Source organism: Camelus dromedarius, chromosome 35 (genome assembly GCF_036321535.1).
Source record: "Camelus dromedarius isolate mCamDro1 chromosome 35, mCamDro1.pat, whole genome shotgun sequence".
In the NCBI taxonomy this organism is placed as follows: domain Eukaryota; kingdom Metazoa; phylum Chordata; class Mammalia; order Artiodactyla; family Camelidae; genus Camelus; species Camelus dromedarius.
In genome coordinates, this window is record NC_087470.1 from 6,944,830 (window position 1) to 7,089,008 (window position 144,179).

Consider the following 144,179-nt stretch of genomic DNA (forward strand, 5'->3'; position numbering starts at 1 on the left):
GAATCATTCAGACCGAAATGCACCAAGCCCAGGTAAGCCTATTCCCACGTTTGTGCCTAGCTATCAATCACATGCTCTTCCCTCCACTCCACTCAGGCATCCATTTCAAAGGATCAGAACCTGAGCTGCAATGAATCCAGTAGGAGGAGAGCAAGCCCCTACTAGAATCAGAGTTCCTCCTCCTTCACACTCGGTGAACAACAGTGAACTCCTTAAAGGTCAAATACTCTCGACTGAAATAGATAGGAATTGAATACTTAGCTCACACAAAGAAATGATGACCTTCCCTTAGATTAAGGAAATGCTGGGTTTATGTATTCTTTGGGCTGAAAGGAGTGTGGGAAGTGAGGGGAATCTTTGAATGAACTTGAATATGATTTAGGCCTCAGTTTTTCAAGACAGTACAGGAAAATATTAGAAGTCAGATAGTGAACTGAACTGTAAAAGTCGCCAAACACATTAAAGACACAGGTTATGTGGACAGTCATTCACTTCCGTCAAGCCCCGGGTGCACTATATCTTGGAGGTGCAGACTTGGTTGTGTTAAATTCTTTTACCCAACATGATCGGATGATTAAGCCTTCTCAGCACTGATAGAAGAGCACCTGGTTCTCAATAGCCTAGCATAGCTGCAGCAGGTTTCTCATAGTTAAATGCCTCTAGGTGCTTTTGGAATCAAGCCTAAATGTATATATTCTGTTTAGATTTTCTTGTATATTCCTAGAGAGGAATGTTACCCCATGAAATGCCAACATTGCCTAGTATGTGTCATTGGGAGTAAAGGGCACCAGGTGCACAAGGGAAACCCAGAATGGGGTTTTTTCATGGTTCCAATAGGTATTTCATTCTTCCTTTTTTTGTTGGAGGCTTCAAGATAAAAGAGTTGGCATGTCCCCTTCAAACTTTTGGACTGCTATTTTACATTGAGACTGTCTGTTTTTGCATAGAGCTGAAAAAATCTTACAGAAATTGTCAAGTCTGTCTTATAGGTTGATTTGGTAAATTTCAAAAACTAAATTCACTTTCATATAAATCCCAAAACATGTAAATTGATACTGTTAACTTTCTTAAAGACTGCAACTGCCTTGTCAACATAAGGTCATAGCTGGAGTCTTCGGAAAAACACTCCGACGATGGCTGTAAAAAAACGGAGCGAAACAAATATCCAATTTCTGTGAATTATTTGTGAAAAGTGTTGATTTGTCGATGCCCAGTAGGAAGAGAACCAGTGCAAACTGCTCTCACTAGCTACCATACACAAAACATTGTAAACACACACTCACCCAGCCCTTAAAATGGACACTTTCCGAAGAGTGGTCTGTTACTTCCAAAGACAGGATGAGGCCTCAGAAAAACCGGAAGCAGGAAAAGGCAAAGTAGAGAATGGAAACCAGTGCAGGATCTGACCTCTGGTAATGGAGCATCAAAGGTGAAACTCTGTTTTCCTTGGAAGCACACTCTCAAGCGGGCAGCAGGCACAGAATTGAAGGTGATGCGCTGAGTGTAAGAAGAGTGCACAGCAGATGCTAGGCTGACAGAACTCAAAGAAATCAGCTCAAAATATCCCCACATTTGAATCTGAGACCAAGATCCGAGCTGCCAAATCTGAGCTAGCAGAGGCAGCGGAAAAAGAGGGATAGGGCTACGTATGATGGCTCTCGTTCAACTCAGGGATCTAGAGTGCGTTGTGGGTTTTGGTGGGTACTTTCAATAGAGCAAAGAGAACTGTGACATCAGTGAGACAGCAACCGCACTGGCGCGTGAGGTTGAGTTTATCGATATGTTCTATGGCCACATCCACTGCATCTGCAGGACCAGGGTCCAATTTGACATTTTGCAAATAGAGCACGTGTGGGGCTCAATCAGAGGTATCATGCAACTGGACTGAGTGTTCCTGGGGGCGTTGGGTTTGAAATCAGTATTAAAAGATTTAGGATCTGCTACATTTATAACCTGGATTGGGATTACACTCTGGTTTGAGGCAGAGGATGTGGAACAGCTCTGTGGTTGCCTTCGTGAACCCATTACTCAAGAATGAGGGAACTAGGAAGAGTGGTCAAAGTCCACAGCATGAGAATATGAAGCATTACTTACAGCATTATCACCCAAATGCAGATGCTACATTTTGGACGGCACTGACAGGGTACTGCACCGAGGACACATAGGTCTGTCTGCGGGATCATCCCAGCAGGCCCTGAACTATGACATCCATACATATGCTTCCACTGGTGTTGCTGTAAACAGAGAAGCTCTGGGAAGTACTGGTAACATTGGGACATTCCCGTGGCAGTAGAAAGAACAATCTCACTCAACGTTGGCTGTTTTGGAGACACTTCAAAATGACATACAGAAGAATGCAGAGCAGAAAACCTATAGAAGCTTCTTTTCCACTAGAGGAAGTGCCCGTTGCACTTTCAGAATTGTGAGATTATTGTAAAATAAATGACGTTCTAATAACTGAAAAAGTATGGTGTGTTCATCACAACAAAGGCAACACCAGGATTTAGTGATATAGTAGACAACACACACAGGAACAAGGCATGGCATCAAGGTCTAGGGAAAATTGTCCTCACAGAAATACCATGGAATTGAGTACACAAAAGAGTCTAAAGTTTGCACTTAACCAAGCCCTATAAGTCTATATTAGATACATGAGAGTACCTGACCTGTAGAGTAAAAGAAGTACAGTAAAATTAACAGGAAGCACCATTTTCAGTTCCAAAGAGATTGAAGGCCCAAAAAATAAGCTTTCAAACAACTAGACGGCAAAACGATACCAGAGCAAGCTCTGAAAATGGAGGTGAGGGAAACACTGATGAACCACAGTGCCTCAGAATCACAAAAGGCAGAATACCAGAAAAGGGGAAGAGAAACTCTAAACAAGAACACAATAGTATCAGAAAACTCAATGGATGAGATAAAAACTGTGCTAATGTCAATCCTAAGCAGACTACATAATTCAGAGGGACTCGTGAATGAATGTGAGGACAGGGGAACAGAAATCCCTCGATCAGAAGAAGACACAGAAAAGCAAGTGCAAACCAACGCTAACATCACTGTTGAATCCTGGGTTAAGACAAGGCAGGTAAGAATAGGACTCATAGGATTCCCAAATGGAAAAGCAAGTGATAAAATAATAAATTCTGAAAAGGAATTTGTAGAAAAATCACAATGAAACTTGCTGAAAGCCAAGAAAGTAACATCTATACGAATTCAGGAAGTACACAGCGTCCAAAAGAGGTGGAATACCAATAGACCAACAAGCAGCTGTAGAATTCAAATAAACAAATTTCATGATCATCCCAGTGATGCAAAATGCACCTCGAGGAAAGCAACTTAGTCACAACAGAACCTCCAGAGGGGTTTCAGCTGATATCTCGGCAGAAATTTTGCAGCACGGGGAGGAGTGCCAGGACATAGACCAAACCCTGAATGAGAAAAAGCTGCAATCTAGGGTAGCCTATGCCAAATGACCGCCGTTTATAACAACGGCAGGGCTAGGGAATTTCAATGACAGGCAAACCTTAAAAGAATTCAGAAGCTTGAGACTGATCCTAAAACAAAAATTGAGAATCCTACCCTGAGTAGGAAAGTAGCAAGATGAAATGGAATTAACAAAACCATTATTGCAAATGCAAGAAGAGCCTGAGTTGCAAGGAAGTAAGAAGAAGAAGGCAAGGAGGACATCAAAATCCTAAAGATGGGAGAGGGTAGCAGGAAATCATAGGTGATTTTAAGCACTATCTTAAGTGATTCAGCTTACATGACTGTCTGTCTGAAGCAAAACGAGAAATGCATGGCCTAATATTTTTGCAAAACAAACAATCAGACAAACAAACAAACAACAAAAGGTTACAGTTGGCTGAAATATACCAAACAATCATGATTATTCAACACAAAATACTCAAAGTGATGTCAAGGATCATTCAGCACACATCGTCATATTATCGCTGTTAGCATGTATTCAATACACTTGTATTCAGCAAACAGACACGTGCATTATTATTCATAGATACTGATCCAGAAGTGCATATCGTGAGCCAACCCAAATGACGGTTTTGAATAAGAGTGGTTCATAGAACTGGATATAGACTTACAAGTCTTCCGACAGGAGGAACGAATGCCTAATTCTACCCTACGTAGAGAAGAAATGGCATAAGCCTATAACAAAGACAAGTAGCTCTGCAAAACTGTACTAAGGGCAAAAGAGACAGACAGGAAAGTGCACATTGGGATTGGTTTCATTTCTAGGAATTTCAGCCCCCATGAAACAAATGGATCCATGTTCTGAGAGTGTGGGTGTTTCAGCAGAAAGCAACAGAAGGATATGTAATCTGGGTGAATGGATATTACACAAACATGAGTTTCCTTGAGTGGGTCTCTGTGTACTGTGAACTTTTAGAAAGTTAAATAGGTGTGAATCCATAAACTGATCACGGTCACTCTTCCCTCCGTTTGTACTGTGTATACAGATATGAACAAAAGGAAAGAGGGAAGAGAAAAGGACCATGGGACCCTTCTGGATAGAATCATATTTCCCTTAGGAAACTCTCGTCTAATGCAGCATCACCCCCAACACTGACTTGATGCATCAACCACTGGGGATGACAGTTACCGGTTGGATTCCAGGTGGAATGTTGCTGTGTACCACGAGGCTTGTTGCGGCTGGTGGATCCAAGGTAACTGGGCAGAATTCTGTGGGTGGATCAGTTTGATGGTGGGTCTGCTGCCCTATGTGGAGATTGGCTTAGGTCTTTTGTTCGGGAAGCTGAGTAAGTTCGAGATACTGCTGCTGCCCAAAGACCTGAGTTCACGGGTCATTTTCCAGAATCTGAAAGGGCAGACAGTGGAAGATCTGCCTGTCATCAGCTTACTGGTTAGGCTCCGAGGTATTTTCAGACATGCCCAGTCCTGTTTACATCGACTTTATGGGAGACACGAAGAGAAGCTGGCAGAAAAACTGGCTGCATGGATTGAGGAGATGTGCGAACACATTGATGAAAGTTGTTCAGCTACAGTGGAGATTATCGGCATGGAGACATCTCTAGAGCATACCAGGCTTGAAAGACATTCATGAGACCTACTGAACCTCGGTGATACTGGAAGAAACATACGGAGAGTCAATGTGCCCTTGAGAAAGTTACTCGATTCTCTGCTCCAAGAACGGGTCCAAGATTCCTGACGTCTAAAAGAGAAGAGATGGCAGAGATGATAAAAGCGCTCATGTTCTTGGAAGAGGTCGTGAGAATCCACACATCCCAAGGGGCATTTACGAATCATTCAGACCGAAATGCACCAAGCCCAGGTAAGCCTATTCCCACGTTTGTGCCTAGCTATCAATCACATGCTCTTCCCTCCACTCCACTCAGGCATCCATTTCAAAGGATCAGAACCTGAGCTGCAATGAATCCTGTAGGAGGAGAGCAAGCCCCTACTAGAATCAGAGTTCCTCCTCCTTCACACTTGGTGAACAACAGTGAACACCTTAAAGGTCAAATACTCTCGACTGAAATAGATAGGAATTGAATACTTAGCTCACACAAAGAAATGATGACCTTCCCTTAGATTAAGGAAATGCTGGGGTTATGTATTCTTTGGGCTGAAAAGAGTGTGGGAAATGAGGGGAAACTTTGAATGAACTTGGGTATGTTTTAGGCCTCAGTTTTTCAAGACAGTACAGGAAAGTATTAGAAGTCAGATAGTGAACTGAACTGTAAAAGTCGCCAAACACATTAAAGACACAGGTTATGTGGACAGTCATTCACTTCCGTCAAGCCCCAGGTGCACTATATCTTGGAGGTGCAGACTTGGTTGTGTTAAATTCTTTTACCCAACATGATCGGATGATTAGGCCTTCTCAGCACTGATAGAAGAGCACCTGGTTCTCAATAGCCTAGCATAGCTGCAGCAGGTTTCTCATAGTTAAATGCCTCTAGGTGCTTTTGGAATCAAGCCTAAATGTATATATTCTGTTTAGATTTTCTTGTATATTCCTAGAGAGGAATGTTACCCCATGAAATGCCAACATTGCTTAGTATGTATCATTGGGAGTAAAGGGCACCAGGTGCACAAGGGAAACCCAGAATGGGGTTTATTTCATGGTTCCAATAGGTATTTCATTCTTCCTTTTGTTGTTGGATGCTTCAAGAGAAAAGATTTGGCATGTCCCCTTCAAACATTTGGACTGCTATTTTACATTGAGACTGTCTGATTTTCCTTAGAGCTGACAAAATCTTACAGAAATTGTCAAGTCTGTCTTATAGGTTGATTTGGTAAATTTCAAAAACTAAATTCACTTTCATATAAATCCAAAAACATGTAAATTGATACTGTTAACTTTCTTAAAGACTGCAACTGCCTTGTCAACATAAGGTCATAGCTGGAGTCTTTGGAAATTCCCTCCGACGATGGCTGTAAAAAAACGGTGCGAAACAAATATCCAATTTCTGTGAATTATTTGTGAAAAGTGTTGATTTGTCGATGCCCAGTAGGAAGAGAACTAGTGAAAACTGCTCTCACTAGGTACCATACACAAAACATTGTAAACACACACTCACCCAGCCCTTGGAAAGGAAACTTTCCGAAGAGTGGTCTGTTACTTCCAAAGACAGGATGAGGCCTCAGAAAAACCGGAAGCAGGAAAAGGCAAAGTAGAGAATGGAAACCAGTGCAGGATCTGACCTCTGGTAATGGAGCATCAAAGGTGAAACTCTGTTTTCCTTGGAAGCACACTCTCAAGCGGGCAGCAGCCTCAGAATTGAAGGTGATGCGCTGAGTGTAAGAAGAGTGCACAGCAGATGCTAGGCTGACAGAACTCAAAGAAATCAGCTCAAAATATCCCCACATTTGAATCTGAGACCAAGATCCGAGCTGCCAAATCTGAGCTAGCAGAGGCAGCGGAAAAAGAGGGATAGGGCTACGTATGATGGCTCTCGTTCAACTCAGGGATCTAGAGTGCGTTGTGGGTTTTGGTGGGTACTTTCAATAGAGCAAAGAGAACTGTGACATCAGTGAGACAGCAACCGCACTGGCGCGTGTGGTTGAGTTTATCGATATGATCTATGGCCACATCCACTGCATCTGCAGGACCAGGGTCCAATTTGACATTTTGCAAATAGAGCACGTGTGGGGCTCAATCAGAGGTATCATGCATCTGGACTGAGTGTTCCTGGGGGCGTTGGGTTTGAAATCAGTATTAAAAGATTTAGGATCTGCTACATTCATAACCTGGATTGGGATTACACTCTGGTTTGAGGCAGAGGATGCGGAACAGCTCTGTGGCTGCCTTCGTGAACCCATTACTCAAGAATGAGAGAACTAGGAAGAGTGGTCAAAGTCCACAGCATGAGAATATGAAGCATTACTTACAGCATTATCACCCAAATGCAGATGCTACATTTTGGATGGCACTGACAGGGTACTGCACCGAGGACACATAGGTCTGTCTGCGGGATCATCCCAGCAGGCCCTGAACTATGACATCCATACATATGCTTCCACTGGTGTTGCTGTAAACAGAGAAGCTCTGGGAAGTACTGGTAACATTGGGACATTCCCGTGGCAGTAGAAAGAACAATCTCACTCAACGTTGGCTGTTTTGGAGACACTTCAAAATGACATACAGAAGAATGCAGAGCAGAAAACCTATAGAAGCTTCATTTCCACTAGAGGAAGTGCCCGGTGCACTTTCAGAATTGTGAGATTATTGTAAAATAAATGACGTTCTAATAACTGAAAAAGTATGGTGTGTTCATCACAACAAAGGCAACACCAGGATTTAGTGATATAGTAGACAACACACACAGGAACAAGGCATGGCATCAAGGTCTTGGGAAAATTGTCCTCACAGAAATACCATGGAATTGAGTACACAAAAGAGTCTAAAGTTTGCACTTAACCAAGCCCTATAAGTCTATATTAGATACATGAGAGTTCCTGACCTGTAGAGTAAAAGAAGTATAGTAAAAGAAACAGGAAGTACCATTTTCAGTTCCAAAGAGATTGAAGGCCCAAAAAATAAGCTTTCAAACAACTAGACGGCAAAACGATACCAGAGCAAGCTCTGAAAATGGAGGTGAGGGAAACACTGATGAACCACAGTGCCTCAGAATCACAAAAGGCAGAATACCAGAAAAGGGGAAGAGAAACTCTAAACAAGAACACAATATTATCAGAAAACTCAATGGATGAGATAATAACTGTGCTAATGTCAATCCTAAGCAGACTACATAATGCAGAGGGACTCGTGAATGAATGTGAGGACAGGGGAACAGAAATCCCTCGATCAGAAGAAGACACAGAAAAGCAAGTGCAAACCAACGCTAACATCACTGTTGAATCCTGGGTTAAGACAAGGCAGGTAAGAATAGGACTCATAGGATTCCCAAATGGAAAAGCAAGTGATAAAATAATAAATTCTGAAAAGGAATTTGTAGAAAAATCACAATGAAACTTGCTGAAAGCCAAGAAAGTAACATCTATACGAATTCAGGAAGTACACAGCGTCCAAAAGAGGTGGAATACCAATAGACCAACAAGCAGCTGTAGAATTCAAATAAACAAATTTCATGATCATCCCAGTGATGCAAAATGCACCTCGAGGAAAGCAACTTAGTCACAACAGAACCTCCAGAGGGGTTTCAGCTGATATCTCGGCAGAAATTTTGCAGCACGGGGAGGAGTGCCAGGACATAGACCAAACCCTGAATGAGAAAAAGCTGCAATCTAGGGTAGCCTATGCCAAATGACCGCCGTTTATAACAACGGCAGGGCTAGGGAATTTCAATGACAGGCAAACCTTAAAAGAATTCAGCAGCTTGAGACTGATCCTAAAACAAAAATTGAGAATCCTACCCTGAGTAGGAAAGTAGCAAGATGAAATGGAATTAACAAAACCATTATTGCAAATGCAAGAAGAGCCTGAGTTGCAAGGAAGTAAGAAGAAGAAGGCAAGGAGGACATCAAAATCCTAAAGATGGGAGAGGGTAGCAGGAAATCATAGGTGATTTTAAGCACTATCTTAAGTGATTCAGCTTACATGACTGTCTGTCTGACGCAAAACGAGAAATGCATGGCCTAATATGTTTGCAAAACAAACAATCAGACAAACAAACAAACAACAAAAGGTTACAGTTGGCTGAAATATACCAAACAATCATGATTATTCAACACAAAATACTCAAAGTGATGTCAAGGATCATTCAGCACACATCGTCATATTATCGCTGTTAGCATGTATTCAATACACTTGTATTCAGCAAACAGACACGTGCATTACTATTCATAGATACTGATACAGAAGTGCATATCGTGAGCCAACCCAAATGACGGTTTTGAATAAGAGTGGATCATAGAACTGGATATAGACTTACAAGTCTTCCAACAGGAGGAACGAATGCCTAATTCTACCCTACGTAGAGAAGAAATGGCATAAGCCTATAACAAAGACAAGTAGCTCTGCAAAACTGTACTAAGGGCAAAAGAGACAGACAGGAAAGTGCACATTGGGATTGGTTTCATTTCTAGGAATTTCAGCCCCCATGAAACAAATGGATCCATCTTCTGAGAGTGTGGGTGTTTCAGCAGAAAGCAACAGAAGGATATGTAATCTGGGTGAATGGATATTACACAAACATGAGTTTCCTTGAGTGGGTCTCTGTGTACTGTGAACTGTTAGAAAGTTAAATAGGTGTGAATCCATAAACTGATCACGGTCACTCTTCCCTCCGTTTGTACTGTGTATACAGATATGAACAAAAGGAAAGAGGGAAGAGAAAAGGACCATGGGACCCTTCTGGATAGAATCATATTTCCCTTAGGAAACTCTCGTCTAATGCAGCATCACCCCCAACACTGACTTGATGCATCAACCACTGGGGATGACAGTTACCGGTTGGATTCCAGGTGGAATGTTGCTGTGTACCACGAGGCTTGTTGCGGCTGGTGGATCCAAGGTAACTGGGCAGAATTCTGTGGGTGGATCAGTTTGATGGTGGGTCTGCTGCCCTATGTGGAGATTGGCTTAGGTCTTTTGTTCGGGAAGCTGAGTAAGTTCGAGATACTGCTGCTGCCCAAAGACCTGAGTTCACGGGTCATTTTCCAGAATCTGAAAGGGCAGACAGTGGAAGATCTGCCTGTCATCAGCTTACTGGTTAGGCTCCGAGGTATTTTCAGACATGCCCAGTCCTGTTTACATCGACTTTATGGGAGACACGAAGAGAAGCTGGCAGAAAAACTGGCTGCATGGATTGAGGAGATGTGCGAACACATTGATGAAAGTTGTTCAGCTACAGTGGAGATTATCGGCATGGAGACATCTCTAGAGCATACCAGGCTTGAAAGACATTCATGAGACCTACTGAACCTCGGTGATACTGGAAGAAACATACGGAGAGTCAATGTGCCCTTGAGAAAGTTACTCGATTCTCTGCTCCAAGAACGGGTCCAAGATTCCTGACGTCTAAAAGAGAAGAGATGGCAGAGATGATAAAAGCGCTCATGTTCTTGGAAGAGGTCGTGAGAATCCACACATCCCAAGGGGCATTTACGAATCATTCAGACCGAAATGCACCAAGCCCAGGTAAGCCTATTCCCACGTTTGTGCCTAGCTATCAATCACATGCTCTTCCCTCCACTCCACTCAGGCATCCATTTCAAAGGATCAGAACCTGAGCTGCAATGAATCCTGTAGGAGGAGAGCAAGCCCCTACTAGAATCAGAGTTCCTCCTCCTTCACACTTGGTGAACAACAGTGAACACCTTAAAGGTCAAATACTCTCGACTGAAATAGATAGGAATTGAATACTTAGCTCACACAAAGAAATGATGACCTTCCCTTAGATTAAGGAAATGCTGGGGTTATGTATTCTTTGGGCTGAAAAGAGTGTGGGAAATGAGGGGAAACTTTGAATGAACTTGGGTATGTTTTAGGCCTCAGTTTTTCAAGACAGTACAGGAAAGTATTAGAAGTCAGATAGTGAACTGAACTGTAAAAGTCGCCAAACACATTAAAGACACAGGTTATGTGGACAGTCATTCACTTCCGTCAAGCCCCGGGTGCACTATATCTTGGAGGTGCAGACTTGGTTGTGTTAAATTCTTTTACCCAACATGATCGGATGATTAGGCCTTCTCAGCACTGATAGAAGAGCACCTGGTTCTCAATAGCCTAGCATAGCTGCAGCAGGTTTCTCATAGTTAAATGCCTCTAGGTGCTTTTGGAATCAAGCCTAAATGTATATATTCTGTTTAGATTTTCTTGTATATTCCTAGAGAGGAATGTTACCCCATGAAATGCCAACATTGCTTAGTATGTATCATTGGGAGTAAAGGGCACCAGGTGCACAAGGGAAACCCAGAATGGGGTTTATTTCATGGTTCCAATAGGTATTTCATTCTTCCTTTTGTTGTTGGATGCTTCAAGAGAAAAGATTTGGCATGTCCCCTTCAAACATTTGGACTGCTATTTTACATTGAGACTGTCTGATTTTCCTTAGAGCTGACAAAATCTTACAGAAATTGTCAAGTCTGTCTTATAGGTTGATTTGGTAAATTTCAAAAACTAAATTCACTTTCATATAAATCCCAAAACATGTAAATTGATACTGTTAACTTTCTTAAAGACTGCAACTGCCTTGTCAACATAAGGTCATAGCTGGAGTCTTTGGAAATTCCCTCCGACGATGGCTGTAAAAAAACGGTGCGAAACAAATATCCAATTTCTGTGAATTATTTGTGAAAAGTGTTGATTTGTCGATGCCCAGTAGGAAGAGAACTAGTGAAAACTGCTCTCACTAGGTACCATACACAAAACATTGTAAACACACACTCACCCAGCCCTTGGAAAGGAAACTTTCCGAAGAGTGGTCTGTTACTTCCAAAGACAGGATGAGGCCTCAGAAAAACCGGAAGCAGGAAAAGGCAAAGTAGAGAATGGAAACCAGTGCAGGATCTGACCTCTGGTAATGGAGCATCAAAGGTGAAACTCTGTTTTCCTTGGAAGCACACTCTCAAGCGGGCAGCAGCCTCAGAATTGAAGGTGATGCGCTGAGTGTAAGAAGAGTGCACAGCAGATGCTAGGCTGACAGAACTCAAAGAAATCAGCTCAAAATATCCCCACATTTGAATCTGAGACCAAGATCCGAGCTGCCAAATCTGAGCTAGCAGAGGCAGCGGAAAAAGAGGGATAGGGCTACGTATGATGGCTCTCGTTCAACTCAGGGATCTAGAGTGCGTTGTGGGTTTTGGTGGGTACTTTCAATAGAGCAAAGAGAACTGTGACATCAGTGAGACAGCAACCGCACTGGCGCGTGTGGTTGAGTTTATCGATATGATCTATGGCCACATCCACTGCATCTGCAGGACCAGGGTCCAATTTGACATTTTGCAAATAGAGCACGTGTGGGGCTCAATCAGAGGTATCATGCATCTGGACTGAGTGTTCCTGGGGGCGTTGGGTTTGAAATCAGTATTAAAAGATTTAGGATCTGCTACATTCATAACCTGGATTGGGATTACACTCTGGTTTGAGGCAGAGGATGCGGAACAGCTCTGTGGCTGCCTTCGTGAACCCATTACTCAAGAATGAGAGAACTAGGAAGAGTGGTCAAAGTCCACAGCATGAGAATATGAAGCATTACTTACAGCATTATCACCCAAATGCAGATGCTACATTTTGGATGGCACTGACAGGGTACTGCACCGAGGACACATAGGTCTGTCTGCGGGATCATCCCAGCAGGCCCTGAACTATGACATCCATACATATGCTTCCACTGGTGTTGCTGTAAACAGAGAAGCTCTGGGAAGTACTGGTAACATTGGGACATTCCCGTGGCAGTAGAAAGAACAATCTCACTCAACGTTGGCTGTTTTGGAGACACTTCAAAATGACATACAGAAGAATGCAGAGCAGAAAACCTATAGAAGCTTCATTTCCACTAGAGGAAGTGCCCGGTGCACTTTCAGAATTGTGAGATTATTGTAAAATAAATGACGTTCTAATAACTGAAAAAGTATGGTGTGTTCATCACAACAAAGGCAACACCAGGATTTAGTGATATAGTAGACAACACACACAGGAACAAGGCATGGCATCAAGGTCTAGGGAAAATTGTCCTCACAGAAATACCATGGAATTGAGTACACAAAAGAGTCTAAAGTTTGCACTTAACCAAGCCCTATAAGTCTATATTAGATACATGAGAGTTCCTGACCTGTAGAGTAAAAGAAGTATAGTAAAAGAAACAGGAAGTACCATTTTCAGTTCCAAAGAGATTGAAGGCCCAAAAAATAAGCTTTCAAACAACTAGACGGCAAAACGATACCAGAGCAAGCTCTGAAAATGGAGGTGAGGGAAACACTGATGAACCACAGTGCCTCAGAATCACAAAAGGCAGAATACCAGAAAAGGGGAAGAGAAACTCTAAACAAGAACACAATAGTATCAGAAAACTCAATGGATGAGATAATAACTGTGCTAATGTCAATCCTAAGCAGACTACAAAATGCAGAGGGACTCGTGAATGAATGTGAGGACAGGGGAACAGAAATCCCTCGATCAGAAGAAGACACAGAAAAGCAAGTGCAAACCAACGCAAACATCACTGTTGAATCCTGGGTTAAGACAAGGCAGGTAAGAATAGGACTCATAGGATTCCCAAATGGAAAAGCAAGTGATAAAATAATAAATTCTGAAAAGGAATTTGTAGAAAAATCACAATGAAACTTGCTGAAAGCCAAGAAAGTAACATCTATACGAATTCAGGAAGTACACAGCGTCCAAAAGAGGTGGAATACCAATAGACCAACAAGCAGCTGTAGAATTCAAATAAACAAATTTCATGATCATCCCAGTGATGCAAAATGCACCTCGAGGAAAGCAACTTAGTCACAACAGAACCTCCAGAGGGGTTTCAGCTGATATCTCGGCAGAAATTTTGCAGCACGGGGAGGAGTGCCAGGACATAGACCAAACCCTGAATGAGAAAAAGCTGCAATCTAGGGTAGCCTATGCCAAATGACCGCCGTTTATAACAACGGCAGGGCTAGGGAATTTCAATGACAGGCAAACCTTAAAAGAATTCAGCAGCTTGAGACTGATCCTAAAACAAAAATTGAGAATCCTACCCTGAGTAGGAAAGTAGCAAGATGAAATGGAATTAACAAAACCATTATTGCAAATGCAAGAAGAGCCTGAGTTGCAAGGAAGTAAGAAGAAGAAGGCAAGGAGGACATCAAAATCCTAAAGATGGGAGAGGGTAGCAGGAAATCATAGGTGATTTTAAGCACTATCTTAAGTGATTCAGCTTACATGACTGTCTGTCTGACGCAAAACGAGAAATGCATGGCCTAATATGTTTGCAAAACAAACAATCAGACAAACAAACAAACAACAAAAGGTTACAGTTGGCTGAAATATACCAAACAGACATGATTATTCAACACAAAATACTCAAAGTGATGTCAAGGATCATTCAGCACACATCGTCATATTATCGCTGTTAGCATGTATTCAATACACTTGTATTCAGCAAACAGACACGTGCATTACTATTCATAGATACTGATCCAGAAGTGCATATCGTGAGCCAACCCAAATGACGGTTTTGAATAAGAGTGGATCATAGAACTGGATATAGACTTACAAGTCTTCCAACAGGAGGAACGAATGCCTAATTCTACCCTACGTAGAGAAGAAATGGCATAAGCCTATAACAAAGACAAGTAGCTCTGCAAAACTGTACTAAGGGCAAAAGAGACAGACAGGAAAGTGCACATTGGGATTGGTTTCATTTCTAGGAATTTCAGCCCCCATGAAACAAATGGATCCATGTTCTGAGAGTGTGGGTGTTTCAGCAGAAAGCAACAGAAGGATATGTAATCTGGGTGAATGGATATTACACAAACATGAGTTTCCTTGAGTGGGTCTCTGTGTACTGTGAACTGTTAGAAAGTTTAAATAGGTGTGAATCCATAAACTGATCATGGTCACTCTTCCCTCCGTTTGTACTGTGTATACAGATATGAACAAAAGGAAAGAGGGAAGAGAAAAGGACCATGGGACCCTTCTGGATAGAATCATATTTCCCTTAGGAAACTCTCGTCTAATGCAGCATCACCCCCAACACTGACTTGATGCATCAACCACTGGGGATGACAGTTACCGGTTGGATTCCAGGTGGAATGTTGCTGTGTACCACGAGGCTTGTTGCGGCTGGTGGATCCAAGGTAACTGGGCAGAATTCTGTGGGTGGATCAGTTTGATGGTGGGTCTGCTGCCCTATGTGGAGATTGGCTTAGGTCTTTTGTTCGGGAAGCTGAGTAAGTTCGAGATACTGCTGCTGCCCAAAGACCTGAGTTCACGGGTCATTTTCCAGAATCTGAAAGGGCAGACAGTGGAAGATCTGCCTGTCATCAGCTTACTGGTTAGGCTCCGAGGTATTTTCAGACATGCCCAGTCCTGTTTACATCGACTTTATGGGAGACACGAAGAGAAGCTGGCAGAAAAACTGGCTGCATGGATTGAGGAGATGTGCGAACACATTGATGAAAGTTGTTCAGCTACAGTGGAGATTATCGGCATGGAGACATCTCTAGAGCATACCAGGCTTGAAAGACATTCATGAGACCTACTGAACCTCGGTGATACTGGAAGAAACATACGGAGAGTCAATGTGCCCTTGAGAAAGTTACTCGATTCTCTGCTCCAAGAACGGGTCCAAGATTCCTGACGTCTAAAAGAGAAGAGATGGCAGAGATGATAAAAGCGCTCATGTTCTTGGAAGAGGTCGTGTGAATCCACACATCCCAAGGGGCATTTACGAATCATTCAGACCGAAATGCACCAAGAACAGGTAAGCCTATTCCCACGTTTGTGCCTAGCTATCAATCACATGCTCTTCCCTCCACTCCACTCAGGCATCCATTTCAAAGGATCAGAACCTGAGCTGCAATGAATCCTGTAGGAGGAGAGCAAGCCCCTACTAGAATCAGAGTTCCTCCTCCTTCACACTTGGTGAACAACAGTGAACACCTTAAAGGTCAAATACTCTCGACTGAAATAGATAGGAATTGAATACTTAGCTCACACAAAGAAATGATGACCTTCCCTTAGATTAAGGAAATGCTGGGGTTATGTATTCTTTGGGCTGAAAGGAGTGTGGGAAGTGAGGGGAACTTTGAATGAATTTGAGTATATTTTAGGCCTCAGTTTTTCAAGACAGTACAGGAAAGTATTAGAAGTCAGATAGTGAACTGAACTGTAAAAGTCGCCAAACACATTAAAGACACAGGTTATGTGGACAGTCATTCACTTCCGTCAAGCCCCGGGTGCACTATATCTTGGAGGTGCAGACTTGGTTGTGTTAAATTCTTTTACCCAACATGATCGGATGATTAAGCCTTCTCAGCACTGATAGAAGAGCACCTGGTTCTCAATAGCCTAGCATAGCTGCAGCAGGTTTCTCATAGTTAAATGCCTCTAGGTGCTTTTGGAATCAAGCCTAAATGTATATATTCTGTTTAGATTTTCTTGTATATTCCTAGAGAGGAATGTTACCCCATGAAATGCCAACATTGCTTAGTATGTGTCATTGGGAGTAAAGGGCACCAGGTGCACAAGGGAAACCCAGAATGGGGTTTATTTCATGGTTCCAATAGGTATTTCATTCTTCCTTTTGTTGTTGGATGCTTCAAGAGAAAAGATTTGGCATGTCCCCTTCAAACATTTGGACTGCTATTTTACATTGAGTCTGTCTGTTTTTCCTTAGAGCTGACAAAATCTTACAGAAATTGTCAAGTCTGTCTTCTAGGTTGATTTGGTAAATTTCAAAAACTAAATTCACTTTCATATAAATCCCAAAACATGTAAATTGATACTGTTAACTTTCTTAAAGACTGCAACTGCCTTGTCAAAATAAGGTCATAGCTGGAGTCTTTGGAAATTCCCTCCGACGATGGCTGTAAAAAAACGGTGCGAAACAAATATCCAATTTCTGTGAATTATTTGTGAAAAGTGTTGATTTGTTGATGCCCAGTAGGAAGAGAACTAGTGAAAACTGCTCTCACTAGGTACCATACACAAAACATTGTAAACGCACACTCACCCAGCCCTTGGAAAGGAAACTTTCCGAAGAGTGGTCTGTTACTTCCAAAGACAGGATGAGGCCTCAGAAAAACCGGAAGCAGGAAAAGGCAAAGTAGAGAATGGAAACCAGTGCAGGATCTGACCTCTGGTAATGGAGCATCAAAGGTGAAACTCTGTTTTCCTTGGAAGCACACTCTCAAGCGGGCAGCAGCCACAGAATTGAAGGTGATGCGCTGAGTGTAAGAAGAGTGCACAGCAGATGCTAGGCTGACAGAACTCAAAGAAATCAGCTCAAAATATCCCCACATTTGAATCTGAGACCAAGATCCGAGCTGCCAAATCTGAGCTAGCAGAGGCAGCGGAAAAAGAGGGATAGGGCTACGTATGATGGCTCTCGTTCAACTCAGGGATCTAGAGTGCGTTGTGGGTTTTGGTGGGTACTTTCAATAGAGCAAAGAGAACTGTGACATCAGTGAGACAGCAACCGCACTGGCGCGTGAGGTTGAGTTTATCGATATGTTCTATGGCCACATCCACTGCATCTGCAGGACCAGGGTCCAATTTGACCTTTTGCAAATAGAGCACGTGTGGGGCTCAATCAGAGGTATCATGCATCTGGACTGAGTGTTCCTGGGGGCGTTGGGTTTGAAATCAGTATTAAAAGATTTAGGATCTGCTACATTCATAACCTGGATTGGGATTACACTCTGGTTTGAGGCAGAGGATGCGGAACAGCTCTGTGGCTGCCTTCGTGAACCCATTACTCAAGAATGAGAGAACTAGGAAGAGTGGTCAAAGTCCACAGCATGAGAATATGAAGCATTACTTACAGCATTATCACCCAAATTCAGATGCTACATTTTGGATTGCACTGACAGGGTACTGCACCGAGGACACATAGGTCTGTCTGCGGGATCATCCCAGCAGGCCCTGAACTATGACATCCATACATATGCTTCCACTGGTGTTGCTGTAAACAGAGAAGCTCTGGGAAGTACTGGTAACATTGGGACATTCCCGTGGCAGTAGAAAGAACAATCTCACTCAACGTTGGCTGTTTTGGAGACACTTCAAAATGACATACAGAAGAATGCAGAGCAGAAAACCTATAGAAGCTTCTTTTCCACTAGAGGAAGTGCCCGGTGCACTTTCAGAATTGTGAGATTATTGTAAAATAAATGACGTTCTAATAACTGAAAAAGTATGGTGTGTTCATCACAACAAAGGCAACACCAGGATTTAGTGATATAGTAGACAACACACACAGGAACAAGGCATGGCATCAAGGTCTAGGGAAAATTGTCCTCACAGAAATACCATGGAATTGAGTACACAAAAGAGTCTAAAGTTTGCACTTAACCAAGCCCTATAAGTCTATATTAGATACATGAGAGTACCTGACCTGTAGAGTAAAAGAAGTATAGTAAAAGAAACAGGAAGTACCATTTTCAGTTCCAAAGAGACTGAAGGCCCAAAAAATAAGCTTTCAAACAACTAGACGGCAAAACGATACCAGAGCAAGCTCTGAAAATGGAGGTGAGGGAAACACTGATGAACCACAGTGCCTCAGAATCACATAAGGCAGAATACCAGAAAAGGGGAAGAGAAACTCTAAACAAGAACACAATAGTATCAGAAAACTCAATGGATGAGATAATAACTGTGCTAATGTCAATCCTAAGCAGACTACATAATGCAGAGGGACTCGTGAATTAATGTGAGGACAGGGGAACAGAAATCCCTCGATCAGAAGAAGACACAGAAAAGCAAGTGCAAACCAACGCTAACATCACTGTTGAATCCTGGGTTAAGACAAGGCAGGTAAGAATAGGACTCATAGGATTCCCAAATTGAAAAGCAAGTGATAAAATAATAAATTCTGAAAAGGAATTTGTAGAAAAATCACAATGAAACTTGCTGAAAGCCAAGAAAGTAACATCTATACGAATTCAGGAAGTACACAGCGTCCAAAAGAGGTGGAATACCAATAGACCAACAAGCAGCTGTAGAATTCAAATAAACAAATTTCATGATCATCCCAGTGATGCAAAATGCACCTCGAGGAAAGCAACTTAGTCACAACAGAACCTCCAGAGGGGTTTCAGCTGATATCTCGGCAGAAATTTTGCAGCACGGGGAGGAGTGCCAGGACATAGACCAAACCCTGAATGAGAAAAAGCTGCAATCTAGGGTAGCCTATGCCAAATGACCGCCGTTTATAACAACGGCAGGGCTAGGGAATTTCAATGACAGGCAAACCTTAAAAGAATTCAGCAGCTTGAGACTGATCCTAAAACAAAAATTGAGAATCCTACCCTGAGTAGGAAAGTAGCAAGATGAAATGGAATTAACAAAACCATTATTGCAAATGCAAGAAGAGCCTGAGTTGCAAGGAAGTAAGAAGAAGAAGGCAAGGAGGACATCAAAATCCTAAAGATGGGAGAGGGTAGCAGGAAATCATAGGTGATTTTAAGCACTATCTTAAGTGATTCAGCTTACATGACTGTCTGTCTGACGCAAAACGAGAAATGCATGGCCTAATATGTTTGCAAAACAAACAATCAGACAAACAAACAAACAACAAAAGGTTACAGTTGGCTGAAATATACCAAACAATCATGATTATTCAACACAAAATACTCAAAGTGATGTCAAGGATCATTCAGCACACATCGTCATATTATCGCTGTTAGCATGTATTCAATACACTTGTATTCAGCAAACAGACACGTGCATTACTATTCATAGATACTGATCCAGAAGTGCATATCGTGAGCCAACCCAAATGACGGTTTTGAATAAGAGTGGATCATAGAACTGGATATAGACTTACAAGTCTTCCGACAGGAGGAACGAATGCCTAATTCTACCCTACGTAGAGAAGAAATGGCATAAGCCTATAACAAAGACAAGTAGCTCTGCAAAACTGTACTAAGGGCAAAAGAGACAGACAGGAAAGTGCACATTGGGATTGGTTTCATTTCTAGGAATTTCAGCCCCCATGAAACAAATGGATCCATGTTCTGAGAGTGTGGGTGTTTCAGCAGAAAGCAACAGACGGATATGTAATCTGGGTGAATGGATATTACACAAACATGAGTTTCCTTGAGTGGGTCTCTGTGTACTGTGAACTGTTAGAAAGTTTAAATAGGTGTGAATCCATAAACTGATTACGGTCACTCTTCCCTCCGTTTGTACTGTGTATACAGATATGAACAAAAGGAAAGAGGGAAGAGAAAAGGACCATGGGACCCTTCTGGATAGAATCATATTTCCCTTAGGAAACTCTCGTCTAATGCAGCATCACCCCCAACACTGACTTGATGCATCAACCACTGGGGATGACAGTTACCGGTTGGATTCCAGGTGGAATGTTGCTGTGTACCACGAGGCTTGTTGCGGCTGGTGGATCCAAGGTAACTGGGCAGAATTCTGTGGGTAGATCAGTTTGATGGTGGGTCTGCTGCCCTATGTGGAGATTGGCTTAGGTCTTTTGTTCGGGAAGCTGAGTAAGTTCGAGATAATGCTCCTGCCCAAAGACCTGAGTTCACGGGTCATTTTCCAGAATCTGAAAGGGCAGACAGTGGAAGATCTGCCTGTCATCAGCTTACTGGTTAGGCTCCGAGGTATTTTCAGACATGCCCAGTCCTGTTTACATCGACTTTATGGGAGACACGAAGAGAAGCTGGCAGAAAAACTGGCTGCATGGATTGAGGAGATGTGCGAACACATTGATGAAAGTTGTTCAGCTACAGTGGAGATTATCGGCATGGAGACATCTCTAGAGCATACCAGGCTTGAAAGACATTCATGAGACCTACTGAACCTCGGTGATACTGGAAGAAACATACGGAGAGTCAATGTGCCCTTGAGAAAGTTACTCGATTCTCTGCTCCAAGAACGGGTCCAAGATTCCTGACGTCTAAAAGAGAAGAGATGGCAGAGATGATAAAAGCGCTCATGTTCTTGGAAGAGGTCGTGTGAATCCACACATCCCAAGGGGCATTTATGAATCATTCAGACCGAAATGCACCAAGCCCAGGTAAGCCTATTCCCACGTTTGTGCCTAGCTATCAATCACATGCTCTTCCCTCCACTCCACTCAGGCATCCATTTCAAAGGATCAGAACCTGAGCTGCAATGAATCCAGTAGGAGGAGAGCAAGCCCCTACTAGAATCAGAGTTCCTCCTCCTTCACACTCGGTGAACAACAGTGAACTCCTTAAAGGTCAAATACTCTCGACTGAAATAGATAGGAATTGAATACTTAGCTCACACAAAGAAATGATGACCTTCCCTTAGATTAAGGAAATGCTGGGGTTATGTATTCTTTGGGCTGAAAGGTGTGTGGGAAGTGAGGGGAAACTTTGAATGAACTTGAGTATATTTTAGGCCTCAGTTTTTCAAGACAGTACAGGAAAGTATTAGAAGTCAGATAGTGAACTGAACTGTAAAAGTCGCCAAACACATTAAAGACACAGGTTATGTGGACAGTCATTCACTTCCGTCAAGCCCCGGGTGCACTATATCTTGGAGGTGCAGACTTGGTTGTGTTAAATTCTTTTACCCAACATGATCGGATGATTAAGCCTTCTCAGCACTGATAGAAGAGCACCTGGTTCTCAATAGCCTAGCATAGCTGCAGCAGGTTTCTCATAGTTAAATGCCTCTAGGTGCTTTTGGAATCAAGCCTAAATGTATATATTCTGTTTAGATTTTCTTGTATATTCCTAGAGAGGAATGTTACCCCATGAAATGCCAACATTGCTTAGTATGTGTCATTGGGAGTAAAGGGCACCAGGTGCACAAGGGAAACCCAGAATGGGGTTTATTTCATGGTTCCAATAGGTATTTCATTCTTCCTTTTGTTGTTGGATGCTTCAAGAGAAAAGATTTGGCATGTCCCCTTCAAACATTTGGACTGCTATTTTACATTGAGACTGTCTGTTTTTCCTTAGAGCTGACAAAATCTTACAGAAATTGTCAAGTCTGTCTTCTAGGTTGATTTGGTAAATTTCAAAAACTAAATTCACTTTCATATAAATCCCAAAACATGTAAATTGATACTGTTAACTTTCTTAAAGACTGCAACTGCCTTGTCAATATAAGGTCATAGCTGGAGTCTTTGGAAATTCCATCCGACGATGGCTGTAAAAAAACGGAGCGAAACAAATATCCAATTTCTGTGAATTATTTGTGAAAAGTGTTGATTTGTCGATGCCCAGTAGGAAGAGAACTAGTGAAAACAGCTCTCACTAGGTACCATACACAAAACATTGTAAACACACACTCACCCAGCCCTTGGAAAGAAACTCTCCGAAGAGTGGTCTGTTACTTCCAAAGACAGGATGAGGCCTCAGAAAAACCGGAAGCAGGAAAAGGCAAAGTAGAGAATGGAAACCAGTGCAGGATCTGACCTCTGGTAATGGAGCATCAAAGGTGAAACTCTGTTTTCCTTGGAAGCACACTCTCAAGCGGGCAGCAGGCACAGAATTGAAGGTGATGCGCTGAGTGTAAGAAGAGTGCACAGCAGATGCTAGGCTGACAGAACTCAAAGAAATCAGCTCAAAATATCCCCACATTTGAATCTGAGACCAAGATCCGAGCTGCCAAATCTGAGCTAGCAGAGGCAGCGGAAAAAGAGTGATAGGGCTACGTATGATGGCTCTCGTTCAACTCAGGGATCTAGAGTGCGTTGTGGGTTTTGGTGGGTACTTTCAATAGAGCAAAGAGAACTGTGACATCAGTGAGACAGCAACCGCACTGGCGCGTGAGGTTGAGTTTATCGATATGTTCTATGGCCACATCCACTGCATCTGCAGGACCAGGGTCCAATTTGACCTTTTGCAAATAGAGCACGTGTGGGGCTCAATCAGAGGTATCATGCATCTGGACTGAGTGTTCCTGGGGGCGTTGGGTTTGAAATCAGTATTAAAAGATTTAGGATCTGCTACATTCATAACCTGGATTGGGATTACACTCTGGTTTGAGGCAGAGGATGCGGAACAGCTCTGTGGTTGCCTTCGTGAACCCATTACTCAAGAATGAGAGAACTAGGAAGAGTGGTCAAAGTCCACAGCATGAGAATATGAAGCATTACTTACAGCATTATCACCCAAATGCAGATGCTACATTTTGGACGGCACTGACAGGGTACTGCACCGAGGACACATAGGTCTGTCTGCGGGATCATCCCAGCAGGCCCTGAACTATGACATCCATACATATGCTTCCACTGGTGTTGCTGTAAACAGAGAAGCTCTGGGAAGTACTGGTAACATTGGGACATTCCCGTGGCAGTAGAAAGAACAATCTCACTCAACGTTGGCTGTTTTGGAGACACTTCAAAATGACATACAGAAGAATGCAGAGCAGAAAACCTATAGAAGCTTCATTTCCACTAGAGGAAGTGCCCGGTGCACTTTCAGAATTGTGAGATTATTGTAAAATAAATGACGTTCTAATAACTGAAAAAGTATGGTGTGTTCATCACAACAAAGGCAACACCAGGATTTAGTGATATAGTAGACAACACACACAGGAACAAGGCATGGCATCAAGGTCTAGGGAAAATTGTCCTCACAGAAATACCATGGAATTGAGTACACAAAAGAGTCTAAAGTTTGCACTTAACCAAGCCCTATAAGTCTATATTAGATACATGAGAGTACCTGACCTGTAGAGTAAAAGAAGTATAGTAAAAGAAACAGGAAGTACCATTTTCAGTTCCAAAGAGATTGAAGCTCCAAAAAATAAGCTTTCAAACAACTAGACGGCAAAACGATACCAGAGCAAACTCTGAAAATGGAGGTGAGGGAAACACTGATGAACCACAGTGCCTCAGAATCACAAAAGGCAGAATACCAGAAAAGGGGAAGAGAAACTCTAAACAAGAACACAATAGTATCAGAAAACTCAATGGATGAGATAATAACTGGGCTAAAGTCAGTCCTAAGCAGACTAGATAATGCAGAGGGACTCGTGAATGACTGTGAAGACAGCGGAACAGAAATCCCTCGATTATATAAAGACATAGAAAAGCAAGTGCAAACCAATGCAAACATCACTGTTGAATCCTGGTGTAAGACAAAGCATGAAAGAATAGGATTCATAAGAGTCCCAAAAGGAAAATCAAGAGATAAAGTAAATAATTCTGAAAAGGTGTTTGTTGAAGAATCACAATGAAACATGCTGAAAACCAAGAAAGGATCATCTATACGAATTCAGGAAGTACACAGCATCCAAAAGAGGTGGAATACCAATAGACCAACAAGCAGCTGTAGAATTCAAATAAACAAATTTCATGATCATCCCAGTGATGCAAAATGCACCTCGAGGAAAGCAACTTAGTCACAACAGAACCTCCAGAGGGGTTTCAGCTGATATCTCGGCAGAAATTTTGCAGCACGGGGAGGAGTGCCAGGACATAGACCAAACCCTGAATGAGAAAAAGCTGCAATCTAGGGTAGCCTATGCCAAATGACCGCCGTTTATAACAACGGCAGGGCTAGGGAATTTCAATGACAGGCAAACCTTAAAAGAATTCAGCAGCTTGAGACTGATCCTAAAACAAAAATTGAGAATCCTACCCTGAGTAGGAAAGTAGCAAGATGAAATGGAATTAACAAAACCATTATTGCAAATGCAAGAAGAGCCTGAGTTGCAAGGAAGTAAGAAGAAGAAGGCAAGGAGGACATCAAAATCCTAAAGATGGGAGAGGGTAGCAGGAAATCATAGGTGATTTTAAGCACTATCTTAAGTGATTCAGCTTACATGACTGTCTGTCTGACGCAAAATGAGAAATGCATGGCCTAATATGTTTGCAAAACAAACAATCAGACAAACAAACAACAAAAGGTTACAGTTGGCTGAAATATACCAAACAATCATGATTATTCAACACAAAATACTCAAAGTGATGTCAAGGATCATTCAGCACACATCGTCATATTATCGCTGTTAGCATGTATTCAATACACTTGTATTCAGCAAACAGACACGTGCATTACTATTCATAGATACTGATCCAGAAGTGCATATCGTGAGCCAACCCAAATGACGGTTTTGAATAAGAGTGGATCATAGAACTGGATATAGACTTACAAGTCTTCCGACAGGAGGAACGAATGCCTAATTCTACCCTACGTAGAGAAGAAATGGCATAAGCCTATAACAAAGACAAGTAGCTCTGCAAAACTGTACTAAGGGCAAAAGAGACAGACAGGAAAGTGCACATTGGGATTGGTTTCATTTCTAGGAATTTCAGCCCCCATGAAACAAATGGATCCATGTTCTGAGAGTGTGGGTGTTTCAGCAGAAAGCAACAGACGGATATGTAATCTGGGTGAATGGATATTACACAAACATGAGTTTCCTTGAGTGGGTCTCTGTGTACTGTGAACTGTTAGAAAGTTTAAATAGGTGTGAATCCATAAACTGATCATGGTCACTCTTCCCTCCGTTTGTACAGTGTATAGAGATATGAACAAAAGGAAAGAGGGAAGAGAAAAGGACCATGGGACCCTTCTGGATAGAATCATATTTCCCTTAGGAAACTCTCGTCTAATGCAGCATCACCCCCAACACTGACTTGATGCATCAACCACTGGGGATGACAGTTACCGGTTGGATTCCAGGTGGAATGTTGCTGTGTACCACGAGGCTTGTTGCGGCTGGTGGATCCAAGGTAACTGGGCAGAATTCTGTGGGTGGATCAGTTTGATGGTGGGTCTGCTGCCCTATGTGGAGATTGGCTTAGGTCTTTTGTTCGGGAAGCTGAGTAAGTTCGAGATACTGCTGCTGCCCAAAGACCTGAGTTCACGGGTCATTTTCCAGAATCTGAAAGGGCAGACAGTGGAAGATCTGCCTGTCATCAGCTTACTGGTTAGGCTCCGAGGTATTTTCAGACATGCCCAGTCCTGTTTACATCGACTTTATGGGAGACACGAAGAGAAGCTGGCAGAAAAACTGGCTGCATGGATTGAGGAGATGTGCGAACACATTGATGAAAGTTGTTCAGCTACAGTGGAGATTATCGGCATGGAGACATCTCTAGAGCATACCAGGCTTGAAAGACATTCATGAGACCTACTGAACCTCGGTGATACTGGAAGAAACATACGGAGAGTCAATGTGCCCTTGAGAAAGTTACTCGATTCTCTGCTCCAAGAACGGGTCCAAGATTCCTGACGTCTAAAAGAGAAGAGATGGCAGAGATGATAAAAGCGCTCATGTTCTTGGAAGAGGTCGTGTGAATCCACACATCCCAAGGGGCATTTACGAATCATTCAGACCGAAATGCACCAAGACCAGGTAAGCCTATTCCCACGTTTGTGCCTAGCTATCAATCACATGCTCTTCCCTCCACTCCACTCAGGCATCCATTTCAAAGGATCAGAACCTGAGCTGCAATGAATCCAGTAGGAGGAGAGCAAGCCCCTACTAGAATCAGAGTTCCTCCTCCTTCACACTTGGTGAACAACAGTGAACTCCTTAAAGGTCAAATACTCTCGACTGAAATAGATAGGAATTGAATACTTAGCTCACACAAAGAAATGATGACCTTCCCTTAGATTAAGGAAATGCTGGGGTTATGTATTCTTTGGGCTGAAAGGAGTGTGGGAAGTGAGGGGAATCTTTGAATGAACTTGAATATGTTTTAGGCCTCAGTTTTTCAAGACAGTACAGGAAAATATTAGAAGTCAGATAGTGAACTGAACTGTAAAAGTCGCCAAACACATTAAAGACACAGGTTATGTGGACAGTCATTCACTTCCATCAAGCCCCGGGTGCACTATATCTTGGAGGTGCAGACTTGGTTGTGTTAAATTCTTTTACCCAACATGATCGGATGATTAAGCCTTCTCAGCACTGATAGAAGAGCACCTGGTTCTCAATAGCCTAGCATAGCTGCAGCAGGTTTCTCATAGTTAAATGCCTCTAGGTGCTTTTGGAATCAAGCCTAAATGTATATATTCTGTTTAGATTTTCTTGTATATTCCTAGAGAGGAATGTTACCCCATGAAATGCCAACATTGCTTAGTATGTGTCATTGGGAGTAAAGGGCACCAGGTGCACAAGGGAAACCCAGAATGGGGTTTATTTCATGGTTCCAATAGGTATTTCATTCTTCCTTTTGTTGTTGGATGCTTCAAGAGAAAAGATTTGGCATGTCCCCTTCAAACATTTGGACAGCTATTTTACATTGAGACTGTCTGTTTTTCCTTAGAGCTGACAAAATCTTACAGAAATTGTCAAGTCTGTCTTCTAGGTTGATTTGGTAAATTTCAAAAACTAAATTCACTTTCATATAAATCCCAAAACATGTAAATTGATACTGTTAACTTTCTTAAAGACTGCAACTGCCTTGTCAAAATAAGGTCATAGCTGGAGTCTTTGGAAATTCCCTCCGACGATGGCTGTAAAAAAACGGAGCGAAACAAATATCCAATTTCTGTGAATTATTTGTGAAAAGTGTTGATTTGTCGATGCCCAGTAGGAAGAGAACTAGTGAAAACTGCTCTCACTAGGTACCATACACAAAATATTGTAAACACACACTCACCCAGCCCTTGGAAAGGAAACTTTCCGAAGAGTGGTCTGTTACTTCCAAAGACAGGATGAGGCCTCAGAAAAACCGGAAGCAGGAAAAGGCAAAGTAGAGAATGGAAACCAGTGCAGGATCTGACCTCTGGTAATGGAGCATCAAAGGTGAAACTCTGTTTTCCTTGGAAGCACACTCTCAAGCGGGCAGCAGCCACAGAATTGAAGGTGATGCGCTGAGTGTAAGAAGAGTGCACAGCAGATGCTAGGCTGACAGAACTCAAAGAAATCAGCTCAAAATATCCCCACATTTGAATCTGAGACCAAGATCCGAGCTGCCAAATCTGAGCTAGCAGAGGCAGCGGAAAAAGAGGGATAGGGCTACGTATGATGGCTCTCGTTCAACTCAGGGATCTAGAGTGCGTTGTGGGTTTTGGTGGGTACTTTCAATAGAGCAAAGAGAACTGTGACATCAGTGAGACAGCAACCGCACTGGCGCGTGAGGTTGAGTTTATCGATATGTTCTATGGCCACATCCACTGCATCTGCAGGACCAGGGTCCAATTTGACCTTTTGCAAATAGAGCACGTGTGGGGCTCAATCAGAGGTATCATGCATCTGGACTGAGTGTTCCTGGGGGCGTTGGGTTTGAAATCAGTATTAAAAGATTTAGGATCTGCTACATTCATAACCTGGATTGGGATTACACTCTGGTTTGAGGCAGAGGATGCGGAACAGCTCTGTGGTTGCTTTCGTGAACCCATTACTCAAGAATGAGAGAACTAGGAAGAGTGGTCAAAGTCCACAGCATGAGAATATGAAGCATTACTTACAGCATTATCACCCAAATGCAGATGCTACATTTTGGACGGCACTGACAGGGTACTGCACCGAGGACACATAGGTCTGTCTGCGGGATCATCCCAGCAGGCCCTGAATTATGACATCCATACATATGCTTCCACTGGTGTTGCTGTAAACAGAGAAGCTCTGGGAAGTACTGGTAACATTGGGACATTCCCGTGGCAGTAGAAAGAACAATCTCACTCAACGTTGGCTGTTTTGGAGACACTTCAAAATGACATACAGAAGAATGCAGAGCAGAAAACCTATAGAAGCTTCTTTTCCACTAGAGGAAGTGCCCGGTGCACTTTCAGAATTGTGAGATTATTGTAAAATAAATGACGTTCTAATAACTGAAAAAGTATGGTGTGTTCATCACAACAAAGGCAACACCAGGATTTAGTGATATAGTAGACAACACACACTGGAACAAGGCATGGCATCAAGGTCTAGGGAAAATTGTCCTCACAGAAATACCATGGAATTGAGTACACAAAAGAGTCTAAAGTTTGCACTTAACCAAGCCCTATAAGTCTATATTAGATACATGAGTGTACCTGACCTGTAGAGTAAAAGAAGTATAGTAAAAGAAACAGGAAGTACCATTTTCAGTTCCAAAGAGATTGAAGGCCCAAAAAATAAGCTTTCAAACAACTAGACGGCAAAACGATACCAGAGCAAGCTCTGAAAATGGAGGTGAGGGAAACACTGATGAACCACAGTGCCTCAGAATCACAAAAGGCAGAATACCAGAAAAGGGGAAGAGAAAATCTAAACAAGAACACAATAGTATCAGAAAACTCAATGGATGAGATAATAACTGTGCTAATGTCAATCCTAAGCAGACTACATAATGCAGAGGGACTCGTGAATGAATTTGAGGACAGAGGAACAGAAATCCCTCGATCAGAAGAAGACACAGAAAAGCAAGTGCAAACCAACGCTAACATCACTGTTGAATCCTGGGTTAAGACAAGGCAGGTAAGAATAGGACTCATAGGATTCCCAAATTGAAAAGCAAGTGATAAAATAATAAATTCTGAAAAGGAATTTGTAGAAAAATCACAATGAAACTTGCTGAAAGCCAAGAAAGTAACATGTATACGAATTCAGGAAGTACACAGCGTCCAAAAGAGGTGGAATACCAATAGACCAACAAGCAGCTGTAGAATTCAAATAAACAAATTTCATGATCATCCCAGTGATGCAAAATGCACCTCGAGGAAAGCAACTTAGTCACAACAGAACCTCCAGAGGGGTTTCAGCTGATATCTCGGCAGAAATTTTGCAGCACGGGGAGGAGTGCCAGGACATAGACCAAACCCTGAATGAGAAAAAGCTGCAATCTAGGGTAGCCTATGCCAAATGACCGCCGTTTATAACAACGGCAGGGCTAGGGAATTTCAATGACAGGCAAACCTTAAAAGAATTCAGCAGCTTGAGACTGATCCTAAAACAAAAATTGAGAATCCTACCCTGAGTAGGAAAGTAGCAAGATGAAATGGAATTAACAAAACCATTATTGCAAATGCAAGAAGAGCCTGAGTTGCAAGGAAGTAAGAAGAAGAAGGCAAGGAGGACATCAAAATCCTAAAGATGGGAGAGGGTAGCAGGAAATCATAGGTGATTTTAAGCACTATCTTAAGTGATTCAGCTTACATGACTGTCTGTCTGACGCAAAACGAGAAATGCATGGCCTAATATGTTTGCAAAACAAACAATCAGACAAACAAACAAACAACAAAAGGTTACAGTTGGCTGAAATATACCAAACAATCATGATTATTCAACACAAAATACTCAAAGTGATGTCAAGGATCATTCAGCACACATCGTCATATTATCGCTGTTAGCATGTATTCAATACACTTGTATTCAGCAAACAGACACGTGCATTACTATTCATAGATACTGATCCAGAAGTGCATATCGTGAGCCAACCCAAATGACGGTTTTGAATAAGAGTGGATCATAGAACTGGATATAGACTTACAAGTCTTCCGACAGGAGGAACGAATGCCTAATTCTACCCTACGTAGAGAAGAAATGGCATAAGCCTATAACAAAGACAAGTAGCTCTGCAAAACTGTACTAAGGGCAAAAGAGACAGACAGGAAAGTGCACATTGGGATTGGTTTCATTTCTAGGAATTTCAGCCCCCATGAAACAAATGGATCCATGTTCTGAGAGTGTGGGTGTTTCAGCAGAAAGCAACAGACGGATATGTAATCTGGGTGAATGGATATTACACAAACATGAGTTTCCTTGAGTGGGTCTCTGTGTACTGTGAACTGTTAGAAAGTTTAAATAGGTGTGAATCCATAAACTGATCATGGTCACTCTTCCCTCCGTTTGTACTGTGTATACAGATATGAACAAAAGGAAAGAGGGAAGAGAAAAGGACCATGGGACCCTTCTGGATAGAATCATATTTCCCTTAGGAAACTCTCGTCTAATGCAGCATCACCCCCAACACTGACTTGATGCATCAACCACTGGGGATGACAGTTACCGGTTGGATTCCAGGTGGAATGTTGCTGTGTACCACGAGGCTTGTTGCGGCTGGTGGATCCAAGGTAACTGGGCAGAATTCTGTGGGTGGATCAGTTTGATGGTGGGTCTGCTGCCCTATGTGGAGATTGGCTTAGGTCTTTTTTTCGGGAAGCTGAGTAAGTTCGAGATACTGCTGCTGCCCAAAGACCTGAGTTCACGGGTCATTTTCCAGAATCTGAAAGGGCAGACAGTGGAAGATCTGCCTGTCATCAGCTTACTGGTTAGGCTCCGAGGTATTTTCAGACATGCCCAGTCCTGTTTACATCGACTTTATGGGAGACACGAAGAGAAGCTGGCAGAAAAACTGGCTGCATGGATTGAGGAGATGTGCGAACACATTGATGAAAGTTGTTCAGCTACAGTGGAGATTATCGGCATGGAGACATCTCTAGAGCATACCAGGCTTGAAAGACATTCATGAGACCTACTGAACCTCGGTGATACTGGAAGAAACATACGGAGAGTCAATGTGCCCTTGAGAAAGTTACTCGATTCTCTGCTCCAAGAACGGGTCCAAGATTCCTGACGTCTAAAAGAGAAGAGATGGCAGAGATGATAAAAGCGCTCATGTTCTTGGAAGAGGTCGTGTGAATCCACACATCCCAAGGGGCATTTACGAATCATTCAGACCGAAATGCACCAAGACCAGGTAAGCCTATTCCCACGTTTGTGCCTAGCTATCAATCACATGCTCTTCCCTCCACTCCACTCAGGCATCCATTTCAAAGGATCAGAACCTGAGCTGCAATGAATCCAGTAGGAGGAGAGCAAGCCCCTACTAGAATCAGAGTTCCTCCTCCTTCACACTTGGTGAACAACAGTGAACTCCTTAAAGGTCAAATACTCTCGACTGAAATAGATAGGAATTGAATACTTAGCTCACACAAAGAAATGATGACCTTCCCTTAGATTAAGGAAATGCTGGGGTTATGTATTCTTTGGGCTGAAAGGAGTGTGGGAAGTGAGGGGAATCTTTGAATGAACTTGAATATGTTTTAGGCCTCAGTTTTTCAAGACAGTACAGGAAAATATTAGAAGTCAGATAGTGAACTGAACTGTAAAAGTCGCCAAACACATTAAAGACACAGGTTATGTGGACAGTCATTCACTTCCATCAAGCCCCGGGTGCACTATATCTTGGAGGTGCAGACTTGGTTGTGTTAAATTCTTTTACCCAACATGATCGGATGATTAAGCCTTCTCAGCACTGATAGAAGAGCACCTGGTTCTCAGTAGCCTAGCATAGCTGCAGCAGGTTTCTCATAGTTAAATGCCTCTAGGTGCTTTTGGAATCAAGCCTAAATGTATATATTCTGTTTAGATTTTCTTGTATATTCCTAGAGAGGAATGTTACCCCATGAAATGCCAACATTGCCTAGTATGTGTCATTGGGAGTAAAGGGCACCAGGTGCACAAGGGAAACCCAGAATGGGGTTTATTTCATGGTTCCAATAGGTATTTCATTCTTCCTTTTGTTGTTGGATGCTTCAAGAGGAAAGAGTTGGCATGTCCCCTTCAAACATTTGGACTGCTATTTTACATTGAGACTGTCTGTTTTTCCTTAGAGCTGACAAAATCTTACAGAAATTGTCAAGTCTGTCTTCTAGGTTGATTTGGTAAATTTCAAAAACTAAATTCACTTTCATATAAATCCCAAAACATGTAAATTGATACTGTTAACTTTCTTAAAGACTGCAACTGCCTTGTCAACATAAGGTCATAGCTGGAGTCTTCGGAATATCCCTCCGACGATGGCTGTAAAAAAACGGAGTGAAACAAATATCCAATTTCTGTGAATTATTTGTGAAAAGTGTTGATTTGTCGATGCCCAGTAGGAAGAGAACTAGTGAAAACTGCTCTCACTAGGTATCATACACAAAACATTGTAAACACACACTCACCCAGCCCTTGGAAAGGAAACTTTCCGAAGAGTGGTCTGTTACTTCCAAAGACAGGATGAGGCCTCAGAAAAACTGGAAGCAGGAAAAGGCAAAGTAGAGAATGGAAACCAGTGCAGGATCTGACCTCTGGTAATGGAGCATCAAAGGTGAAACTCTGTTTTCCTTGGAAGCACACTCTCAAGCGGGCAGCAGGCACAGAATTGAAGGTGATGCGCTGAGTGTAAGAAGAGTGCACAGCAGATGCTAGGCTGACAGAACTCAAAGAAATCAGCTCAAAATATCCCCACATTTGAATCTGAGACCAAGATCCGAGCTGCCAAATCTGAGCTAGCAGAGGCAGCGGAAAAAGAGGGATAGGGCTACGTATGATGGCTCTCGTTCAACTCAGGGATCTAGAGTGCGTTGTGGGTTTTGGTGGGTACTTTCAATAGAGCAAAGAGAACTGTGACATCAGTGAGACAGCAACCGCACTGGCGCGTGAGGTTGAGTTTATCGATATGTTCTATGGCCACATCCACTGCATCTGCAGGACCAGGGTCCAATTTGACCTTTTGCAAATAGAGCACGTGTGGGGCTCAATCAGAGGTATCATGCATCTGGACTGAGTGTTCCTGGGGGCGTTGGGTTTGAAATCAGTATTAAAAGATTTAGGATCTGCTACATTCATAACCTGGATTGGGATTACACTCTGGTTTGAGGCAGAGGATGCGGAACAGCTCTGTGGTTGCCTTCGTGAACCCATTACTCAAGAATGAGAGAACTAGGAAGAGTGGTCAAAGTCCACAGCATGAGAATATGAAGCATTACTTACAGCATTATCACCCAAATGCAGATGCTACATTTTGGACGGCACTGACAGGGTACTGCACCGAGGACACATAGGTCTGTCTGCGGGATCATCCCAGCAGGCCCTGAACTATGACATCCATACATATGCTTCCACTGGTGTTGCTGTAAACAGAGAAGCTCTGGGAAGTACTGGTAACATTGGGACATTCCCGTGGCAGTAGAAAGAACAATCTCACTCAACGTTGGCTGTTTTGGAGACACTTCAAAATGACATACAGAAGAATGCAGAGCAGAAAACCTATAGAAGCTTCATTTCCACTAGAGGAAGTGCCCGGTGCACTTTCAGAATTGTGAGATTATTGTAAAATAAATGACGTTCTAATAACTGAAAAAGTATGGTGTGTTCATCACAACAAAGGCAACACCAGGATTTAGTGATATAGTAGACAACACACACAGGAACAAGGCATGGCATCAAGGTCTAGGGAAAATTGTCCTCACAGAAATACCATGGAATTGAGTACACAAAAGAGTCTAAAGTTTGCACTTAACCAAGCCCTATAAGTCTATATTAGATACATGAGAGTACCTGACCTGTAGAGTAAAAGAAGTATAGTAAAAGAAACAGGAAGTACCATTTTCAGTTCCAAAGAGATTGAAGCTCCAAAAAATAAGCTTTCAAACAACTAGACGGCAAAACGATACCAGAGCAAACTCTGAAAATGGAGGTGAGGGAAACACTGATGAACCACAGTGCCTCAGAATCACAAAAGGCAGAATACCAGAAAAGGGGAAGAGAAACTCTAAACAAGAACACAATAGTATCAGAAAACTCAATGGATGAGATAATAACTGGGCTAAAGTCAGTCCTAAGCAGACTAGATAATGCAGAGGGACTCGTGAATGACTGTGAAGACAGCGGAACAGAAATCCCTCGATTATATAAAGACATAGAAAAGCAAGTGCAAACCAATGCAAACATCACTGTTGAATCCTGGTGTAAGACAAAGCATGAAAGAATAGGATTCATAAGAGTCCCAAAAGGAAAATCAAGAGATAAAATAAATAATTCTGAAAAGGTGTTTGTTGAAGAATCACAATGAAACATGCTGAAAACCAAGAAAGGATCATCTATACGAATTCAGGAAGTACACAGCATCCAAAAGAGGTGGAATACCAATAGACCAACAAGCAGCTGTAGAATTCAAATAAACAAATTTCATGATCATCCCAGTGATGCAAAATGCACCTCGAGGAAAGCAACTTAGTCACAACAGAACCTCCAGAGGGGTTTCAGCTGATATCTCGGCAGAAATTTTGCAGCACGGGGAGGAGTGCCAGGACATAGACCAAACCCTGAATGAGAAAAAGCTGCAATCTAGGGTAGCCTATGCCAAATGACCGCCGTTTATAACAACGGCAGGGCTAGGGAATTTCAATGACAGGCAAACCTTAAAAGAATTCAGCAGCTTGAGACTGATCCTAAAACAAAAATTGAGAATCCTACCCTGAGTAGGAAAGTAGCAAGATGAAATGGAATTAACAAAACCATTATTGCAAATGCAAGAAGAGCCTGAGTTGCAAGGAAGTAAGAAGAAGAAGGCAAGGAGGACATCAAAATCCTAAAGATGGGAGAGGGTAGCAGGAAATCATAGGTGATTTTAAGCACTATCTTAAGTGATTCAGCTTACATGACTGTCTGTCTGACGCAAAATGAGAAATGCATGGCCTAATATGTTTGCAAAACAAACAATCAGACAAACAAACAACAAAAGGTTACAGTTGGCTGAAATATACCAAACAATCATGATTATTCAACACAAAATACTCAAAGTGATGTCAAGGATCATTCAGCACACATCGTCATATTATCGCTGTTAGCATGTATTCAATACACTTGTATTCAGCAAACAGACACGTGCATTACTATTCATAGATACTGATCCAGAAGTGCATATCGTGAGCCAACCCAAATGACGGTTTTGAATAAGAGTGGATCATAGAACTGGATATAGACTTACAAGTCTTCCGACAGGAGGAACGAATGCCTAATTCTACCCTACGTAGAGAAGAAATGGCATAAGCCTATAACAAAGACAAGTAGCTCTGCAAAACTGTACTAAGGGCAAAAGAGACAGACAGGAAAGTGCACATTGGGATTGGTTTCATTTCTAGGAATTTCAGCCCCCATGAAACAAATGGATCCATGTTCTGAGAGTGTGGGTGTTTCAGCAGAAAGCAACAGACGGATATGTAATCTGGGTGAATGGATATTACACAAACATGAGTTTCCTTGAGTGGGTCTCTGTGTACTGTGAACTGTTAGAAAGTTTAAATAGGTGTGAATCCATAAACTGATCATGGTCACTCTTCCCTCCGTTTGTACAGTGTATAGAGATATGAACAAAAGGAAAGAGGGAAGAGAAAAGGACCATGGGACCCTTCTGGATAGAATCATATTTCCCTTAGGAAACTCTCGTCTAATGCAGCATCACCCCCAACACTGACTTGATGCATCAACCACTGGGGATGACAGTTACCGGTTGGATTCCAGGTGGAATGTTGCTGTGTACCACGAGGCTTGTTGCGGCTGGTGGATCCAAGGTAACTGGGCAGAATTCTGTGGGTGGATCAGTTTGATGGTGGGTCTGCTGCCCTATGTGGAGATTGGCTTAGGTCTTTTGTTCGGGAAGCTGAGTAAGTTCGAGATACTGCTGCTGCCCAAAGACCTGAGTTCACGGGTCATTTTCCAGAATCTGAAAGGGCAGACAGTGGAAGATCTGCCTGTCATCAGCTTACTGGTTAGGCTCCGAGGTATTTTCAGACATGCCCAGTCCTGTTTACATCGACTTTATGGGAGACACGAAGAGAAGCTGGCAGAAAAACTGGCTGCATGGATTGAGGAGATGTGCGAACACATTGATGAAAGTTGTTCAGCTACAGTGGAGATTATCGGCATGGAGACATCTCTAGAGCATACCAGGCTTGAAAGACATTCATGAGACCTACTGAACCTCGGTGATACTGGAAGAAACATACGGAGAGTCAATGTGCCCTTGAGAAAGTTACTCGATTCTCTGCTCCAAGAACGGGTCCAAGATTCCTGACGTCTAAAAGAGAAGAGATGGCAGAGATGATAAAAGCGCTCATGTTCTTGGAAGAGGTCGTGTGAATCCACACATCCCAAGGGGCATTTACGAATCATTCAGACCGAAATGCACCAAGACCAGGTAAGCCTATTCCCACGTTTGTGCCTAGCTATCAATCACATGCTCTTCCCTCCACTCCACTCAGGCATCCATTTCAAAGGATCAGAACCTGAGCTGCAATGAATCCAGTAGGAGGAGAGCAAGCCCCTACTAGAATCAGAGTTCCTCCTCCTTCACACTTGGTGAACAACAGTGAACTCCTTAAAGGTCAAATACTCTCGACTGAAATAGATAGGAATTGAATACTTAGCTCACACAAAGAAATGATGACCTTCCCTTAGATTAAGGAAATGCTGGGGTTATGTATTCTTTGGGCTGAAAGGAGTGTGGGAAGTGAGGGGAATCTTTGAATGAACTTGAATATGTTTTAGGCCTCAGTTTTTCAAGACAGTACAGGAAAATATTAGAAGTCAGATAGTGAACTGAACTGTAAAAGTCGCCAAACACATTAAAGACACAGGTTATGTGGACAGTCATTCACTTCCATCAAGCCCCGGGTGCACTATATCTTGGAGGTGCAGACTTGGTTGTGTTAAATTCTTTTACCCAACATGATCGGATGATTAAGCCTTCTCAGCACTGATAGAAGAGCACCTGGTTCTCAATAGCCTAGCATAGCTGCAGCAGGTTTCTCATAGTTAAATGCCTCTAGGTGCTTTTGGAATCAAGCCTAAATGTATATATTCTGTTTAGATTTTCTTGTATATTCCTAGAGAGGAATGTTACCCCATGAAATGCCAACATTGCTTAGTATGTGTCATTGGGAGTAAAGGGCACCAGGTGCACAAGGGAAACCCAGAATGGGGTTTATTTCATGGTTCCAATAGGTATTTCATTCTTCCTTTTGTTGTTGGATGCTTCAAGAGAAAAGATTTGGCATGTCCCCTTCAAACATTTGGACTGCTATTTTACATTGAGACTGTCTGTTTTTCCTTAGAGCTGACAAAATCTTACAGAAATTGTCAAGTCTGTCTTCTAGGTTGATTTGGTAAATTTCAAAAACTAAATTCACTTTCATATAAATCCCAAAACATGTAAATTGATACTGTTAACTTTCTTAAAGACTGCAACTGCCTTGTCAACATAAGGTCATAGCTGGAGTCTTTGGAAATTCCCTCCGACGATGGCTGTAAAAAAACGGAGCGAAACAAATATCCAATTTCTGTGAATTATTTGTGAAAAGTGTTGATTTGTCGATGCCCAGTAGGAAGAGAACTAGTGAAAACTGCTCTCACTAGGTACCATACACAAAATATTGTAAACACACACTCACCCAGCCCTTGGAAAGGAAACTTTCCGAAGAGTGGTCTGTTACTTCCAAAGACAGGATGAGGCCTCAGAAAAACCGGAAGCAGGAAAAGGCAAAGTAGAGAATGGAAACCAGTGCAGGATCTGACCTCTGGTAATGGAGCATCAAAGGTGAAACTCTGTTTTCCTTGGAAGCACACTCTCAAGCGGGCAGCAGCCACAGAATTGAAGTTGATGCGCTGAGTGTAAGAAGAGTGCACAGCAGATGCTAGGCTGACAGAACTCAAAGAAATCAGCTCAAAATATCCCCACATTTGAATCTGAGACCAAGATCCGAGCTGCCAAATCTGAGCTAGCAGAGGCAGCGGAAAAAGAGGGATAGGGCTACGTATGATGGCTCTCGTTCAACTCAGGGATCTAGAGTGCGTTGTGGGTTTTGGTGGGTACTTTCAATAGAGCAAAGAGAACTGTGACATCAGTGAGACAGCAACCGCACTGGCGCGTGAGGTTGAGTTTATCGATATGTTCTATGGCCACATCCACTGCATCTGCAGGACCAGGGTCCAATTTGACCTTTTGCAAATAGAGCACGTGTGGGGCTCAATCAGAGGTATCATGCATCTGGACTGAGTGTTCCTGGGGGCGTTGGGTTTGAAATCAGTATTAAAAGATTTAGGATCTGCTACATTCATAACCTGGATTGGGATTACACTCTGGTTTGAGGCAGAGGATGCGGAACAGCTCTGTGGTTGCCTTCGTGAACCCATTACTCAAGAATGAGAGAACTAGGAAGAGTGGTCAAAGTCCACAGCATGAGAATATGAAGCATTACTTACAGCATTATCACCCAAATGCAGATGCTACATTTTGGACGGCACTGACAGGGTACTGCACCGAGGACACATAGGTCTGTCTGCGGGATCATCCCAGCAGGCCCTGAACTATGACATCCATACATATGCTTCCACTGGTGTTGCTGTAAACAGAGAAGCTCTGGGAAGTACTGGTAACATTGGGACATTCCCGTGGCAGTAGAAAGAACAATCTCACTCAACGTTGGCTGTTTTGGAGACACTTCAAAATGACATACAGAAGAATGCAGAGCAGAAAACCTATAGAAGCTTCTTTTCCACTAGAGGAAGTGCCCGGTGCACTTTCAGAATTGTGAGATTATTGTAAAATAAATGACGTTCTAATAACTGAAAAAGTATGGTGTGTTCATCACAACAAAGGCAACACCAGGATTTAGTGATATAGTAGACAACACACACAGGAACAAGGCATGGCATCAAGGTCTAGGGAAAATTGTCCTCACAGAAATACCATGGAATTGAGTACACAAAAGAGTCTAAAGTTTGCACTTAACCAAGCCCTATAAGTCTATATTAGATACATGAGAGTACCTGACCTGTAGAGTAAAAGAAGTATAGTAAAAGAAACAGGAAGTACCATTTTCAGTTCCAAAGAGATTGAAGGCCCAAAAAATAAGCTTTCAAACAACTAGACGGCAAAACGATACCAGAGCAAGCTCTGAAAATGGAGGTGAGGAAAACACTGATGAACCACAGTGCCTCAGAATCACAAAAGGCAGAATACCAGAAAAGGGGAAGAGAAAATCTAAACAAGAACACAATAGTATCAGAAAACTCAATGGATGAGATAATAACTGTGCTAATGTCAATCCTAAGCAGACTACATAATGCAGAGGGACTCGTGAATGAATTTGAGGACAGGGGAACAGAAATCCCTCGATCAGAAGAAGACACAGAAAAGCAAGTGCAAACCAACGCTAACATCACTGTTGAATCCTGGGTTAAGACAAGGCAGGTAAGAATAGGACTCATAGGATTCCCAAATGGAAAAGCAAGTGATAAAATAATAAATTCTGAAAAGGAATTTGTAGAAAAATCACAATGAAACTTGCTGAAAGCCAAGAAAGTAACATCTATACGAATTCAGGAAGTACACAGCGTCCAAAAGAGGTGGAATACCAATAGACCAACAAGCAGCTGTAGAATTCAAATAAACAAATTTCATGATCATCCCAGTGATGCAAAATGCACCTCGAGGAAAGCAACTTAGTCACAACAGAACCTCCAGAGGGGTTTCAGCTGATATCTCGGCAGAAATTTTGCAGCACGGGGAGGAGTGCCAGGACATAGACCAAACCCTGAATGAGAAAAAGCTGCAATCTAGGGTAGCCTATGCCAAATGACCGCCGTTTATAACAACGGCAGGGCTAGGGAATTTCAATGACAGGCAAACCTTAAAAGAATTCAGCAGCTTGAGACTGATCCTAAAACAAAAATTGAGAATCCTACCCTGAGTAGGAAAGTAGCAAGATGAAATGGAATTAACAAAACCATTATTGCAAATGCAAGAAGAGCCTGAGTTGCAAGGAAGTAAGAAGAAGAAGGCAAGGAGGACATCAAAATCCTAAAGATGGGAGAGGGTAGCAGGAAATCATAGGTGATTTTAAGCACTATCTTAAGTGATTCAGCTTACATGACTGTCTGTCTGACGCAAAACGAGAAATGCATGGCCTAATATGTTTGCAAAACAAACAATCAGACAAACAAACAAACAACAAAAGGTTACAGTTGGCTGAAATATACCAAACAATCATGATTATTCAACACAAAATACTCAAAGTGATGTCAAGGATCATTCAGCACACATCGTCATATTATCGCTGTTAGCATGTATTCAATACACTTGTATTCAGCAAACAGACACGTGCATTACTATTCATAGATACTGATCCAGAAGTGCATATCGTGAGCCAACCCAAATGACGGTTTTGAATAAGAGTGGATCATAGAACTGGATATAGACTTACAAGTCTTCCGACAGGAGGAACGAATGCCTAATTCTACCCTACGTAGAGAAGAAATGGCATAAGCCTATAACAAAGACAAGTAGCTCTGCAAAACTGTACTAAGGGCAAAAGAGACAGACAGGAAAGTGCACATTGGGATTGGTTTCATTTCTAGGAATTTCAGCCCCCATGAAACAAATGGATCCATGTTCTGAGAGTGTGGGTGTTTCAGCAGAAAGCAACAGACGGATATGTAATCTGGGTGAATGGATATTACACAAACATGAGTTTCCTTGAGTGGGTCTCTGTGTACTGTGAACTGTTAGAAAGTTTAAATAGGTGTGAATCCATAAACTGATCATGGTCACTCTTCCCTCCGTTTGTACTGTGTATACAGATATGAACAAAAGGAAAGAGGGAAGAGAAAAGGACCATGGGACCCTTCTGGATAGAATCATATTTCCCTTAGGAAACTCTCGTCTAATGCAGCATCACCCCCAACACTGACTTGATGCATCAACCACTGGGGATGACAGTTACCGGTTGGATTCCAGGTGGAATGTTGCTGTGTACCACGAGGCTTGTTGCGGCTGGTGGATCCAAGGTAACTGGGCAGAATTCTGTGGGTGGATCAGTTTGATGGTGGGTCTGCTGCCCTATGTGGAGATTGGCTTAGGTCTTTTGTTCGGGAAGCTGAGTAAGTTCGAGATACTGCTGCTGCCCAAAGACCTGAGTTCACGGGTCATTTTCCAGAATCTGAAAGGGCAGACAGTGGAAGATCTGCCTGTCATCAGCTTACTGGTTAGGCTCCGAGGTATTTTCAGACATGCCCAGTCCTGTTTACATCGACTTTATGGGAGACACGAAGAGAAGCTGGCAGAAAAACTGGCTGCATGGATTGAGGAGATGTGCGAACACATTGATGAAAGTTGTTCAGCTACAGTGGAGATTATCGGCATGGAGACATCTCTAGAGCATACCAGGCTTGAAAGACATTCATGAGACCTACTGAACCTCGGTGATACTGGAAGAAACATACGGAGAGTCAATGTGCCCTTGAGAAAGTTACTCGATTCTCTGCTCCAAGAACGGGTCCAAGATTCCTGACGTCTAAAAGAGAAGAGATGGCAGAGATGATAAAAGCGCTCATGTTCTTGGAAGAGGTCGTGTGAATCCACACATCCCAAGGGGCATTTACGAATCATTCAGACCGAAATGCACCAAGACCAGGTAAGCCTATTCCCACGTTTGTGCCTAGCTATCAATCACATGCTCTTCCCTCCACTCCACTCAGGCATCCATTTCAAAGGATCAGAACCTGAGCTGCAATGAATCCAGTAGGAGGAGAGCAAGCCCCTACTAGAATCAGAGTTCCTCCTCCTTCACACTTGGTGAACAACAGTGAACTCCTTAAAGGTCAAATACTCTCGACTGAAATAGATAGGAATTGAATACTTAGCTCACACAAAGAAATGATGACCTTCCCTTAGATTAAGGAAATGCTGGGGTTATGTATTCTTTGGGCTGAAAGGAGTGTGGGAAGTGAGGGGAATCTTTGAATGAACTTGAATATGTTTTAGGCCTCAGTTTTTCAAGACAGTACAGGAAAATATTAGAAGTCAGATAGTGAACTGAACTGTAAAAGTCGCCAAACACATTAAAGACACAGGTTATGTGGACAGTCATTCACTTCCATCAAGCCCCGGGTGCACTATATCTTGGAGGTGCAGACTTGGTTGTGTTAAATTCTTTTACCCAACATGATCGGATGATTAAGCCTTCTCAGCACTGATAGAAGAGCACCTGGTTCTCAGTAGCCTAGCATAGCTGCAGCAGGTTTCTCATAGTTAAATGCCTCTAGGTGCTTTTGGAATCAAGCCTAAATGTATATATTCTGTTTAGATTTTCTTGTATATTCCTAGAGAGGAATGTTACCCCATGAAATGCCAACATTGCCTAGTATGTGTCATTGGGAGTAAAGGGCACCAGGTGCACAAGGGAAACCCAGAATGGGGTTTATTTCATGGTTCCAATAGGTATTTCATTCTTCCTTTTGTTGTTGGATGCTTCAAGAGGAAAGAGTTGGCATGTCCCCTTCAAACATTTGGACTGCTATTTTACATTGAGACTGTCTGTTTTTCCTTAGAGCTGACAAAATCTTACAGAAATTGTCAAGTCTGTCTTCTAGGTTGATTTGGTAAATTTCAAAAACTAAATTCACTTTCATATAAATCCCAAAACATGTAAATTGATACTGTTAACTTTCTTAAAGACTGCAACTGCCTTGTCAACATAAGGTCATAGCTGGAGTCTTCGGAATATCCCTCCGACGATGGCTGTAAAAAAACGGAGTGAAACAAATATCCAATTTCTGTGAATTATTTGTGAAAAGTGTTGATTTGTCGATGCCCAGTAGGAAGAGAACTAGTGAAAACTGCTCTCACTAGGTATCATACACAAAACATTGTAAATACCCACTCACCCAGCCCTTGGAAAGGAAACTTTCCGAAGAGTGGTCTGTTACTTCCAAAGACAGGATGAGGCCTCAGAAAAACCGGAAGCAGGAAAAGGCAAAGTAGAGAATGGAAACCAGTGCAGGATCTGACCTCTGGTAATGGAGCATCAAAGGTGAAACTCTGTTTTCCTTGGAAGCACACTCTCAAGCGGGCAGCAGGCACAGAATTGAAGGTGATGCGCTGAGTGTAAGAAGAGTGCACAGCAGATGCTAGGCTGACAGAACTCAAAGAAATCAGCTCAAAATATCCCCACATTTGAATCTGAGACCAAGATCCGAGCTGCCAAATCTGAGCTAGCAGAGGCAGCGGAAAAAGAGGGATAGGGCTACGTATGATGGCTCTCGTTCAACTCAGGGATCTAGAGTGCGTTGTGGGTTTTGGTGGGTACTTTCAATAGAGCAAAGAGAACTGTGACATCAGTGAGACAGCAACCGCACTGGCGCGTGAGGTTGAGTTTATCGATATGTTCTATGGCCACATCCACTGCATCTGCAGGACCAGGGTCCAATTTGACCTTTTGCAAATAGAGCACGTGTGGGGCTCAATCAGAGGTATCATGCATCTGGACTGAGTGTTCCTGGGGGCGTTGGGTTTGAAATCAGTATTAAAAGATTTAGGATCTGCTACATTCATAACCTGGATTGGGATTACACTCTGGTTTGAGGCAGAGGATGCGGAACAGCTCTGTGGTTGCCTTCGTGAACCCATTACTCAAGAATGAGAGAACTAGGAAGAGTGGTCAAAGTCCACAGCATGAGAATATGAAGCATTACTTACAGCATTATCACCCAAATGCAGATGCTACATTTTGGACTTCACTGACAGGGTACTGCACCGAGGACACATAGGTCTGTCTGCGGGATCATCCCAGCAGGCCCTGAACTATGACATCCATACATATGCTTCCACTGGTGTTGCTGTAAACAGAGAAGCTCTGGGAAGTACTGGTAACATTGGGACATTCCCGTGGCAGTAGAAAGAACAATCTCACTCAACGTTGGCTGTTTTGGAGACACTTCAAAATGACATACAGAAGAATGCAGAGCAGAAAACCTATAGAAGCTTCATTTCCACTAGAGGAAGTGCCCGGTGCACTTTCAGAATTGTGAGATTATTGTAAAATAAATGACGTTCTAATAACTGAAAAAGTATGGTGTGTTCATCACAACAAAGGCAACACCAGGATTTAGTGATATAGTAGACAACACACACAGGAACAAGGCATGGCATCAAGGTCTAGGGAAAATTGTCCTCACAGAAATACCATGGAATTGAGTACACAAAAGAGTCTAAAGTTTGCACTTAACCAAGCCCTATAAGTCTATATTAGATACATGAGAGTACCTGACCTGTAGAGTAAAAGAAGTATAGTAAAAGAAACAGGAAGTACCATTTTCAGTTCCAAAGAGATTGAAGGTCCAAAAAATAAGCTTTCAAACAACTAGACGGCAAAACGATACCAGAGCAAACTCTGAAAATGGAGGTGAGGGAAACACTGATGAACCACAGTGCCTCAGAATCACAAAAGGCAGAATACCAGAAAAGGGGAAGAGAAACTCTAAACAAGAACACAATAGTATCAGAAAACTCAATGGATGAGATAATAACTGGGCTAAAGTCAGTCCTAAGCAGACTAGATAATGCAGAGTGACTCGTGAATGACTGTGAAGACAGCGGAACAGAAATCCCTCGATTATATAAAGACATAGAAAAGCAAGTGCAAACCAATGCAAACATCACTGTTGAATCCTGGTGTAAGACAAAGCATGAAAGAATAGGATTCATAAGAGTCCCAAAAGGAAAATCAAGAGATAAAATAAATAATTCTGAAAAGGTGTTTGTTGAAGAATCACAATGAAACATGCTGAAAGCCAAGAAAGGATCATCTATACGAATTCAGGAAGTACACAGCATCCAAAAGAGGTGGAATACCAATAGACCAACAAGCAGCTGTAGAATTCAAATAAACAAAGTTCATGTTCATCCCAGTGATCTAAAATGCACCTCGAGGAACGCAACTTAGTCACAATAGAACTTCCAGTGGGGTTTCAGCTCATATCTCGGCAGAAATTTTGCTGGACAGGTAGGAGTGCCAGGACATAGGCCATATCTTCAATGAGAAAAAGCTGCAATCTACGGTAACCAATGCCAAATGACCGCCGTTTCTAAGAACGGCAGAGCTAGGGAATTTCACTGACCAGCAAATCTTAAAAGAATTCAGCAGTTTGAAACTGATCCTAAAACACAAGTTGTGAATCCTTCCCTGAGTAGAAATGTAGCAAGATGAAATGGAAATAAGAAAACCACTTTTGGAAATGCAAGAAGAGCATGAGTTGCAAAGAAGTAACAAGAAGGCAAGGAGGACATCAAAGTCCTAAAGATGGGAGAGGGTAGCAGGAAATCATAGTTGATTTTAAGCACTATCTTAAGTGAATCAGCTTATATTATTGTCTGTCTGAAGCAAAAGTAGAGATGCATGGCCTAATGTGTTTGCAAAACAAACAAACAATCAGACAAACAAACACCAAAAGGTTACAGTTGGCTGACATATACCAAAGAACCATGATTATTTGATACAAAATACTCAAAGTGATGTCAAGGATCATTCAGCACGCATCGACCCAGTATGGCGGCTAGCATGTACTCAACACACTTGTATTCAGAAAACAGATGCGTGCATTCATATTCATAAATATTGATTCATAAGTGCATATCGTGACACAAACCAAATGTTGGTTTTGAATATGATTGGTTCATAGAACGTGATATATACACTTACAAGTCTTCCAACAGGATGAACGAATGTCATATTCTACCCTACGTAGAGAAGAAACGGCATAAGCCTATAGCAAAAACAAGTAGCTCTGCCAAACTGTACTAAGAGCAAAAGAGACAGACTACAAAGGGCACATTGGGATTGGTTTCACTTCGAGGAATTTCAGCCCCCATGAAACAAATGGATCCATGTTCTGAGAGTGTGGATGTTTCAGCAGAAAGCAACAGACGGATATGTATTCTGGGTGAATGGATATTACACAAACATGACTTTACTTTAGTGGGTCTCCGTGTACTGTGAACTGTTAGAAAGTATCAAGACGTGTGAAAACATAAACTAAAAATGGACACACTTCCCTCCGTTTGTACTGTGTATACAGTCTGGACCAAAGGAAAGCGGGAAGAAAAAAGGACGATTGGACGCCAGTGGATTGAATCACGTTTCCCTTAGGAACCTCTAGTATAATGCAGCCACTCCCCCAACACTGAAATAATGCAGCAAACATTGGGGATGGCAGTTACCGGATGGAATTCCAGAAGGAATGTTGCTGTGTACTGCGAGGCTTGTTGTGGCTGATGGAACCAAGGTTCCTGGGCAGAATTCTGTGGGTGGATCAGTGTGATGGAGGGTCTGCTGCCCTATGTGGAGATTGGCTTAGGTCTTTTGTTCGGGAAACTGTGCAAGTTTGAGTTACTGCTGCTGCCCAAAGACCTGAGTTCACGGGTCAGTTTCCAGAATCTGAAAGGGCAGACAGTGGAAGATCTGCCTGTCATCAGCATACTACTGAGGCTCAGAGTTACTTCCAGACTTGCCCAGTCCTGTTGAAGTCGAATTTATGGGAGACACGAAGAGAACCTGGCAGAAAAGTTGGCTGGATGGATTGAGCTGAGATGCGAACATATTGATGAGAGTTGTTCTGCTACAATGGAGAATACCGGCATGGAGGCTTCTCTAGAGAATTCCAGGCTCGAAATTCTTTCATGAGACCTACTGAACCTCGGTGATACTGGTAGAAATATACGGATTGTCAACGTGCACTTGAGAAAGTTACTCAATTCCCTGCTTCAAGAACGGGTCCAAGATTCCTGACGTCTAAAAGAGAAGAGATGGCGGAGATGATAAAAGCGCTCATGTTCTTGGAAGAGGTCACGAGAATCCACAGGTCCCAAGGGGCATTTACAAACCATTCAGACCAAAATACACCAAGCCCAGGTTAGCCTTTTCCCAGGTTTGGGCATAGCTATCAGGCACTTGCACTTCCCACCCCTCCACTCAGTCATCCATTTTAAAGAATCAGATCCTGAGCTGCAATGAAGCCAGTAGGAGAAGAGCAAGCCCCTCCTAGAATCAGAGTTCCTCCAACTTCACACTCTGTGAAGAATGGTGAATTCCTTAAAGGTCAAATACTCTCGACTAAAATAGATAGGAATTTAATACTCAGCTCACACAAAGAAATGATGGCCTTCCCGTAGATTCAGCAAATGCTGTGGTTAAGTCTTTTTCAGGTGAAGGGAGTGTGGTAGGTGAGGGGAATCTTTGACTGAACTTAAATATGTATTAGGCCTCAGTATTTCAAGACAGTATAGTCAAATATGATAAGTCAGATAGTGAACTGAACTGTAAAAGTCGTGAAAGACATTAAAGACACAGGTTATGTGGGGCGTCTTTCCCTTCAGACAAGCCCCGGGTGCACGATATCATGGGGGTGCACACTTGGTTGTGTGAAATTTATTTACCCAATATGATCGGATGATTAAGCGTTCTCATCAATGATAGAAGAACAATTGGTTCTCAAATGCCTAGCATAGCTGCAGCAGGGTTCTCATAGCTAAAATGCCTCTAGGTGCTTTGGAATCAAGCCTAAATGTATAATTTTGTTTGGTTTTTCTTGTATTTTCCCAAAGAGGAATGTTACCCCTTGAAATGCCAACATTGGCCAGTATGTGTCATTGTGAGTAAAGGGAACCACATGCACAAGGGAAACCCAGGTTCTCGGTTATTTCGTGGTTCCAATAGGTACTTAATGGTTCTGGTTGGTGTTGGAGGCTTCAACAGTAAAGAGTTGACATATCCCCTTCAAATTATTGGACAGTGATTTTACTTTATAACTGTCTATATTTTTCTTATAGTTGACATAATGTTACAAAATTGACAGGTCTGGCATCTAGGTGGATTTAGTAAGTTTCAAAATCTACCTTCATTTTCTTATAAATCCCAAAACATGTAAATCAATTCTATTAACCTTCTTAAAAACTGCAACTGAGTTATCAACACAATGTGAAAATTGGAGGCTACGGACAAACCCTCCCACCATGGCTGCATATTAAACAGAGCTAAACAAACATCACAATTCTGTGAATTATATCTGTAAAGTGTTGATTTATCGATGCCCAGTTGGCAGAGAACCAGTGCAACCTGCGCTCACTCCCACCCATGTACACAGCAATGTAAACATCCACTCACCCAGCCCTTGGCACAGGACACTTTCCGAAGTGTGGTCTGTTACTTCCAAAGACAGGATGAGGCCTCAGAAAACCTGGAAGCAGGAGAAGGCAAAGTAGAGAATGGAAATCTGTGCAGGATCTGACCTCTGCTGATGGAGCAGCAAAGGTGAAACTCTGTTTTACTTGGACGCACACTCTCAAGCGGACAGCACAGATGGGATTGTAGGTAATGCGCTGAGTGTTAGAAGAGTGCACAGCAGATGCTTGGCTGACATAACTCATAGAAATCAGCACAAAATATCCCCACAATTGAATCTGAGACAAAGATCCGATCTGCCAAATTTGAGCCAGCAGAGGCAGCGGAAAATGAGGTATAGAGCTACAGATAATGGCACACGCTGAGTCTCAGGGATCTGGAGTGCATTGTGGGTTGTGGTGGGTTCTATCAAGAGAGCAAACCGACCTGTTACCCCATTAAGAAAGCAACCACATTGGCGTGTGAGGTTGAGTTTTTCGATATGTGCCATGGCCACATCCACTGCATTTTGCAGGCCCAGGATCAATTTGGCATTTTGCCAATAGAGCACGTGTGGGGCTCAATCAGAGATGTCGTGCATCTGGTCTGAGGGATTCAGTGGCCCTTGGGTTTGAAATCAGTATGAAAACCTTTAGGATCTGCTACAGTCATAACCTGGACAGGAATTATGGATTGGTTTGAGGAAGAGAATTCGGTACAGCTCTGTGGTTGCATTCGTGCACCCATGACCCAAGGATGAGGGATCAAGGAAGAGTAGTCAAAGTCCACAACGTGAGAAGTTGAAGCATTTCCTTCAGCATTATCTCCCAAATGCGGATGCTACATTTTGGATGGCACTGACATGGTACTGCACAGAGGACACAAAGATCGGTCTGCGGGATCATTCCAGCAGGCCCTGATTTATGGCATTCTTACATATGTTTCCACTGGTGTTTCTGTACACAGAGGAGCTCTGGGAAGAACTGGTAACGTTGGGACATTCCCATGGCAATAGAAAGCACAAGCACACTCTCAGTTTGCTGTTTTGGAAAGACTCCAATATGACATACAGCAGAATGCCGTGCTGAAAACCTTTAAGCTTCATTTCCAGAACAGGAAGTGTACTCTGCACTTTCAGAATTGTGAGGTAAGTGCAATAAAACGAAGTTTTACTAATTGAAAAAATATGGTGTGTTCATCACAACAAAGGCAATACCAGCAATTAGAGATATACCAGACAACACACACAGGAACAGGACATGGCATCAATGCCTAGGGAAAATTGTCCTCACAGAAATATCATGGAACTTTGTACACCCAATGGTCTAAAATTTTCACTTAACAAAGCCCTATAAATCTATATTATATATCTGATATTACTTGACCAGTAGAGATAAAGAAGTATAGTAAAAGAAACAGGAAGTACCATTTTCAGTTCCAAAGAGTTTGAAGGCCCAAAAAATAAGCTTTCAAACATCTAGACAGCAAAACGCTACCAGAGCATGTATTGAAAACTGAGGTGAGGAAAACATGAAGTACAACAGTGTCTCAGAATCACAAAAGGCAGTTATCCAGGAAAGGGGAAGAGAAACTCTAAAAACGAGCCAAATAATATCAGAAAACTCAAGGATGAGATAATATCAGGGCTAAAGTCAGTCCAAAGCAGACTTGATAATGCAGACGGACTCGTGAAAGACTGTGAAGACAGGGGAACAGAAATCCCTCGATCAGAAGAAGACATAGAAAAAGAAGTGCAACCCAATGCAAACATTGCTGTTGAAGCCTGGGGTAAGACAAAGCATGAAAGAGTAAGATTCGTAAGAGTCCCAGATGGAAAAGCAAGATTAACAAAAAAAGTCTGAAAAGATATTTGTAGAAAAATCAGACTGTAACTTGCTGAAAGACAAGAAAGAATGAGGTATACGAAATCAGAAAGTACACATACCAAAGGAGTTGGAAACCCAATACACCTACATTCAGCAGTATTATTCAAATCAACAAAGTTCATGATCAACCGAGTGATTTTAAATGCATCTAGAGGAAAACAACTTAGTCACAACACTACCTCCAGAGGGGTTTCAGCTTATATTTCGAGAGGAATATTGCAGGATAGAAGGAGTGACAGGACATAGACCAAATCCTGAATAAGAAAAAGCTGCAATCTATGGTAGCCTATGCTACAAGACTGCCATTCCTATTAAAGGCAGAGCTAGATAATTTCACAGACCGGCAAAACTTAGAAGAATTCAGCAGTTAGGAACTTATCCTTAAAGGAAGATTGAGAATTCCACCCTGAATCGAAAAGTAGCAAGTAGAAATGTAATTAAGAAAACCATTATTGGAAATGCAAGAAGAGCAATGAGTTTCAAAGAATAAACAAAAAGGCAATGAGGAAATCAAAATCCTGAAGATGGAAGTGGGGAGCAGGAAATCATAGTTGATTTTCAGCACTATACTAAGTAAATCAGCTTACATAACTCTCTGAAGCAAACGGAGAGATTCATGGCGTAATGTGTTTGCAAAACAAACAACAAGCAAACAAACAATCAAACAAATAAACACAAAAAGTGTACGGTTGGCTGACATCCATCCAAAGGAAACATGATAATTCAAAATAAATTACTCAAAGTGATGTCACGGATGATTCAGCCTGCATTGACCCAGTATCGAGGCTTGCATGTAATCAACACACATGTATTCAGAACACAGACGTGTGCATTAATATTCATAAATATTGATTCAAAAGAGCATATCGTGACCTAACCCAAATGCCGATTTTGAATAAGATGGAGTCATATTCCGTGATATAGGTTTACAAGTCTTCCAACAGGATCAATGAATGGCATATTCAACCCTACGTAGAGAATAAATGGCATACACCTATAACAAAGACAAGTAGCTCTGCAAAACTGTACTAAGAGCAAAAGAGACAGACAGGAAAGTGCACATTGGGATTGGTTTCACTTCTAGGAATTTCAGCCCCCATGAAACAAATGGATCCATGTTCTGAGAGAGTGTGTATTTCAGCAGAAAAGCAACAGACGGATATGCATTGTGGGTGAATGGATATTACACAAACAAAAGATTCTTATAGTGGGTCTTTGTGTAATGTTAACAGTTAGAAAGTTTAAAGACGTGTGAAACCATAAACTTAACATGGACAGAATTCCCTCCGTTTGTACTGTGTATACAGATCTGTACAAAAGGATAGAGGGAAGAAAAAACTGATCATGGGACGCTAATGGAGAGAATCACATTTACCTTTGGAACCTCTCGTCTGATGCAGCCCCTCCCCCAACACTGACAAGATGCAGCAACCATTGGGGATGGCAGTTACCGGTTGGATTCCAGGTGGAATCTTGGTGTGTTCTGCCAGGATTGTTGTGGCTGGTGGATCCAAGGTAACTGGGCAGAATTCTGTGGGTGGATCAGTGTCATGGAGGCGGTACCGCCCTCTATGGAGCTTGGCTTAAGTCTCTTTTTCTGGAATCTGTGTAAGTTCGAGATACTCGTGCTGCGCAATGGCCTGAGTTCACGGGTCAGTTTCCAGAATCTGAAAGGGCAGATAGTGGAAGATCTGCCTGTCATCAGCTTACAGGTGAGGCTCCGAGGTACTTTCAGACTTGCCCTGTCCTTTAGAATTTGACTTTATAGGAGACATGAAGGAAGTTGGCAGAAAAGCTGGCTGCACAAATTGAGGTGAGATGCGAACACATTGATGAGAGTTGTTCTGCTACAATGGAGAATACTGGCATGGAGACTTCTGTTGAGAATACCAGGCTCAAAAGACATTCATGAGACATATTGAACCTCGCTGATACTGGCAGAAACATATGGAGTGTCAACGTACACTTTAGGAAGGTACTCAATTCTCTGCTCCAAGAACGGGTCCAAGATTACTGACGTCTAAAAGAGAAGAGATGGCAGAGATGATAAAAGCGCTCATGTTCTTGGAAGAGGTCGTGAGAATCCACACGTCCCAAGGGGCATTTATAAACCACTCAGACGACCAAGCACGAAGCACAGGTAAGCCTTTTCCCAGGGTTGGCCCTTGGTACCAAGCACTTGCTCTTCCCTCCCCTCCCCTCATGTATCCATTTCAAAGAATCAGCACTTGAGTTGCAATGAAGCCAGTAGGAGCTGAGCAAGCCCCTCCTTGTATCAGAGTTCCTCCTCCTTCACATTCTGTGCACAACAGTGAACTCCTCCATTGTCAACTACTCTCGACTAAAACAGATTGGTATTGAATTCTTCGCTCACACCTTGAAATGATGATCTTCCCCTAGATTCAGCAAATGCTGGGCTTATGTCTACTTTGGTGTGAAGGGAGTTTTGTAAGTGAGTGAATTTTTTGCCTGAATTTGGATATTTATTTATCCTCATTTTTTCAAAACAGTATTTGTAACTATTATAATTCAGTTATTGAAATGAAGTGTAATTGTTGGGATAGATATGTAGTGACACTTCTTTTGTGGACCGTCTTTTCCCTTTTGTCAAGTCCCAGGAGCAGGATATAATGTGATTGCTGTATTTTTTGGGTTAAATTGCTTTTCTCAACATAATTAGTCGATTAAACATTCTCATCTTTGATAGAAGAGCACATGATTGTCAATAGCCTAGCAAAGCTGCGGCAGTGTTCTCATATCTATAATATCTCTAAGTGCTATTGAAACCAAGCCTATGTAAAAATACATTGTTTGGGTTTCTTTGTGGTTTCCTAAATAATAATTTTTCCCCTTGAATCGCCAACATTGACCAGTATGTGTCATTATTAGGAAAGGGCACCACATGCACAATGGAAACCTAGGGTTGTGGTTGTTAATGGTTCTAAGAATTATTTCATTGTTTCTGTTAGTGCTGGAGGCACCAAGAAAAAACTGTTGACCTGCCTCCTTCATGACTTTTGGCTGCTAATTTATATTTTCTGTGCATTTTTCTTATTTGGATATTTCAAGCTGGTACCTAAATTTGGCAACTCTGTCTTATAGTTAGATATAGTATGTTTCTAAAACTGTATTTATTTCGATACATTTCCCATGTATGTAATTTAATTCTGTTTATTATTTGAAAGTCTGCAATGAGGTATGAACACATTGTCAGACCTGGAGTTTTCGGACACATCCTCCCACAACTGATATACAGAAAAATAGCTAAACAAGAATCAAGTGTCTGTGAGTTATGACTAAATTGTGTTAATTTATCCATGCCAAACTGGCAGAGAACCAGTGCAAACTTCGCTCACTCTCTCCCATGTATACAGCAAGATAAACATACACTCTCCCAGCCCTTGGCTCAGGAACCCTGCTGAAAAATGCCCAAACATCTCTTACTTCAAAAGTCAGAAAATTCTCACATAACCTGGAAAGAGTAGAAGGCAAATTAGAGAATGGAAATCAGTGCAGGACCTGACCTTTGGTGAGGGAGCAGTAAATGGGAAACTGTGTTTTACTGGAATGCACACTCTAAAGTGGACAGGTCATTTGAGATGGAAGACAATGTGCTGAGGGTTAAAAGAGTGCATAGTGGATGTTTGGTTGACATATCTGAAAGCAATAATCACAAAATTTCTCTGCAATTCATTCCCAGACCAATACTCCACCTGTTAATTTTGAGCTAGGAGTGCCTGTGGAATCTGTGTGTTAGGGCTGTGTCTGATGTCACAAATTTATTCCCAGGGGTTTGCAGATTGTTTTGGGCTGTGGTTGGTACTATCTAGAGAACAGATCTGCCTGGGTCCTCTCTTAATATTAAATCTGCTGGCATATGTGTTGTGGATTAGCTTAGTAACCCAGGGCCTTAGTCACAGTCTTTCCACATCCACGGTATAATTGCTCATTTTCTCCATAAAGGAGAAATGGGTCTCATTCAGAGCCATCTTCATCTAGTTTCTAGAATCCAGGGAAATTTATTGTTGAAATCAGATTCTATAGCCCAAGGATCTGCAACTTTCATAGGCAGGATTGAAATTTCTTATTGTCCAAAGCAGAGGTTTTTGAAATGCCCCATGCTTGCCTTTGAGTTCCAATGCCTTATTGCAAGAGTTCTTGGAGCAGAGATCTGCTGAACAATATGTGAATTTGAAGCCTTTCCATCAGACTTGACTACCACATGCTAATGCAACAATAGTTGTGGTGCTGACCCAGTACTACACTAAGGACCCAACTGTGGCACTGCACGCTTCAACAGGTTCTAATGTGTGACATCATTAGATTTGTTTCCACTTTTGTTTTTGTTTGCAGAGAACCTGAGGGAACCCATTATAAAATTTTGACTTTTCCGTGGCAATAGTAAGGACGAATGCACTTTCATGAGAGTGTATTGGAACCATTCCCTATCCACATATCCAGCCGGCAGCCCAGAAACCATTTGGAAGCCTGTATTCCAGCAAAAATTACTAGTCCCAGCACTGTCAGAGCTATGATAAGCATTTAACCAAAATGACACTCTGCTAACTTTACTAGAATAGGTTGTATTCACCACAACAAAAACCACACTAGCAATCATAGATATAACAGGCAACAGACACAGAAGGAATGCATGGCATCATTACATACCAAAAACAATCCTCACAGCATTAATACTAAATGTGCACAGAAATGATTTCACTTACAAAAGCTGTTCAAGTCTATAATAGATAACTGATAATCCTTAACCCATAGCAATAGAGAGATATAATAAAATTAAAAGAACCATTCCAAATTTTCAAAAGACAGGAGTCTCCTGAAAGAACATGCAATGTATTAGACCACCAAAATTTACTAGAACATGACTTGAAAAGGGAGGACATAAAAACACTGAAGGAAATCTTGAGTCTATGAATACAAATGCAGGCTAGTATAAATGGAAAGAGAAACACTTTAGATGAGCCAAATAGAATCAGAAAACTCAACGGTGAGAATAGCTAAGCTAAAGACAGTCCAAATCGGACTAGATAATGCAGAGGAACAAATAAGTGACTTCGAAAGCAGGATAACCACAATCACTCAGTCAGAACACGACATAGAAAAGCAAGTGAAAACCAATGCAAGCAATGCAACTGAAACCTGGGATAAGAGAAAACATACCAGTCTATGACTCATAGGGAACCCACATGGAAAAGAAGAAAGGCAAATGGTTTGAAAAGATATTTGAAGAAATCAGACTGAAATTTTCTTAAACCAAAGATAGAACCAACTATCTCAACACAGGAAGCACAGAGGGTCCAAGCATAATGAACCCCAGTAGGCCTACAACAATATATATTCTAATTTAAATGGCCAAAGTTGATAATAAAGAAATGATTCTAAATGCACCAAAATAGAAACAAGTGCATTGCAAGAGAACTTTCTAATGTCTTCAGCTGATTTCTTAATAGATAGATTGGTAATTTTTTCTTCCCTCTTTCATTTTGTGTTGATCTCTATTCCAAGAACTGATGAAAGGCAGATTCCTTCAGTCTAAACAAGATGAGTTGGCAGAGATTCTATAAGTGTTCAAGTTCTTGGAAGAGGTCATCATAATCAACACATCTCAAGGGGCTTTTTCAGACAATACAAGAGACCATGCACCAAGCCCTGTTTATACTTTTACCAGGAGTGGGCCAATGTATTAAGACTTGCTGTTCCTTCACACTAAACCAGCCATGCAGGTATACCTTCAGTCTGCTACTGCAGTTGAATTGGAGCCAGGTCCAATTTTACCAACACTGTAGGGAGAACCTGAGCCTGCTACTGCAGGAGACACAGCACTGTGTCCCATTTCACCAATCTTTCAAGGAGGCCCTGAGCCTACTCCTGCAGGAGACTCAGAGCCAAATCACATTCCACCAGCTGTGTAGGAAGAACCCCAAGCCTTCACTTGCAATGGACCCAGGAATGTGTCCAATTCCACTAGCCTTGTAGGGAGACCTTGAGCCTATTCCTGCAGGAGAACCAGATCTCTGTCATATTCCACAATCCCTCCAGGAAGATGCAGGGCCTCCTCCTGCAGGAGACTCAGGAATGGGTCCAATTTCACCAGTCCTGCAGGGAGACTCTGAGCCAATTCCTGCAGGAGACCCAGGACTGGGTCCCATTCCATCAACTCTGCACTAAGACCTTGAAGTGGGTCCAATTCCACTAGCCTTGCTGGGTGACCCACAAGCCTGATCCTGCAGGAAAATTAGAGATATGTCATATTCCAGAAGCCCTGCAGGAAGACTGAAAACCTGCTCCTGCAGGAGACCCAGGAATAGGTCCAAATCCACCAGCCTTGCTGGGAGAGCACAAACCTGATCCTGCAGGTGATACAGAGCGAGGTACAATTCCAACAGCCCTGCAGGGATATCCTGAGGCCACTTCAGCAGGAAACACATGACTGGGTCACATTCCAATATCCCAGAAGGGAGACTGTAAGCCTGCTACTCCAGGAAACCCAGGACTTCGTCGCATTCCACCAAACCTGCAGTCAAACACGGAGAGTGCATCTGCAGAAAACAGAGTGGGTCACATAACACCAGCCCTGTAGTGAGACTACAAACCTGCTCCTGGGGGAGACCAAGCCCTTCAAAGAGAACATGAGCCAGCTCCTGCAGAAGAACAAGAGTTGTGTGACATTCTACCAGCTCTGCAGGTAATCCCTAGGCTTGCTCCTGCAGGAGACAGACATCCCAGTCCAATTCCATCAGCCTTTCCAGGGAGAATCCCAGCTTCCTCTTGTAGGAGAGCCAGAACTAGATCTCATTCCACCAACCCTGCACGGAAACACTGAGCTTGCTCCTGCAGGATACCCACAGCCAAGTCATATTCCACAAACCCTGCAGGGAGACACTGAGTCTGCAATTGCAAGAGACTGAGGACTGGGATGAATTCCACCAGCTCTGCAGGGAATCCCTCACCTGCTCCCATAGGAGACTAAGAGCCATCAGTTCTGGTGAGGTCCCTAAGCCTGCATCTGCAAAAAATACTACAGAGTGGAGTCACAATCCACCAGCCCTGCAAAGAGAACAGAACCTGCTGCTGCAGGAGACACAGGACTAGGTCCCATTCCACCAACCTTGCAGGGATACCCTGAGCCTTGGACCAAGGAATGGGACAAATTCTGCTAACCTTCTAGGGAGACCATGAGCCTCTCCTGCAAGAGAACCAGAGATGGGTCATATTACAGTATTCTTCCAGGAAGACCCAAGGCCTGTTCCTGCAGGAAATGCAAGAACAGGCCCAATTCCTCCAGCCTGAAGGTAGTGTCCAAATCTGTTCTGGCAGGTGACCCAGAGATGGGTCACATTCCACCAGCCCTGCAGGGAGACTCTGAGCCTACTTCTACAGGAGACCCAGGAATGGGTCCCATTAAACCAACCCTGAAGGGAGACACAGAACCTACACTTGCAGGAACCACAGAGCCAGGTCACATTCCATCAGCCCTGTAGTGACCCCTGAGCTGGGTCCAATTACACTATCCTTGCAAGGAGACCCTGTGCCTACTTCTGAAGCAGAACCAGTGATGGGGTCATGTTCCAACAGCCCTGCAGGAAGACCTGGAGCCTGCTTCTGCAGAAGACCCAGGACAGGGTCTGATTCCACCATCCCAGCAGGGAGAAAACTAGCCTGCTCCTGCAAGTGACCAAGGTCTGAGTCATATTCCACTAGCCCTGTAGGAAGAACATAAGACTGCTTTTACAGGAAACTCAGAGCCATGTGCCATTCCAGCAACACTGCAAGGAGACTCTGAACCTGCCCCTGCAGGAAACAGAAACCTAGTCACATTCCACAAGCCCTGCAGGGATACCTGAGCCTTCACATGCAGGAGACCCAGGCCTGGGACCAATTCTACCAGCCCTGTGGAAAGACCCTGAATCAGCTCTGGCAGGAGACTAAGAGCCATGTCACATTCCACCAGCCCTACAGGTAATTTATCAGCCTGCTCCTGCAGAAGAACCAGAGCCAGGTCACATTCCATGAGCAATGCAGGGAAATTTAGAACCTACACCTTCAAAAGATTCAAGATTTGGACCAATTCCAATGGCACTGCACGGAGACCATGAGCCGTGTCCAATTCCACTAGCCCTGCAGGAAGGCCCCGAGCCTACTCCTACAGGAGAACCTGAGTTTGGTCATATTGCAACAGCTCTAGAATGACCCAGAGCCTGCTCCTCCAGGAGACCCAGGACTATGTCCCATCCACCAGCCCTGCAGGGAAACCCTGAGACTGTTCCTTCAGGAGAACCACAACTGGGTCACATTTCACCAGCAATGCAGGGAGACTTAGAGCCTGCACCTTCAAGACACCCAAGAATTGGACCAATTCCAACAGCACTGCAGGGAGACCATTAGCCAGGTCCAATTCCACTAGCCCTGCCTAGAGACCCCGAGCATGCTCCTGTAGGAGACCCAGCACTGGGTCTCATTCCACAAGGCTTGCAGGGAGAAACTCTGCCTGTTTCTGCAGGAGACCAACAGCTGAGTCACATTTCACCAGCCCTGAAAGAAGACCCCAATCCTGCACCTGCAAGGGACCTAGGACTGGAACAAAATTGACTAGCCCTGTAGAGGGACCCTGAGCCTGCTTCTGCAAGAGAATCAGAGATGGGTCATATTCCAACAACCCAGCAGGGACAGTCTGAGCCTGCTCCTGCAGGTGATACAGAGTAGGGTGAAATTGCAAAACCTTGCAGGGACACCATGAATCTGCTGCTGCAGGAGAAAAAGGATGGGGTCTCATTCCACAAGCCTTACAAGGAGACCCTGAGCCTGGTATTGCATGAGATCCTGAGCTGGATCCTGCAGGAGACACAGGACTGGGTCCCATTCTACCAACCCTGCAGGGGAACCCGAACCTGCACCTGCAAAAAACACAGAACCGTGTCACATCCCACCAGCTCTGCAGGGAGACTGTAAGACTAGCCCTACAGGAGACCTAGAGCCAGGTTACATTACCAGTCCTGCAGGGAGACCCTGAGCCTGATCTTGTAGCTCCTCCTGCACCTACACACACACTTCTATGAGACCCAGAGCCAATTCAGGCATCACCACCACTACGGGCTGAGATGCCTCTGCAAACACCAACACTGTCATCTAATTCTCAGAATCAACCCACTCCCAGACCCGAACTTTACTTCCCTTCTCCTGGAATCATTTTTGTTTTTTTTTTTTTCTGTAATTTCCTTGTTTTCTTTCATGTCATTTAGAGTATCACCTATTTTTATGTTTTAAGTTTACAATAATAAAATTTAGATGTTTTTCAATTTTAAATTGTGCAATTCAGGAGTATTAAGTGCATTCACAATGCTGTGTAACCATCATCACTGTCTAGTTTCAGACTGTTTCTTTCCTCATAATAAAACCCTGTATCCAAAGCACACATTCTCTTTTCTCCCTCCCCTAGCCCCTGACAAGCCCTAATCCTCTTTCTCTCTGTGTGTCTTTCCCTACCCTGGATGTTCCCTATCAATGAAATCATACAAAAGGTGGCTGTTTGTGTCCGCTCTCATATTTTAACAAGGGACTGGTGTTTTTTTTTTTTAACTTGAAGTAGTATTTTGGTTATTCGAAAGGGAAACCCAGGTGGATTAAACATGAGATGTACAAAATGAAAATTTTTAGTAACTATGTGCATAATCTCGAGATAGGCACTGCTATTCTATGTGTGATACCAGAGCCAGAAGGGAGATGCTTAGCTCTTCCTGTGGCAAAACATAACCTAAAAAATAAAAAATAATAATATTCAAAAGCCATGAAAGTCAAACCACAACCTGGAAAAATCATTTTTCATAACCTAAAGTCAGAGAAAGGTTTCACATCCCTGTGGTCCAAAAACTTCTTGAAACACTGTGTTCTAAACAGAAACAGAACAAACACATGCAATTCCAACAAGAGGAAATGCAGGTGGCCAGTGTATATTAGAGGTGCTTGACCTCTCAAGTGAGGATGCACACAGATGTACACACTTTGGAGACAGCATTGGTCACCATCACACTGGCAGGACTTTAGCCTGGTGACAACCAGCTCTAGTGACAACATGAGGAGGGAGAGGCCACAGTAGATCCCCTGGAGGGAAGAGTGAGCAGACACTCCCCTCTGGGAGAACAGTATGCAGGATAAATTACAGTTCCACAAGTTCACCCCTTTCCGAGTAGTGCTGATGCTTATTGTTGATCATACTAAAATTCTTGCACAATTTTTCAAAGATGTCTTTTCAAGGATGTTCATCACAGTTCTGGTTTAACTAGTAGGAGATTGGAAGCAACACTAATGTTCATGGAGAGGGGGTGGGATTCATCAGTTCTGGTTCACATGGAGGAATGATTGTTGTGCAGCTGGAAAAATGACTGCTAGGTCTTTACCTGATGTCAAGGAAGCCCTCAGTTTGGATGCTTGTTAATCCATCATCTACATCCCAGATGCCATCTATGACCACATATGTGTCAAATCATCATAGATGTAAATGAATCTTGTGGTGTGTGAGAGACAGAGGCAGAGAGAATAAGAGAGATAGAGACTGAGAGATGTTCACCAAGCCATTCATGACGGTCACTCCTGGGGGTGGGATTTGCAAATCTCTGCACTTTTCCTTTAGGCAACATTTCAAGTGTTCATAATGTATCTATATTGCTTTACTAATTCTAAGGTATTTAAAGCATATGTTACTTGAGATTCATTCATATTGAATCCACAGCATAAAGTTTATTATTTTTATTTTAAAGTATTTGTTACAAGTACAATCAGCATTTATGAGGGTAAAATGATAAATTCTAAAGAATTAAGAATCAGATAAAGAACAAAACCTTTTGGTGACTCAGACACAGGCCAGCTAGTTCGCAGCAAATGGCAGGGTGGGACAGGTTTCTCTAGAAGGTTGTGTATGTTCTGAATCAGCATCCAATAGAGGCAAGGAAAAATTACAAGACATGTACGCTGGAAACTACAACAGCTTGTTGAGAGTAATTAAGAAAGACCTAGCCCTATTTTAAAATTTGAAGGAGTCAAAGTGACAGAGTAGACAGACACACAGCTTGACCTCTCCCACAAATACACAAAGAATTACATCTACAAAAACATTGAATTGCACAGAAACCTCCTGAACTCTGGCACAGTGTCTCTCATTTTGAAATACAGGAAGATTCTCACAAGATATGGTAAGGAATAAAAAGAAGAAAGACAAATTCAGTGCAGGACTGATCCTGCAGGGAAAAAGTAGCATGGGAAGAAAGGCACCCTCACACTGGGACACAACCTCTCTAGCTGGGAGATCAGCTAGGAAAGAAGCAGAGCTTCCAAGGTTTGGAGGACACAGTGGCAACTGCATGGCAGGCAGAACTGGGGAATACTGACACAGAGGGTCCCTGTGATGACCAGCCCTAGACATGAACTAGCAGGGATGAGCCAGGACTGGCTACTGGATTCAGTGAAGAGCCCAGGCAGAGGGCTGGGTCACACTGCAGAGAGGCAGCATCAGGAAACTAGAGGGCAGTGTGAGCTCTGGCTGTGTGTGTGTGTGTGTGTGTGGAACAGAACAGACTGAAACTCTCATAAAAAAGCACCAATGTTGGTATAATGGGGGAGGAATGATGCATGGCTGTGCCAAAGTCACTTTCTCCACTTGGCTCCATTGTTGGTGTGTTCTCATGAGAAGAGAAATGGGGCTTGGTCATAGCCAACACTGCTGCACAAAGGCAGAGCTGAATGTTGAATCTATATCCTGTGCCATTGCAACTTCACAGGCGGGACTGAGATTTGTTTACAGCCCCAGGCAGAGAGGGTGGATTTGCTCTCTCTGGTCACTTTGTGGATCCACACCTCTGGGACTTACAGGCAGTGAGTGCAGTTCTGACTCAAGAAGGGTGGCCAGTGAGGGTATTTACAACAGGGTGGTGTATGGTTCCATATGTGGATGCAGGATTGGGGTTTGAGCTGAACCTGTAGTGGACCACAAATTCATGTGTGTGACTACACACTTGCTAAGGCAGGTCCAAGTGACTGACACTGCTGGATCTGCACTGATGTTTCCTGGGGCTCAGAACCTGAGGGGCACCAGAGTAGGTGGCTGACATTCCCATAGCTAAAGCAGGGATAAAGCCAACATCAACAAATAGTACTTTGTAAGTCTGCATAACAAGTGACAGACAACACCACAGAGGGAACTCCCCAGTGGAAATCTCCTGCCTATTTTTCTTCACAACTGAAGTGCTCCCACCCTGCCTACTACACACCACAGCTCAGAAACGGGTCTAGAAGAAATACATAGAGCCAGAGAAATATGAGTAAATGAAGAAGCCGAGGAACCACTTTCAATTAAAAGAACAAGAGAAATCCCCTGAAAGAACAAACAGTAAAATAGATTGATAGTCTACTAGACTTCAAAAAGGGAATGATCAACACACTGAAAGAACTAAAAGAGACTATCAATAGAGACAGAAAATTTTGAAAAGAAAATTTAAACTATAAAGAAGAGCTAGTTAAAAATAGAAAATTCAACTACAGGCAATCAAAAACAGACTAGATAATGCAGAGGAATGAATAAATGACTTAGGAGACAAGATAAAAGAAATAACCCAATACAGCAGACATAAAAGCCAATAAAAACCAATTAAAGCAAGATAATATAAAGTGCGCCAGCCTATGCATAATAGTGGGTCCCAGAAGGAGAAGAAAGAGAAAAGGGGATTGAAAATATAGTTAAAGAAATCATGACTGAAAACTTTCCAAACCTTAAGAAGGAAAGAATTATCCAAGTACAGGAGGCACAGATGGTCCCAAACAAGAAGAAACCAAACAGACCTACACCAAGATATATTATAATTAAAATGGTTAAAGTTAAAGATAAAGAAAATATTCTAAAGGCAGTGAGAGAAAAACAAAATGTTAGTTACAAGGGAGCCCCATAAGCATTCAGCAGATTTCTCTACATAAAAACTTCTGGCCAGAAGGGAGTGGCAATATATATTCAAAGTCCTGAATGAGAAAAGGCTGCAAACTAGGATATTCTATCTAGAAAGACTCTCCTTTAGAACAGAAAGAGAGAGAAAGAATTTCACAGACAAGCAAAACTAAAAGAATTCAGCAGTACTAAATTTATGCTAAAAAAAAATTGAAAGTTCTAATCTAAATAAAACATAAACAGGAAACTATAGAAATTAGGAAACCATAATTGGAAATGCAATAAATACAGTGAATTGCAAGGGAAAACATGAAGATATAAATAAGTCAGTAAGTCAATAAAGAAAGCAAGAAAGAAAGAGAGAATAGCAAAATCATAAAAGGTGAAAGAGGAGAGCAAGAGAATATAGATTTTGTTCCCTTTTTTTTTTTTCTTCTTTCTTTTTGTCTTCTTTCTTTTTAGGATGCACTTGAGCCTACATGACTATCAACTAAAACCAAACAGATGAAGTAAGGGGTTACCATACTTGAAAGACAAGATAACCATAAATCAGAAATATATAAAGAGTCATAAAACCCAAAAAGAAACCAAGCTTATAGAAAAGAAATTTATCATATGACAAAAATGAAAAAAAAATTAAAAGAAAGAAACAAATAAGAAATACCAAATCAACTGGAAAACAAATTTCAAAATGGCAATAAAACCACATCTATAAAATAACTACTATAAATGTCAATGGACTAAGTGTTCCAATCAAAAGAAAAAGTGAAGGAGGAGGAAAGATGGTGGAGTAAAAAAGATGCTCAGAGCTCACCCTCTCCCACAAATTCACCAAGAGTGACATCCACAGACACACCCACCACCCAGAACACCTGCTGAACTTTGACAGAATATTGCCTTCTTCAAAAGATAAAATTTTCCACAAATCTGGTAGGAGAAAAGAAGAAAAAGGAAAATAGTTCAGGACCATTCCAATGAGGAGGGAGCTGCAAAGGAGTAATAGCATTAATACACTGGGTCTACCCAACTCCAATGGCGAGTTCAGCAAAATGGAGAGGGAACATCTGTGGCTCGGATCTGTACAGAATAGCCTTTGACTGACAGAACTAAGTTAATTGGGCACAAAGAGTCCCAATGATCCCCAGCCCTAGACGTGAACCAGCAGAGGTGGGATGGGACAGGCTGTCTGAGTCGAGCAGAGGATTCGGGCTGACTGTACAGAGGAAACCTTGGGGGACTGCAATGTTCTGTGTGCCATGGCTGGGAGAGTATACAGATTAGAACAGCCTGGGTCCCCCATAAAATCCAAAAAAAAAAAAAAAAAGGCAAAGCAACACTGCTGCTGTGCCCTGGGGGGAAGGGGATCCGTAGCCTTTGTGTCCACAGACCCACAGTGCCATTATTGGAGACTTCTTGGGAGAAGAGAGTCAAGGCTCAGCCATAGCCACCATATTTTCTGGTTCATGGTTCCCAGGTGAAGGAGGGGTCAAAAGCCGAATCCCTACCTAGGGGCTCCACAACCTCATAGGTGGGACTGAGATTTGTTTACAGTCCCAAGCAGAGGGGACCATTACACACCGATGCCTCTCTGAATTTGCTTTTCTAAGACAAATGGACAAGAAGCAGTGTTCTGGAACAGAGCAGGGGTGACGGCTAGTGCAGCTGTTTTCTCTGAGTCCACCTATGAAGCATGGACCTAATGCGGCAGGGGAGCTACCTGCCAACTACCTTGCACAAGTGTGGTGCTGGGACCAGGCATCTGGTGGGGGTGCAGACCACCCACAAACTGATGCTGGGACACAGACCAGGAGCACGACTGGAGGGCCTCTGGAACCAGCAAGTGGAGTTTTCACAGCAGGATATGGGCAGGAGTGTGACAACCACAGGAAAAAACGGAGCTCCTGCTCAATAGCCAGGGCAGACTCAGGCCACCAGAACACCAGCCACACCACCAACAAAGGGAATAACAGGCAAAAGGCATGGAAGGAAGACTTGGCAACCACCCATAATTAAAAACAACCGTATGACAAAATTATTAAGAGTGCATATTCTTGGAGAAAGGCCAAGATAGTGGAGTAGAAGGATACTTGTATTTTATCCTCTCCAATAAATACACCAAGACTGACATTCACAGACACACCCATCCACTCAGAACATCTGCTGAACTTTGATAAAACATTGCCATCTTCAAAAGACGAAATGTGCCACCAATCTGGTAGGAGAAACGGAAAAAAGAAGGAAGAAAATGCAAAATGGCTTGGGGTTGGTCCTTTGAAGAGGGAGCAGCAAAGGAAGGATAGTGCTGGTTGACTGGGTCTCCCCCTTTCCAACGGAGAGGTCAGCAGGATGGACAGGGAACCTCTGAAGCTCAGATGTTTACAGAACCGCCCTTGACTGACAGAATTAAGTTATATGGGCACAAAGTGTGTCAACAACCCCCAAACCTAGAAGTGAATCAGGGATGGGAAGGGACAGGCTGCTGGATCCAGGCAGACTCTGGTTGACTGTACAGAGGTAACCCTGGGGGACTACAGTGTGCTGTGGACAACTGCTTGGATTGTATACAGATCAGAACAGCCTGGGCCCCCCATAAAATAAGAAAAAAAATAAAGCAAAGCAACACTGCTGGCTTGCCTGAGGGAAGGGGAGATTTGTCCTTTGTCTCTGCTGACCCACAGCAACATAACTGGTGATTTCTCAGAAGAAGAGAGATGAGGCTCAGCCACAGCCATCATACCCACCCAGGCAGAGGCAGGGTTGAAACCTAAATATGTACCTGGCAGTTCTGCAGCCTCATAGGTGGGACTGAGACTTGTTTACATCCCCAGACATATAGGAAGGTTCTGTCCTGGTGCGTCTATGAACTCGCACCTCTAAGACAAATGAACAAGGAGCAGAGTTCTGGCAAAGAGCAGGGACTAGGGCTGGTGTGGCCATTTGCCTCAAGCCCACCTACAGAGTGTGGAACAGATGTGGAGTGGGGAGTAGCACTGAACAGGGGAGCAACCAACCCAACTACTGTGCAGGACTGCTGCACCTGGACACGGCATTGGGAAGGGGCACACCCTGCCCCCCTACCATGCAGGAGAGCAGCACCAAGATGCAGCATTGGGAGGAGATGTGACATGTCTACCTACAGGCACTGGGAGCAGCACAGACCAAGGGTGTGACCAGAGGGTCTCTGGAAACAATGAGCTGAGTTCATGAAACAAGGCAGGGGCAGGAGCTGTGACAACCACAAAACAAATAGGAGTCCCCATTCAATAGTCAGGGTAGGCTCTGGTTAACAGGTTAACGGCCACATCCGTAACCAAAGGGATAACAGACAAAAGGCACAGAAGTAAGACTTGGCAACCACACTTATTTAAGAAAGACCTCTTGATAAAATTATTAAGGGCACACAATCTCCACGGGAACATCCTCTCTTCTTTTTCTGTTCCATTTTCTTTTACTTTTTAAATGTTACTTCTTAAATAATTTTTATATTTCTATTTTTAATCCCTTTTAAAATTTTCTTTTAAAATACTAATATTATTATCTTTCAATTTGTCCAATTTCATTTTTATCTTTGTTTTGTTCTTCTGTTATGATTATACTCTGTTCTCAAATATTTTTCTTCCTTTAATGTTTTAAAAATTCATCCCAACTCAATTGTTATCTTGTTTCAATATGTTCTTCTGTTATTGATTATACTGCTTTTAAAACTAATTTCTCTGTGCTTAGTTTTATTTCTGCATCCACTTTATATAAATAAATAAACTCCTAAAGGACGACAGTAGATAACTGATACTCCATAAGCCATAGTGCCAGAGAGATATAAGCAAGATGAAGAAGCAGAGCCACCTCTCTCAATTAAAAGAACAAGATAAATCCCCTGAAAGAACAATAAATGAAATAGACATTGATAGTCTACTAGATGATTTCAAGAAAGGAGTGATCAAAGTACTGGAGAAACTAAAAGAGATTGTCTATAGAGACAGAGAATATGTCAAAAAACGAAATTGAAACTCTAAAGAGGAGCCAGTGAAAATTGGAAAACTCATTTGCTGAGATGAGAGTTGAGCTAAAGGCTGTAAAATGTAGGCTAGATAATTGAGAGGAATGAATATGTGACTTAGAAGACAGGACAACAGAACAGCTGAGAGAAAACAAATAAAAACCAATGAAAGCAATATAAGGGACCTATGGAATAACATAAAGCATGCCAACCTACTCATAATGGGGGTCCCAGAAGGAGAAGAAAGAACAAAGGGGATTGAAAAGGTATTTGAAGAAATCATGACTGAAAACTTCCTAAACCTAAAGAAGGAATCAGATATCCAAGTACAGGAAGCACAGAGCGTCCCAAACAAGGAGGTCCCAAACAGACCCACACCAAGACATATTACAATTAGGATGACCAGGGTTGAGAATAGGAAATGATTCTAAAGGCAGCAAGAGAAAAACAAAGAATGAGATACAAGGGAACCCCCATAAGATTTTCAGCTGATTTCTCTACACAAACAGTACAGGCCAGAAGGGAGGGGCAAGGAATATTCAAAGTCCTGAATGAAAAAATGATGCAGCCTACGATACTTTATCCAGCAAGGCTATCCTTTAGAATAGAAGGAGAGATAAAGAACTTCACAGACAAGCAAAAACTAAAAGAATTTAGCAACACTAAACCTATGCTAAAGGAAATATTGAAAGACCTACTCTAAACAGAAAAGAAGCAGGATGCTACAAAAAGGAGAAAACCATGATTGGAAAGGTGATTGCTACAATGAATTACAACAGAATAAACATGAAATCATAAAAGAGGACATTTAAATCATTAAGGGTGGGGGAGGGGAACAAGAAAATGTACAGGTTTCTCTCTCTCTCTCTCTCTCTCTTTTGTTCTTGGTAGGATGAGTTTGAGCTTATATTACTATCTGTTTAAAACAAACAGATATAGTAATTGGTTAATATATGTACAAAGTAGGGTAACCACAAGCCAAAAAGTTACAATAGAGTCACAAAACTAAGAAGACACCAAGATAATAAAAAGGAAAATTATCAAACCACAAAAAGAAAATGAAAGGAACAAAGAGGAAATACAAAATCAACTGCAAAACAAAATTCAAAATATAATAAACACATATCTATCAATAATTATTACAAATGTCAATGGACTAAATGCTTTAATGAAAGGATATAGAGTGCAGAGTGGATAATAAAGCAAGTATCTACAATACACTGTATACAAGAGACCCACTTTAGGGAGAAGGACACACATAGATTGAAAGTGAGAGGATTGAAAAAGATATTCCACAAAAATGGAAATGACAAGAAAGCAGGAATATCAACAGTGATTTCAAATAAAATAGACTTTAAAACAAAGATTATAAAGAAAGATTAAGAAGGACATTTTATAATGATTAAAGGAGTCATAGATGAAGATATTACACTCATTAACATATATGAACCCAACATAGGAGCACCTAAATACATAACAGATAAAAAGGGAAAATTTGATCGGAATACAGTCATGGTAGAAGACTTTAACTATCCACTAACATCACTGGACATATCTTCCATACATAAAATTAATAAGACAACATAGAAATTAAATGATAAAATAGAACAATTTGTCTTGGTTAATATTTTCAGAACATTATATTTCCCTAAAATAGAATATACATTCTTCCCAAGCGCACGTACCACATTTTCTAGGATTGATCATATACTTTGGCACAAAAGAAGCATTAACAATTTGAAGAAGATAGAAAATATTTGAAGCAACTTTTTCTGAACAGAATACCATAAAACTAGAAATTAACTACAGAAAAATAAAGGAGAAATAAATGACAGCATGGAGATTAAACAACATACTACTTTAAAAAAAAAAGGGTGGATGATGAAATCAAATAAGAAATAAAAAAACACAGTGAGACAAATGATGATGAAAACACAACCACACAGAACCTATGGGATCCAGAAAAGGCAGCGCTTAGAGGGAAGTTTATAGCGAGAGAATCAGGTCTACCTCAAAAAAGAGGAAAAACTGCAATAAACAATCAAAATTACCACCTAAAAGAATTAGAAAAAGAAGAGCAAAAAATAACAAAAGTAAGCAGAAGGAAGGAAATAATAAAGATAAGGGAGGAAATAAATAAAATAGAGATATTAGAAACATTTGAAAAAATCAAGCCAAGAGATGGTTTCTTGAAAGAGTAAACACAATTGACAAAATTATGCTCTATGCTGGAAATTGACACAACAATGCAAACTGACTATAACTCAATAAAATAAAAATTAAAAAATAAATATATTAACAAAAGAAAAAAGAAAAGGTAGTTTCTACTCACCAGACTGGAGGAGGGGACTGCACCCCATGCGGGGTCACACCCCATGGGAAAGCCTGGGGTCAGGATCGGAGGAGCAGGGTGCTGTGGACAGGATCTGTCACAGGGTTTCTGCAGGAGGGGAGGGTGAGGCATGTGAGAAGGCTGAGGACTGGCCATTTGAGTAAGTTCATGGGCTCTGGGGTGGAGGGGCTCCCCCAAGTGTCTGGACTTGACTCTGGGTGAGTTGGGCAGGTGGACAGTGGCTCAGTGTGAGTCCAAGTCCAGTGGAGGGGGTAGTGCGTTAGATCTAGAAGGACTCCTTCTGGGGTGGGAGGGCCCACAAGGGAGGCAGGAGGCCAAGTCCAGGTGACTGAGAACAGGGTGTGTCCTGCATAGGCCTGCAGGGCAGACGAAAGCATCCAGTCTACAGAAGGTGTAAACATGGTCCATACAAGGGCTCAGCTCAGATGTCACCCCCTCAGAGGAGCCTTCCTTGCCTGCACAGTCTACAGGGACAGCCTCCTCCACGCACATCTCCAAAGCAGACACCTGCTCCATCTCCTGCATAGCATTCAGGAACCGGGCCCCTGCTCCACGCCCAGCTATGGTTCCACTGCCCTGAGGAAAAGCCCTCACAGGAGCCATCAAGCCCTGCACGACCTGGGCCCCACCTCTCTGTCTCTTCTGCCACCAATGTCTCCACCTGACCCTCTTCTCCTCCACTCCTGCACTCCCCCAGCCCTGTGTGCTCTCCAGAGCACGTGTCCCTCCTAACATGCTGTGTGTGCTCACTGTGTCTCATCCACTGCATGCCTCCCACCCAGGTCAGTATCCAGTGCACAGTAGGGCTCAGTAAGTAGAGAATGAATGACTCTTACCATCACTGCTGGGAAGACCTTTGTCTGTGGCCTACAGTGATCACACACCCGTCACACATTCGCTGAGGTCCTACTGTGTGTTGGGCGGGTTCCATATACCGGACACAGCAGGGAGTGAAGCAGGCAGGTCTCCATTCTCATGCAGCAGACAGCCTGGTGGGGGACACAGAGAAAATTAAGTATAATATACACAATGTCCGGAGGTGATATGTTCCATGGAGAAAAATAAGGTCAGGGAGGACATTTGAGCAGATTCCTGGAGGTGTTCAAGAAGCAGGCGAAGAGAGATCCTGGCTGAAAGAGCAGCCAGCGCAAAGGCCCTGAGGCCACAGTGGGATGCGCGTGGAGGGTCTTAGTTATCCGTGTGAGTTCTTAGTCCTGCCTTGAGTACGTATGTTGCTTTTATTTGTAAACCTTGATTTCACCTTTAAAGCAAATTAAACTGCATCATCAATCTGCATAATTTAGCCAATTCTGTTTCAGGTGTTGTGGGCACAATGGCGGGCTAGTTACTTGGGTTGGTAAAGAATTACCAGCTTCTGAGAAGGGTCTAGGAAAGTTTAATAGGGACACTGCTATAGGCAACATCAGGCCACACAGGCAAGAGGTGCCTACACGAGGGCCAAGGTTGAGTTTGTGGGGTCTGTTATTGGGGGGGGGTGCTGTTCACACAAGGAGGAGGGGGCTGCATGATCAATTCATGCACAGGTACCTGGTTGGTTGTGAGATCTGTCAGGGGCTTCTCTGAACAACAGGCTTTACCACTTTAATAAGGGCAGGATGTGAGGCCTCTCTTCCTGGGGCAATGAGTTTTCATAGGGTAAACACACAGCAAGAGAAGATGTTTTATAGCTTGTGGAAATGCAGGTGTGCAAAGGGTCCTGCAGTGGGGAGTGGGAGGTAAGGTGCCACTGGGCTCTAGGCACACAGAGAGCCCAGGGGTGAGGGTGTATGACTCTAAAGAGTGCCACCTGGCTTCACACCAGGGACTTTATGTGAAAACAGGAGAATCTAGGTTGTCAGCACGTGTCTACTCAGTGACCTCCCTAAGCCTAGCTCTGTCAGGCACCAGGTGGCTGTGAAATGAACATGAAGGTCCCCACCCTGAGGACCCCAATGAATGAACATCTTGACATCCTCAAGCCCCTTCCCCTGCACCACCACCCCACCTCATCTGGGTCTCAGGCTCTAACCCTGATATCAGTGGCACCTTTGTTCCCAATATCCAGCTCCTCTGGACGTCTCTGTGATGAGCTGTTCCATGTCAGTGAGCCCCAAACTGAGCTCTGCCTTTACCCCATGAATGCTTCCTCCCTGTGAAGCCCCTTGTGAAGGAGCCACCACTAGCAGGATCCTTCAGCCCTGAGTCTCTGCCTTCCCCACCCCTCTGATTTCCCCCAGCCCATGATCCCCTCTGGAGGTCCCTATTATCCTCTCCCTCCCACTTCAGTCTTGGGCTGCACACCAAATCCCTCTTCACAATCTCCCACAAGACAGGTCCAGGTCCACTAGGGGACACTGAGGTGACACAGGTGGGTGTTGCTGGGAATGAAGAGCAGGATCCTGGAGCAGAGGAGAGGCAAGGGCTCCCAATCCACCAGAACACAGGCTAAAGTGGGGGCAAGACACCCATAAAGGGTGAGGCAGGCATCACACTGCAGCCCCGCCCTCTGCTCCCCCAGGGTGCCCTGTGTTTCCTGCTTTGGCCTGGGGGACTTCCCCCCTCACTCTCTGTTAGAGGGGTGCCCATTCATTCATTCACACCCTCATTCACCATGTACATGGGTCCTGCTCAGTGCCAGGCCTCAGCTGGATGACAGCTCATCCTTGGGGACACAGCTCAGATCTCACCTCCTCCATGAAGCACTTCTGGATTCCCACCCCTCCTGAAGTTCCTCTGGCCTCAGTTGGGACCACTAGGGCTGAGACCACACTCTGATTACCTCCCAAGTCTGTGATCTCTGTGAAAGCACTGGGCCCAATGTGGAAAGAGACTCAGAAAAACGGGGCCAAAAGGGGCTAAGAAAAATGTTATTAGTTCTCTATTACAGAGAAGGGCACTGAGCAGAGAGAGGGCAGTGTCCAACCAAAGCTACAGAGGAGGGTCTCAGTGAGCCCTCCCTTGGCCCTGTTACTAGTTCTCTGTTACAGATGAGGACACTGAACCACAGAGAGGGAGCAGAGCCCTGCTATAGCCTTGGCCCCACGGCCTGTGTCCTTTATTACTAGCTCAATGCTGCCAGCAGGGGTGTGGGCCTGGAATGGAGGTTGAAAGCAGCCTGACCCCCAGGACCCCTTCATACACAAAGTCAGTCTCAGGAAACACCCCTCAAGACCTACTCTACACCCCTGGGATTGGGACCTGATTGCTGTTCCTGGAAGCTGCCTGGGCTTCCCTGTGAATTGGCCCAGGAGATGCTTGGGACAGACACAGGGCCCCTGAGGCTCCCTGTCCCCAGATGAGCAGCTCTGGTCCCCTTGACTGTCCCTGGCAGAGGCCTGATGACATAAGGTGTTGGCCGGGTAGCCAGCTGTGGAGATGAGGAAATGGGAGCAACATGCATGTATATGCAGAGGTTCAGGTATTCACTCAACAATCATTGATTCAGGCCTTGCAGTGTGGCTGGCCTGGGCCCAGGCCTGGGTGTCCAGTAGTGAATACAGTCAACACCTTGAGCCTTCTGGGAAAGCAGTGCTCGGAGAAACGGGCCCTCAGAGCCCCCATCCTGCTCCCCATGAACAATCACACTGAGATGAGGCTGCAGCCATGGGTCCCAGTGGAGGGTGAAGGGAGGAAGGAAACCCAGAGTGGGCACTGACCATGAGCCTGGACACTGGAACCAGATGGCCTGGGCTCTGTAATCTGGAGTGGTCACCTCCCCTGTTCTCTCTGTGCCTCAGTTACTTCTGCAGAAATGGGTGATAACGCCTGTCCCTGCCCCACAGATTTTCATGAGGAGTCAGTGGTCTCTTATGCATGTAGGACAGTGCCTGGCTATGGGTCAGGATACTGCTCACCTCAAAATAGTCTGTCCCACTTTAAAGATGAGAAAGCCAAGGCTAAGGGGGTTATGAGACCAGCCTGGGCTAGCCCCCTTCTCATGCTCTGCTGTCCAGGTCTCCTGCTTTTACATCATCCCTCTGCCCCCATATCCACCCAGCAAAGTAGGTGCTGAGAATCTGAGCAAATCAGAGTATGAATGGAGGCACACCCTCTCCCCAACTTGGGCTCTTGGGGCGGTGGGCAGGATGGGGATATCGGGCTCCCCCAGACTGTCCAGGAGGCCCAGCATGTCCGTCACCTCATTTCCACTCAACACGGAGTAGGTGTGTGTCCAAGGGCCAGAGGGCGATGGAGTAACCCAGGGTGGGTGGATGCTAGGTAGGTGTGGGAGGCACAGAGTGGCCCCTGGAAGACAGTGTCCAGGCAGCCAAGGTGTGGGGAATGAGGGTGCCCAGAAGGGGCAGAGGACAGAGTCCAGCCTGGACACCACCCCCTGCTGGACCCTGATCTGGGGTGAGAATTGGGACAAGCCAGGGCCCCGCTAGGGCTCCTCATCCAGCAAAGAGGTGAGGAAAACTTAAGGAGACAATGGAGGCTGACCCCACCATGCTCCCTGTGTGAGGATGCTGCTTCCAGGATCCTGGAGGTTCCTTAGACCCTTGTGAAGTGGCTGCTGTTTCCAGCCCCATGTGGGCAGAAGAACTGAGGCAGGGAGGATAGAGTGACTCAGGACAGAGCTAGGATTCATCCAATAGTGTGTGCTGGGCCTCTCACTGAGAGCAGCCTCTGGGCATCATGGACTCAGGAAGTGTCTTGTCCTCCCTCTTAAGGCTCCTGGCATGTTAGGCAGGAAAGGTCCCAGTGCCCATACCTGGGCCTCTCTGGGTGATGCTGACATGTGGGATCATGATGGTCCTGGGAAAGGAGAGAGAATGTAGGCTGGGCGTCAGGTCTGCATCAGACCCTAATGATGCCCCTAATGTTGTGTGACCTGGAAACTCCCTGACCTCTCTGTGCCTGGCTTTCCAGCTCTGACTCAGAGGACTGCTGTGCTTGGCACACAGTAGGACCTCAATCAGAGGAAAAAGCCAGCCCTTCCCCAGGAACCTCTCCTCTTACATGCCCAAAGCTAAGCCCATGTGCCACACATCACCAGAGCTGATACTTGACAAACAGGGCAAGTGAAATCCAGCAACCCCTCCCTCCTGCCTGAGGCCCTTCCCTCCTCAGTGACAGTGGCTCAGAGCAGGTCTCTGCATCCCAGAAGCCTGAACTGAGCCTTGTGACCTGGAGGAGTCCCTGTTCCACACAACTTTTTTTCCAGGTGCTTCCAACAAGACACAAGAACACCTGGTCAGTCTCTTAGCTGCAAGGTCCTCCCTTTGCAAATTCCCCCATCACATCCGGGCTAGAAGATGTGAGTTCCAGGGCACATGACCATCCAAATGATGACTTCAGGGAAACATCCCTGCCCACACTGCACTCTTCAGAGCCCACCTTCTAAAAGAAGGGGTAGTGACCCACGGTTGTGCACAGTTTTATCACAACACCGCCCTCACCCACCCACCATTGGAAACATGTGAGAAGCAGAGATTCCCAAGTGCCTGGACCCCTGTCATCCAGAAAGCAGAGGTTAGGGTAACAGACAGAAGGGGAGAAAGTACTTTCATACTATGTATCTGATAAGGGGTTAACACCCAAAACATATAAATATCTCTTACAATTCAACATCAAAAAAACAAGCAATCTGATTTAAAAAGTGGGCAGAGGAACTGAATAGACATTTTTCCAAAGAAGGCACACAGATGTCTAACAGGTACATGAAAAGGTGCTCAACATCACTCACCATCAGGGAAATGCAAATCAAAACCACAATGAGATATCCCCTCACACCTGTCAGGGTGGGTGTCATCAAAATACAAGAGATAACAAGTGATGGTCGTGGTGTGAAGAAAAGGGAAACTTCTGCAATGTTGGTGGGAATGTAAATTGGTGCCATCACTCTGGAAAAGAGTAAGAAGACTCCCCCAAAATTTAAAATTAGAACTTCCATATGATCCAGCAAATCCACTGCTGGGAATATATCCAAAGGAAATGAAATCACTATGTCAATGAGACAACTGCACCCTCACGTTCACTGTATCATTATTTACAATAACCAAGATATGTAAACAACCTAAGTGTCCATCAACAGATGAATGGATACAGAAAACGTGACGCATATATATGTATATATAATGGAATCTTATTCAGACATTAAAAAAATGAAATCCTGCCATTTGTGACAACTTGGATGGACCTTCAGGGTATTATGCTAAGTGAAATAAATAAGACAGAGAAAGACAAATACCTATGATCTCATTTATATGTGGAATCTATAAAATAAACCGAAACCCATAGAAACAGAGATCAGGTTGGTGGTTGCCAGAGGTGAGTCAGGGGGTGATTGAAATACGGGAAGATAATCAAAATGTACAAACTTCCAGTTAGAAGATAAACAAGTCCTGGGGACATAATGTACTGCAAGGTGACTGTAGTTAACAACACTGCACTGTGCATTTGATAGTTGTTAAGAGAGTACCTCTTAAAATTTCTGATCACAAGGAAAATAGTGTGTGACTATGGGTGATGACAGACGTCAAGTAAACTTAATGCAGTGATCATTTCACAATATGCACATGTAACAAGCCATTATGCTGCACACTTAAAGCCAACAAAGTTATGTGACAATTGTATCTCAGGAATACTTATCCCAGGAAGCGGGGGTGCGAGCCTGGACTACCTACTGCAGGAGCTGCCTTTGCCCCCCAACAGCAGAGGGTGGTAGTTGTGACAGGGACTGTAGGTCCCTCAAAGCCTAGAATGTTTACTGTCTGGACCTTCACAGGGAGAGTGTGCAGACCCTGCCCTGGAAGACGGTGGTCATGTCAGCAACAATGGCCTGCCTGTGTGCAGGCTCAGACCAGACAGCTCCTGTGCTCTGCTGTCACCGCATTTACTTCCCTCCACACCCTCAGAGGGAGAGGCTTCAATGTTCCGATTTTACACATGAGAAAACTGAGGCTCATTTGCTTTGAATTATTGACCAAGTGGTGGGGGAAGCTTTGAACTCCAGTGTTCTGATTTCAAAGCCACATCTCAGTCCTGATTTTTACAAGGTGGAGGTCCAGGCACTGGGGACCCTCCACCTTCCTCACTTGTAGTCTTACTCCAGGGCTGCCATCCCCGAGGCGTCTGGGTGAACACATTTAATCCGCTTACTCTGCACCAGCTGAGCCCTTGGCTGCCAGTCTGTTGTCGCTGCCTGACACCAGCTGAGTTTTACAAGTGAACCATCAACCCCTGCCAGCCCACCTTCCCTGCCATGTGGGGCAGACCCCTCCTAGCCTGGTCATTCTAAACCCTTAGCTCACACATTTGCACAACTGCATCGAAAGGGCCCTACTCCCTGTGTGGAGGTATCGACAAGGGGAAGGGAGGGGAGTTTTGGGTGGCCCCTTACTCTGAAGGTGACACATGACAGGGACATGTTCATGTCCATAATGGCACTCAATTTGAAGCTAAGAACATGGTCACAGCGAGAGGTAAAAGCTGAGAGGCTACAAGGCTGCTGAGAAAGGGGCTTGACTATTGAACTGTAAATGTCTAATTTAATTTAAAAATTAGCCTCCTGGGTGATAAGAATTTGCCCCTAAGGCCAGAATTGGCCACCTGACCCCTGGGAACCCCTCAATTCCAGAATGTAATCATCTGAGCATGGAGGGGGCTTAAATTGGGGTGCTGTCCTCTCAGTCATGGTGCACCTGCCCACATGTGCACCCATGAACTGCAGTTCTCACACATCAAGGCACCTCTCATGCCCTGCCAAGGAGGTCCAGGTCATAAGGAAGGGATGACAGACTGTGAGGTCACACGTGTGCCCCTGCAGGGGTGAATGTTGTATAGGGCAGAGCCCCCCCACTCTCACCTCCAGGAGGGGTGCTGGAGGGAGCAGGACTCCTGAGCCCCTAGGCTTAGCAAGCATCCTGGCTGAGGGTGGGTAGGCTGTCCACTCTGAAGTCATAGGTCAGATGGTAGATTGGGGTCCCACCCCCACAGCTCACTAGTGAGACCGTCTAGTCTGTTTTCTATGTAAACTGGAACCCAGTCACCCTCACCCTCAGAAGTAGGGGCAGCCTGTGTAAATTACAACACAAAGCCCTGGGCTGTTTCAGGTGCCTGGGGGTGTCCAGGCCCCTAGGCCAGGCAGGTGGGAGAGGAGATGTATGGGTTAGCAGGTGTGAGAGCAGGGCTGAGACTTGGCTGAGTGCATGCACTCTAATATCCAGGAACTGCGAGCTACCACTAGCAAGTCTGTTCACTGAGGCCATGTGTACTCTCCCTTGTCATTTACAATCCCCTGTTTGAACAGAGGCCTCTGGAGTCTATTAGCCACATTGTTGCCTGTCACCACACTGTTGCAGTTCCAGGGTCTCCATTTAGCCAGCTTGAAGGAATAGTCAAACTTTTTCTTAAAACCAGTGACAGAAAACCAAAGTGGCTTAAAGAAGCAAACAGGGCAGGAGAGAATGACTTACCTAACTGAGACATCCACAAGGAGATAGCTTCAGGCAGAGCTGTACCTGGTGCTCAGTGACATCAGCAGAAGTCATCTTTCCCCACCTCTGGGCTCTGCCACTGGTGTCATCTTCACATGGCTCTGCCTTTACGAGAGCAAGATAGTCACCAACTGCCACAGGCTGACATCACCACCCCTCAACTCCCAACTGAAATAGAACTTCTCTGCTCCCAGGATTCCAGCAACTAGGCCTGACCTCCGTGGAGCCTGATTGGGCTGGTGCCCAGCCCTGAGCCAATCACAGTGGCCAGGGAGGATGGAAAATGCTGATTGGCCAGATCAAGGCCATGTGACCATCCTCTCCAGGAAACCTGTGAGCTGTTCACCTGTTTTCAGGTTGGGAGAGTGTGATGTCTCCCAGAGGATCCTGCTACTAGCACAAACTGCAGGTGGCACAATGAGCTGAAATGAGCCTGTCTGCTTGGTGACAAGTGACAGGTCACTTAGTGGTTCCCTGCTCCAGGGAGGGAGACATGTCCAAACAATATTGGGGCTTCAGAGCCAGAATGTAGTAGAAAAGCCTCCCAGTCTCCCAAAAGGTGGGAAAGTGAGCAGTGACACTGGAAAGGCACTCCTCTCTGTGGCCCTTGGCTTTCTCCTTATTACAGTGGAGAGTGCAGTGTTGCCCCTGACAGCCCACTTCCCTGCTGGGAGGCCTTTGCAACAGGTGGAGAGTGCTTGGAAAAGCCCACTTATTCTGAGGAACTGTTATTGCTCCTGGTGGCATTATTATTTTCATGTCACTTGTGAGGTGGGCCCTGAGGGGTCCCTGATCTAGGGGCACAGACACCCACAGAAACTTGACCCAGTACTGCTGTTCATTCAACAATGACTTACCGAGCACCTACTGTGTGTCAGATTCCCAGGGTAGAGCAGTGGTGTTGACAGCACAAGCCCCTGCCTCACCTCATCTCTGCATCCCAGGTGGGGTCACCAGAATGGGAGTTCAGGAAGCAGAGGACGTGGCCGAAGCCTTGTGGGAACCCCTGGGTTTTTCTCTGTGCTGAGGGCACTAGCAGCACACCGATTGTGGGACTCAGTACCCGCAGGACCCAGCATTGATGGGTAAAGGAGAGGGGCATTTCTACAAGCCCATCCTCACTAACCCCAGGCTCCAGAGGGCAGCTCCACTCTGCTCAACCCAAGGGGGCATCTTCCACCATCCTGATCACCCTCTGGTATTACTCCCCGCTCAGATGCACTTTTTCCTGTGGCAGCTACACTCAGAATATGTGTTTGTTTCTCTCCCATGTGGTTAAGTGGACTTCAGATACATGATAGTGATGGAGTAGCTAAGCCTCTGGGCAGATTGCTGGGTGACCCGCGGAAATTGCTGCACATGGTGAGCTCCCTTCTGCCAACGAATGGGCCAGGCCCCACCACTGTTCTGTCTGTTCTACCTCACTTAATCTGCACAGACACTCTGTGCAGGACATCCTGTTATCCCCCATCTCTGATGACCTTGGGTGGACAAAGCTTGGGTTTGAGAAAGTTGCCCAGGTCACATTGTTTACAAGTGGGGAGCTGGGGATTTGCACCCTGGTCCCAGGAGTCTGGATCATGGAAAGGCCTGGGTGGGGCAGCTTATTGCCAAGGGAAGTCCTGCCCAAGCCTCTCCCATGAGAGCCCACCCAACAGCACATCTAGCAGAGTCAGCATTTCCTGGACCAGATGGACAGAACCTCAAAACTTCTTTGCAAACAGATTGTTTCCATGTTCTTTTGCAAACACAAAGGCCACAGGCCAGGGAAGGATAAGGCCAAGAGTGTTTTCATTGGGGAGAGTGAAGGACGTGTGAAGACACACAGCACTCCCAGTAGCCCTCTCGGCAGAGCCTGCCACTGGGTGAGCAGCTACCATGACTACCTACCATAATCCTGTCAGGTTCATGCCTGTACAAGCCTGCCTGTGAGAAGAGCAAAGTGAAGCTCAGAGAGGTGTGGGGACACTCCAAAGACAAACAGATAAGGTGGGATCATCACCACCATGCTGTGCTGGGACAGGCAGTCACCTGTCACATTGCTCATGCATGGCCTGATGGGAGTAGTGAAGGCCTGATAGGAGCACAGGAACACTGTGGTGAAGGTGATGTTTCTACCTGGGACAGCTGGTACCGGGAACTCTAGCTGATTCTTCATTGTGCCTGCTTTGAGTGTCAGCAAGTTGCAGCCTCATGTAGGGGAAGGGCTGCCTCCTTTCCACATCGGTGCACAAGGAAGAGCATGTACACACTGGCATCACCATAGACCACCGGCAGGATCAGGATCTGGAGCTCAGAGCAGAAACTGCCAACACCAGGAACTGGTGCAAGAGGAGGACCTGAGTGCCCCCTGAAACATTTCTAGTTTTAAAAACATACTTAATTAGGGGGAAGTGATAAACAGTTGATCCCTTCAAAATATTCGGTTATCCAAGGAACAACAGCACCTCAGCATTGTAAGAGGATTAACTCAGTCATCAATAACCATCACTATAGGTATGAGAAAACAGTGTTAGGAGTTACAAAAGGGTCTCAAGATCATGCAGGTCAGAACTGAGAACCGTCCAAAGCATGTGCTGCATGATAGTCTCTCTAAGCTACCTGAGGCTTGGTCTGCTCCTGACACAGGGCAGATGGTCTGAGAAAACCACACTCCTCAGGGGACCCCAGGGAGTTGACAGAGTTGAGTTTGGGTTCCTGATCATCTTCTAAGTTTGGAATTTTGAGATTCTTCTGCACCTGTCCTTCCTCCAGAACAGAATCTGATTCAGGCGGGATTCCAAGGACTGAGGCATGTGCCAGGCAAGAGAGCAGGCATGGCTGGATGAGCGCATCGCCAGTGCCATCAACAAAGAGGCCAGGGCACTGAGATTTCCAGTGATTTAGCATCCTGGCTGGGAGGGGTCATGTGTTCTACAGTGAGTTCTGAGTATAATGCACCGCCCTCGAGGACCTGCAGGGGGCGCGCGAAGCCAGCGTGTCTTAGGTGGCGGTGCGCATACGCAGTCCGCGTCAGCAGCCAGCATCTTCCCTGGGGGCGGAGCTTGTTTTCCTCAGGACTGAGCGGGCGGCGCCATGGAGGCTCCAGGACAGGGCTGCCTACGTGTCCGCGGGAGGAGGACGCTCCCCGCCCGCTGTCTGAAGTTACGCCGGTTTCCCACTGCCTGCGCCCGCTTCCTGCCGGGGTGTGTGTGGACCTGACCGAGCTGGGGCCCCGGCCGGCTGGGCAGGAGGGGACTGGTGCGCTGGCGGGCCCGCTTCGACTATTCTCCTCGCCCGCAGGGAGCGGGTGAGTGTCCGAGCCCCTGGTCCTCACCGCCCGGGTCCCCCTCCCCCGTGTGATCGGGGGTGTGTACACCGCGGGCCAGGAGCGGGGACGCAGGTGTAATGGGAAAGGGGCTGAAAAAGTACTGAAAGATTTAAAGAGAAGTGTGTAAATCACATTATGTTAATTTTTATATTTTAAGTGTGTCAAAGTCAGAGTTTATCATGCTTTTACTTTCTTGTCTTTAAAGGCATGCAATCATTTATTTTATACTTAAAATATGCTTCTCAGCTTATCTCGTTTTCAAGTCAAAATACTGCCATGGTTGACATTTTCTCGTAATATAGTGACAATCTTTAACATGTGTGAATATAAACTCATCGAAAAAATCTTGCACCATTCCATGGTGAGTAGTCTTGTTAAAAATAATATCCGGGTCATTACTAAATTATTACAAAAATATAAATTTTTTGAATCACTTTTAGAAGTTCCACACACAGTGGTATTTTTAAAACACCAACCACTGCATAGTGCGTAAGACCATTTAAGATGAAATATATTCAAACCTAAAACTTTAGAATACTCAAAAGGCAGGATAATGGCTGTTTTTTCATTGCAAATACATTTTTTCTTCGTAAGTGCAAAATACGAAGGTATTCAGCTAAATTTTGTATATCTTTATTCAAAAGGTGAAATTAGAATATAATCTCATTTTTTATTTTAAGGCTATATTTCCCATAAAAATTGGTATTTTTATCTGTAGGATCTTAATTGTCCATTCATTTGTTTTTTCTTTTGGTTTATTTTCTTTAACAGAGAGTGCATTTTTGTGTCTTGTTAAGAGTTTTTAATTCTCCTAACTTATTCCAAGAGACTTTCTCACACTGATAGTAAATAAGGGGAGAGGCCTTATAGTAACTGTGCATCTTTTCATGTAGTCAGGATTTTTTTTTTTTTTGGATGACTTTTTTTTTACAACTTCCACTTGGTTCACAATATTCCCATTATGACAACTCAATAAAAAATTGTAATCTATTTACACCAAGATACTTATGTCAGCACAGTGCTTTTGCTGATATGATTTTACATTAGATTATAAAATTTTATTTGATTTACATATATATAATACATATTTTACATATGTACATACATATATGAATATCTCCTAAATGCCATTAATTTGCATGGGGTGGTAGCTGGTAACATGTGATCTTTCTGACCATTGGTTATTCTTATGTGTGTCTAACGTACTTCTTAGAACAGATACTAGAACATCACACCTCTCATTATACAGTATTTTAAAGGTTATATTTTATTTTACTTATTTTTAAACATTTTTTATTGAGTAATAGTCATTTTACAATGTTATGACAAATTCCAGTGTAGAGCACAATTTTTCAGTTCTACATGAACGTACATACATTCATTGTCACTTTTTTTTTTGCTGTGAGTTACCACAAGACATTGCATATATTTAACATTCCACACATGAGTGATCTCATATGGTAATCCTCTTTCTCTTTCTGTTCTGCTCCACCTAGAATAACATTCTCCAGGAGCATCCATGTCTCTGCAAATGGCGTTATGTTGTCAGTTTTTGTGGCTGAATAGTATCCCATCATATAAATATCCCACATCTTTATCCAGTCATCTGTTGATGGACATTTTAGGCTGTTTCCATGTCTTAGCTGTTGTAAACAGTGTAGAGAAATCAGCTGAAAACCTTATGGGGGTTCCCTTGTAACTCACTCTGTTTTTCTCTTGCTTCCTTTAGGATCATTTCTTTATCCTTGACTCTGGCTATCTTGATTAGGATATGCCTTGGTGTGGGTATGTTTGGGTTCTTCCTGTTTGGGACCCTCTGAGCCTCCTGTGCTTGGATATGATTCCTTCTTTAGGTTTGGGAAGTTTTCAGTCATGAGTCCTTCCCATACCTTTTCAATCCCCTTTGTTCTTTTTTCCCTTCTGGAAATGCTATTATGCATAGATTGGCACACTTTATATTACCCCGTAGGTCCCGTATATTGTTTCCATTGTTTTTTATTTGTTTTTCTCTCAGCTGTTCTGATTGGGTGCTTCCTGTTGTCCTGTCTTCTAGATCACATACTTGTTCTTCTGTATTTTCTAGTCTGCTTTGCACAGCCTTTAGGTCAGCTCTCATCTCAGACAATGAGTTTACTACTTCTACTTGGTTCTTCTCTATAGTTTCTATTTCATTTTTGACATATTTTATATCCCTAAACACTATTTTTTTTAGTTCCTTCAGTACTTTGATCACTCTTTTTTTGAAACCTTGATCTAGTAGGCCATCAATGTCTTTTTCCTTGATCATGCTTTCAGGGGATTTCTCTTGATCTTTTAATTGGGAGTGGTTTCTCTGCTTCTTCACATTGCTCATATCTCTCTGGCACCGTGGCTTAAGGAGTATCAGTTACCTACTTAACCTGGAGATGGTGTGCCCTTAATGATTTGATTGACAGGTCTTTGTATCTTCCCCCTGCTTCGTGAACTCAGCTTGCTGTTTCATAGGTCTTCTGTTGGCGCCCTCATCTGTGCTGCTCTCAGTGGCTGTTGGGTAGCAGATTGTGTCCCCTCCTAACACTAGGTCAGGAGCTGAGCTCTTACCCGGTGGGCGGGCAGGTCACTCCCCCTCCTGATGCCACAGTCAGATGCTGTGATCAGGGGGAGGCAGGTGGGCAGATCACACCCCGTCCCAGCACCGTGGTCAGGAGCTGTGTTCCTGCCAGGAAGGTGGGTGGCTGCCCACCTGCCCTCTCCTCGTGCTGGTCACTCTGCTGCTCTGTGCAGCTGCCTGCTCTGCCTCGGGTAGGCGGTCTGTAGGTGGGCTCGGGGAAGACTGCGGAACAGCCCCACCTATGCTCTGTGCCAAATCTTAGCTCCTTGTTTCTCTTGGCAGCACAAGTTCTCTGAGGTGTCAGGGTAGAAAGATCCTCTCTGCCTCAGGCTATAAACAAGTCTCAGTCCTGCCTAGGAGGTTGTGGAGCCCCCACGTGCAGATTCAGGCCTCAGCCCCGCCCCTGCCCAGGCACTATGCACAGGAGGAGATGGTAGCTGTGGCTGAGCCCTGCCTCTCTTCTTGCGAGATGTGCCAGTAATGGCACAGGTCTGAGGAGACAAAGGCTACAGCACCCCTCCCCCCAGGGCACATGCCTGTTTAGTTTTGTTTACCTTCTGAGTTAAAATTTACCTGACAATGAAATGTATAAATTAGGCTTTTGAGGTTCATCCTTGTATCAGTAGTTGATTCTTTTTTATTGTTGAGTAGTATTCCATTGTTTGAATATACTATCATTTGTTTTATCCATTCTCCTACTGATAAATACTTGGGCTTTGGATATCTTTTTTTGCAAGCAAACTTTTTTTTTTAAAGAATGCAAATATAATATACATGCTTAAATGTGAACACATCTTAAGTATACAGCTCAGTGATTTTTCACAAAGTAAACACATCTATGTAACCTTCATCCAGTCAAGAAACAGGACATTGCTGTTCCACTTTGGGTTTCTTCCCAGTTACTACGGCACCCCTTTGATGGATTCACCATCCTAAATTCAGCCACCATGGATTGGTTTTTTTGCTTTTGAAATTTTTGGTCCCGTACTTTCCACTCAACATTATGTAAGATTCATCCACTAGTGTTTTCTGTAAACTAGTATATTTTTTATTGCTTTAAAGTATACAATTTGTATGCATGTGCCACCACTTATGGTTATGTATTTATTGTTGACAAGTGTTTGGGTCATTTTCTATTTGGGGGTATAACAAATACTGATTATGAGAATTTTCTGGATGTCCTTTGGTGCTCATATGTAGAAGTTTCTGAAGGGTACACACATGGGTTACCCTTGGTAATAGGGTGTGGGTGTGTGTGTATGTGTATGTGTGTGTGTGTACATATACACACACACACACACACATATATAACTTTCATTCAAAAAGCCTATTTCCAAAGTATTTGTAAGAATTTATATTCCCGCTGGCCATGTGTAAGAGTCCCCATTGTTTGCTGCCCTCACCAATGCTTCATATCACTTAACAACTAACTATTCTAGTGGATGTCTAATGGTGTTCCAAGTGTGGTTTTAGTACATATTTCCATTATTACTAAAGAGGTCAGCCCCTTTTCATAGCTTATGTGGATTTTTTTGTGTGTGTGTGAAGCACCTGTTCAATTATTTTGCATATTTTTATATTGAGGTTCTGCCTTTTTCTCCGCTGGTTTTTGTTCTTTATATGCCCTAGATACAAGTCTTTTGTTGGATATAGGTATAGCAAATATATTTTCCCACCGTGTGGCTTAGCTTTTCACTTTCTTAATGGTATCTCTTGATAAAAATAATTCTTAATTTTACTGAAGTCCAACTTAAAACTCTTCTTTTATGTTTCATGCTTTGTCTGGTTTAAGAACTCTTTGCCACTTCAAAGTCATTAAACTATCTCCTACACTATTTTCTAGATGCTTTATTTTGGTGGGGGATTAGGTTATTTATTTTAATGGAGGTACTGGGAGTTGAACCCAAGACCTTATGCATGCTAAGCACACATTCCACCTGAGCTTTACCCTCCCCCAGATGCTTTGCTTTATGTTTCAAATATATTAGATTTATAATCTATCTAAAGTTACTGTTCATGTATGGTACAGGGTTTAATTCAATGCTGTTCCATTGGTCTATATGTCTAACTTTAGGTAGTTATCACATAGACTTAATATTGTTTTATAAGTCCTTTAACATTGTTCTTTAATATCATCTTGGCTATTGTTGGCCCTTCACGCTTCTCTATGTATTTAGAATCAGCTTGTCAAGTTCTACAAAAAAACAGTAACAACAATTAACTGTTGGGGATTTTGATGTGCACATATAAATCTTTGAATCAGTTGAAGGGGAACTGACATCTTTAAAATGCTGAGCCCTCCAATCCATAAAGTTGGATTACCTCCCCTATATTTATTTTTATCACTGCTGTAACAAATTATCACAAATTTTGCAGCTTAAAGCAACACAAACTTATTATTTTATGGTTCTGTAGTTCAAGTCAGGAACAGGTATCATTTGGCTAAAAATCAAGATGTCAGCAGGGCTGTATGCCCTGTAGGTCAAAGGAAGAATATATTTCCTTGTCTTTTCCAGCTTCTAGAGTTCACCCACATTTCTTTACCCATGGCCCTTCCTCTATCTTCAAAGCTAACAGCTTTACAGCTTTCTAATCCTTCTTCCAAAGTCTTATCTTTCTGACCACAGCTGGGAAAGATTTTCAATTTTTAAGGACTCCTGTTGTTAGACTAGGACCATGTAGATAATCCAGGCTAATCTCCCTGTCTCAGAGTCCTTAACCTGATACATCTGCAAAATCCCCTTTGCCATGTAAAATAACATATTCACAGATTTCAGGATTAGAGCATGGATATAGGTAGGGGTCAGTGTGGTGCACTATTCTGTTTATCAAACTGTTTAACATTTGACGCTTTCTGACAAACGTACAAGATAGAAGATCCTGATCATGTTTAGAGTGCTTCCTCTGCAAAATATTGAGCACTGAGTTTATTTGAAAGGACTGAAAATAATATTACCACAGGAATGGTTTCCTAATTCTACTGACATTTACTTACTTTATACTTAAATACCCAAAATGGTCAGCCAGGAGTGGGATCTTGGCAAATAAAATAAAAGTATAATTCAAGCTTTTATCACTGAATTTACTAGCTAATTCTATTTTAGAAACAGACAGAAAATAAAACAATTTAGAGTAAGTCTGATTACTTATATATTAAGTGAAAATTAAGTTTTAAAAGCATGTCTGAATATGGGATAAAGTAAGCATCATAAAATGTAATGTTAATATTTAGTACCTGCAAATCTCAAACTCCCAATTTATAAATAAGTTCATACTGTATAGCACAGGGAACTATATCCAATACTGTTTTGTAGTAACTTATGGTGAAAAAGTATGAAAATTAATATATGTATGTTCATGTATGACTGAAGCATTGTGCTGTACACCAGAAATTGACACATTGTAAACTGACTACATATATATATACTTGAAAGGGCTGAAAGGACTATATATACGAAGAAAAAAAATTACATTGATAACCAACAAAAAAATCTGTCAGTAATATGCTAGAAACACAGACACAAAAGAAAATCTCAGGCATACATCTGTTTATAGAGTCCTAGAAAAAATAGTGCCTATGCAAGTCCCTGATAAACATGAGAAAATAGGAAAGGCAATATAAAATTTCAAAATGCTTTGCTATGTAAGAGCTGCAAGGTGACTCAGACACAAACTTAAGTGGTCAAAATGTTTATATAATTAATGATAACTTAAAGTAATTGAGGACATCATTTTAAATGAGATAAAAATAGCTGCTCAATTTTCATATTACTAAGCAAGTCATTTCTGTTTATAGTAGGTTTATATTATTTTTATATGTATTTATATTTTATAAAAACATCAACTTAGATCCTGGCTGATAACTGACAGTGGAGCAACTGATTGATTTAAATGGGTATCATAGACTTATCAGATTTCATATGCTTTAAATATACATTAATTATTAGCTGTCAGGAAGAGTTCAATTTTCATTTATTCTAACATAGCTGTGTCACAGGCAGGTTACTCTGTATTTACAATGGAGGATCATGATAGATATAAAGATATCAAGCCTTATTGATCTTCATAGGGGTGCTTTTATAAGAAAAGGAGAATAAAATAAGAAAAATCTAAAATACTACCTTTTTTATAGTGTTCTAACAGTTTTATCTTGTTTTTATTTTTTTACTGAGTTATAGTCCGTTTACAATGTTGTGTCAATTTCTGGTGTACAGCACAATTTTTCAGTACTTTACGAATATACGTATATTTGTTTTCATATATTTTCCCCATGAGCTACTACAAAATTTTCAATATATTTCCCTGTGCTATACAGTATAAACTTGTTTATCTATTCTATAGATACCTGTCAGTATTTACAAATCTTGAACTTCCAGTCTGTCCCTACTCACACCCTGTAAAATACTATTAAATCAACATATATTTATGAAGAACTATGAAAAATGGGAAACTATAAGTTGTTTCTTTAAATTGGAGCAAAGAGAACTACTTTAACTGGAAAATAGTTAAAATCTGGCAAGTTTTATGATTTCATGTTCACCCCTGACAGCTTTTTTTCCTCCTTTCTCCTTCAATCTTTTTTGGACCTTCTAAAGAACTAAATTAAAAAAAGAAAAAAAAAAAAAGAAAGAAAGAAAGAATAAAAGAAAATTAAGAAACAGATTTGCATCTAAAATAACCTCCTAACTGGAAAGATTGTATACTTTGTGAAAAATTCACAGCTGCCGACTTATGATCTTTGTCTCTGTCCACACTACCTTACTTGTTAGGAAGGGTCTTAAAAAAAAAAAAAGTAAAGAAAAATAGCAAATTATAATGGCTTTTACATTTTAAATTCTTTTCTATGTGTCTACAATCTGCTCTATCATGAGTTATTAAGATAAACATTATCAGCTATACTCTATTTTCCTATCATGCACATTGTGACTCTGAGAAGCACGCACGCTCTAACTTACCATCTGCAGGTGGTGTACAGGTTAATGCAGTTCTTTTGACAATATATGGTTTTGTAGTCTAGTTGTCTAACTACTACATAATGGAAAAGATGTAGAACTACTGATACCACTGCCCTCGGTCTCTGTCATTTACCTTAAACATACCTGGAAAAGTAGATTCAAAAACTCATTGGCAAGAACATTTTTCACACTCCAGAGATGATATTCCTCTAGAGTTAAGATGGCCATTCTGAAAGAGAAACAATATTTAAGAATATCTTAAATCTTCATCTTCTTATATTTGAATAAAATCTGTTTTATTAAACTTGCAATGGTCATTTGTCTGAAAGAAAACTAATGATTTAACGTAGATGCTATGTGTTCATCTGAAAGTAGGCCAGCAAGAATAAGTTCAAAAGTAACCAAACTCTGAAGTAGTCAGTCACAACGTGGGCAATTTATCACCAAAAATCTTCTTCCTCCAGTAAGACCTGGGAAATAACTCACAGTATCTTCTGGTTCAAGGTGAAGTTTACTAACAGAACCCACAAAAGTTTCTGGTTAGAGAAAAAGGACTATTTACTAACTTTGAAAGCATCTTTCCAAACTCTCTGGATTATGCCCTTTGACCCTAACAATTTTCTAAGATCTTCTTTAAAACATCTGGCAATATTATTAGACTTCTTAAGAGATTTAAAAAAACTAAATATATATAATAAATGAGTATCTATATTAACATTTCCTCAAAATAAAATTTAACATTACTTTCACAAGTTGAATAAAGCAGTATTTTTTTTTTTTTTGGTGTCAAAGTGTACCAAAAATTACATTTATATACAGTAGACAATATTTCTTGGCAGGCAAAAATATAACCAAATGCTTCTTACTTCATGTTTTGAACAATCACCTTAACAATCCTAGATGAATAATAATGTTCTTAGCTTTTATTACTTAATTATATTTTTATTATCTAATGATTTATTATTTAATTATATTTAATATATATTATTAATGATATTCATGTATTCATTCAATATATAATACCATGTATTATAAGAAAAGATTTTAAAGCACTATGATGGTAATTATTGGCTTTCATGATGCAACTTCCATAAAAGTATATTAACACCAATGTAATGGTACAAAATAATGGGTAATATTGTCACAGTCTAGTCACCAGTGAATATGGGTAATAGGTTTGGTTGAAAGGTCCAAATTCTATTCTAAATTTTTACCATTTCATTATTATGGTTACACGGAGATGGAGCAGCTAAATGATCTTTTTTTTTTAATGTTCAAAAGTACAGCCATAAGAAGAAACACGGTCTTACATAAAAATAGACAGCGATGATAACCTCCATACTTATCAAACACCCAGAAAAAAGGCAATGGAAATTGTATCTCTACATAAGGTATTTCCTAACAGAAACTTTCCTATGTTTCTGTTTTCATATATACCAAATAGAAATGGCTACCTTAGTTTTGGGCAGAAAAGTAAATGAAGACGGTTATCTGAGTTGCCAAACAAAGATCAAGCCCTGAAAAATTCATTTCTATTATTTATTTCTGTTGAGTGTCACTTAATAAGACTATGATGATTTCTTCTGGATTTGTGATTGAAAAAAAAAGTTACTTATTTTTCTAAGCCTGTAGAAGACCACTATGGTCTACATCCTACCATCTGCTACTTGGTACATGTCAACATTTGAATAGAAAGGGTCAAATTAACTCATATGTGTCTCACATATATGGATTATCTTCAGTTTCACAGGGATACATAGACATTAAGGCAAACCTATTATAATATCTTTAATAAATGTTGTGAAACTAAAAAAAATTCAAGGCTTTATTCTTTGTAAAGTACATGCTTGTTTCCGCTATTATACACTTATTCTGGCTGCTATTAAAAAACTTAGAACAGACCCTCACCAATATTATTGAAAAAAAATTTTAAAACTATATACACCACCCAGACTGAGATAAAAAATAATTTCCATCATCCCAGATATCCTATGGTCCTTCCCAGTTAAATGACCCATCTCCAAAATCACTATTGTAACAATTATTAACATGAGTTGTCTCTGTTCTAGAACTTCGTATAAATTGAATTGTACAATGTGTTCTTTTATTCTGTGGCTTCTTTTGCTCAATATAAGCTTTGTCTTACCATAATGTATTAAAATGGGAGAAGTAAAGATTATAAACTACAGATGTCAAGGGCTGTCTCTACTTAATTTTTATAAAATGCCTAGCTTATAAAATATAATGTTTTTATGTAAATAACACTTAATGGAGTTGTTTAAAGGTGGAATGGGCTTTCCTTAGGGACAACTTGGAGGTATTGTAACCACAGGTCCAAATAAGCATTTAGCAGGGATGATGTAGAAGAGATTCAAGTATGTATATGTAAGGTATGTATACCAATTCAGAATATAATGTATTTTTAGAAAAGAATAAATTAGTCTCTGCTAGACTCACCTTTGTGGTGTCATGTGCATTCTATGTGTCTTCTACAATGTTGGATACATCCACATGTAATTCCTTTAAAACCAGAAACCCAAATCAGTAGTTAGGATAGAGAAGGTATCATTTTTATTAGCCAGTAGCTGAAGTATAAAGTATTTTCGGTCAACTTTTTTTTTCTTTTTTTAATTACAGAAATAGGTTGCTTGTTTGCCTTAAAAATTTATGACAATTTTCCAGTGGTTTCATTTTTTTAATATAATACATTCAGCTTATTAAATTTTCTAAGGCAAATTCTCTTCCCAATTTTGCATCTTTGGCTATGAATATTTTGAGTAGCATAATATAGAACCTAGAAGTAGTAAGAAATCTTTTTCTCAACCTGTTTTAAAAAGTTCTTCACTCTATGTTCCTGTTGGAAGTTTACATTCAAGAAGATGTATACAATCAGACTTTACCAGGGTATCATCGGTGCAGTTGTCCTTCCAGACCTCTAAATGTGCAACCACGTGTCTCTCAGTTCAACCCTAGAGAGAACTCCATCACCGTCAACATCAAATACCTTGAAGCAAACTAAAGAAAAGAAATTCTTATGGAGGGAAATTACTTTCATATTCTGAAGTATAATACATTTTATTACAAGCTGCCCTAGTAAAATTACTTAGTTCCTCAATTACATTCTGGATTAAGTTCTTATTTGGAGGAGATTGTGTCATTAAAGTCCTTTGTACTTGTAGGAATTCCTGTACACTTCACAAGTCTCTCTCCTTATATCATTAGCCAGCTTAGAGAACTGTATCCTTCACCTAAATCTAAAGTTAAATTTCTTGCAAACTGAAAAAGAAGGGCCAAGTTACTATACAGTATCTCACAGATTTTGAGAAGGTAATTCAAGCTTTTAAATTAATTTCTAATATTTAAAACTGATCACTTCAGAGTTGATTCTTACAATGTTGAAAATATTCCATCTACATTAAGAATCAACAAAAAGCTGGTACAGTCAGCCCCCTGTATCCATTGGTTCTGCATTCACAGGTATAGACAATAGATCAAAAATTATATATATATATATATATATATATATATATATATATATATATAAATTTTCCCAGAAAGTTCTCAAAAGCAAAACTTGAATTTGCTATTCACTGACAACTATTTACATATCATTTACATTGTATTTACAAATAATTACATTGTATTAGGTATTACAAGTAACCTAGAGATGATTGAAAGTATACAGGAGGATGTGCATAGGTTATATGCAAATACTATGCCATTTTACATAAGGACTTGAGCATCCATGGATTTGGTATCTCAGGGGGTCTCAGAACCAATCCTCAGCAGATAATGAGAGATGACTGTATAAAGATTTTGCCTCTCCAGTGTAATTAAAGTGCACCCAATATTTTTGCCTAAGAACAATCTCAAATCTTCAATGAAGTTTATATAAAACAAGCTAAAAATCCGAAATATCAGCACTTTGCTAATTAACATCAATATCAGCAAAATTGCTCGTTAGTCTAGTTAGTTAACTTCCACTAGTCCACTGGCAAAAAATAAATTAAAAAAAAATTTAAGACAATAATTAACCTCAATTGAGAAACAAAGACTTCAGCTTCTTTAATACCAGAACTTTAATGTGAACAAATAATCTATCACAAAGCCAGGTTAGAGTAATGGTATACTATCAGGGAAGATAAAAGAAATCTAAATTTTTAAGATTAAATAATTATCTACTTCACACACCTGTGTGTGTAATAATTATGTATTAATTATGCTATTAAATTAACTGAGTACATCACAGTACATTACTAAAGAATATTGAACTAATAAGTATCATACCCAAAATACGCAGTATTTGTGAAGCTGTATTTTAGAAATATGCAGAGATAATGACCCTAGTGAATATATAAGAATTAGGTTCCAATTAAATGTAAACTGCTGCATTTTCCTAACCAAATATGGTTAAGATTTATTAATGTAATATGCTTATAAATTACGCTATAATATTTTAGCTAGGTTTAAAAGATAAATTTAGTATTTAATAAAATTGTTTTATCATAAATTTAATTTTGCTAATATCAATATACACAGTGCTAGAAAATAAGTTGGAATTCAAGTTAAGCAAGACAAATTTTCTATATAGACTACCAGAAAATATTTTCTATATGCTTAACATTTTCAAACACATCATGAATGATGTAGTTCATTTATCATGAATTGTACATTCATCTGGAAAATCAACCATTATTAATAACAAAGATCTTAAATTACTCCACAGTAAAAAAGAATAGATGATTGAACCTTTACACTGACCTCAGTAAAACCTCAGCAAGAGATTGCTATTTGCCAAAGGGATGAAAATTCAAGCCTTAATCAGATGACTTTTTACATGAATGGATGCTAATTTTTTTCTCTGCATAGCTTCCAAATTTTGTGATGTTTAACACACTTACATTTCTTTCTTTCAGCCAGAGGTCCTCTGCAACAAGCTGATAACCCACAGGATATCTCCTTAAAATCTATGTGGCTGTCATGATTTTCACCAAAAGCATTAAATAAACCTGTAAAATAGGAACACAGAATAAATCACAGCCAACAAACTTCCTGTTAATAATGACATGCTTATGAAAGGAGGCATGACTCGCATAAACTGACTTAGTTTTTAAAAGTTATCAGTAGTTTCCACTGTCTTAGGAAGTTTTTTTTTTCCCCCCTGTAATAATTATAACCAAAATTTAACTTTCTAGAAGAAAATACTATCATTTAGTGTTTGGTTTTGTCTGCCTACCTGTCTCTATCTTATATTAATTCCAAAAGTCAAAAGTGATTGTAGAATGTAAAAAATAAAAATATATTTTAAAAATTTAACTGGAAAAAAGTCAGAGACCACAATTATCCTAATTTGGAAAGACTAAGAAGAAAAAAGAAAAAAGAAGAAAAGTTGAACTCTATCAAAGATATACTGTGTTGTTATTAACAAGCTTCATACAACTCCTTCATGAAGCAAAGAAAACTAACACACTATATTATAAGAGAAAGAAATTCTGTACTGCAGTCTTCATTGTACTACTTAATCTGTATATATAAATATATTAAATTTCAGAAATAAAGGGCAATTTATAATCTAATCCTGTGGATTTTAAACTTTTCATAAAAAATAAATGGAATCATTTTGTTTTCAAATGAAATGATTTCTCAATCTCTAATTCTAAAAAGGTAAAAACATAACTGCACTGCTGAAGTGGAAGCCCTGTCTGTTCTAGCTCCCCTAACAAATATTTCTAAAACACACTAGAAACCTGAAGAATACAGACTATTTCAAGAATCTAATTCTGTGCCCTCAAAGAGCAGAAAATTGAAGCTAAGAAGTAGTTAAATGACTTGCTAAAAGTAAGAAATTTTTTTAAAAAGGTCTGAATCAGAAGCAGAACCCAAGCTTTCAGATTTCAAATACAGTTTTTATGATTATCAGCCACAACTACTCCTTGTAAACCTCATTTAATATATATATATATATATAGTAGTGAAAAGTTTAGAGCTAAGTGAGGACCTTAGAGATGGTCTAGTCCAGTGGTTTCTTAATTTTTTAAGGGTGGGGGAAGGATACAGCAGTGGAACCTTCTTCTATATAAAAGAAATACAATAGACACTACTCAGCTGAGGAAGAGGTGAGGTCACGTGTGGAAGCTAGAGCTTTGCCTATTTAGTGTCCACCACCCTGACCTTGCACCAGATGCTGAGGCACCGCACTGGAGCACAGTTTCATAATGATTGTCTTGGTCAAACTGATTTTATATATGAGAATATTCAGGTGCAGAAAGGTAAACCGACTTACACAAGGCTCCAAAGGTGGAACAAGGCTCACGTGTTTACCAAAGAACATTTGTAGAAAATAGAAGGATTCCCACCTTCACTCAGAGATGGACGAATTGGTGGTGAAGCCAATGGGCCAAATGTCTCTAAATCAAATCATCCAGTTCGGGAATGAGCCCTCAGCAACCAACAGCATTTCTCCAGATGAATGATGTCTGATTCCTCCACTGACAATCAAATCAAAAAAGATTATAAAATCTCACTCTTCTCTTCTGGACAATTAATTAGTTCATCCTGATAATGTAACTTCTAAAGATACATTTTAATTTCCCAGTTAAACTGTTAAAAAACTACCTAAAACAAAAACTCTGAAAGACAAATATATTGTATCTAATACAAGTGGCATACAAATTAAATTCAAATTAACATAAAAGAGGCTTTAAAATTGGAAAAAAATTTGCAATTTCCCATTAAGCAGGCTGTTTAATTCCAACATGTAAAATAATAAACTAAGATATTTATTTTTTGCTTCCCACACTTTTATCTGTATTCACTTTGGTGATTTTAATCTCTATCTTGGATTTGAAAATTCTTGATCATAGTCTCTCCTGGCTACACAGGTAACACACTAATAGCAGAATCTCTGTTTGATTTATCCTGTCATTATGGTAACCACTTACACATTTAATACTTATTAAATAAATGTACAAAGGGGATAGACCTAAGCTTCTCCTTCTTGGTCCTAAAATTCTTACTACACCTCCTATAAAGGCAGGAGCCTCCTCTGTAGGACAGAGTGTAAATGTATCTCCTGAGAAGGATTCCACAACAAGGGCTGTCTTTACAGCGTGCTTTTAGATAAGATGTTTTTATGGGACATTTCAATAAAAGGATCAAGGACCTAAGCTTCCCAGTATGGTGGGAGTTGTGATGGGCATGGGAGGATGCTCACTTGGGAGGATGAGATGTTAAAGACACTAACAGTGAAAAGGACAGGGCAAGATGAAGGGCGATTGGGAAACAGGACCACAGAGATGTAACATCTACTTCCCACTGTCATCTAAGTGATACCTACTTGAAAGAAACATTTCTACAGTTAAATTCTATAATAGGGGGTTATTTAAATGAAGCACACATATTCTCAATGAGTAGATCACCTAATTTTTAGAGATTTAGAGTGCATTAGCATTTTCAGAGTACTTTTTACAACAATAACTAGTATTTATAAATTCCTGTGTGCTAAATAAGTATGTGGAATTATTTCCATTTTGCTTTTAGACTTACTACAGCTTAACCTATTCACTGCACTGATACAGAGTAATTTTTCTAATGAATAAAAATGATAATGTACAAACTTGTTAAAGATTCTTTAATTTCTCCATCACCAGATTTATGAACATTTAGGCCTATGTGTCAGGCCCCGTTTCTTACCAGCTTTTTCACCAACACCTTACAATTAGGTTATATTGCATTACCCAGAGGTCAGGAAATGTTATTTCACACATCCATGTCTTTATTTGGTCTTGTGTCCTCTGAGGAGAAACCTCCCCACTTTCACATCCTTCCATTTTACAGCCTAACCACTAATCCTTCTGTGAACACCTTCTAATGCTTTCCAACCTCACCAGCTACCCCAGGGTCTTAGTTTCTCTCTTCCGCAACTGTCCTCCACTGTACATAGTATCCAATATTCAAGTGAAGTATGAGTCCTCATTTACAGGTCTGTGGCCTCTCTAGATTACAAAGTATTTGGATTCAGTAACCTTGTCCTTTTATCACTGTTGCTGCTAGAATTCATTTCATAGGACCTGATACATAGTAACCACACAGTAAATACTTGCTGAATGAATGAATGAATAGCCAAGGCAATCTTCACAGCCAAGGCTTCCCCATCCCAGCTCAGTATTCTTTCTGTTACATCAAAGAGACTCTGCCCCATGAAACAACAGACCCTGCACATTTTAACAAATGTATACAATTATTAGGAACTATTATTAGAACAGAGACTAGCACTACTGTTCTCATAGTTATGTCACATAAAAAGTGTATTAAAGCTCGTTCTGATTTGTTATTTATACAAATCAGCTATGTCTGTCACCAGTTTAAATATTAGTAATTTAGAAAACAAAAGTTATTGACTTATCTACTCATCAGAAAACATTATGACAAATCTATTTACATACCTCTTCTGTCAGTTTATATACCAACTGGAAAAGAAGAGGTGTACAGTCAACTTTGAGGGTATAATTGCCTGCAAAATAAATAAGAGAGTATTTTAATACCTCCAAATGGACTTCAAACCTGTATTTAATTCTAACTTTATTTTCTAATTATAAACAAGATATAACAGATTTCAAATTGAAGGCATCATTCCTGGAGAATTAAAAATAGGGTGGACCCTACAGATTATCATATTCAGTGAAGTATGTCAGACAGAGAAAGGCAAATATCAAATTATATCACTTATATGTGGAATGTAAACAAACAAAAAAATGATACAAAAGAACTTATTTACAAACCAGAAATAGATTCACGACATAGAAAAGAAACTATGGTTACCCAAGGAGAAAGGGGGAAGGGAAGAGAGATGTTAGGAGTTCAGGATTAACAGATATACACTATTATATATGAAAAAGATAAACAACAAGGACCTACTGTATAGCACAGGGAATTATATTCAGTATCTTATTATAACCTATAATGGAAAAGAATCTAAAAATGTATATGTATATGTATATGTATATGTATATGTATATGTATATGTATATAACTGTGTAACTTTGCTGTACACCTGAAACTAATATTATAAATCAAATGTACTTCAGTAAAAACAAATAAATAAGATTTTAGAATAGATAGATAGGTAGGTAGATAAATAGACAGACAGACAAACAGTCTGGCTAAAACTAAAACACAAGGTGGAAATAACTCTTCAGGAGCCAGAGAGGCTGCAGCACACACTCAGGATAGGAGGCTGCAGAGGCGGACTCTGCTGCTAAGGCCGCAGCTCCTGCAGTAACACTAAGGGCCATTGCTCATTACGGCAGCAGTACCTAGGGGTCTTTGGCAAAGGAAGTGGTAAGGCCATAATGTTCATGTTTTTATTCATTCATTCAATTCAATATCAAGACTTTAGACTAGAGCATGTCAGTAACTAACATGTGTCCTGTGACACTTACCTAGAAATAACCATAATATGATGAAAGCCTACAGATGCACATGCCACATGTCAGGGTCAAAAGGAAGTCTGTAGTGGGTGCTTATTTCAGAGTTGGTCCAATACATACAGGAACTATTTCTGTATGAAATATTTTACCCCAACTTTTAAAAATAGCTCCACAGGAAGAATGTCAAAAGTACTAAAGGTTTAAGTAGTAATCCAAGATAGGCAAATGGTAAATATTCTAAAGAAATTAGGATCAATAGCTTAGTTATGAATCATATTGATTCATTTGAATCATAATAATGTTCTCTCTGGTAAAAAGGAGAAATGGAGGTATTATTGAGGCATCTCATAGAAAGAGGATAATCCTAGTTTATGAGTTGGAGTTGATAGACTTAAATACTGGTATACTATTTAATGACAATCTGAAATAAAATTTACCTTCTGTGTATGAGTCTGCATTGATATATGCAACCTCTCTCTCCTGGAGTGTTTTCACATTCTCCTGTAGTTGAAGCAAAGCAGTCACTTAACTCACAGCATTTACAATTGTGGAAATACAAGCAAAACAAACAAATTAATTCAGTAAAAGAGTGGTTTGCAGGTACCATTATAAATCAAACGCCTATGCCTTTGACCATAATTTTATGAAAATGCTATTAACTGCTTGATAATATTAATGCAATTAAAACAAGAAAGAAAAATATTAGTGATGCTGTAGCCACTTTTCATAGCAACAGCACAGAGACCCAGAGGAAAACTGCCCCTGATCCCCTGCACCATAATATGAAGGGGGAAGGCTCGGAGATGCTCAGCCTCACCCTGGATCTACTGGAAGAGAACTGCTCAAAGTAAGGCCTGGAAATCTGTACTTTTAAATGGTGTCCCTGGCAATCCTTACAGACATTAAAGTATGAGATCCCTTGACGTTGGGGATCCAAGTAACTTTACCATATTAAAAGTGAGGAAGTTGGAAATTTGATTTATCAAGAATTTTTTGAAAGAGAAGATATTGATGAAAAAGAAAAAGAAAGGAGGGGAGGATAGAGAAAAAACTAGAGGGAGAGAAGAGTGGCTATTAGGACAAAGACAAGACATTTCTCTCTCACACATACATGCACACACGCACACACATTCTAGAAAAATACAGCAGAAGAAGACTAATGCCATCACACACATGGGAATATGCAGAGAGAACTCTTTTCTTCTCTCTGTTTCTCTCTCTCTCTCTCTCTAGCTTGCTACCTTATAAGAGCAGTTACAGTAAAAACATTTAAAGCTGTGAGTGGTCATCCCACAAATGAGAATTCTCACCTCTGCACTTGGCCACACGGGATAGATGACAGCTGATTCTGCTGCAGAGTTTCCATTATGACAGAGCTACAGTAGAAATAAAAAAGATTCCTTAAATATATGTAAAGGTAAATGTGCTGCTGAATATGATCAAGAAGCTAGTAGAAAATGGGAAACAATATTCAAATTGTCTTTTAACTCACATGAATTTAAATTAATGTAAGGCATATTATCTTGTATCTTGGATTTATTTTATCTGTATTCTAAGCTGCTTAAATTATAGAAAGACACATGTATTTCTATATACATGTATTCACAAGAAATTACATATTTCTAAAAGTAAATGACCTTAATGAATAAGATCTGATTCATGTAAATAACTGTATTATGAAATGCATGTTCATAACACCAACATAATAATAAGACTTTGCAATATACATGGAATCAAATGTGATACAAGTAACTGTGATTTTATTCCCATAATTATTTGATTCATATTATTATTTTAAAGTATGCAGAAATGAGTCAGAAGGAAAGCATTTTAAAAACCAAACACAATGATAAGAAAGATATGACATTCTTCAAATCAATTCTATAAAATTTGGACTCATAAATGATGAACAAAACAGAGGATAGTCACAGGAAAGTGCTTTTTGGTGCACCTGCCTTTAAAAAAAACACACAAGCCTACCATGAACATGTAAGAACTTAGAGTTACTGGACAGAGAGCCTAAGGGAAGAAGACGAAAGAAGGGGGCCTATGAAAGACACTTTAAAATAAAGCATTAAGAGCCAGTGACAAATGAAAATTAATCATAATTGAATTAAAAATAAATCTTTGAAATTTTAGAGTAATTCAATTTACAAAATCATTGTATTATACTTCCCAATCAGGCACTTTTGTAAATGGTAAAATATACCTATGGTTACAATTTAGTACGGAATCCATAAAGGAGAGACTATAATCAGAGTATAGTCATCTTAAAAGAGCATGTTGTTTTCCTAGATAGAAGAAATCCAAGGAAACTGTAAAAACTTGAAAATTAATGCCAAGGATCTATATCAGATTTTCAATAAGCTAATTCACTTGTCAGAAGCAGCTTCCTAGGTTTGACTATTTTCTGAGCTTACAGATTTTACTTAATTATCACAAAACAAATACAAATAGAAACTAAAATATTTTAAAAATAATGAAAAACTTGGTTTGTACTTAGTAATTAAGAGGTTGTTCTGTTTTACCAAACTGATGTAAAAGCAAAAGCAAACTCTATTTCTTAAATTTTCTTGAGTATTTATCCAAATTAAAACAATATCAGGTAATGGAACACATCTGTGATTACCCTGAGATACATGTTGACCAAGAAGATACGTTTTCTGTCTTAGTTACCTCAGCCCATTTATGGAACCCAGAAGTCCAAATTTTTCTGCATCCCAGCTGGCAAAAATGGTAGTTCTTCTCGGTCTCTAGCCTGTAATCATTGTTAACATACATGGTTAGGTACATCTGCCTAAAAACAAAGGAAAATTCACTCAAGTCACTTTCTGTCATCACTTGCCAAGGAAACATTATTTACCTCTACTAATCAGTTTTCCAAAATTCTGGACAACTTCTTATAAATCAGCAGTTCCACTGGTTAGGTCAGTACCTCCAAATACCCAGAAGTCCTGATGATCTCCCAGAATAACACACCTGTTTGGAAAGGAAGGCATTTAAAAGAATGACAACTTAGAATGTATTATAAAGAGCAGTAATTTATGTTTTTAAATTAAACTTCCTCCTGCTTGAGTTTCCTCCATAGAAAACCATCAAGGTAGTGTCTCCTTTTAGAATTTACCTTTTTTCCCCACATTTAATTATATCACATCAACCAGGAAAAAAATATTAAGAGTTGATTAAAATTTATCTTCTCTTATTCCTGTAATCTTTGTAAAAACAAAATGTTTTAAGACATTTTAAAAAATTCACCAACTCACCAAGTTTCACAGATCCTCAGGTAGTTCTGATTACATCGTAAATGCTTGTGATTTTCTTGATGTTATGAACATGCATTTTAACCTTCCTAGAATTTCACAAAGGGAACAAATTACTTCACATAGAGCATTATGTCTAACAGGTTCCTTCCAATGTTTTATTCTAAGTCTCAGAAGTACAGAAAACTGTTTAATAGGATGATAAATTCCCATATGCCCACCATCTAAATTCAATCATTGTTAATACTGTTGAACTATTTGCAAGCGAGTTGCGCAAATCATGACAGTTCTCTCCTATGTATTTAAGAATGCACCTTACAGTGAGATTAAAAAAAAAATCAGTATTTTATATTTTTCCTCCCTCATAGCTCTATTGTTGGTATTTATTTAAACTTCAAAATCATTATTCAATGTGAAAAAGAATCTTGTTCTTAGCAATTTAAAAAAAAAAAATGTGTATTTGTCCATTTAGAGCTCAAATCAATTAAAGGATATAAGCCCCAGATGCTTTTTTTGATATTTTGACCAGGGAAAATTTCTGTTTCTGACTTTTCTCTTAAACTGTTACTGAAGCTATATACTCTGTTTTCCTTGTGTCTGTATGTGTCTGTTTATAAATCACATTTTTCATTGTGTACCTCTAGAGGGTATTAATACATGAGATAATAAAGTCTATGTTAAAGGAACTCAGTTCTAATTGAGTTAAATAAACACTTTTTAAAAAATTCTTATAAAATAAAACTGAACTTCTAATATCTTAAGAGTTTTGAAATTTTAAAACAAGCTTCTTACAGAACTTATAAAATACTTGCAGAATCCAAATTCACATTGCTAAGGCAAATCATTAACCAACAAGGCTCATTTAACCATTTTAGTTTAATAAAAACAGCTATCTCCTCTCTGATTCATCAGTGTGAAGTTTCCCTTTCCCTCTACATTTCAAGCCAGTCAAACTAAAGTTCTGATCATGCCATGCTGTTCCCCAACCCTGCACAAGCTGTCCTCTGCAGCTGGCGTTTACTGCCTGTCTTGATTCTGTGGAAATCTTAGTTTGTGTAAAATTAAGCTCAATGAGCACACGGTCCGTGGTCATGCCTCCTTAACACCAGTGCTGTCCGGGGTTAGTAACAGTAACGACTATGCTGGTAAGCGCACGGGGCCATGTAGCAGTTAAGCGTTCACCACTGTGACCATCTAACCCACCCCCACAGAAGTGACCAGTGAACTTCGCTCCTTCCCCTCTTCTCTCCTACTCCTTCCCTTAAGTTAACCTAGGGTTTTGCATGCATAGCGTTTTGACAGTTATCTGAAACACTGTTTTAAACCCTCAGTTGAAAAGGGAAGACAAAATGTTACACCTGGCCCGGAGAAGGAGAGGGGTGGGGAGTGGCCCAGAGGAAGCCGAACGGGACGCGCGGCCTCGGATCACAACACAGCCCCGTTCCTTCCCGAGTTTCGCAGCCGGGAAAGCAGAGGCCTGGGGCCCGGACCGCCTCGGGCCCTTCGGGGGAGGCCGAGGGAGGGACGGAGACCCGCGCAGGGCTGGGGAGGGGCCCGCAGGGACTTACCGTCTGTGCAGCGGCTCCTGACCCACGGTGGACGGGCGGCGGTGGCGGTTGAGGCTGCGGTGCCGGCTGAGGGGGCTGAGGCGGCGGCGGCGGTGGTACCGGCTGAAGCAGCGGCGGTACCGGCTGAGGCGGCGGCGGCGGCGGCGGCGGCGGCGGCGGTTGAGGCTGCGGTGCCGGCTGAGGGGGCTGAGGCGGCGGCAGCTGCGGTGCCGGCTGAGGGGGCTGAGGCGGCGGCGGTGCCGGCTGAGGCGGCGGCTGCGGTGCCGGATGAGGAGGCTGAGGCCGCGGCGGTACCGGCTGAAGCGGCGGCGGCTGCGGTGCCGGCTGAGGGGGCTGAGGCGGCGGCGGCGGTTGAGGCTGCGGTGCCTGCTGAGGCGGCGGCGGCGGCGGCGGCTGCGGTGCTGGCTGAGGGGGCTGAAGCGGCGGCGGCGGCGGCGGCTGCGGTGCTGGCTGAGGGGGCTGAAGCGGCGGCGGCTGCGGTGCTGGCTGAGGGGGCTGAGGCGGCGGCGGCGGCGGCGGCTGCGGTGCTGGCTGAGGGGGCTGAGGCGGCGGCGGCTGCGGTGCCGGCTGAGGGGGCTGAGGCGGCGGCGGCGGCGGTTGAGGCTGCGGTGCCGGCTGAGGCGGCGGCGGCGGCGGCTGCGGTGCCGGCTGAGGGGGCTGAAGCGGCGGCGGCACCGGGTGAGGCGGCGGCGGCGGCGGTACCGGCTGAGGGGGCTGAGGCGGCGGCGGTACCGGGTGAGGCGGCGGCGGCTGCGGTGCCGGCTGAGGGGGCTGAGGCGGCGGCCGCTGGAAGGACTTGAGGGACTCGAAGGCCTTCGCCAGCTTTTCCAGGGTCGCCATGGCGGCCTCCCGCCCCGCGGGGACAGCCCACGGAGTCGCCAGGCCGACCGGCGGCTCTGGTCAGCAGCGGTGGCAGTTAACGGTGCTCGGGGCCGCCAGCAGGTGCGGACCCCAAGCGCGCGGCCATCTTGGAGCCGTCCCGACAGCCCCCGCGGCCCTGCGTCCTGCCACGCTCCGCCGGTGGGGCGGGGCCGGGCCGCGGGATTGACAGCCGGAGGCAGCGGCCTCCGCCAATGGCTGCCGCGCCCGCCCCTTGGGCCCAAAGAGCCGCCACGGCTGCTGGAGTCACTTCTTCCCGGCGAGGGGCGAGGGGTACTGCACAGAGATCGGGAGGGCGGTTCGGGGGCGGGGTTGCGTGGCACGGCGAGGAGGGTGGGGAGGGCGGGGTGACTTGTGATTGAGGGTCTCTCTCGGCGAGGGGCGTCCCCGGACGACGCCTAGCGGGTGGCGGGGAGGCGGGGCAGTGCGCTGGGAGCCCGAGACCCCCGCGGGGCGCTAGCCCACCCCGCGGCTCGGGCGGAGGGCCGGCTCGCCGGACAGCCTGCTGTAATATGCTGACTGTTATATATTTGGCCTTACCCTTGTTAGTTGCCTCAAATCACTCCTTGTTCACCTTCATGATCATTACCATAGATATACGTCTTACAATCCTCGTACTTACTATGTTCCCTCATGCTACAGGGCCATACACATGCTATTCTCACTCTCAGAAATAATCTTTTACACATCAATGCCCTACTCCCCTCAAGAGATTTGCCTATCTAATTCCAATCACTCTCAGTGCTCAGCTAATTTGTGAATTCATAAAGCCCATTACATTAACATAATTTCTTAACACCATGTCATTCTCCTTTATCACATTATTAAAGTATACGTTATAATAACATAAAAACTCTTCCATGCATGAAGGTAGATATTAAACAATTAAGTTCACAGTATAAAGTTGTAAGTACATATACTGTATATTATGAAAAATGTTAAGGAATAACATACTATAGTTAAGTGCATTCATAATTTTTCATAGAAATATGGGAATATTTATTCCAAGTTGGATCATCACTATATGTGTGTGTGTATATATGTATATATCTCTCATCCTTCATTCACATTAAAAGTTCTGATAAAATATTGCCAACAATTAACTTTTATACCCCAAATTACCAATAAAGGAATAGGAAAGAAGGGAGAAAAGAAGAAAGGAAAGAAGGAAAGAGGAAGGAAGGAAAGAAGGAAATTGAGGGGTTTTAGAACTCTTGAGATTGAGACATATTAGATAAAGACTCAGATGTGTACATTTATATATGATAATTATTTTCCTGAAATTATATAAAAACACATAAAGAAAACTGAAAGCTAAATATAAAATTATTTACAACCCAAATTTGAGGTTAATTTATATCTTCAATTGATATGCATTTTTTAAAATTTAATATTACACTGTTCCATTGCTATAATATAATCAAATTCATAAACAGAAAACTATATATGATATATACATCCTCTCACCATTTATAACATCTCTGAAAGCATTTTTGAAGTAGAATATTTTATGTTTAAATTTTTTATCATTAGAAAGGCTTAGAATGTTTTCACACTACTAGATTTAATTTACTTCATCGTATAATTTTTTTCCAATACATGAGAAATAATATCTTATATGGTTTTGATTCATTCTTTAAGCAGTTTGTTAATATTGTGTAATAAGTGAATTCATAGAATATTGTTATAGAGTTAGACATTTTTTGTTTGAAGATGTCATCTTTTGTAGTATAATAAGGCCATTATTGTAGGAATGTGAAGGATTCAGACATTGCTTTTAGTAAAAACATCACTCTAAAGGGCATATTGGCAATAGCAGCATGTGGTTAAGATCATGTCAATTTTTTGTAAATCTTTAACAAATTCTGAAATCACTCTGGTTGCTTACAAATTTATAAAACACAATTACTTACAGGAAGAACAAGGCTATAGTCACTGCATGACAAAGGAATGCTGCTTAATAAATAAGTGAGGAGAAGAATTAAGTTTAATTCAAGGAAAGCAGCATTCTTAAAATATTTTGAATTGATTTGAGAAACAGGGATTTTATGATTATTTATTTAGTAGAGTTTATATAGACATTTATGTGTGTGTGTGTATCCTTCATCTCTGTATCAATTCAAATAAGATTTTGCCAAAAAAATAAACTTTAGAGCAAAAAATACCAATCAAAAAGAAAGAAAAGAAGAGGAAAGGAAAGCAGGAAGGCAACTTAACATCAAAAAATTTCATCATTATTTAGAGTAAAGATCTATATCAACTAAACATGTGTATTGTGACCTCCACATTCCACTAAAACTTATGCCATTTACCTATAAATATAAGCTTTTATTTGCTTCTACAATAAATAATACATAAATTTAATGAAACTGCAGCTCAAAAGAAGGAAATAACATTAGAAATTCAGTCATCCAGTGCAGTTGCTAAAGTATGGGTATGACCTGACTCTTAGCAGAGAACAACCAAGAAAATGTGCCAAACTGTTGGATACCCAGATCTGTTCCCAGGGCAGGGAAATAGGCATATCAACATAAGTAAAAGAATATACCATGTTTAAAGCTTAATTATAATGCAAAATAGATATTTATCTATATCTATTTCAAAATGTTAAATTTAAAAGTGGACCAGAAAAAAATATAAACAAAATTACTTCTCTAGAGAAAACAAAGAATAGCCTTGTCTTCTTCTATTAAAGACTGACTAGCCACAATATATTATGGAAATAGCTATAAAGCTTTGAGGAAAATATTATAATTCTATAATTGTGTTACCACTAAGGTTATTATGTTTGTAGTTAAGCCAAAGTAATACTAAGACATTCAAAGAATCAGAAGGAATGGTAACTATATATTTATCCTAAAAAAATAATAGTAAGTACTAAGAAAAGGATACATTTTTTAAAATGTAAGAAGTAAGACAAGATTATATAAATGCTATGTTAAAGGGTATTGAATCTACAGGTAGACAAAGTGAGGATCACGTCTATTTTGAAAATATTTCAAAATAAATGCCAATAAATAAAAATAATTCTTAAAATGATATTTCAGTCTAACTTGTTTGATTTTGTAAATGCATGTTACTTTATATCAATTTGCATTATTGATTATTATATGGTTAATAACACAGATAAAATTAAAAGAAAATGTATAAAAAACTTGAGATAGCAAAAATAACTTTCTTTTCTAATATTTACAAATAAAAGATTTAACAGTGAATTTTTATCAATCATAAGTCTTTATATTTTCAAGTAAAATATAAAATTATAATGGAGAAAAAAGTAATCAAAAATAATTCAAATAAAAATGTTAAGTAGAATAATCATTTATACCATTTGCCATCTACCTCTGCTTGGTACTGTAACCAATCACGAGCCACTGTAGCCGCTGACCTCCAACACTCCCTGAAAGTTCACGGTGGAGATTAGGAATGGGGCACTTTGTGCTGTGGGAAAACTGACAAAATAGAGATTCAGATAGATGTTTTCAGGAGAAAATTTTATGAGCCCCAATTCTTGCATCTCCTTATATCTAGAAGAGCACTAAATTCATTAACAGTGATGTCTGCTCCTCATAACTGGCAAAAGAACTCAATGTGTGTTTGACTGCACATACTCCCCTTCACTAAAATTACATATATAATACTGAGTTTCCCCCTGCCTCTTCAGAAAAGTTCCTCAGAGCCACCTGAGATGCTGTCTCCTAGATTATAGTCCTCATTTAGCCCCAAATAAAACTTAACCCACAACTCTTACGTTATACAATTTTATTTCAGTAAACAGCATGTATATTAAAATTGTCCAAAACATTGATGTCACAATTGATGAAAAGATACCTCTGCCTATATAATTTCGAATTGAAATAAAAAAAAAAAAAACTGGGCCACCGTGATAATGAATCTGTGTAAGGAAAGACATTTTCATCATGATGAATGGAAGATAAATCACTCTAAGCTTAAAACTATGCATCTGGACAAATTAGCAGTTGTGAGAGTGATAACCAAATATACTTCTAGAAATAAAAAGGATGCCAAAAAATTTACACCCAGACATCTTCACAGAGAGAATTGCTGGAGGATGTACTTCAGCCCAGTCTGCTTGATGATCCACGAACTGGTCCAACACAGAGGGGAAGGAGAGACCATAGGAAGAAGCAGAGCACTGCAGTTTAGTGGGTGGCAGGTCTTATCAGCAAGATAACTTACTTATGAGACTTGTCTTGAGCAGCCACAAGAGTCTCCTCGCAACCCCACCAGAATCTTAAAAGTTTATATAGAAGCCTTAAAATACTGTCCAGGTAGTCTTGGCAACAAGCACATTACTGTCACAAGGCTGAGTACTTGGTGGGGCTTCTTCAGAGAAGGCAAGTGAAACACATTCCAGCAGTCATGTCCTCTTGATGATCCCTTCAAGACTGATCCATATCAGGTATAAGTAGTGGGGAAAAAGAAGAAAAGGAAAACAGAGTTAATGACTTCTTGGATATGTAAAATATTTTAAAATTTCTGTGCAAAATTTATGATTACAATATTGAGTATATTTTTAATGATTCCGTTCTGGAAGTCTCTATATCAAAGATTAAATTTAGTTAATTATGGGCTTGTGAGTAATATTTTTTCTGTCTCTAAATTTCATAACCTATATTATTCACTAAAGATTTTTGAGAACTTAATTACAAAGTTAAAGTCGTTTCAAATGCATAAATAAAGAGATATTAGAATGGTTATTTTAATAGAAAAATGCCAGTGTGAAGCATTAAAAACAATGTAACAGCATCAGTAAAGCTGAGTAATTATATTTCTTATGGTTTTCACAAATAAAAATTTACTTTGTTATTAATTATATTTAAAGTCTTTTAAAACCATAAGGGATTCTCAATATAGAATGTCTAATGTTCATAGAGCAAAATTGTGTGCATAATTTGATTCTAGGACAAAAGCATTCATATATATAACATACACACACATAACTAATACCCAGGAATTACATGCAAAAAAAAGTTTAATTATTTGTTACATTACAGTAAGATTTGATTATATTTTTTATTTGCATTTCTAAATTATGAAACATTTGATACATACAGGTTATGATTATAAAATATATATCCATTACTCTACCACCCAAACTGAGAAATAAAACATGACATTTCCAATATATTTACCCTTGCTCTTTTATGTTGCTTAAATCTAAAACTGATATAACTACTTTTTATAGTAATAGGTATTTCTTTCTGGTGTTTCTTTTTCCATATTTTATTTTCAATAATTTTTGTAGCATGTTTAAGTGTTCCTCTTGCAAATATCATAGAGATTGCCCCCAAATATCTGAGAATCTATGCATTTTAATGTCTTTTAATAGGAAAATTGACTCAATTTAGGCTTATCCATATGTATTATTGACTAATTTATTTATGACTATTTTGTTTTCCACATAAAACTTTGTTCATTTATTCTCATTTTTTTGTGTGACTTTCTTTTGTTTTTCCTTCAGATGTGTTTTTCAGGCATTAAACCCCTCATTCTTTATATCACTGAAGATAACTTCATTTATTTCATACTTGTATAATATTTTGGCTATTTCTAGAATATAAAATTCAGGATGACTTTTCTACAAAACATAAATTTCAAGAAGCTGTCTTCTTTAAACCAGTTTTGCCAATATTATATAAAAAAACAACCTGTTTGTTGTTTTTTCCTGATAGTTATTATTCTGTAGTTAAATTTTTTCTAATTATATATTTTTATGTATTTTCTACTTTATATCAAGAAACTAGTCATTTTAACTGGTTTTTATATTATAGGTACATTATGGTATTTTGCTCCATCTTTGGAAATTTGGTTCTGTTATTTAAAGGATTATCTAGTCCATATTTTGACTTTGTTCACTTTTCTTTTTGATAAAGCACCAAAGGCATGATCAACGAAAGGAATAATTTCAAAGCTGAACTTTTAAAAAAATTACAATTTGTTTTCTTTGCATAATACATTGTCAAAAGGATGATAAGACATGCCACAGATTGGGAGGATGTATTTGCAAAAAATATATCTGATAAAAGACTATTAGCCAAAATATACAAAGAATTCTAAAAAGCTCAACAATAGAACATTAAACAACCTGATTTAAAAAATGAGCAATTTACCTGAGCAGACACCTCACCAAAGAAGATAACAGATAGCAAGCAAACATATGAAAATATGTTCAGCATTATATGTCATTAGGAAACTACAAATTAAAACAAGAAGTTACTACTACATACCTATTAGACTAACCAAATCTAGAACACTGACAACACCAAACATCCTGCCAAGATGTAGAACAACAGGAACTCTTATTTATTGCTGATGGAAATACAAAATGATTAAAACAGTTTGGAAGATAGTTTGGCAGTTTCTTACAAAACTAAATGTGCTCTTACCATAAAATCCTTCAAGTCAACTCTTTGCAGTTTACATAAAGGAGCTGAAAACTATGTCCACATGAAAACCTACACAAGGATATTTACATCAGGTTTGTTTGTAATTATCAAAACATGGAAGCAACAAAAATATCCTTCAGTAGGAGAATGGATAAACCATAGTACAATCAGACAATGGATTATTATTCAGTGCTGAAAAGAAATGAGCTATTAAGCCATAGAAAGATAATATAGATCCTTAAATGTATAATGATAAGTGAAAGAAGCCAATCTACAAAGGCTATGTATTACATGGTTCCAACCTCATGATATTCTGGAAAAAAACAATACTATGGAGATAATAAAAAGATGAAAAATTGCTAAGTGTTATGAGAAAGGGAAGATTGATTAGGTAAAGCACAGAGGATTTTTAGGGCAGTGAAACAATTGTGTGTGGCACTGTAATAATGGATAAATACCATTGTACACTTGTCCAGACATATAGAGTATTCAACACCAAAAGTGAGTCCAAAGGTAATTATGAGTGATTATAATGTGCCAGTGTAGATAAATATATATTTATATATGCTGCTGGGTCCTATAGATCCCAGGACATGGGCTTCCTCTGGGAAGAATGATTGTGGCATCAGGGTCTTTGTCCTCTCATATATGTAGATATAGGGTAGACTGATAAAAAAGAATGTCGGGATATTGAGAAACTCAAAATTAAAGTGAGAGGATTTACAGTAATAAAAACAAACAAACCCCTTGAAACTTTCTAGATTAATTAGACAAAAAAAGTATAGAGAGGATTTTCTTATAGAGTTTCCAACTTTTGTCTAACAATTTGTACACCTCACAGAATATATATTTTTAAAGGTACATATAAAAATGACAAAAAGTAACTATGTAGTAAGTCAGAAAGGAAGTGTCCACAAATTTCATAAGGCTAAAGTTGTACTATTTTCACAAAAATTAGTAAGATAAAATTTAAACAACAAAAGTGGATAATTGTCTGGCTAACTGAAATTTATGAACCTTCTTTTTGAAATTAACTAAAGCATGTACTTTATTATTAAAGCCCCTAATGTGCTTTTATTTTTATCCTATTTACCTCTCTTTCTTCATTATGGAGGTATCCTGAGATTTTAAAATGCATTCTCCTGCTTTTCTTTATAATTTCTTGAACACATATATATATCAATAAAATGATATCATTTAGTTTAAGTTGCCATTTATATTTATTAAATGTTATATTTTTGTTCAATTTCCCCTGAAACATTCACTTTACTACAATTTTTATATTTAGAATTATTAGTTTTTATAAAACTGAAATTTTTAGAATGCAACTTAGAAATTACTCCATTAATCCATTTTCCAAAAACTGGATATTTGAGTTATTTACAATGTTTGATTACTATAAGCAATGATGTTATGAACATACTTGTATATTTATCTTGGTGAACACAGAACACATGCAGAAGGTTGAAGGTAACTTAGGAAAAAAATTGCTGGAGTTCGTGTGTGTACACCTTTAATTTATAAGGATATTATAATTTTCTGAAGTTAATGTAATAGAGGAGAACAAATCTGACTCTATATTAGATCTGTTCCTTTAGTTTTGACCACTGTGCCCTGTTTCCTAGGCTTAGTCTTGCTAGCTCTGCACTCACATAAAGATAAGAAGCTGCAGAATAGAGAATAACACTTGTTTGTTGGAGGTTTACAGGGACACCATGAACTGACCCACATGGACCGCTGTAAGAACAAAGAATTTCTACAGCAAGAAGTTTGCAACAACCAACTATACACCCTCCCTTGTTTTTGTTGTTTTTTGTTTTTGTTTTTGTTTTGTATAAAAGAAGCCTGTATTGTGACTGGATCTGGATGGTTCTCCAAGACATTAGTCGGCCATCCTCTCGGTCTGCCAGCTTTCCAAATAAAGTCGCTATTCCTTGCCCCAACACCACATCTATTGTACTTGAACTTTAAAGTTTAAACATAAAGTTTCATATTTGTGTGTTTTTCTATCTTTTCTGCTAAGTGTTACTGGCTAATATTTATGGCTGGAATTTACACTCACCTAATTTTCTTCAAGAATAACTTGACTATTATTGGCTGTGTCTTTTTCCATATAAATTTTAGAGTAAGTTTGTTGAGTACCATTCAAACCTCTGCCAGAATTTAATCATAGAGATGAAATCTGAATCACTTTGGTAAGATTTTATATGGTTAAGATATTGGCTTTCCATATTCATGAAGAAGCTATATTTATCCAGTTACTTTTGTATCTTTAATGCATTTCCACACAGTCATATTTTTTTTTTCGGATGGCATGCAAGACTTTTATTTGGTGAATTTCTTTTCTTCATATTTTTCTGTGGTTAAAATTGTATCTGTTTATTGCATTTCTAACATTTTGTTTCTAGGCATAGAAATACACCTGATACTTAGTCTCTGAATACTACTCTTTTTATACCTATCTTTTTGGTTTTTTTAACATAAACAGTTTAGATTACTTCATTCAGATTCTAGTAAATAATAAACTTGATTCTGTTTCTTACTAAGGTCTTAAGTACCTCCCTTACAATGATGAATGGAAGAGTTCATAGAGGTAATTGTTAACTTGTTTCTAATTTTGAAGTTAATGTTTTTACCTTTTTTGTATTCATCACAATAGTTTACTTTGTTGTTTTTTTTTTTTTTCAGGTATTCTTTGTCAGAATAAAGAAGTTCTTTCATTTCTTGTTTTCTAAGAGCTTTTTATTAGGACCAGTATTGGACTTTAATCACGTATTTTCTCTGCGTCTTCTGAAATGATCAATTGCTTTTCCCCTTGTAGTTTTGTAATCTATTAATGTGCCATACTACATTAATTTATTGTATACAGGCAAACTAATTTGCATTGTTGGAATAATCCCATTTATTTTTACAGGTCAATTTTGCCTACAGATTTATATTTTTCTACTGTATTTACCTATTTTTGTTCTGTTATTTTGTGTGATAGTAAATATGAGACAGTTTACACTTTAAGAGTTAAATATGCAATGCTGAATCTCGCTTTTTTCATAAGGCGTACATGAGCTCAAACTATTTAAATTTTGAGTTGTGAACAAGTCACATTTAGTCAACCTGAGGTGAAAGAGTCACGGTGAAAAAACGCCCACTATAGAAGTATGTAGAGTGAACGCTAGGGCCTTGCTTCACCTAATCCACACAACTGGATATTTACATTTGCTTTTCTCACAGGAGGGTACGTCCTTCTTTCAATTTTATATTTATATATAATGTGCTGGAAGAAGCATTTTCTTGTCAGAGATTTTACAGTTACTAATAATTTAATCTAGTTTTTAAAAGGTCCATGTCAAAGTGTACCAAATAACTGCTTCCAGAGATTTGAGGTGTGACTATAATCACTGAAAATACAGTTAATTTATGCCAGATGACTTTCTATTATTAATGTACATATGTACATGAAAAGGTTGTTTTAGTAAATTTAGTAACTTATACAAGGACTAACAATACAAAAGTCCCTAAACATTTAACTTTTCATTAGTAATATATTTATGTGTGATCATTGTTTGAGTCACATAATACTATTTATTGCTCATACATGATATACCAACATCATGAAAGACATAGCTCTAAGGACTAGAGGTGTATAATATAAAATAAGAGTGTGCTTTATTTTAAGGAGTTAACAATTGCATATTAATGGCTTTAAGTCTAGCACATATTTCTTTCTCTTAGTGTCCTTGAATTTTTATATTTATGTTGCCTATTTGTCATTTTTTGAGCCAACTCAGATGAAACACAAACACAACTCTAAAAAATTACGTAAACACGCTGACACAACTTTTTTTTTAAATCAAGAAGCAACTCCATCACTGTCTTCCATGTTTATGTAAGCTGGTTAACTACACAGGGAGCTTACAGGGCCTTCCGAGGAGAATAATTTGCCTATACTTAGATGATCACTTAAGAAATTGTCATGGATACATTTGGCAGAATAGAATCATTCATATTATTACATTTATACCATTGATGTTTTCACTGTTTCTGCCTTTGTTGCTTGGTTCTTAAATTATAGTTAAATAATGATGAAGCCTCTGTTTCCTTAAAACAGAGAACACATATTTATACTCTTGTAAATATTTTTAAATACAAGATCTAAAAAGAAAAACAGATCTGTTATTGCAATCACTATAGACCACAGATTCATTTGTGTCTGTCAGCTATGGATCTGCAACAAAACATCCCAAAGCTTAGAGGCTTATAAAGCTAAGTATTCTTATGCACTGACTAATTGTTCATCTGGGGTTCTACCTCAAACTGCTGACCCACTGGGCCAGCTCTGCTGAGAACTCTGATGCCCTCACTTAGGTTTAGTTCCAGGACATGGGTTCAGTTCAGGTCTAATCTTAAGTGCCTTTGAATTGTTTGAGGCCAATCAGTCTACTCAGCATGTCCTCATGATAGAGGTAGAGTACAAGACAGAAAGCCCAGTGCATAAGCACATTTCAAGCCTTGGCTTGCATCACATCATATCTGCTGATAGCCTACGGGCCAAAGCAAGTTACAAGTTCAAGCCCAAAAGTAGGAGAAGATAAATACTCCTCATGTGGAAATAGAATGCCAAAGGATATTCTAATACACACCATAACCTTCTCTGAATTCCACTCAAAAGTTCCCCACTGAAAATTAGAAGCTTAAGTTAATTATAATGGATAGTAATTTAAGAAAAGATCCTTTTGAGAAAAAGGTCTCTATATTAACACTTTCTATATCACTAACATTTAACACAGTGCTGGTCACGTATTAGGCACACTCTAAATGTTTACTGGCTAGCTGACTGGGTGACCTGGTGTAAGACATCAATATAATAATGTCCAACTAAAAGAAAGTTACATTACTGTACCAAGAACTGGATTGTCTTGCCCACACAGTTTTTAAAAAATATGCATATAAAATATAATATACACTATAATTCACTCAATTCACAATATGAAACACAACAATGAAGGTAATATTCCCACTGGATATTCCCCATTGACATTCTCTAATGTATTAACTCTCCTGGAAGGAGTTGCATTAATTATTAGATATTTAATTAGATTTTCACTAATGGTGTAAACACAATATGAAAATTCACTTTGATTTGCATTGTCATTTAGAATTACTAATCAACTGAGAGGTATGAACAATCATGGCAGGAGACTGAAACTTCAGCATTGAGGGGTTTTTAAAATATGCTTGGCATCATTAGATGAACATATAGTCTCAATTACAGAATGTGAAATTCCATTAAATTATCCCATATGAGCCAATGCCCAGAGGACCATTTTTGATCAGGGTAGAATAACTCATTTTTGAGGAAATTAGGATAGAAAATTTCATATTTTAATGAAAAGTCACATCATGAATACTCTTTATTCCTTCACTGTAAAAGGCAGGAACTGTTATTCCCCTTCACTAAGAATAACAGTAGCTTGAAAAAATAAACAGATTTTGGATTTAAAAACTAGAAAAACTGTAATTTTTACTTATTTTGCCAGTGTTTTTCTTTTGAATTATTAATAGTAAAAATCACAAAGTCACTTGGGATCTATGTCCCACCCCTTGTTTTTAGTATTGGCTAAACGAGCTAACCCTGTCAATAACACATACCTTTGCCCACAACAGGCATGTGTGTGTGTGCCCCCACATGCACAACACAATGTATCCACACATCCTCCTTACTACTATTTATTGTAGTATAAAATCTCCTAAGTTTAGGACCAAAGTCATTGTTTTGAACTCTATATCTCTGATGAAAACACAGAAATGAATTCTTCACTGCCTCTCCTATGAAACAGTCATTGTCAAATAATTGCAATGCTCTGTAACTACTGACTACATGTCTTTCACTATCTTAATAAGACCACATACTCCCAACATCAGGCACTGTGGTTTGAACCTCAGTCTATATACCATGTACATAACAAGGCCTAGCCCAGATTTGTTAAAATCTGTTTTCTGCAATAGGGCCATAGGTTTGATTGGGATAGTATCTTGCAAGGTCTCCTCTGATTTTTGTTTAAAATGAATTTCTAATTCCTCAGTTGTTTTAGTTATGATTAGGTTTGCAAATCCTAATGAATTTGGAACAAACCATAATCAACATTTGTATGACTGAATCATAGAAATATGTGCACAATTGGTAACATATATACCAATTGGTGGTTGGTGTAAGTAGTCAGTTGTATTACAAAAAGCAATAATAAAATAAAGCAGGCACATGAAAAGTTCAGTAACTTATACAAAAAGTTTATTTATGATCTGTATAATTTTTCTTACTTTATCTGGGTAATTTTCTTTTTTTATCTATCAAATGATAGGATTAAGAAAGATAATTTTGAAAGTTCTCTTCATTTCCAAGAAAAATATAGTAGAACTTTAAAAATCTATACATTAATGGCATTTGCATTTATTTATACACAGTTCCTATGTGTTTCTGGCCAGAAGTATAAATTTCCAGCTTAAATGTGTGTTGGTCTCCACTGTTCATTAGCTAAAATTGAAGTAAATAAGTATTAAAAATCATAACTATTAAAAACACAAAGCACTGAATTTCCTTCCAACTAATTTTATCAGAGCAGCAGTTACATAAAATTCAAATCTATATTTATAATTTTCTTGGTAGTACAAGAACTTCAGAATTCCATGTAATAGATTTTGTAAGCTATCCACCTCTTTGTCTGTATGTGTCATGAACATTAAATTATTAATGTATTATCTTATAAGTCACAAGTAAGGATTTAGTTAACAGATGATTATTGAAGTTTTTATGTAAATTGTGCATACTGCACTGTAAAAATTTGAAATCTACAATCATAGACTATAGAACAAGCAGTTATACACAAGACAAGTTAAGCCCACACTGTTTCAAAAGGCTTCTACTTTTAAAATGTATTAAATATTTATTTTCACAGATTGATGTGTTTAGGCAAATCATTTTAAAATATGTTGTCACAATTACTTTGAAACAACAATAATTTTAATCATTATTGTAATTTTCAGTGTATATTCACATGTGATTCCAACAACTATGACACTGAGTTGCTGAAGCAAAATCAAACATTTTAGAAATAAAGAAATTAAAGGACAGGAAAATTAATTGACTTGCAGCAATTTTTTTATACTGTCATCTTGGCTAAGCTAGAATAGTTTACAAGAATCCCCTATCCTGTATGATAGTTTGTTAACTGGCCCAAATAAGAAATTCTTTTTACAAATTTTGGAAGGGGAAAATAAAGCAGCTCATCTGAAATCTGTTAATTTAGAGGTACGAGTAACAAAGAGATACATGTGGATTCTAGCTAGTTCTTGCTTTCTTTGGCTCCACACCCACATCATCTTCCCAAATGAAAATCTTGCTGACCAAGAGCCACTGAGACCCAACAGATATGTGGAGACAGCAGCTTTCCATAATCTTTTGCACCAGGTCTCCTTTGCAGACCCACTTGGGCAGCCCAAACTGCTTTATTTCAAAGGGTTGGTTATTGTCTTTTCCATGAGCCTCCAATTCTCCCTTTTAGAAATTTATGACCCCAGCAATACACACAATTTGGGGAAGTGCTATCACATATCTAACCCCTTTTCACATAATACTCATACTTGTTTTCATTTTCAGATTGAATCTGACTGAGACATAACTTCGATGAGATCACACTGCTATTAAACATCAGTATTGAAAATCAAATATTTCATACTATTTCTCAATCTTGAAAGAAAGAGTATTTCCAAAAAAAAAAAAAAAAGAGGAGTTGTTAAGGTATGTATTTACTAAAAAAAGAAGTTGGGAGCAAGGAATAAGAGGTTTCAAGAGAGATAGAAGTGAGAAAAAAGGAGATAATCTAGCAGGAGAGAATGATTCATGCTTAAGAATGTTTTCATGGTAGCCAATGCTAACTACCAGGTGGCTGGTTATATCAGGAAATACTGGTATAATTGATAACATGGAAAACTTTCAAAGCTTCATGCCCTTAACTTTCATTGAAGATGAAACTGTCCTGATTTTGTATATAGGCTAAATGTCCTCATATATGTGTGTGTGTGGATTTAATCCAAATTCCAGTGGATTAAACAACAAAGATTTAGAATTTACTCTAGCAAAGTCTGTATCCAGATAAGAAGCAAGATGAACTGTCCCACAACCAGCAACTCAGTGATTCAGAATACAAGGAAAGTACCACCATCTTGAAGCAACATCATATGGAGCTTACTGCCTCCTGATGGGCATCTCAGAAAAAGAGGCACCTGCAGAGCCATTGCTGGTTTTTCCATGCTTTGTGCCAAAACTTTTATATGTAAATTTGACTCATGGCCATTGGACAAAGCTAATCACATGACCTTAATGATCTTCAAGTGGATAAATAATGTAGTCTTGCTGGTGCACAGAAAGGATACTGATGAACACTGATAATATTCTTTCCATAAAGCTTAATATTTGAAATAGTTGACTTTGGCATAGGGCTTTATGATATTGGTCATATTAGTTAAATTATATTTTTTCAATTTTCTCATTAATAAAATGGAAGGCAGTAATATTCCCCTATTAGAACAATTAGGGAATCAAATGCAGGCATATAACACTCAATAATATTAGACATTATCAAAATCATCATTATCATCATCATCATTCTCTATATCTCTAGTCTTTGACAACATGTATCACTGAGGCTGATAGATTTTGACAAAAAAAATAAAATATTAGAGCTGGAAAGAATATTAGAAATTACCTACTCTGATCCTGTCCTTTCATTTATGAGAAAAGAGATGTCCATCAGTTAAGTGACTACATGGGCCCAAATCTCCTTAACAGCAAAATTGGAAACAGATGTCTAAGTCCAGTGTCCTTTGTTCTCAAGATAGGGAAATTAGAACTTTCTATCAAGCATAGACTGAAGATATCCAACTCTTTCGTATACTGCTAAATCTGTTCCATGTTACCTTTGTTCATTTTACTCCATCAATTAATTGACATTTTGTAATTAATTAAAATCATCCCAAAGGTGTCAGCTTAATGATTTTATAAGCATGGCAGAAATATGTTGATATAGTAAAGCCCTTATTGCCTGAGCAAATGCATTTTCCAATTTCTAAGATCTAGTCACCCAAGGAAATTTTGCTTACTGTGCTAAAAATTAGGGATTTTCATGGTGGGAAATGAACAAGAAAAAATTAAAAAGTTAAACTGTTAATAGGTCAGTTTACTTAAAATATTTAATTATTGAAAGAAAGTAGTATTTGACTTATAATGATACAAATGATTTTTTATTCTCCCATTTCCACCAAAAAAGAAAAAAGATGCTATTAGAATTGTATGGTTCAATAAAACCTTACAGAACACAAAATCAAGAATATAACTAAGATTCTTGCCATTATGCACTTTCTTTGGGGAAGAAATTTGTACCATCTGGAAATATATGAATAAGACAGAAAAGGCCAGGTGACAAAAACACATTAAATTGCTTAATAAATGGATAAAACTTAAAATGTTAAATGCCAAAATGTCAAAATTCCACTTCAAGTTTAGAAATGCTATTTTGAAAGACTTTCCAAAGCATTTTACCACTTTTTCTATGAAATCAAAAATTTCTTTTTAATCAATCACTTACAGATGCATAAGAACCTCATTCAGACTCACAAAAAGACCAACCAAGAAATATGTTTGCTATATCCATGGCATGTTGCTGACACAATTGAGAAAAAAAGAGAGAGTGATGACTCTGTGTGTGTGTGTGTGTGTGTGTGTGTGTATGTGTATGCATGTTTTTGGGGAGGGGCAGGAGGTTTGAAGGTGAAGTAGACAGGGAAAAAAGAGGCTTTGTTTATGGTGTTTTAAACTTAACAGATAATAAAAACACTGATGTAAGTTTATTTAAATCTGCAATGTTTCATCATTACAAAGAATGGAAATCAAAATGCATTAAGGTTAAAGAAACCTAGATGCTAAAAATAGAAAGATGTGTTGCATAAATGAACTGCATCTAAAAACTGTTTTTCTCATTAATGTGTATTAAGAATCACAATTTCTGAATGACGGCCATTCTGACTGGTGTGAGGTGATACCTCATTGTAGTTTTGATTTGCATTTCTCTGATAATTAGTGATATTGAGCATTTTTTCATGTGCATATTGATCATTTGTATGTCTTCCTTCGAGAATTGCTTGTCTAGGTATTCTGCCCATTTTTGGATTGGGTTGTTTATTTTTTTCTTATTGAGTCATATGAGCTGCTTATATATCCTGAAGATCAAGCCTTTGTCGGTTTCACTTGCAAAAATTTTCTCCCATTCCATAGGTTTTCTTCTTGTTTTATTTTTGGTTTCCTTTGCTGTGCAGAAGCTTGTAAGTTTCATTAGGTCCCATTTGTTTATTCTTGCTTTTATTTCTTCTAGGAGAAAATTTTTTAAATGTATGTCAGATAATGTTTTGCCTATGTTTTCCTCTAGGAGTTTTATTGTATCTTGTCTTATGTTTAAGTCTTTAATCCATTTTGAGTTGATTTTTGTATATGGTGTAAGGGAGTGTTCTAGCTTCATTGTTTTACATGCTGCTGTCCAGTTTTCCCAACACCATTTGCTGAAGAGACTGTCTTTATTCAAATGTATATTCTTGCCTCCTTTGTCAAAGATGAGTTGACCAAAAGTTTGTGGGTTCATTTCTGGGCTCTCTATTCTGTTCCATTGGTCTATATGTCTGTTTTGGTACCAATACCATGTGTCTTGATGACTGTAGCTCTATAGTATTGTCTGAAGTCTGGGAGAGTTATTCCTCCAGCCTCTTTCTTTCTCTTCAGTAATGCTTTAAACAAAAACAAACAAACAAAAACAAAGCATAAGTAAAGGACAGAAATAGACTCACAGACAGAGAATACAGACTTGTGGTTACCAGGGGGGTGGAGGGTGGGAAGGGATAGACTGGGATTTCAAAATTGTAGAATAGACAACACTGTATAGCACAGGGAAATATACACAAAATGTTATGATAACTCACAGAGAAAAAAATGTGACAAAGAGTGTGTATATGTCCATGAATAACTGAAAAATTTTGCTGAACACTGGTAAAAATAAAAAATAAATAAATAAAAAAAGAATCACAATTTCAATTTATTTGTCAATTATTCCTGAGTTAAATGAAAAATAAAATTAAAAAGTCACAATACACTCTATTATATCTTACAGAACAGAATGGTTCTTTAAACAGAACAGCAATGAGTTGGGGGAAGTACACAAGGCAGAAGTCAGAAAGGCTAGTTAGGAAAGTACTGAAGTTGACCAGGAGAGAATGTAAAGGGTTAAAAAAGGTGGATTTATTCAAGAATTATTAAGGAGATAGAATTGATGGGCTTATGTACTATTTAAAAGTAGGACATGAAGTTGGCAAATATAGATTGACCTTCATTCAAGATTCTTGCTGGAGTAACTGAGTCAAAGGAGTGACTTACAGCAATAGAGAGTGGGGAAGAGATAAGAAGATAGGGAAATGCACCAAGTGTACTGAATTCAGTTTTAGATATGTTGGGTAGTCTGTGCCTGATTTTAGAAGACATATGCAATTTTGGTATATAAATGAGTACTAGTTTAAACCACAGCTTTTGATATTATTCCAAAACTGTATATAAAGGACGATCCTTAAGAAGACCAGCATTTTAGGCATTATAGGGGATGGTAAATCCAAATTTTTTAGAGACATAATAAAGATGAAAGAGCCTGAAAAGAATACTGGATTTGATAAAGAAAGGAAAAGGCTATGTATTAAACGATGAGGCCTGTATAATACCACAAACTAGATGGCTTAAGCAGCGATTTATTGATTAGGATGCTAAAAGTCTGAGATCTAGGTGTTAGTGGGGCTGATTCCTTCTAGGGTTTCTCCCCTAGTTTCTGGTGCTTTTCTGGCAGTCCTTAGCGTTCCTTGGTGTGAAGAAGCATTGCCCTGATCTCTACCTTCATTTCCACGTGGCATTCTCCCTGTGTCCATGTGTATCCATGCTCTAATATTCCCTTTTCACAGGGACTCCGTTCGTATTAGGTTACAGACCCACACTAGCCCACCATGATTTCATCTTCACTAATCACACCTTCAACAGCTCTATTCCATATAAGGTCACATTCTGAGGCAGCCAAGTTTTAGACTTCAGCACACAAATTATACAGGGACACAGTTCATTCTATAACAAACTTCTAGATCAATGGTAGAGTGCATGCTTAGTATACAGAGGATCCTGGGTTCAATCCCCAGTATCTTCATTTAAATAAACAAACAAACAAACAAATAATAAATAGATAGATAGATAGATAGATAGATAGATAGATAGATACCTCCCCATCAAAATAAAATTTAAAAAATATGACCACAAGGAAAGTCATTTTTACTAACCAGTTTCAATTGGTAGTAGAGGCTGATGTTGAAAATTATTTACTTAGTTTAAAAGATAAACTAGAGACAATAAATTTAAACTCATTTAAAAAGGCACTTGGATTTGAAGTGAAGGTCAAATATAAAGAGACATTTAGAAGAGGGAGTTTGATCTTGAATTAAATATGAGAAAAAAATAGATGTTCCATTTTTTATTTAATTTGGCCTACCTGAAATTTCTTTTGAGAAAGTATCCTGTGGAGATAGATCTGGGCTGCCTGGATCTATTTCTGGAAGTAACATGGTCTAGCAGAACGAGTAAGAGATTTGGAGTCACAAGATTCACTGTGTGGTTCTGAATCTGAAATCTAAACTGTGCAACTTTGAACATGTTTACTGACCTCTCGGACTCACTTCTCTTCAATTGTAGATAATAGCATTCCTGCACCAGAATGTTATGAAAATTAAATATTATTATGTTGTCTAAATGCACTTTTTATCAAAATATTATATGTGTATACTATTTTTTATATTGTCAGCATCATTTTATTCTGTCTTATGTTCCCTCATATTAAAATTATTTGTGGTAGCTATAAAGCTTTTATAAACATTTAGAAAATGCAGAATTTGACTTCCTCTGATTGCCAGAGCATAGGAAGGATTGTTAGAAACATAACCATATTTCCAAAATACTACATCTTTTTGTCTTAAAATACGAAAGGAATGTATTACTATAAAAATGTGTTGTATTGTGGCAATGGCAGAAACAAATCTTAAGAAAACTTTATGAACATCACTCAAGACACAGAATGTGCAAACCAAATGGCAGCAAAAACAGAAACATTTTTGAATTTAATAAAATAGTACAATTGCATTCTGGTGCATGGACATCAACCCACAGGAAATATTAATAGCTATTTTACTCACACTTATAATCAATAAAATGTAATTTTATATCATTTTTAATATCAGAAAACACTAATAAGATGGATTGATTAAATTAGATTTGAGTAATGACAATATGTCATAGAGAAAATGGGAAACCACGTTGTTTCAATCACAAAAGTCCTCATTGTTTGCTTCCCCAAGCTAAAAGCAGATAGTGGCCTTTAAAGATTGATATGAAAATTTTGAAATTGTGAATTTTCTCATGTTAAAGTGTTCTATTTTTTCTACACAGGGAATTAAAATGTGTTAAATTTGTATTCTATTTACCTGTAACATCAGGATTTCTGACAGACTATAACACTGCATAATTTGTCCAAAAGTTTAATTGAATTAAACTAAATATCTAAGGAGATATATTATATATATCTATAATACTATTATATATATAATACTAAAAAGTAGCTTATTTTGGGGGGGTACACATTGTAAGAGGAGTAGTAATCTATCGTGTCATATTCCAGAGCATTCTGTGCCCACCATCCCCTACAGCCATCCACAGGTAGTGTGATTGCCCTGATCACCTACTCCAATTACCCCCCAAGCATGCTGCATGTAAGAAGCATGACCTCAGTGTTTCACATACAAAAGGGAAACTTAAGTCGTCTTAGTGCTGTGCTTAGACATTTACACTGAATCTGTCATTCTAGCCAGTGGCAGAATTCTCCAGTTGAGTATGCTACCGAGTTTCCTATTGAAACACTTATCTTCACCCAGCTACTTCATGATATGTATATGTTAGTGATCAAAATGCTCAAGTGCACTTCTGCAAGAAAGTACATGTATTGAGGAACACATAAAAAAAGGAAGTACCCTCAAATCATTTGTCCTATTGATTGAGTATCTTTACACCTTGTCTCTTTCCCAAAACAAGTGGAAACATTTCTTCTTCTACTTTCCCTTTGAATGCAAATTACTAAGGATTTATCTCCTGGAAAATGGGAAGAATGTATTACTCACCTCTACAGTAAAGTGTATAGTATAATACACTATAGTATAATATAATATGTAGCATACATGTTGTAGCATGTATAACATAACATATACTATATGTGGCATGTGTATGTGTGGTAAAGTTGTTCATGCTGGTTGTTGAAATACTTGTCATCTTCTCATTGTACTATGAGTGTCTGGGGGTCTGTAACACATCACAATTTGATCTATATTTTGTTCTCTTCTAAAGGAATTATCAGGACTAACACAGATCTTGATATGCATTAAGTCCGACCAACATTTACTCAATGAATAGCATCATCCAAATATATTTAAAATGAAATACAGCTACCTGTCCCATGCTCTAGCACAAACTTAAAGGAACCAAAAATAATTATAACAATCACATAACATCCTGAAGGCCTTCAGTGTCGAGGACTGAGCAGTGTCTAAAGTTTCTTTAGAACACACTTCAACTCTTTCACAATAGATCAATTTTGCTTTTGGCATCTGAGAAATATTTTCTCCTCTGAATGAGCAGCTGACTTACTGAGAGCAAGTGACGTTAGAGCAGAGGAAGGCAGGACATAAATGCCTACTCTTGATTCTGAAACTCACTTTTCTTTTCTGTGAGACAAGTGTTGAGAGTCATAAAACTACAGGTTTATAAGAGGATTTACACTGATTCTTTATTAAAGGAGATGTGGGCCAGACTGCCAGTTATCTATCATTCAATGTCCACTGCTCCATTCCTGGGTAGAAATGATACTTGTACTTATCTGGGAACATTTCCCAGCATGAATTGTAGCTAGATTTAGTGACTAAATTGTAGTCAGTCACATATAAAAGTAAGTGTCACTTGTTCTTTGAGTACAATTTTAAAGGGTTTCAATGCCCTTCTTCATCCTTCTTCTTTTCAGCTGCCCCAGATACATATGCACTGGCTTGAGGACCAGCATATTAAAGGAACTTGAAAATGGAAGACCACCTCCACCCTACTGCCCTCTTCAACAGAAAAGCAATCGGGACTGGTTCCTGACATTGTGCCCTGTGGAGCTGTCATTACAGCTTAATCACTCCACTCACCAGAGAACTCGACATATCACATCACACGTCTTAAGACTATTTAGGATGATGGCACACATTCCAAGCCGACTTTATGATTTCCTTTTTGGTGATCTCCTCCTGTTGAAAAGTAAAATATCCTCCCAAAGGTTGTTTTCTGACTTTGGTTATTTTAAGTGTCCACTATCAGATTGCCATTCTCCCCTCTCTTTTCTCATGTTCTCCTCTGAAAGGATATCCATCCCTTTGTCATCATTTTGTCTAGTTTTCTGATATCCTAACCATTCTCTTAATTTCCAGTTCCACCTCCTGTATACAAGGAATATTATTCTGGAAGACACTTCCCTGAAACCTGAGTTTCAACAGAAACTTGGGGGCAAGGGTTCTGCCCATACAGTGAGAACAAGCAATTATAACCTTAAGAGAGTATGGGAATTCTGATGTCACTACTCCGTGATTCTTTATTTTCAGTCAATAAATAACATGTACCTCTGATGATGGCTGTATGGTTAGGCAACTCAAGATGGCTTCTCTCTATACATCTCCTGCTTGACTGGTGCCTGCTTCACCTACACACAACTCATAAGACTGATCTTCCTTCATATTCACCCCAGGCCCCAGCTAATGACTGTTCTAGATTTAGATCAGAACTCACCACTATGCTTATCCAAGGGGTGGTGAGAGGCATGACCCTGTGCTGATTACCCTCATAACCAATGAGCCAACCTGACATCAACCCCCCTATGACTGGTAACCTCTTCTTACCCACCAGGAGCAAAGACTGCCATCATGTCCTGCCCTCCAGCTCCCACACATGGCAGGATGTTGCTCCAGGACTTTGCTTCAGATGTGTAAGATCACCCTAATCATTAAACTATTGATTATCTCTGTTGCTGACTCTGGGATCTTTCTCAGGTCTTGAAGCTGGGCAAGTACAGGGCTTGTAGACCTGCAGGGTGCAGTCCAGTGCTGACATAGCTAATTAATACCCTCACATAAAACACTTCGTTTATATAAACATAATGTAACTAGTAGCCAAATTGGGTTCAAAAGAATGGAAATACATGGAGATCAGAAGCAACCTTAGCTCTAGGGTCCTCAGAAAGCCCAGATTCAGTGGGATATCATGGTACAGCACAAGGCTTGTGGGGAGAAATGAATAGCAGGCACAGCTTTGCCCATCTCTTATCTAATTCTCAATAGTTCCTTCTGCTATTGGACCAACCTGGGATGTGTCTATGTCCATTCAAATACTATCCCTTTCTGAAACTCTTATGAAACTTTCAGTGCACATCATGTTAATTATGATGTTTCACTCATGATGCCACTTAAACTTATCATCATCTTGCATTGTTTCAAAATATTGAATGTATGTAATTACTCTAATTATTTATGTTGCCTTATTTTAGTTGTGATGGTTATATATTTTTTCAGGTTTATTTTCTTCTCTTGTAAAACTGTCTGCTCAAGCAAAGTAGATCTACCCAATGTTTCACAATGATACCCTGTACATTTTGCCTTCCCAAAATGTTACTTTAAATATTCTATTTGAAGAGTTTTCTCTCTCTTCTCACTCTGTGTGAATAGTGTTCATCCTTCAAAAACCAGTCAATGCCAGTGACTTCAAAAGGGTCATTCCTCTCACAAAAGTGTATCTGACTTTGTGAGTATGCTTTTTCTCAGAAAAAAAAATCATGAATTTGCATAATTTGTTTGGCAGTTTCTATATGCAGGTATATCTTATTTTATTGTGCTTCACTTAACTGTACTTTGCAGATACTGAGTTTTTTCTTTACAAATTGAAAGTTTGTGGCAACCTGGTCTCTGGCAAGTCTATCACTGCCATTTTTCCACATTGTATCTCTCTGTCACACTTTGGTAATTTTCCCAGTATTTCAAACTTTTTCATTATTATTATATTTGTTATGGTGACCTGTGATCTTTGATGTTACTATTGTAATTGTTTCAGAGTGCCATGAACCCCACTCACATGAGATGAAAACCAGATTCACAGATGCTGTGTGTGTTCTGACTGCTCCATTGACTTAACTGTTCCCCCATCTCTCTTTCTTTCCTTGGGCCTCACTATTCCCTGAGACACAATAATATTTAAATTAGATGAGTTGATAACCCTACAATGGCCTCTAAGTGTTCAAGTGAAAGAGGAATCAATCAATATTTTGCTATCAATTATTATTTATTGTTATTTTAAGAAATTGCCGGACATCTCAAATTTCAGCAACTGCTAGCCTGATCTGTCAGCATCGAGGCAAGACCCTTCACAAGTAAAAAAATTATGACTCACTGAAGGCTCAGATGATGGCTAACAGTTTTTAAAGTATTTTTAATTGAGGTATGTGTATTGCTTTTTTAGATATAATAGTATTGCAAGCTAAATAGACTACAATGTAGTATAACATAAATTTTATATGCACTTTGAAACCAAAAACATTATGTGGCTCATTTTACTGTGATATGTGCTTTATCGTAGTTGTCTGGAATTGAACATGCAATATCTTTGAGATATGCCTGTATACCTCCTTCTATCATGTATCTAATTATGTCCCTATGAATCTACTTTCATATCTACACATATATCACTTAGTTTGTAAATGCTAAGAAAGTTAATACAATTTGAGGTACCACTTCACACCTACCAGGATGGCTATCATTAAAAAAAAAAAAAAAAAGACAGGCAATAACAGAAAAGAATGTGAAGAAATTGGAAAATTCATACCTTGCTTGGAGTCAGGGGAGATGTAAAATGGTGAAGCCAATTTGTAAGGCAGCTAGTTCTTCAAAAAGTTAAAGAAAGAATTATCATATGATCCAGCAACTCCACTGTCATGCCCAAGAAAATTTTAAAAATACATTCAAAAATTTGTACACAAATATTCACAGCATCAGTATTCATGATAGCCCCAAAATGGAAACAAGCCAAAAACTATCAACAAGTAATTTTGTAAATAAAATATGGTACATCCATAGAATTCAATATTATTTGGCCATGAAAAGAATGTAGTTCTGATTATGCTAAGTGAAAGGAGTCATACACAAAAAGCCACATATTGGATACAATTTATATGAAATGTTTAGAATAAGTAGGACGATAGAGACAGAAAGTAGGTCAGTGATGGTCAGGGGCAATAACCAACTGATATATGGTTGAATAGAGGACTGACTAAATTATAAATAATAAGATAAAGGGGTACTTTGAAACAATCCAATCCAATTTTCCTCTTTTTGTTTATTAATTTTGTTGGCCTTCTTTTTTCTTTTAAATTTTTTAGTTTCTTTCTTTCTTTCTTTTTTCTTTCTTTCTTTCTTTCTTTCTTTCTTTCTTTCTTTCTTTCTTTCTTTCTTTCTTTCTTTCTTTCTTTCATATTTCAATTGAAGTAAAGTCAGTTTACAAAGTTGTGTCAATTTCTGGTGCACAGCATAATGTTTCTGTCATATATGTATTCATACATATATTTGTTTTCATATTATTCTTCATTATAGGTTACTACAAAATACTGAACATACTTCCCTGTGCTATACAGAAGAAACTTGTTGCATATATATTAAATATATAATAGTACATATATCTACAAACTCCTAATTTATTCATTCCCACCTCCTTTCACCCTAGTAACCATAAGTTTTTTCTATGTCTGTGAGTCTATTTCTGCTTTGTAAAGAAGTTCATTTGTGTCTTTATTTTTAATTTGTTTTAGATTCCACATATGAGTCATATCATATATAATTTTCTTTTTCTTTCTGGCTTACTTCACTTAGAATGATAACCTCCTGGTCCATCCATATTGCTGCAAATGGCATTCTTGTATTCTTTTTATGGCTGAGTAGCATTCCATTGTATAAATATTCCACAGTTTCTTTATCCAGCCATCTGTCAATGGACACTTAGGCTGCTTCCATATCTTGGCTATTGTATATATTGCTGCTATGAATATTGGGGTGCATGTATCTTTTTGAATTAGAGTTATCTCCAGATATATGCCCAGGAGTGGGATTGCTGAATCATATTGTAAGTTTATTTTTAGTTTCTGTTAAGGAATCTCCATATTGTTTTCCATAATAGCTGTACCAAACTATATTCTCACCAGCAGTGTGTGAAGGCTCCCTTTTCTCCACACTCTCTCTTCCGTTTATCATTCATGGACTTTTTAATGATTGCTTTTGGTAGTGTGGCCATTTTAACAATATTAATTTCTCCAATCCAAGACCATGGGATATCTTTCTATTTCTCTGAGTTATCTTTAATTTCCTTAATTAATGTTTTGTAGTCCTCCTGATACAAATCTTTCTCCTCCTTGGTCAGATTTATTCCTAAGAATTTTTTTTAATTGGATGAGATTTTAAAAGAGATTGTTTCTTTACTTTCCTTTTCTGATATTTCATTGTTAGTGTGAAGAAATGCAACTGAATTGTCAATGTTAATCTTGTATCCTGCTATCTTGCCAATTTTTTTTTATCACATTTATTAGTTTTGTGTGGAGCCTTTAAGGTTTTCTATATATAGTATCATGTAATCCACATTTAGTGACAATTTTACTTCTTCTCTTTGAATTTAGATTCCTTTTATTTTTTTTTTGTCTGATTGCTGTGGCCAGGACTTCCACTACTCTGTTGAATAGAAGTGATGAGAATGGGCATCTTTGTCTTGTTCCAGATTTTAGAGGGAAGGTTTTCACCTTTTCACTGTTGAGTATTATGCTGGCTGTGGGTTTGTTATAAATAGCTTTCATTATGTTGAGATATGTTCCTTCTATGCCCACTTAGGTAAGAATTTTTATCATAAATGAGTTTTGAATTTTATCAAATGCTTTGTCTGCATCTATTGAGATGATCATGTGATTTTTGTCCTTTCTTTTGTTGATGTGGTGTATCACATTGTTTGATTTGTGTATATTGAACCATCCCTGGGATGAATCCAAATTGATCATTGTGTATGATCTTTTTTATGTGTTGTTGGAGTCTGTTTGCTAATATTTTGTGAGGGATTTTTGCATCTATGTTTATCAATGATATTTCCTATAGTTTTCTTTTTTGGTAGTATATTTACCTGGTTTTGATATTGGGGTGATGGTGACTTTGTAGAATGAGTTTGGTAGTATTTCCTCCTCTTCAATCTTTTGGAAGAGTTTGAGAAGGATCAATATGTGTTCTTCTCTGTATGTTTGGTAGAATTCCCCAGTGAAACCAAATGTAAATTTTCTTTGCATTCGTCATAGGATGTGTTAAAGCCTATATGACTACCATTCTAAAGGAAATAGATATACTAATGGGCTAACATAATTAAAAAACAGGGTAACCACAAATCAAAAGCAGGTACACAGACCCACGGTTGATGCCAAACCCATCCCTAATGTGCACCAAATCTCCACTCATTTGTCTTAGAGGCACAGGTCCACAAATGCACCAGGAGAGCAAATCAACCACCTCTGCCTGGGACTAGAATGACAGTCTTGCCTGTGATGTTGCAGGGCCCCTGGGTAACAGTTCATGTTTCAGCCCCTCCTCTGCCCAGAAGACAAGCACCAGCAGTTGTACCCCTCCAGAGCAAGCTGAGAAGATGGCTGTGACTGAACCCCACCTCTCTTCTCACAAGAATGCTCATCAACATTGGTGCAGAGCAATACCCTGTGCACTAGTGGAGATGGCAGCTATGAAGGTTGCAATGCACCCCTCATCCCACATGCAACGGTGCTTTCTATGGAGGGACCCAGATTGATTTGCACTCTCTTCTAGCCACAGCCCGCACCACACTCCAGGCTCCTGAGGCTGCCTGTGTGCAGTCAACCCCAGTCCCCTCCCCAGGCTCATCCATGGAAGCCTGAGTTCCAGCAGCTCAGCCCAGCCTGTCCCCACTGGCATGCATCTTAGGCTAGGGTTCACAGTGACTCTCACTGCTGGTTTCTCTTAGTTCTTTCTGCTAAGCTGCTGTTGCTGCCTCCTCTAAACCTCTGAAGCTCCTGTTCTGTCCCTGTGGATCTCTTTGCTGGAGAGGGAGCTTCCCAGGGTGAGGGCACTTTTCTTTCTATGCTGCTCTCTGTCTGTGAAGCATATCATGCACCAATTTCCTTTTTCTTTCTTTTTTTCCTCTACCTGGTTTTGTGGGGCTTTCCTTGTATTTCCAAAGTAAGAGAAGTTATGTCAAATTTCAGGAGTTATTCTGTGTGAATTGTTCTGTATTTGTATATAATTTTTGGTGTGTTCATGGGACAGGGTGAGCTATGTGTCCTTCTACTCTGTCATCTTGGCAATCCCTTTTCTGGTCTTCAAACTGCCATACATTTTCTTAACAAATAACACCAACTGTAAGTGCATAGCGGTTATATGACTGTCCACTGCTGTGCTTCCCTAAAGAGTCATAAAGAATGTGAATGGATCTACACTTAAAAGTGCAAGTATTCAATCTTTGATCTCAATTTTTCAAAGGCATTCCTTGCAGTTGCAGTCAGTGCTTGGTTGTGTGGCTGAATTGCATGAATTCAGTCAGTGAGTTTATTGATGTTGAACAGCAGGAACTTGTAAATACAGATAGTTGAAATTGCCAGTTTACTGATGAACCCTTGCATGGGTAAGCAGTTGAAAGTCTCCTGCAGTCAGCCTTGCTGAGCAATCCCTGGTAAATTGGTAGAATTTCTTAACTTTTTTCTCCCAGTTTTCTGCCCTAAAGAAGTCAAATACAATTCCTTGGTTTGACCCATTTTAATTATTCACAAGAAGTACGATGCACAAAATTTTGCAATTGATGACTCAAGATTAATATCAAATAAAGAGAAACAAAATATGAGGTCAAGCTATGGCCAAAGGTGCTATTTTAAATACCAACATCTAAAATTTAATATGGAAATATCCTATCTTTTGTTTCTAAAGTTATTAAATGGAAATAATTCACCTTATCCCACAGGAAAACCACATAGCATTCAGATATGAAGACACGAATATATCTGAGTCCTTTTTAAGACTCAAATAAGCTGAATCATCTATAGAAGCAAGCACTGATATTGCCAAGTACTGCACTTCTTTTCATTAAAGGCTTTTTAAAATTTGCTCATGATAGGTAGCTGAAGTATATTTTAAGTTAGTGTGTTATTTTTTCTTTATACTTTGTTAGTAGAGATTTCATATCCTTTCACTCATATCAATTTTTATTTAACATGCAAAAGAATTGCAGGGAAATGAGCAAACTGCATAAATGATGGTTATTTACTGAGATGGCCAAACTCCGTTAGCCAAGCACTTCCCTTTAGCATAGTTTAATTTAGTATAGTTTAATTTTGTACTGAGAAACAAAGCTTACCTTATGCTTGTGTTTTGGAATTTGCATTTACACAAGTTTAGTAAAACAGTATTATTCTATTTGTATTATATTATCACAACCTTTCAATATTGTTTCTCAAAAAAGTAACTATTTTTATTATTAAGAGATGTCCCAACAAGATGTCATAAAAAATGACATCTAGAACAGACTGTGAAATAAATGTTTTAAGGAACAATTAGGCCCTTTGTCCCATTCAGTTTCTTGCTGATTAATTTTAACTACCATTAATTGAATTTATCTTCAGCATGCTGAGTAAAAAAATCTTAAAATCAAATGTTTTGTATAGAAAATATGTTTTCTATTTCTCCTGTTACAATGGTGAAATAAAGAGACATTACATCCTGAGTTTTTGCTGGTGATTATCAGTTATAGGAAAGTACATAAATGATAAAAACAAATAGTAGTAAATATTTGTTTAATCAGTCTATGTTTAAGTAAATTGTGTTGTCCAGATGTAATAAAAAGTCAATAGTTTAAAATCCTGTTTCTTCTTTCATTATTTATGTGTTCACAGAAAGTTTATTTAATCTTCCTAAACCTTGATGTTTTCACCATGGAAAAAAAAAAAAAAAAGCTAAACTAAATTCTGGGGATAACAGAACCAGTGTTGGAGAATTAAGGGAATAATTTATTTTAGGGCCTGACATGTAACAGTTTGACTACAAATCCTTCCTTCCTTCCCTCCTTTTTCTCTTTCACTCCCTCTCATCTTCCTCTCTCCCTCTCTTCCCTACTTTCTTCTTATTCTGTCCTGATTTTAATAATCAGATTTGCTAGCTAGCAGAACCATTTTACTACCTCTGTATATCTAGTCATCCACAATTATAGCCATCTTCTTCTACATTATATTAGTGTGATAAGCACACATATAGATTACTTTTATCAAATATGTAACTTATTATAGTTTTGATTTTAAGTTAATTAGCTATTTAATTCAGATTGTCCATCATTTCTTAGAAGTCACTTAGTATTCGTTCCAACACTTAAATGAGATATGTAACCAATGGAATTTTTTCAACAGAATTGTGAAATTGAATTTTAGCAGTGACATGCAATAGTTTTGTGGATATTTAGTGATAGAAGTTTGTAAGATCTCTTCTGTAATGTATACAGTGTGTACATTTTTTCCACCTGTCAAAGAACTCCAGGCTTTGAAATGTGAGGTTCTAATGGATCATGTGTTAAACTGCATTGGTTGCTTGATCCTTATAAAAGCATGTTTAGTCATTGCTATTTTTGGTAGTGGTTTTACCAAAAGAATCTGACAAATTTAATTGTGATAGTTAACAAATAATTGATAGATTACGTGTTATCACATAACATAGAATGAATAATTGAATGCAAAAAATTCAGCATGACTACTTCTACTCTATTGAAGTGTTCATATTGACAACTACCTTCTCCTTACACTATAGTTACATTTAGTTAAATGACTTGAAAAACATTATTTGGAAAACTCAAGGTTCTTGTGTGCCAGAACCTTTAATGTGCAATTCATTTTCACAATTTATGATTCTAAGAGAGTTGCTCCAAGTCAAGAGGAGGGAATCTGTTAATCAAAATTCACAGAAAGCTACAGAAAGGACTGCTTCCAGGTAGTTTTCTTTTTTCAAAGACACACAGGCATTGTGTGAACAAGACACTTCTGTTGTTTTTGTTTTTGAGTTAAGATTTTATTGCTGAATTCTGATCAAAATAATTTATACATTCTAAACTTGCACTGAATGAAGGGAAAATCTGCACAAGATGGATTGGTTAGATGGAACTTTGTATTCTCTTTTGAGAAGTGTGTGTCCCTATAGTTTTGCATATAGATCAAGAACAATACTTCAAGGCATTCTCACCAACAGCAAGCAGATCTCCAATTTAGAGTGTCTTGTCTTGCTTTTAATTTGTATTTAGAGTGTACCTTATTCTAATTGGGAAGTTGTAGTCTCACTTCTGTAAGTGGAACAGTGAAGCTGTTTATGTCTGAACTTGTTACATGTTGGTATTATTGTGTCTGTTGGGGACTGGGAAATAAGTAAGCTTAATAAATTGATTCAATTTTGAGTGTGTTTGAGTTTAATGAAACTTAAATTGTACTGATTGATTCTCAACACTTTAATTACAGGTTAATTTCAGATCACTGAATTGCTTTACTTACATCAGGGCATCACAGATAGGATAGAATATGTTGTAATATTTTGGGGGGGTACTGTTATTTTGGTTTTCACACTATTTAAAAGTTTTACCTCCATCTCCACCAAGGACAAAGGGACAAGAATACAGTTGTTTAGAAAATGATACATTTGTAGACCATCTGCTCTTTGCATAGAACTGCATGAGCATTTGCTTATAAAAAGGAATTATGCACCTCTTTTTAGTGTGCAGATTAAAGACAAGTCAGGAGAGAAAATGTTAATGCAGGCAATGAGAGGGCAAAAGAAATATGATTTGTTAATTACTACAGGAATGTAAAATGCAGGTGGAAAGGTACATCAGTGAAGGTTAACCTAAATCTTGAATTGTGAAACAAGCTATAACCGTGTAATGAAGCTGAACTATTTACAATTGTTCAAATGCTTTGAATTTTTTAATCTCAAATCCTTTGCTCAGAATGTTCTTCCCTGTGTCCTATTAGCTTGTTATTTATTTTGAAGATTTTTCAGAATTGCTCCATATTATCCTTCTGTAACTCTCCTCTGAACTACCCTCAGTAGAATTAAATGTTTCCTCCATTGTGCTCCATTAGTAGCTAGTACATATCTTTATCATATAACTATTCAGATACATGTATATCTCTTCAGCTTGACCTTAATCCCCTAGAAGTCAAAGCTTTGTTCTATTTTTTCTGTATCTCCATTTCCTAGTGCATGCTCCCAGATTTTATTCCTCTACTCAAACCTTACTATTGAATCTATACTGGAAGTATCTTCTCTAGACACTCTTTGGGGAACCTGTTTTTATGACTTGTAATTGCAGCCCAAGACACCTCTCATTGTACCTCTAACTTCAATCTGATCACCTCCTCTGAAGTTTGACCTATACTCAGCTTTCCACCTGACATCTCTGCTTTAGTGCCAGAAAGGGTGTCTCTAACACATTTTTCAAACTCATCTCACTCCTTCCAAAAACTATGTCCCCTATTTTGCTGCTTAAGCTCAGATTTTAGGGGCCATCCTTGATACTTCTGTATTCCTTAGTCCTCACATACAAAAAATCACCAATTCCTGATAATTATATCTCCAAAAAACACCTTCTTGACCTTCAGCATCAGGGCCACCACCCAGCATCTTCTAATATCTTTCTCTCCTTTTATTCACTGAATTTCAGTTGCACTGGACTCTGGTGTACTGAAGACTGTGACTTTTACCCATCTCAGTACTTAAATGTGATGATATTCTATCAGAAAAACATGAATTTGAATTCTTGGGCATGGCTATTTCCTTCTCTTCACTCAGCTCTCATATTGACTTACTTCTTTAAGGACAATACTGGGCTGCATATTCTGTACAAGGATCTGCTACCCAGATTGTTTCCTTACAGAGCATTTGTCTCTTTCTTAATAATTAAAATCTCATTATTTTGTATTCATGTCTGCCTTTATTATATAATATTCATTTCCCCATTCTAATTTAAAAACCACGAAGATAGTAATCATCTCACCATTATGTACCAAACATGTAGAACAAAGCCAAGCACGTAAGAACACCATAAATATTTGTTAAAAAGATGAATGTATAGATTGAGAAAGAATCAAGAGAAACACCATAATCAGAAGGATAGAGGATGCTATAATGCAAGCTTCGTGGAGGCAAGCATATTTTGTTTTAATCATTATATCCCTTTGTCTAAGGATATTCTGATGTGTTATATGTATTCAATATTTTTTGAATAAATGTAAGAATTTAGAAAGTAATGCTTAAAGCAGTTTTGAATGACAATATCAATGTCAGGATATAGATTCAAGAAAAATAATATTAAATTCTTCCACATACATGAGACACTTCAGTTTTTACAAAATTTCTGCTAACTATATTCACTGCCTTATCAATCAGTAAATAAAAGGGTTAACAGCAGTTTTTTGGGTCACTGTATAAGATAATGTAATCGAGATAATGAAGAAGCAGAAATAACTTAAAATCAAGGAACACAGTAATAAACGGACTAATTATCAAAATGACTTTCATGGAGAAGAAAAAATAACAAAAAGCACTCATTTTAAATTTTGATCTGTAAGTAACAAAGGCAAAAACAAGAATTTCAAAAAAATTAAGTATACATTTAATGGTATAAAACTTCTATAAAAATTGGTTTTCTGTCACTTCATACAATAGTTATCCAACTGCAAAACTGTACAATAACAGATTTCACATTTATTTCTTCTTAAAGTCAATGCGTTAGGCTAATTTCTCCTATCCCATTTCTTTTTCTTTTCACTCTCTCCAGGAGACAATGGAAAAGACTTCTAAATAACTACAGCATTTGGCCAGTTCACAATGGAGGAAATAATGAATGGCGTAAGGAGCTAAAAATCATCTATAGTTTGAGTTTTAACTTTCAGATGATAAACAACCCTCAACCTATTTTAGATTCTATTTTAGAAAGAATGAGAGGAGTAAATATGATATAACTAAATGTCCATCCAAATAAATTTCAGAAATACATGTAAATAGATTTTTAAAAAGTTAACATAAAAGCATAATTTAAATTACAACTTAAAAAAGGCTTAAATTTAATCCTAATTAAGCTGCACATATCTTTGTTTACTGTTCAGTGTGAGGATCTCATTAAATAAGTGTTTTCTTTTAAGTCTTCTCAAAAAATAAGGGCCTTATATTGCTTTTCATATGCTTAATGATATCTGTTTTGTAGTGTACTCTGATAGACACTAAAAAAATTCCTTTTATGGGCCCCAAGATCCCTGACATCACAAGGAAATGATTCATTTACAACTTGGGTAACAGGTGAGTTATTTAAGCAGTGATTTGGGGCTATTGTTAATAACAAGGTACATGAAAGCTTCTTTATAAAACTAAAATTATATAATAATAATAAATAATACCATTTAGTAAATGGTAAATGTATTATGTAAATTGTTTCATGGAATCCCACACTCGGGACCTGGGCCTATCGTTTCCCTTTGAATAACAGATTCTCCCCTAAATCATTTGAAATCTGTTCCCTGTAAATTTTAAATAGGATAACATTATTTTGCTATAATAGAGTAGTTTAAATTTAAGCACAACCATTCTGTTTCAATTATAGAAGTGTCATTGGGATTTAATTACACAATTTGAAAGACTGAGAGCAAAAACTACCTGCGTGCTCCTGATCTGGGAAGGAAGGCCTATCTCCTCCAGACCAGGGTTTCTGGACTTTGGCATTATTGCCATTTTGGACAGGATTGTGCTTATGTGTGTGTCTGTGGTAGGGGGGAGTGAGGAGGGATGCTGACTTGTACATTTTATGACCTTTAGCAGCATCTTAGACAAGATTGCAATAGCAATGCACTCCTAGAATGACAGTCAAAAATCTTTGCAGATCTTACCAAATGTCCCAGGGAAGAATTACTCCACGTGGAGACCTACTGCTTAAAAAAATAAATAAATACATAAAAAACTCTGAGCAACCCACCTAGCCACTTAAAAGCATAATCCTTCAGCCTCTCTTCCTTGGAAACCTGGTGGAATCAGTGCTGCAGCTGTCACCCATTCTCTACGAAAATCACTGCCTTTGTCTGAAGTAGTAAAGCTGAGATACTGCACTCAAGAACTCACTACCAAGCAGTGAGCAATCTCCTCTCTACAAACATCATGGACTCAACTCAGGAGCCCTTTATCCTTTACCCTCTTCCTCCACCCTCTAAGGTAGATGGAGGTAGTAACCAGATGTGCTTTATTCAATCTATGGTTTCTTCCAATAGCCACATTAGAGAAATGAAGCTGCTCTTGTTGGTTCAAAAACGGACCCCATACATAGAGTGCAAAGAGAGACTGAAGAAAGAGGCAAACCACTCCAGACTGGTATGTGGCAGGTTTAATAAGCATGGGAAGTTACATATGAGGTTTGTCTTGGGTGGCTGTGAGACAAATAGACTTCTGAACCTGCCCACCAGAATCTTAAAAGTTTATTTGGAGGCCTTTACTTGATTCAGTCACATGTACTTTCCAGATGGTCTCCATCATACATTGCTCTCTCAAGGCTGTGTCCTTGAAAACAGCTCCAGCTGTGGGAAAGGTGGTCAGAAGGTACATGGAAAGGGCAGGGGAGGGGTTGAGGAGATCTGATTGGTGGGTCCAGCTCATGAGTCAGCTGAAGTCATATCCTCTCATTGATGACATCCAATAGCTCTTTGTTTCATTTTTGAAGCTCAAAGATCAATCTTTACCTAAGCCTTTATTAAGGACCTGTATGTGTTAATAAGCCAGGCCTGTGGACATTTTATATCTATTTAAAAGACCATGGTGATGTGTCCTTCCATGGACTGTGATCACATGTAACCATAGGTCCACAGTTTCTGCTCTGGAGAAAATAATATATAGGAACAGTGCAGAATCCCACCTTTAGATGAGCAGCTACCTTCAGATGTGGCTGACAGAGGACAAGGTCAATAAGCAGGCTAGTCCACTCTCATCCATCCTCTCTAAGAAAGAAGCAACCGCAGCTCAGGGTCTCTAGAATTTCTAGACAGGTGAAGAAAGCCACATTCCGGCAGGGGGCATGAATAGTGAACTTAATATCTAGATATCACTTGATATTTAATTTGTCAGGGAAAATTTATTGAAATAATTTTGTCCAATTCCTGTTGGTCAGTGTTGTATCAGTTATTTTGTGTTGAATGAAAGAAACACCTGGAAACTTAACAACTTAAAAAGATAACCATTACTTCTGTCAGGTTCTCTGGGTCAAAGCAAGTCATAGACAAGCCCAGATTCACAGAACTGAGATACAGATTCCATCTCTTGAATAGGAGGTGCTATAAAATATGTTAGTCATTTGTTTTGTAATTTTTCTTAGATGTTCTGAATTTCATTAATTTTGCAGTTAAAACAATTAAATGAGGTGTTTTTCAAAGTAAGAAAATATACTTAATTTTGGCAGGAGCTATGAAATTTATAATATAGATTTGCACAATGTTTATAAATGATCCTATTTGAAGAGCAGGCATAGACAATTGTATTTTATAAAGTGCCAAGCCCAGGAAAAAGGTACTGCTTCTAGGAAAATTGACTGCAAGCCTTTTTTCTACTTATTTCTTTTTCTTCCTTTGTTCTTTCCACTCAAATTCTTGATACTTGGATGTCCTCACGTGGTAGAACAGAAGTAGTATTATTTTTTAAATAACATTGAATAAATATTTTACTATATCCTCTTACACAGTTTCCTGTAATATTAATCTATAGGTTTATTTACTTTTAGGGGAAATCATGATTCCATTAATGTGCCCAGGATCTTTTAAAGAGTGTTTTTGGTTCATATTCAAATAACAGATGCTCTGAGGCTATGTAAACTACATAACTTTCTCTCTGCCATGACAACAATTATAAGCACTTTGCTTCTGGCTTATTTCCATAGCTTTTAATATATAAAAATTCTAAATTATATCATTTTATATTTGGTGTCTGTGTATTTGCAAACATACTATTCACATGGAGATTTTGCTTATAAGCTTAAAAATGACAAAAATATTTGTATAAAATTATAGATTTAGGAGTCCTATAAAGTTTGCTATTCTATGATCATATATATATTACATATTTTTCTCTTAAAAAGATAAGATATATTCACAAATGTACTATAAGACTGTAGATCTAAGAATAAAGGCTTATGCCACAAAGAAACAAAGCACAGTATGAAAAAGGACATGAAGAAGGGACATAAGAAAGTTTGAAGCCATTAAGTAAGAAAGGACAATAGAAAAGAGGATGAGGAGAAGAATGATATAGAGTAGTTTAAAAAATTACAAAAAAGCAATGTATATATTTTCTTTCCTCTTTTTCACAATTTTATGTGCTTTTACTGTTTTCAGAGTAAGCCACACAGTAAAAGAAACCCACATTCTACTGCTGAATACTCAAGCATGCTTTGAAAGAAGCCATGGTTTAAACTGTGTGGGACAGCAGAATAATTCGGTGGACCTGAGCTCAGATCTAGTCCTACCCCGACATTTGCCATCTGAAATGAGCTGGGGAAGCCTCCCTGAAACTCATTTTCTTCAACAGGAAATTGAACATGATAATAGTTCCCTGTTAGTGTCAATGTAAATTTTGAATTTTTTTTTAACACAATCCTTTTTTGAGGTGAGTGGGGACCAAGGTAATTTGGTCTGTTTGTTTGTATAATGGAGGTCCGGGATTGAATGTAGGACCTCGTGCATGCTAGGCATGCACTCTACCACTGAACTCTACCCTCCTCCTCAAATCTGAATTCTTGAAAAATTAAAATATGTGCAGAAGAGTGTAATAGTCCAATAAATTGTAGACATTTTACAAATATACACCAACATATTTTTGAGGAACCACTTTCTATTCTGTTTCTGTTATACAAGATATTTTCATATTTGTAGTAAATAAAATATATGCAGATACTTGAGAAGTCAACCTCTCAACCTTTGCTCAACCTTTAAGCAAACACGTCTAGACTGTTTAAAACTTCAGGGATGTCAAAAAATTTCAGTTGCATCTTGCTGATATTTATGTTTTTTGACAAAATCAAGGGTTAAAAAATGTTAGTGTAAAGTTGATTCACCAATACTTAAATACTTAAAAAGTGCTTTTTTCCTCTTGTTCATCTGGACTGGAACTCAAAGTTTTCACAATTCAGTTCTCACATTATTCCTTTGGACATCTTTCAGTACATGGTGTCCTATCTCTGTGTCTAGACAACTTTTTCATAAGACAAAAATGTTGGAGTAGTGTGTGTGTGTGTGTGTGTGTGTTTGTGTGTGTAATTTTTTAAGAAATTATCTAATAGAGAATATCACTGCCTTAGAGAAAATGCTCCACTGAAGATCAATTGAAATTAGAAGAATACCTAAGACTTTTTCATGGCCAAATTGAACCCATATTATTCCTTCACATCCACCCCATAAAACTTGCCATGGTTTTCTTCAATCCCACTAACATTTTCTCATCTTTTTCTCTCTTTCTCTCTCTCTCTCCCTCTTCCTTCCTTCCCTTTTTTCTTCAATTCTTTGGAAACCTCAAGCCACTATCCTGTTTGGAAATTAAGCCTGACATTCTCTTCTCCCAATATCCTGTTGTGGCTGAGTGTCCATTTGTCACACCCCAGCTTGAAATGTAACTCCCTAAGAGAAGACATTCAGAACACTAGCTCTAAAATAGCCATGAAAACATCCTCACTCTATACCTCTGCCCCTTATTTCTTCTTTACTTTTTTATTTTTTGCATTCTGAAATTACTTTACTTATTTTTTTTCATTTACAGTGTCTCTCTCCCAGTTAGAATGTAAGTTCTTGGAATGCAAAAATTCCACAGCCCTTTAGTATAGAGAAAATGTGTGATGAATACATAGTATATATATTTGAATGACTAACCTTTTGAATCAATAGATGTATGAATATATTATTAAGGGCTGGAGAGGGGACAGGGAGACACACTTTGACTTACTCCATTCATAATTATTTCCTAAAGAATGGGTGAGTGGTTTATCTCCTGGAACACATGTAAGTCACTGTTACACTCCTATGTGTGCGTGGGGAGGAAGTTTATTATGACATCACTGAGTGGCTCACTCGAATCTCCTTTTATCCTGAAAACATTTAGATATATCTGCTGTGCTACACACAGAAAAAGTGATATAGAAAGCTGCCCACCACTTGGTTTATTCCCTTCCAAGTCCATTATATTTTTCAATTTAAATATGAGAGATAATCAATACACTGGGTGCATTCCAGATGTGTTTTTAAGACAGTAAACTGTAAATGTGATATGACCTGAGGTTGAAAAAAGAAAACTGTGTGCAGAGGCATCAGTGAATTTCAGTGCCATCACTGAGCAGAAGTAGCAAGAAGGATTTTGAAAGCAGGGAATGCAGCTTGTTCCTAGGGGCATTCTAAGTTTTAGGCAGTTTCTGCTTTTTTTCTCTTCCAAAAATATTAAATGACCTTACCAATGTTATTCATCTTTCTTACAGTAATTTTATTTTACATATTTACCATGGCTGATTCTACTAGAAACTGAGTTAACCTATCACAAGGAAATCATTCTGAACAGAGACACAGTAAATTATCACAATTTATGGGTTAAAGCAGTTTATGAAAAAAACTATCTTACTCAGGAAACAACTTAAAGGTAAATTGGATTAATTCTCTTCTGGAAGCAGAAAGTGTTTGTTTATTTAGTTATCTGCTTAGACATCAGGCATATAATGAAATTATAGATAGATATGCACGTATATGTATATAAATTCCTGCTCTTCTTTTCTTCAAAATTCCTAGACTTTCTATGAAGTCTTTTCTATTAGCTTCATTACATTCACCCTTTTATTCATTTATCTATAAGTAAAGTTGTATTATAAAATTACCAAATGCCAGGCACTAATCTATAGTAGTGAATTCACAGGTCCCTAGCCTCACAGAGTTTACACTGTATTGGAAATTATTAGCTGGCATTTAAGAGCACTCCTGATACTCCAGCATTCTTAGTTCTTTGGTGGGCATTATGTTAATATCATTTCTTATTCAAAGGACAAGGAGATGAAGTCTCAGAGCATTCAAATCACTTCTTCAAGATCATCAAGCTAGTAAGCATTAAA

General features: G+C 39.8%; 2 long non-coding RNA genes across 4 annotated transcripts; both read right to left on the reverse strand.

The window, feature by feature from the left end:
- Nucleotides 1-41,548: 41,548 nt before the first annotated feature.
- LOC135319954 (uncharacterized) lies at nt 41,549-80,104 on the reverse strand. Of its 2 annotated transcripts, none has more exons than XR_010379040.1 (5): nt 78,341-80,104; nt 70,760-70,912; nt 69,903-70,010; nt 52,079-52,647; nt 41,549-42,099 (listed from the first exon to the last, which is right to left on the reverse strand). It is a non-coding gene; the product is annotated as an uncharacterized LOC135319954 (long non-coding RNA). The 2 variants fall into 2 exon arrangements; XR_010379039.1 differs by lacking the exon at nt 41,549-42,099 and adding an exon at nt 48,319-48,817 and having other exon boundaries at nt 52,003-52,647.
- Nucleotides 80,105-82,912: 2,808 nt separating this feature from the next.
- Nucleotides 82,913-103,617, reverse strand: LOC135319955 (uncharacterized). 2 transcript variants are annotated; one of them, XR_010379041.1, is made up of 10 exons: nt 103,473-103,617; nt 101,908-101,993; nt 101,321-101,623; nt 99,082-100,020; nt 97,661-97,728; nt 95,573-95,704; nt 94,118-94,225; nt 92,117-92,231; nt 91,674-91,736; nt 82,913-89,445 (listed from the first exon to the last, which is right to left on the reverse strand). It is a non-coding gene; the product is annotated as an uncharacterized LOC135319955 (long non-coding RNA). The 2 variants fall into 2 exon arrangements; XR_010379042.1 differs by having other exon boundaries at nt 101,274-101,623.
- Between the last annotated feature and the right edge of the window lie 40,562 nt (nt 103,618-144,179).